Source organism: Lutra lutra, chromosome 7, assembly GCF_902655055.1.
Source record: "Lutra lutra chromosome 7, mLutLut1.2, whole genome shotgun sequence".
NCBI classification, from domain to species: Eukaryota; Metazoa; Chordata; class Mammalia; order Carnivora; family Mustelidae; genus Lutra; species Lutra lutra.
Genome location: NC_062284.1, coordinates 138,534,323 through 138,678,501, shown reverse-complemented (window position 1 = coordinate 138,678,501; position 144,179 = coordinate 138,534,323). Strand labels below are relative to the sequence as shown.

The 144,179-nt window shown below is 47.0% G+C and overlaps 2 protein-coding genes, 1 non-coding gene and 1 pseudogene across 3 annotated transcripts; 2 read left to right on the top strand and 2 right to left on the bottom strand.

Annotated features, from left to right (window-relative positions):
• Nucleotides 1-57,501: 57,501 nt before the first annotated feature.
• LOC125105694 (uncharacterized) lies at nucleotides 57,502-57,641 on the bottom strand (annotated as a pseudogene).
• Nucleotides 57,642-85,178: 27,537 nt separating this feature from the next.
• On the top strand, nucleotides 85,179-87,742 carry TCL1A (TCL1 family AKT coactivator A). Its single transcript, XM_047737103.1, has 2 exons — nucleotides 85,179-85,321; nucleotides 87,494-87,742. Exons 1-2 carry the CDS (start codon nucleotides 85,202-85,204, stop codon nucleotides 87,740-87,742), a joined length of 369 nt encoding a protein of 122 aa, XP_047593059.1. The 5' UTR covers nucleotides 85,179-85,201.
• Nucleotides 87,743-96,646: 8,904 nt separating this feature from the next.
• On the top strand, nucleotides 96,647-96,750 carry LOC125105788 (U6 spliceosomal RNA). The gene has a single exon (XR_007129050.1). It is a non-coding gene; the product is annotated as a U6 spliceosomal RNA (small nuclear RNA).
• A 17,345-nt stretch (nucleotides 96,751-114,095) lies between these two features.
• On the bottom strand, nucleotides 114,096-116,983 carry TCL1B (TCL1 family AKT coactivator B). Its single transcript, XM_047737102.1, has 3 exons — nucleotides 116,822-116,983; nucleotides 114,298-114,495; nucleotides 114,096-114,146 (listed from the first exon to the last, which is right to left on the bottom strand). The coding sequence occupies exons 1-3, from the start codon at nucleotides 116,981-116,983 to the stop codon at nucleotides 114,096-114,098; spliced, it is 411 nt and encodes a 136-aa protein (XP_047593058.1).
• Between the last annotated feature and the right edge of the window lie 27,196 nt (nucleotides 116,984-144,179).

Genomic DNA, 144,179 nt, shown 5'->3' with positions numbered 1-144,179 from the left:
TCATACAGTGATTCTCTTTGGTGGGTCCCTCCACACCTGCATCCGCGGATGCCCTCTGATGACTCATGGCTTCTCATGGCCCCAAGTGCTCCAACTGCCTCCCTGGGTACCAAAGAGTAACTGGCTACCAGGAGCTTTCAGACACCATCTAATTTTGTTTTTTTTTTTAAGATTTTATTTGTTTATTTGACAGAGATCACAAGTAGACAGAGAGGCAGGCAGAGAGAGAGAGAGGGAAGCAGGCTCCCTGCTGAGCAGAGAGCCCGATGCGGGACTCGATCCCAGGACCCCGACATCATGACCCGAGCCAAAGGCAGAGGCTTAACCCACTGAGCCACCCAGGCGCCCAAGACACCATCTAATTTTGAAAGGACTTTGCTGTCCTGCCAGCCTATGTGCAAACGGGCTTGGACATTCACACGTGCATTTTCAGAGGGCCAACCATGTGCTCAGCACCACACAGGGTCCTGGGGGGTTCAGAAATAAAAGATCCAGGTCTGACTCTCAAGGAGCTGCCCTCCTAGCAGAGGAGATAAGAGACTACTGTGTGCAGTGGACTGTCTAGGATGGGCTTGAGGGTGGGGAGTGGGAGTGGGGCGTGGGAGAACCCAGACAGAGGATAAATAACCATCCCAGACTGGGAAAGAAGACAGAATATGTCCAGAAGAGGAGAAGCTTGAAGAACAAATAGGTATATGTGACAGATGAAGGAAAGGTATCGGGGTGAAGGGCTCAGCACGCACGGTGGCCCAGAGGCAGGAGATCTTTGGGAAACAGCAGGCAGCAGCCTGTGTGCAGTCAGGGATGCGCACAGCTGTGGGGAAAGAAGACGGTACAAATTAGGCAGGGATCAGAGCTGGGGCATCTTTGGTGGCATAAAAGTGATTCACATTTTCATTCTGTGGGTTCCAAGGTGCCCTCAAAAGGTTTCAAGCCAGAGAGGTGAGGTCAGAGCTGTGGTGGATGCCCTGTGGTGTTGAGCCTAAAAGGCCCCAGGCAGAGTCTGACGTGCAGAACATTCTCAGCAAACGAGTTTGTCTGCTACCTCCGGCCCCTTCCCTTGGTGATGGGCACATCCTCCCTTCCTGGGCACCCTGGGCCCCTCCTCCCATTTATTCCTGGCTTCTGTAGCGGCCCCTCCTATAGACCTGATCCAGGCTCATGGAGGCTTTCCAGAGAGTGACAGAGAGAGATGAAAGCAAGGCGTTCCACTCTGTGTCCAGGGGTGCTAACAGGGCTGTGATCTAAGCTAGCGGGAGATGAGCCGAATGGCTTTAATACATGTGGTTACACGCTAATCAATTTCCTTGAATTCACCCCTAGTGAACCACTAGTTTAGAAAATAAGGGCTATCTGGAGGGGTGGCCCAGTGGGATCATTGTGCACATGAGCACTTCCTGGAAAGGAGTATGGATTGCTCAAGTATGCTCTAATGAAACAGAGAATTCCCTAGCAGAGGAAGGAGAAAAATCGAGGAGAACAGCCTGGATTTTGTGCTGAATTCACAGTCAAAAGCCTCTCTAAATGGAGAAAGGCAGCCCCTGGGCCCTGGGGAGAAGACTTGAAATGGCCAGAAAAGCAGAAACTGGCGGAGAGGCTTGGCAGTGGCAGGGATGACACAGGAGGCTCAGATGTCCTGCCCCTTGCTGGGTGCACAGACCTCAAGCAACGTCTCCGTGATGTCCTCAGCATGGCTGCCGGGGCCACATCACATGGAATGCCACCCATTCTGTTCACCCAACAGGCCCCGTGGGGTGACAGCTCCCGTTGCTCCCCCATGGGATGAGGGCTCTCCCCTTCCTCCTGAGTTGATTTCCGTGTGTGACAATGGATCATCATCTTCGTTATTCTAAGCTGCAAGATGATATGTGTAGAGCACCTGCTACCTAGTAGGCATTCTATAAACAGAAACCATAAATAAAAGCCTTTACAGCTTCCTGGAGGCCTTCTGCAGGGGGAGGGTAAAGTGAACTGGGTCCAGCTGCAAGGGACAAGCAGAGTTTATGGCGCATCTCTGCTTGGAAGGGTCGTGGCCAAACAGAATTGTCCCCTAACTCATCAGTTGCGCTTTGAAAGGTCAGCAACTGCTGGAGTCAAGAAACACGATAAGCACCCCCATCACATCCCCTCTGGGTCTCCGAGTCCCATATTCCCTGCTCCAAAATGTCCACATGCAATCTCTGATTGCTAGTCCCATGGCCGTTAAGAACTTAGGGAGGCTGAACTGGGACTGAAATTCCTCTGGTCTGGTGAACGATGCATGTTCCTGCCGGAGGGGAAGTGGAATCTTGTCAACCAGGACAGGGCCAATGGCCCATCTGGTCAGACATCTGTCCATACAAAATTACAGCCAAGGCGGGGGTGGGGTGGAGGAATGGAGCAAAGAGATTTGGGGTCAGAGCTCAGTCTGTGGTTTGGGGTATGTGACTACTGCTCCTTGTTTCTTCACTTGCCATTGGGGTGATGGCAGCATTTTTACTGGGCCTTTGTGGGCAGGAGCTGAGCTGGTGGGCATGGAGGGCCTTGTCCAGGGTTGGAGACCAAGAAGCTGTTCAGCACGTATAATTTCCATTAGTTTATTTACTCATTCACTCCTTCCTAAGTGACCCCCAAACTCAGGGACTCTGCATTGACTCGACCTTCTGTGAGTTTCCCATGCCTTCTGGGGATGGTGAGCCCTTTCCTTGTCAACATTCCCAACTGCCTCCAGTGACTCTTCCTGTCTGTATGTCACATGTGAGTTCTAGGCTCATGGTCACTTCTAAGATGACCACCCATGGGCTCATCCTTCCCTCTGAGTAGCTTCTGGGAAAACACTGGCTCCCACCTGTCTTATCTCCCTCCAGCCCTGAAGAAGAGGAGCCACTCATTAGAGCAATGCTCCCAGTGCTCCCAGTGTTCACCTCCCCAGCCTAATCCGGTCATTCACTGGGTGGAGCTACTAAGATCTCACTGCCCCAAACCCACCCAGTGCCCTCCTGTCTCCATGCCTTCGGTCTTGTAAGGCACAGCCTTGCAAATACACGCACACACATGTACCTGTGAAATCGCTATCCTCTGCCTCAAAGGCTCCTCTAGCCTCTGGGACCCACAACCAGCACAGTGGTTGAAATCCTTTGAATACTGAGGAGGTCACATGCCTTTTGGTCACCTGTCCCCATTGGTCCAAGGGCTAGAAAGACAAGGAAGACTTTCTTTCCTCCCTCCCAGTCGGATGAAATGTCATTCTCCTTGTAACCTGTGTTAGCTTGCTGGGGTTGCTGTAATGAAATGCTACAGACTGATAGTTTAAACCACAGAAATTTATATTCTCACTATTCTGGAGGCTGGAAGTCCAAGACCAAGGTGGCAGCAGGGCTGGTTTCTTCTGAGATCTCTCTCCTTGGCTTGTTGATGACCATCTTCCCCCATGTCTTTAATGGCCTTTCTGGTTTACCCCCATAACCCTGGGGTCTCTCTCTCTCTCTCTCTGTTGGAATTTCCTCTCCTATAAGGAGGGCAGTCACACTAGATTAGGACCTACTCTAAAGAATTCATTTTAACTTAATGACTCCTTTGAAGGCCCTATCTCCAAATCCACTCTGTGGTCCTGGAGTTTGGACCTCACCCTTTGAATTTTGAAGGAGACACAATCAATCCATGACATAATCCTTTATGGGTTTGTGATTCTTAAAATGATTCGTCTCAAGTCAGTGTCATAGACTGGTTTTCTCATCTCTTTCTACCAAAATACAGAAATCAAATCCAAATCCAAATTGATGTTGATATTTGACCAACATCAATAAATATTTCACTTCTCAAATCTCAATTCTGAGCATACCATGTGTGATGGTTCATTTTATGTATCAGCTAGACGGGGCCATGGGTAGTCCAGACACTGAGCAAGCTGCTATTCTTGGTGTGTCTATGAAGGTGTTTCTGGATTAGATTGGCATCTGAATCAAAGACTGAGTGAAGCAGATTGCTCTCCCAGTGTGGGTGGGCCTCACCTAACCCACTAAAGACCTGAATAGAGCAAAAGAGCTGATCCTCCTGAAGTGAGAGAGAACGCCCCCTGCCTGACTGCCTTTAGGATAGGATGCCAGACATCTGCCTTCAGACTTAGTCTGGAACTGTGCTCTTGGCTTTCCTGGTCTCCAGCTTGAAGTTTGCAGCTCTTGAGATTTGCAGATGAGCCAACTTATTAAAATATGCCATGGGTTTTGGGGGGAGGAGTCAAGATGGTGGAGAAGTAGCAGGCTGAGATGACATTAGGTAGCAGGATACCTAATACCTAGATAGCTTATCAAACCATTCTGAACACCTATAAATCCAACAGGAGATCGAAGAGAAGAAGAGCAACAATTCTAGAAACAGAATTTGACCACTTTCTGAAAGGTAGGACCAGCAGAGAAGTGAATCCAAAGCAACGGGAAGATAGACTGCAGGGAAGGGGCCAGCTCCTGGCAAGCAGCGGAACAATGGAGCACAAAATCAGAACTTTTAAAAGTCTGCTCCACTGAGGGACGTCACTCCAGAGGTTAAACCGGGGTGAAGCCCACTTGGGGTCAGCGTGGCCCCAGGTCCTGCGGGGTCACAGAAGGATCAGGGGTGTCTGAGTATCACAGAGCTCACAGGTATTAGAGTGGGGAAGCTGGCTACACAGACAGAGCCAAGGAGTGAGCTCTCAACTTGGGGTTACCTTGAACCATAATCTGTGGCACAGGCCACTGCTCTGTGAGTGGGGTCCCCACAAGATCTGGGGAGACACCCCCTGGAAGAGCTCAGGGATCTGTGGGGTTCAGAGACTCCAGGCAGAGCTGTGTGCCAGAGAAAGAGTCACTTGGTCACAGGCTTGGTGAGCTCGGAGTGTGGCCGGAGGCCAGGGAGACAGGAGTGATTGAGCGCTTTTCTCTGAGGGTGCACTGAGGAGTAGGGCCCCGAGCTCTCAGCTCCTCCAGGCCGGAGATTAGGAGGCTGCCATTTTCATTCCCATCCTCCGGAACTCTATGGAAAGTGTTCAGGGAACAAAAGCTCCCCAAAGCGAACCTGAGCGGATTACTTAGCCTGGCCCCTGGTAAGGGTGGTGCAATTCCGCCTCGGGCAAAGACACTTGAGAATGACTACAACAAGCTCCTCTCCCAGAAGATCAACAAGAAATCCAGCCAAGACCAAGTTCACTTACCAAGGAGGACAGTGGAATTCCAGAGAAGGAGAAAGCAAAGCATGGAATTCATGGCTTTCTCCCCATGATTCTTTGGTCTTGCAGTTAATTATTTTTTTTTAATTTTATTTTTTCTTTCTGCTAATTTTTTTAACTTTTACCCTTTCCTCTTTTAACATTTTTTTAACTAGTTTATCTTAACAATAGCTTTCATTAAAAAAATAGTCTTTTTTGAACCTTCATTCTTATAGTCATAATTATCCTTCATTGTATCTAACTTTATTTTTTGCATATACATAGGGTTTTTTCTTGTAAAAAATTTGGGGTACAACTTCTTCTAATAGATCAAAATACACCCTAAATCTAGCTCCGGGCTTGTTCTAGTCTTCAGCCTGAGCCAGTTCTCTCCACTTTCCTTTTCTTTATTCTCCCAACCAACTTACTTTATCAACTCCTTTTTTAGAAATTAAAAAATTTTTTTTCATCTTTATAGGCATATTCCGTTCCTTCATTGTGTTTACCCTTATATATGTTTTTCATTCATTAAAATTTTGGGAAGTAGTTTCTTCTAAGAGACCAAAATACTTGCAAAATTAAGTGTGTGACCCTATTCTAGTCACCAGCTAATATATATATATTTTTTTTTCTTTTTTATATTTTTTCTTTATTTGTTTTCTTTTTTTAATTTTTTTTTTCTGAACTTCTTTTTATCCCCTTTCTCCTCCCCGTCCCCAGTTTGGGGTCTCTTCTGATTTGGTTAAAGCACATTCTCCTGGGGTCTTTGCCACCCTTTTAGTATTTTATTTACTCCTTCATTTATTCTTATCTGCACAGAATGACAAGGTGAGAAAACTCACCACAAAAAAAAAAAAAAAAAAAAAAAAAAAAGAACAAGAGGCAGTACCGAAGGCTAGGGACGTAATCAATACTGACATTGGTAATATGTCAGATCTAGAGTTCAGAACGACAATTCTCAAGTTTCTAGCCGGGCTTGGAAAAGGCATGGAAGATATTAGAGAAACCCTCTCTGGAGAGATAAAAGCCCTTTCTGGAGAAATAAAAGAACTAAAATCTAACCAAGTTGAAATCAAAAAAGCTATTAATGAGGTGCAATAAAAAATGGAGGCTCTAGGGACACCTGGGTAGCTCAGTTGGTTAAGCGGCTGCCTTCGGCTCAGGTCATGATCCCAGCATCTTGGGATCGAGTCCCACATCAGGTTCCTTGCTTGACAGGGAAGCCTGCTTCTCCCTCTGCCTCTGCTTGCCATTCTGCCTGCCTGTGCTCACTCTTTCGCTCTGTCGCTCTCTCTCACAAATAAATAAATAAAATCTTTAAAAAAAATGGAGGCTCTTATTGCTAGGATAAATGAGGCACAAGAAAGAATTAGTGATATAGAAGACCAAATGACAGAGAATAAAGAAACTGAGCAAAAGAGAGACAAACAAATACTGGACCAGAAGGGGAGAATTCGAGAGATAAGTGACACCGTAAGACGAAACAACATTAGGATAATTGAGATTCCAGAAGAAGAAGAAAGAGAGAGGGCAGCAGAAGGTATATTGGAGAGAATTATTGTAGAGAATTTCCCTAATATGGCAAAGGGAACAAGAACCAAAACCCAGGAGGTGCAGAGAACCCCCCTCAAAATCATTAAGAATAGGTCCACACCCCATCACCTAATAGTAACATTTACAAGTCTTAGTGACAAAGAGAAAATCCTGAAAGCAGCCCAGGAAAAGAAGTCTGTAACATACAATGGTAAAAGTATTAGATTGGCAGCGGACTTATCCACAGAGACCTGGCAGGCCAGAAAGAGCTGGCATGATATATTCAGAGTACTAAATGAGAAAAACATGCAGCCAAGAATACTATATCCAGTTAGGCTATCATTGAAAATAGAAGGAGAGATTAAAAGCTTCCAGGACAAACAAAAACTGAAAGAATTTGCAAACACCAAACCAGCTCTACAGGAAATATTGAAAGGGGTCCTCTAAGAAAAGAGAGACCCTAAAAGTAGTAGATCAGAAAGGAACAGAGACAATATACAGTAACAGTCACCTTACAGGCAATACAATGGCACTAAACTCATATCTCTCAATAGTTACCCTGAATATAAATGGACTAAATGCCCCAATCAAAAGACACAGGGTATCAGAATGGATAAAAAAACAAAACCCAACAATGTGCTGTCTACAAGAAACTCATTTTAGACCTGAAAACACCTCCAGATTTAAAGTGAGGGAGTGGAAAACAATTTACCATGGTAATGGACATCAGAAGAAAGCTGGAGTGGCAATCCTTATATCAGATCAATTAGATTTTAAGCCAAAGACTATAATAAGAGATGAGGAAGGACACTATATCATACTCAAAGGGTCTGTCCAACAAGAAGATCTAACCATTTTAAATATCTATGCCCCTAACATGGGAACAGCAAACTATATAAACCAATTAATAACAAAATCAAAGAAACATATTGACAATAATACAATAATAGTAGGGGACTTTAACACTCCCCTCACTGAAGTGGACAGATCATCCAAGCACAAGATCAACAAGGAAATAAAGGCCTTAAATGACAAACTGGACCAGATGGACATCACAGATATATTCAGAACATTCCATCCCAAAGCAACAGAATACACATTCTTCTCTAGTGCACATGGAACATTCTCCAGAATAGATCACATCCTGGGTCATATATCAGGTCTCAACTGTTATCAAAAGATTGGGATCATTCTCTGCATATTTTCAGACCACAATGCTCTGAAGCTAGAACTCAATCACAAGAGGAAATTTGGAAAGAACCCAAATACATGGAGACTAAACAGCATCCTTCTAAAGAATGAATGGGTCAACCAGAAAATTAAAGAAGAATTGAAAAAATTCATGGAAACAAATGATAATGAAAACACAATGGTTCAAAATCTGTGGGACACAGCAAAGGCAGTCCTGAGAGGAAAATATATAGCAATACAAGCCTTTCTCAAGAAACAAGAAAGGTCTCAAATACACAACCTAACCCTACACCTAAAGGAGCTGGAGAAAGAACCACAAAGAAAGCCTAAACCCAGCAGGATAGGAGAAATAATAAAGATCAGAGGAGAAATCAATGAAATAGAAACAAACAAAAAAAGAACAAATCAATGAAACTAGAGTTCTTTTTTTGAAAGAATTAATAAGATTGATAACCCCCTGGCCGGTCTTATCAAAAAGAAAAGAGAAAGGACCCAAATAAATAAAATCATGAATGAAAGAGGAGAGATCACAACCAACACCAAAGAAATACAAACAATTATAAGAACATACTATGAGCAACTCTATGCCAACAAATTTGACAATCTGGAAGAAACGGATGCATTCCTAGAGACATATAAACTACCACAACTGAACCAGGAAGAAATAGAAAACCTGAACAGACCCATAGCCTAAGGAGATTGAAACAGTCATCAAAAATCTCCAAAGAAACAAAAGCCCAGGGCCAGACGGCTTCCCAGGGGAATTCTACCAAACATTTAAAGAAGAATTAATTCCTATTCTCCTGAAACTGTTCCAAAAAATAGAAATGGAAGGAAAATTTCCAAACTCATTTTATGAGGCCAGCATCACCTTGATCCCCAAACCAGACAAGGATCCCATCAAAAAAGAGAATTACAGACCAATATCCTTGATGAACACAGATGTGAAAATTCTCACCAAAATACTAGCCAATAGGATCCAACAGTACATTGAAAGGATTATTCACCACGACCAAGTGGGATTTATTCCAGGGCTGCAAGGTTGGTTCAACATCCACAAATCAATCAATGTGATACATTAATAAAAAAAAGAACAAGAACCATACGATACTCTCAATAGATGCTGAAAAAGCATTTGACAAAGTACAGCATCCCTTCCTAAAATATGCTATGATATGAAGCAATATGACATGATATGATATACATGACATGCTACATGTTATACTATAACAGATATTATATACATTCTACAGGTTTATATATATGTATATACATACATATATGTATGTGGAGAACCCAGACTAATACTGCAAAGACCACCCATCCCCCCTCGTTTCCAGCTCACTTGCTCTGCTACCATCACTCCAGCACCTCACTTACCCCACTAGGACCCCATTCCATTGCCCCTACTATCTTTCACTCTCTGTCCCCTTACCCTTGTCATATTCTCCCCTCCCCATCTTAGACCCCAAGTTTCCATGATTGCCTTGGTTATACTCTTGTTTTTTTTTTTTTTAAGATTTTATTTATTTATTCATGAGAGTCCGAGAGAGAGGCAGAGGCAGAGGGAGAAGGAGGCTCCCTGCAAGCAGGGAGTCCAATGCAGGACTCCATCCCAGGACCCTGAGAGCCTGACCTGAGCCAAAGCCAGGCACTTAACCATCTGAGCCACCCAGGCCCCCACCTTGTTTATACTCCTAATGCACTCTTCTCTTCCACCCTGCTAAAACTCCAACCCTGCTTTAATAGCACAACACTCTGCCTAACCTGATCTACACATTATTAGAAAGCAACAACCACCAGAACAAACCACCGTACTGAGGGACGTCTCTTCATATTTTGATCATAAACTGCAAGGCTGCCTTCAGTGCTACCTACCCAGCAATTCGAGTATGTCCACAGACAACTCATGAGCCCTTTGTAAGAGGGCCATTTTGCATCTTCTCCTCCTTCTCCAACACACACCCTCTACAGCTGTGATGACCTGAATATATGTGTTCCTCGCCCACATTCACATATTGAAGCCCTACCCCCAGTGTATGGTATTTGGAGATGGGAGGTAATCAGGCCTGGATGAGTTCATGTGAGCAGAGCTTTTGTGATGAGATTAGTGCCCTTGTAAGAAGAGATGCGGGAGAGCTGTGTGTGTGTGTGTGTGTGTGTGTGTGTGTGTGTGTGTTTAGCAAGCAGGCAGCTATCTGCAAGTCAGGAGGAAAGCCTCACCAGGGACCAAATCAGCTGATACCTGAATCATGACCTCCCGACATCCAGAACCAGGAGAAACACATTTCTGTTGTTTAGGTCACCCAGGCTATAATTTGTTATGGTGGCCGGAGGTGACTAAAGTGACAATAGAGGCTTTCCCCCTCTTATTTCTTTTTTAACAGCTTTATTAAGATGTAATTCACATACCATACAATCCACCCATTTAAAGTCTAAAATGCAATGTTTCTTGGTATATTCAGAGTTGTGCAATCATCACCACAATCAATCTTAGAACATTTTCATCACCCAAAAAGAAACCTATACCCATCAATAGTTACATCCCATTCCGCCCCACCCCCAGCCCCATCTCAGCCTTAGGCAACCATTAACGCACTTGATGTCTCTCTAAATTTGCCTATTCTTGATATTTCCTATAAGTAGCGTCATATAATACGTGATCTTTCATGGTGACTGGCTTCTTTCACTTAGCATAATATTTTCAAGTTTATTCCCTGTTGTGGCATGAGTCAGTACTTCTTTCCTTTGTATTGTTGAAGAAATGTTCCTTGTACAGATATACCACATGTTATATTCCACTCATCAGTTCATGAGCATTTAAAATGTTTCCACTTTTTGACTCTTATGACTAATGCTTGAACATTCACGTAGAAGTTTCTGAGTAGACATATGTTTTCCTTTCTCTTGGGTATATATGTAAAATATATACCTGCTATTTCCCTGAGAAATTAACATAGAAGCGATTAAAAAAAAAAACTACAGAAACTTCCCATCTCAAAAATCAACCAACCTATCTGCATTCATCCTGTTCTGTGGAGAACTTGCCCCTAGTCCCATCTAAGGCGATTCTTTCCAGCCCATGCTAGGGTCCCACACACTTTCTTATTCAATGATTTTGTTTCTTCCAATATCCATTGTCTCCACTATGTCAACACTTTGTCCCTCTACTGGACCGTTCCCGTCAGTACCCAACCCTACAGATGAAGGACAGCTCTCTAGACCTCACAATCCCTTCCAGCCACATCTCCATTTTTTCCTCCTTCCCTTTGTAACAAAATCACTCAGGAGTGATCTATTCCCACTATCTCGCCTCCCTTACCCTTCATTTTATTTCCTGATGTTACTGGAGTTACGCTGTTACACCGCCCCCTCTGGTGCAACAGCCCTCTTTAAGGCCACGTTGTCTGCCATCTTGCCAGATCCAATGACTGAAACTTCAACTTCATCTTAGTCTACTTATCAATAGCATCTGGCATAGCCAATCCCTCCAGGACACCACACTCTCCTTGTTTCTTCCTATCTAGTTGCCCACTTCTTCTGGTCCCCTTTGCTGACCCCTTCTCTCTGCTGGCCCTCAAAGTGTTGGAATGCTCCAATGTTTCCATCTTTTACCCATTTTTCTTCTCTACACTCTCACTCCTTAGGAACTTTTATTCACTTCCACGTCTTTAAATATCAACCATGCCAGGGAATGGCAAACTTTCCATAAAGAAATAGGTGGTTAATATTTCAGGATTTTTAAGCCAGGCAGTGTGTTGTAATTCCTGATGATAGTGTGAAAACAGCTATAGACAATGTGTAAATGAATGAGTGTGGACATATTCCAATAAAACTTTATCTACAAAAAACTGCAGTCTCTGGGGGCGCCTGGGTGGCTCAGTGGGTTAAGCCGCTGCCTTCGGCTCAGGTCATGATCTCAGGGTCCTGGGATCAAGTCCCGCATCGGGTTCTCTGCTCGGCAGAGATCCTGCTTCCCTCTCTCTCTCTGCCTGCCTCTCCATCTACTTGTGATCTCTCTCTGTCAAATAAATAAATAAAATCTTAAAAAAAAAAAAAAAGGCTGCAGTCTCTGGATTTGGACTGAAGGTCATGGTGTGCTAAACCCTAAGCTACACTAATGACTCTAAACTTGATGCATTTTAGTCTAATGTCTCTATGAGTCTGAATACCAGATCTATTTATCAATTGCCCATTTTTTGTCTCCACTTGATTGTTTGTTGGGTTTGTCAAACTTAACACATCCAAAACAGGGCTCTTGTATCCATCCACCTCCTCTCACAAAAAAACCATTCCTTCCTCATGTTCCTTCATCTCAGTAAATGGCACCATCAATTACTCAGTTATGGAAGCCATTCTTGCTTACCTCCTTTCCTTCCCTCATACTCTCATCCAATCCATTAGCAATACCACTAGCTCTATTTTCAAAACACACCCAGAATCTGAACACACCAAGTTCACTGTTCCCACAGTAGTCACCTGGGCTCCTGCAAAATCCTCCTCCCTTACCCCTTATATTCATATCTCCATGAAACAACTGGAGTGACCTTTAAAATCTTTAATCAGATCATCTCAATCTGACTACTCTGAGGGAAACAATTCCACAAATTCTACGTTAAGAGATCCAGTCATGCCTAACTCCTCAACCTCATGGCCTAAGATTCTCATCTTGTTCCTTCCACTCTACTCACATTGCTCCCTTTTCTTTTCCTTGAATACATCAGGCTAATTCTCACCCCAGAGCCTTTTCTCCTACTGTTCACTCTGCCTGGAGTACACTTCCTATGACTTGCTCTACTCCTTTGTCTCTGCTCAAAAGTCACCTCTACAGAGACCTTTCCTGGGCAATTTCTCCAATACTCTTCCACAAAGCCATCATTTTTCCTTTAAGTCCATTCATGGCTTTTTTTTTTTTCTGTTTTCTTATAGTGCTTCTAACTCTTTGATGTTATCTATTTGTTGTTTATCTGTTCATCCCTCTCTCTAGAATAGAAGCCTGTGAAAGCAAAACCTTTATCTTATTCATCACTATGTTCCCACTGCTTAGAATAGTGCCTTATATGTAGTAGGTATTTGGTAAAATATATGTTAAAAGAATGAATGTGTGGCCATGTCATTCATAGCCAAGCTTGATGATGCCCGGTTTATTTTTGGTCAGTCGGGAAGACTACAGGGCTTGGTGAAATCAGCCCTTCAGGAAGCTTCAGTGATTCTAGGTTCTAGTTCTGACTCAGTTGTTAACTGTGACCACAGGCAGGATATATTCCGGTGTAAGCCTCTGTTTTCCAATTTATATAATGAAGATGCACCTTAAGATAGTCTCTCTAGTCTATTCCAGCTTGGATGTCAATGAATGAAATTGAATTGGGCTATTTTAGTGGAATTTCAAGATCAGCAGGAGGAGGTCCTAAGGAAGCAATTCAGCAGGACTCTTCAAATGATGCCACATCCTCCTTGTGGTCTTGGCACCTGCAGAAGCAACTCCTATTAGTGAGAACAGCACGTTGGGTTGGCAGCCTCAGCCCATGTGGCCATGAGCTCAGTGGTTACGAGAAATTATAATAATGACCACAGCCCTTCTAGATGTAAAGAGCCATGCATACCCAGTTTTCCCTGCTGGGTTATCCTATTAGTCTTGAAGATCACGAACAGATTCACACTGCTGTCAAGAAAGCTCTTGTACTATAAAAATGACTCAAGAATGCAGGTCAGTCAGCTGCATGTCACATCTTCAGAAAAAAAAATACAGCACTTGGTTAGAGTTTAAATTCTGCATTTGCACTCCACATGTCACTTAAATTTATTCGTGATGATATCACCATCAGACTGCCATTAAAATGGGAAAGGACCATCAGTCAGTGCTACAGGGATCACCTTCAAGAGAAGCCAGAAAAATGTCCTGTTTCTCCTCATTAAAAACTAAATCCTGAGTGTTTCCATGTTCCTGCTGACTTTCCATGTCCTGCTGCTTATCAGGGCAATCGTTCAAAAGGATGGATTCAAGAGGGGCTAGTACAAATGCGGAGGATTCTGCAGTTTATGAGGCACACGGCCACTCATGATCTTGTTGGGCCTCACTTTTCACGTGGACTGTCACTGAGTCCTGAGGAAGCATCTGACCACACGTCTTAACTTTGTATCTTCTTCACCTCTGGCTCTGTTTCCCCATCTGCAATATGAAAATCATCCCTGAGTCCCATTGGACTGGCATTTCCAGACTCCCAGAGATATCTCAAGGTTAAAATTGAAATCCAAGGGCTCTTTGCATATATCAAAATGCCTCCTGGGAAGTCTACGTTTGCCCACGGTCAGGCCACACAAGTTAATTAAATGTCAAGCTTCTTTGCTTTGGGACGGAATGATAACCAACTCAGGTGGTAGCTTAGATGCTCTCACACAGATTAAAAGCTCTGATGGGCTATATGTGAAGTCACAGGAAATCCTGGATATTATTTTATTGCCTATGTGTGCCTGATTCACAAACCTGGGGGGGGGGGAGGACAGAATTAACTGTTTAGTACCTGCAGCCTTATAATAAAAATCTGTCAAAGGAAAAGTTGGGTGGAGAAAATATGTGGTGTCCTTGCTGGAGCTGAAAATGTTACCTGCACCCGCCCTCTGCAGCGGGTCTCTGAAGTTTCCTTCCCAGCTGTAAATTCTATGATTTCAACATTCACAGTCATTTGAGGATATGTTTTTATCCCTCCAAGAAATGTATTGGAGAGGATACTGCTGTCTTTTTGCTTTTTAAAATAGCCCCTTTCACGATGAAGTCACCCTCAGGCACCAGCAGGAGGGGAGAGCAATTCACTGCACTCCACATTACAGATGCAGCTATGTCAAGGTCCTGAAAACAATCAATATGGCACCAGTATTAAAGAGATATGTCTTGCCTTGTGCCCTGAAGTTCAGCAGTTGGTAGGCTCTGCTGAGCAAGAACAAAAACCAGTTTCCACCAGGGGATCTGTGGCTTTGAGGATCTGTGGATGAAAATAGGAGCCATGTTGACGATAGTGCCCTAAGCTCAGGGACTGAGTTGTGTCACCTTCAACAAGTCATTGACTTTCTCTGGACCTCAGTTTCCCTCCCTGTAGTAGGTGGGAGTCAAGCTATAGTGGATCCTGTGTGCATCCCACCAGGTCCCCTCTACTGCCGCAGCAACTCTGTGTCCCACCTGCTCCAAATGTCAACTGTTAATGTCCCAGCTGTCCCTCTCTGGGGAGCGTGCAAGAAACCACCCTTTTTGGAAGATAGTATCTCAGCCGCTCCCCTCCCCAGGGTGGGAGCAGCCAGTAACAAACCAGTAAGAAGAACAAAAGTCTAACATTTGCCTCCAGCTGGAACCAGCTCTTCGGTGTGATTTCCATTCTCCCAGTAGGGTCAGGTGGAAGTCAAAAGTCTGAGGAGGCCACATCCTTGCTTTAGCTCCTTCCCTGACCTATTCCTCTTCTGTTGTTCCTTTGCTCCAAAGAAAACTGCCTCAAAACACTATGTCTGGAAGCTCTGTTAAAGGCTTTCTGCTTCCAGGAAACCAGAACTAAGGCATTGAGGTTTAAAAAAAATCCTTGTGGGTATATTGGCTGGTTCTTCAAATAGTTCATGAGAGCTTCTGGAGCTGGACCTCCCCAGAGGCGTTTTGTCACCATCCTTTCTCAATGGGAGGCCTTATCCCTTGGCCTGGCATAATCCTCTCAGTGCTGGAATGCTTCTTATCAGTCTAACCAGACAAATAAAATCACTTGGACCAACCCGACCATAGGCTCCTCTGCTGGTGCTTCCTGTGTTCATCTCATTACACTCCCAGGTCATTCCTCTGGTGGGTGCAACTTGCTCCCTGTCTCTCCATGATGATTTTCTCCAGGGACCACCATGGTGAGGCGGAGAGAGCCCCACTCTGGGAGTGAAGGGGTCTGTGCTGGCACAAGGCTGGGCCATGCCTCTGTGTCCCACTCCTGTAAGTTCTCAGTTCTACCATCCTTGTAAAACAAAGGGCGTGTGTTGGATCAATGTCTATCACAGTATGCTGCAAGGATCACATGCATTCACATCCTCTGGGAAGCTGTGGTACAAGATCACCTCAGCTTTAATTTAAGTTCACTTATTCCCACTGGAGGCTTTTGCAGAAAATCCATTTTGATAAAATTAACTTGATTCTCTATGATCTTAGGACCCAGTCACAGATCTGGAGTGCTAGGCTAAGGGTGCTGGCTTCATTCTTTAAGTCACCTTTCCCCACACTGTGTTCCATGGATTACCATTTCCATGAAAGGGACGGAAAGACGGTTTTCCAGATAAGCTGGGGAAGAGTGGGCCTTTCGGGGAGTGTCACAGTAGCCTTGTCCCCTAGGGATTCTGCAAAGTCCAGCTCTGGGGATGCTTGCTTTGTGTTGCTATGCCCGTCATTCCCAATATAACTTGGGCACAAAGCCTTTCTTCCAAGGAGTATCATTAACATCCTATAGGAACTAAGGTGCCCTGGACCACAGTTTGGGAAACTGCTCTGTGAGGAGACACATTTAAAGGTTTGCAGCCTCGTAGAGACTTACTGAGTTGTCCGTTTTAAGTTGATCCAACCAAAAGCTGGGTGACCAGGGATGGGTTGTTGTCATGGCCAGGGTGATGGAGGATGGGATCTTCACTGGGGCAGGCTGGCAGAGGATGTCAGGAGGAAGAGGCAGACATGGAGGCACAGGACAGGAAGCATGGTCCAACCCTGGGAACCTGAGGATTGGAGGATCACTGCCTGGTCTTCAGTTCTCTCCTAGAGGCTTGCTCTGAACACCCTTTGGTGCCACAAGAGAAGCATCATGCATCAAACCTACCCTGAGGGTCCATCCTCTGCAGAGATGATGGGAGCCATGAATCAAGGACTCTGATTCTATGCTGGCATGAGCATCCCGGGGCTCCCATCTCATGCCATCAGCCTCTGAGCTCTCATCTCATCTCCTGTCTGGGACCTCTGTCTGCCTGCAGAGAAAATATATGGGCTCAGGATCAAGCTGATGTCCTGAGTCCCCCTGGCCACGCTGACATCTACCTGCACCTCTGGGCTAGCTTCTGAGTGTTTAGCACTTTCCAGTCTACCAAGCATCACCTCCTCTTAACTAACCCTTCCAGCAGTGCTGAGAGAGGCATTCCTTTACCTATTTTATAGACTAGAGAGGAGGAGTAGCTCACCTCTGGTCACACACCCAGTGAGTCATAGAATCAGCACTTAGACTCCCTTGAGTTCTAAGTTCTATGCTCTTTTGCAACAATTGCAAGGCACAATTAAGTCAGTCTATTTGTTTGACTCTGACTGTCTGCCTGCCTTTCATCCTCCAAAGCATCATTGTCTCCTACGCCTCCCTGTTCACGCATGAAGTTGCCAGGAAATGCAAGGAGACCCACTCTCCTTTCATGAGTCTATCTTGGGGAGGCTCTCAGGTGGCCTGGCTCTCTCCAGCAGAATTCCATTCAGAAACTCCTGCTGAGGGGTATAAGCAAATGCTGAGTGTTACAAAATGTTCAAAAATTGCTCTTCTTCCTAAGACTTTAATGACTCGTTGGGATGGGACAGGAGCTGCTGTACCCCATGTGGACCATGTACAATTACGACTGAGCAGGCCTGGCTCTGTACCACGGTCTGGCCTCAGCAGATGATCGCTGCTCTTCAGCCAGGCGGCAAATGCTCCCTGGGAACTGTGGGCTTGCACAGCACACCTAGGAGAGAGCAGGGGTAGGGGGCCCAAGTGATTCTGCAGGTGAAAATTTCCATTGCTTGAGGTGTGTTGCATTGGACTCTGCAAAGAATGCAAGGCCATTCGCCAAAAACACCAAAGGAATATATTTGAAGAATGCTAGACAGGCTAGGGCGGCAGCAGGGAATCCTCAGAGGTCATGGCAGAAGAGATGACAGCTGGGATGGGAGGAGGGCAGGCTGAGGGCAGTGGCGTGCCTGGTGCAAGGTGTGGGGGAGAGTTGAGGGGCAAGAAAGTGCTGGGCAGAATGGATGGTTATGTCACAAGGACCACATGTCTCATCATCTGCTTACCGCTTTTCCGGTATCAAACCCAGGCTGGCTTGACCATCGCTTCTGCTCTCATCAGCTGCTGCATGGGTGTAGGAAACCACCAAGACGCAGTTCTCATCAACATGAGCCACATACTTGAGGATCCTTTACTGAGTGCTGGAGGCTGGACCAGAGTGCGTGCCTTGCCGTCATGGGACTATGATCACACAACTGGAATTCCTGCTTGGGTCTCCTGACTCTCAGTGACTCTCTGGCTGCTATTCCAAAGGTCTTGGAAGCTGGTTAACTGCCCCAAGTCTAGCTGGTTCTTCCTCAGTTTTGCAATGCAGCTGGCTCTCTAGGTGGTGAATGGAATCCCTGTGGTTCTAGATCATGCATTCTTAGACCAGGATGCTACACTTGCCACGCCCCCGGCCATCATTATTGCTTGTTTCTTCTCACTTACACCTGGGGTTCATATGACATGGCCTTCCACTAACCCCTTCTGGAATGCTGCTGCTCTGTCCCTTTTGGTCTGGAAATGCCCACTTTTGTGGCCAAATGAGGCCCTTTGGGGGTCAGATCAATTGGGCAGTCTCTCTGGTTACTGGCCCTAACTTTCAGCTGGGTCACCATCTGTCCAGTCTTGAAAGCCAACACCATGGGACCTGATGTAAAGAAAAAGACATCGGAGGTACATCCAACCCAACACTGCAACAGACACTGGGCATCTATTATGATGCTACTTTTGAGATGCTACTCACAGATTCAGAAAACTACTCAGTGCTATATGATAGAGTCAATAATAGAAATAAGTTCCAAGTGTTATGAGAACCCAGAAGAAAGCAAAAATAACTCTGCCTGGGGCTCCAAGGCTGTCACAGTGGTCTAGTGGAGAAATGTTGGCAGTCTGAGCAGTCTGTGAGCTGGAAATAGAGAGAAGCAGAAAATCTGAATCATGAAGGTGGGATGCATCCTTAAAAGACTGGTTGGAGGTGGAGATGGAGGCAGAGCAGGCAAGGATGGCAAGCCCAGCAGGGGGAAGATTGGGGAGCAGCAGGAGGGCTTGCGCTGCTTGCTTCCTAAGCCTGTCTCAGATCCAGCACATTTTATCGGAATAAAGTCCGCGCCATGATTTGAAATGACCTCATTACTCCCTTCTCAGCCCATAGAAACCCACTCTCTCTGAGTCTAGCTCAAGTCTCTCTTCTGGGACGCCTTCCTTAAACCCAGCGGGACCCATACTTTCCTATTTGGGGTCTTCCTGGTGCTGTGTTTATTTGCCAATGGTGGCACGTTGCCTCGCCTGCCAGGCAAACAGCACACAGAGATGGTCTGTCTCTAGGGTCCTGGCTCTTGTTTCTCTCCTCTCTCCGTGGCTCTCTCATGCCCAATGCCACACCCAGCACATAACAGGGTGAGTAAATGGGTGCTACATTAAACCAAACTGCAGGGCTTCTGCTGAGCTATGCCAAGGAGGAGCAGACATTTCTGGAGCCCTCCTCAGAAGCTTCTAGAAGAAGCCAATTTGCAAGATACACGAGCCAGACAGTTACTCCTTTCTCTGATGCACAAACCGAAGCAAGCCTGGAAGGAGCGTGACTCCACAGCCACCCCTCCAGATTGTCTTCCTCCAGGGGCTTCACTCTGTGAAGGGGGCTGGCCCTTAAGTGAAGGTGACAGGCAGCCAGCTTTGGCCACCCATGCACAGTCTCAGCCATATATCTGGGGCAGGTGGAGTTCGTGATCTGGTTCCAGGCATCAGGGGCAGCCCTGGGCCAGTCTGGAGCAGAGAGGCTTGTCTTCCTGCGGCCTTAACTTGACTTTCTCCATCCTGCCAGTGAGTGCCTGCCTCCCATCTGTGAGCTCCCATCTGCCAACATCAGCTTCCTATTTCCAGTGCCTGTGGAGCACGGATGGACAGCACACCCCTCATTTATCACTCCTGCTCCTGCAACCAGCAAAGAATCCATCCTTGATCCTGGCTTTGAACTTTGATCTTTGCATAATGTTACTAGCCAGGCCATTCAGCAGTCTCAAAGCATCCTTTCTGAAGCCAAGCCCTGAGCTGGGCACTCCACAAGAGTGGGAGGCTATGGTGTGCCCATGGCGATGGGAGCACCCATTACAGGGGTTGGCATAAGGTCTGTGTTCAGTGGATGCTTGTTGAATAAATGTTAGGTTCGTAAATGACAGTGTCTGTCCTGAGGCAGCCTAGGACCTGGCAGAAGAGACACTAGCTTGGCCAGACTGCAGGATCTGGATACTAATTCTGCCACACTAATTCTGCTGGGTGACTTTGGTCTCTCTGTGCCTCATTTGATCCATGTGCAAATCCAGAGAATCATGATACTTGGCTCATAGGATTGCTGCAAGGATTAAATGAGTTGACACTTGAGAAGTGCATAGCACAGTGCCTGGCACACAGCCAGTGCTCAGAGACTCATTGAGAGGATGAATACACAAAAAGATAAGTGAATGAAAGCATGGATGAATGAATGAATCCTAACACCTTGTACACAGCACTTGAGGAACATGGAGGGTTCTGGAAGCTCAGCAAAGGGGTGGTATTTGACTGGTGGGCTTTCACTAAGTTGAGCTGGGGACACTGTACTCCAGGCCGAGGGAATAGTCCAGGTGGATGCAGGGAGGTGGGAACATGCAGGGAAGTGGGGGAAGCAGGTGGCTCAGGCCTCCTGGAACAGAGAGGGGGGCAGCGGGAAACAGTGCTGAAGGGACCGCTGGGGTCCAGGCCAGTGGGGCTTTGAATGCTAGCCTGGGAGTTTGACAAACAACTTCACCATGGGGGAGGGAAAATAACATCCAGAGCAGAAAGCAGATGATGCCCAGACAGTCTGAGAAAGAAGGAGAAACCAGACCCATCTCCCTTTTGTTTTACCCAGGCCTCCCAAGCAAAGGTGCTCTGATGAGGATGAACCAGAGCCATGGGGAGAAACCCTCAATACCTTTATTGTTTGCTTGCACATCAGTAAGCATTGCTGGATTTATTGGATCCTAGAGTATCTGTAAAGCATAGAATTTCAATGTCCATCATCTCCTGCTCTCCCATTCTAAGGTAAGGAACTGAAGGCTCAGAGAAGCAAAGAGTCTTTGGACCACTGTCCCCTGGGATCTTAATATTTCCCTTTAATGTGAACTCAGCATCAGCAAATTAAACCCATTTTATCAGCCATTCCAACACCAATTATAAAGAACTGTTTTTCATTTTTACTAGGCAAAGTGAAGAACTGAATCCAACGTGCTGTACCTAAAACTGATGGAGCCTATCTTCAAGGCAGCATGACATGGGACAGTCATGCACTCATTCATTCATCCAGCAAGCATCTTTCTGCGCTTGATCAAGCATCTTCCCTGCGCTGGGCAATGTTGCCGGTTTCTGAAGCCACGTAGCCTAAGGAAAGGCGATGGGTTGTCATCAGACTGCAGTATAATTCTGGCCCTGCCTCTCCCAGCTGTGTGTCTTTGGGAAAGTCATGTCATTGCTCTGAGCCCTGGCCTTCTCATGACTAGAATGAGCGCCCAGTATGAAGGTCACGGTATTCAGTATTAAACAGGCCCACACATGTAAAGTGCCCTTCTCATGGGAGGAGATCCCAATGTTGGGTCCCAGCCCAAAATTTGCTATAAGACACCTCACTAGCAAACATTTTGTCACCACCCACCTGAGCACTGAAGGAAATCCTAGGTTCTGAGGGACTAAATTGTTTTCCTCTGATAAATATCATGGGCCATAAAAGCTGACAGTGGCAACTGGCAGTCTGACATTTTGAGACGTTGCATCTCCTTGTGGAAGCAACCCTCGCTGCTCTGAGTGATGGAGCTCAGCCCACGCTGGGGGCAGAGGAGTGACAGCACCGGGGAAGCCATGACTGATAAGATGCTGTCATCCTCCGTCCGCTGCCCTGCTCAAATATTAGAGCCCTTGGTTGAAAATGCCAAACAACTTCCTCCTCCAGAATTCATCAAAGACTATAGGAGCTTGGGGAATAAACAGGAGAGCTGCTGAATCCACCTGCAAATATATTCATGAAATCATAGGATTGGGACTCCTGCAGATCACACGTCCTCCCTTTCTTTGGCTGTCATGTGTTAGAACATCATGGTCCCCTCTGCAGGTATGGGCCACTGACAGAATACATGACCTTAGGTGAGACACTTAACCCACTGGGACCACAGTTTCTTCACTGGGAATAAGAAATGTATCTGGGCTTATTATGAGGGTGAAATGATGTGGTGAGTTTTAAGCTTCTATACTGGGAGAATTCTTGTAGCCAGGGTCTTTAACCCTGCCTGTATGTGAGCTTAACCTGGGGAGCTGTCCAAAAATACCTTCTCTTGGCTCCTATCTGTTTTAATTGGTCTGGATTGGGGGCATTGTTTTTGTTTGTTTATTCATTTGTTTTGTTTTAAAACTTCACAGATGATAAAAACCTTCATGAGAATCCTGACATTGAGTCTACCTACTCATTAAATGTCTTAAGAAAGGGAATGACATGGTCATATTTATGCCTTTAAAAGATCACTCTGGGGGCATCTTGGAGAATGGGTTGTGGTGGATGCACGACTGGATTCAGGAAGACAGATTAGAGCCTTTCTATTGAATGTGAGGTCCATGGACCAACTCTCTTGGCCCCTCTTGTTAGAAAGGCAGAATCTGAGGGTATATCCTACGCTACTGCCATTGAGAGCCTGCATTTTTAACAAGATCCAGATGATACCTCTGTGCATAAATTCTTGGGAAAGGCTGGATTGGAAGACTATGCAATGCAAAGGTGCAGGTTGGAGATATGATGACTCCACCCCAGGCAGGAGAGCAGAGAGTCGGAACAGGAGGAACCAGATGGGAGCAGAATCAAGAGACTATAAGGATGGTGGCTAAATGGGGTTAAGAGAAGGGAGTTGAGAACACATTTGTTATTTGAGCCCTAGAATGGTGTCTCTGGCTGCAGATGTGTGGGTAAAGGCTGATGACTTTTGTTCTTTAATTCAACTATTTTTTCACAGCACCTACATTGATTATTATCTTATAACTTTCATACATAAATGCCCTCACTCTTGTGTAGTCAAAAAAGGAATTTTTAAAATTATTTATTTATTTGTTTGAGAGAGAGAGAGAGAACAAGAGGGGCAGAGGGAGAGGGACAAGGAAACTCCCTGCTGAACTTGTAGTCCAATGCAGGGCTCAATCCCAGGAACCTGAAATCATGACCTGAGCTGAAGTCAGATGCTTAACTGACTGAACCATCCAGGCACCCCAGAAAAGGAATTTTTATTACAAGTTTTCACATTTGGAAATAGGTTTGTGGGGAATGAAATGCTTGCCCTTGGTCACACACCTAGGAATTGGCAGAATGAAGCTTAAATGTGTATCTTCTAACTTCAAATCCTGTGCTCTTTTCCAAGTCTGAGTGTTGTTCTTTTCGTTTTGTTGTCTTGTGTCCACTGGTCTTTGTTTTGATTGTTCATATACTGCATGAGTGTCCAGTTAAGTCAACATAATCTTCCATTAATCACAGATCTTTTCAAATATAGCAAACCATATTGATACCTGGTATTGAATTTCAACTGAAAGAAACATTGCCATCCAGGAGTCTTGTCTTTGGTTCTAAAGAGATCAATAACTTTGAAATGCTGTTACTAATGATAGAATTATATGAAAATAGTATGAACGTTAAGCTGAGGCATCAGTCTGTGTTCTGCAAAACCAGAGGAAGGACATCTGCCTCTCCCACCCATGACAGTGGAACTTGAGAGAGTCATTTCTACTCTGATTTCAGTTTCCTCACCTGGAAATGACAGCACCTCATCTCTAAATCACTATATTTCTATTAGAAGTTGGTTGTAAATAACTTTCTTCTTTTTATGCACATATATAAAGAATATAGTATAAAGAATGATGTATGGGATCGTTAAGGAAATGTTGAAAAACAAAAATAAAACTGGGGGCATCACGTTACCTGATTTCAAGCTTTACTACAAAGCTGTGATCACCAAGACAGCATGGTACTGGCATAAAAACAGACACATAGACCAGTGGAACAGAGTAGAGAGCCCAGATATGGACCCTCAACTCTATGGTCAAATAATCTTTGACAAAACAGGAAAAAACATACAGTGGAAAAAAGACAGTCTCTTCAATAAATGGTGCTGGGAAAACTGGACAGCTATATGTAGAAGAATGAAACTCAACCATTCTCTTACACCGTACACAAAGATAAACTCAAAATGGATAAAAGGCCTCAATGTGAGACAGGAATCCATCAGAATCCTAGAGGAGAACATAGGCAGTAATCTCTTCGATATCAGCCATAGCAACTTCTTTCAAGATATGTCTCCAAAGGCAAAGGAAACAAAAGCCAAAATAAACCTTTGGGACTTCATCAAAATCAAAAGCTTCTGCACAACAAAGGAAACAGCCAAGAAAACAAAGAGGCAACCACGGAATGGGAAAAGATATTTGCAAATGACAGTACAGACAAAAGATTGATATCCAGGATCTATAAAGAACTCCTCAAACTCAACACACACAAAACAGACAATCATATAAAAAAATGGGCAGAAGATATGAACAGACACTTCTCCAATGAAGACATACAAATGGCTATCAGACACATGAAAAAATGTTCATCATCACTAGCCATCAGGGAGATTCAAATTAAAACCACATTGAAATATCACCTTACACCAGTTAGAATGGCCAAAATTAGCAAGACAGGAAACAACATGTGTTGAAGGGGATGTGGAGAAAGGGGAACCCTCTTACACTGTTGGTGGGAATGCAAGTTGGTGCAGCCTCTTTGGAGAACAGTGTGGAGATTCCTCAAGAAATTAAAAATAGAACTTCTCTATGACCCTGCAATTGCACTACTGGGTATTTGCCCCAAAGATACAGATGTAGTGAAAAGAAGGGCCATCTGTACCCCAATGTTTATAGCAGCAATGGCCACGGTCATCAAACTGTGGAAAGAACCAAGATGCCCTTCAACAGACGAATGGATAAGGAAGATGTGGTCCATATACACTATGGAGTATGATGCCTCCATCAGAAAGGATGAATACCCAACTTTTGTAGCAACATGGACGGGACTGGAAGAGATTATGCTGAGTGAAATAAGTCAAGCAGAGAGAGTCAATTATCATATGGTTTCACTTATTTGTGGAGCATAACAAATAACATGGAGGACATGGGGAGATGGAGAGGAGAAGGGAGTTGAGGGAAATTGGAAGGGGAGGTGAACAATGAGAGACTATGGACTCTGAAAAACAATCTGAAGGGTTTGAAGAGGTGGGGGGGTGGGAGGTTGGGGGAACCAGGTGGTGGGTATTAGAGAGGGCACGGACTGCATGGAGCACTGGGTGTGGTACAAAAAACAATGAATACTGTTATGCTGAAAATAAATTTAAAAAAAAATGATTTAAAAAAAATGATGTATGGGAGAGAAGATGTGTGCATGAGATAAGTGGGTATGAAGTGAGCCAAAATACAATAAGTGTGCAAGGAATGGCTGATTTACTTGGATACTGAAGGAAGCCAGGAAGAATGCTTTGAACTCCATTGCACATAGATGGGGCTTGACCAAGGAAAGAGGTAACTTCATTCATTCATCCATTAACTAGTACCAAACATCCACCTTTACAGGATGAAAAGATGGATAAGACATCACCTTTGGGGGCATCTGGATGGCTCAGTGGGTTAAGCCTCTGCCTTTAGCTTAAGTCATGATCTCAGGGTCCTGGGATCGAACCCTGCATCAGGCTCCCTGGTCAGGAGGGAGCCTGCTTCCCCCCCCCCCCCTCTCTCTCTGCCTGCCTACTTGTGATCTCTCTCTCTCTGCCAAATAAATAAATAAAATCTTTTTTTTTTTTTTTAGAAAGGACATCACCTTTGGCCTTCAAAGAGTTCCCAGTCTGTTACAGGAGACAAAACTATTAAAAGAGAAGTGTGCTATCATAGAAATATGATCAAGTATGAGGTAGATAGAAGATAAAGAAAAAGAGCTAAATCTTTTTTGGGCGGATGGAGAAAATGGGAAACAGCAAAGGCCAAATCTAAATTGACATTTGACAGTTGGTTGGAGGTTGCCACATAGAGAAGGAGAGAGGGCATTCCAAGCAGAGGTAACAGCATATCAAGGACATAGGAGGTTTTAAAGGGCAAGATCTGGGAAACAAGTGGTGACAGGTTCAATAAGACTGGAGCACAGAAAGTGTGGTGGGGGTCAAGGGGAGAGGATGATGAAGAGACAGGGAGGTACTCCATTTTGAGGAGTCATGTATGCTATGGGAGGTGTTTGGAGATTGCCAAGGGCATGAGATGACTATATCCATGGCTTTAAGAGATAACTCCAGCAAAAAGAATAGAGGGATAATTACATCAAGGCAACAAACTCATAAGGAAACTTGGCTGGGAGGCTGAAGAAAGAGCCCACGAGAGAAATTAAGACAGTGGCATCAGTCTCCCTGGCATGAAGGGGCAAAAACGGTGGTGAACAACCTTTCAGAACCGCGGACAGTTCCTTTTATTCCAGTCCTCTGTTGGCAGAATATTTCATAAATATTTTATCCAATTGTTTTAAAAATAGCTACCATTTATGGAGTGTCAGAAAAATTGCATATATAATATATCTTTTAAGCCTAAATAACAGTTCTGAAAGGCAACAGTTGTTGGCCCTCTGTTGTTGGTGAAAAAAAATTGTGTCTCACTGAGGAATCACTCACCCAGGGTCACACAGCTCACAAGCAACACCACTGGAACTTCATCCTGCTATCGACCATCACATTAAGTTACCCCCACCAAACATCCTCCAATTTTAAAGTGATAATTAGTTTTCCCGTTTTTGTTAATTAAAAAAATACAGCTCTGGCCAGGAATTCTAATTGGCCTTCCAGAACTGCCACCCTGCACTGCTTATATTTCTAGCCCCAACTAAAGGGACTTGGCATTCCTTGATACCTGGATTGCTTTACTGTGAGTAACTGCAGGGATATGCATGTGGGCTTTTTTTTTTTTTTTTTTTAATGTTGGGCTGGATTTCAACAGCCTTCAACCCTCCTTCAAGGACCCATAAGGAGCTGGGGTCTTTAGGCTGAGAACCAGGACATTGGAAGGTGAGGAAGGCATGGCATGGGAACAATGACATCCTTGACAAGGTTTATAAATTAGTCTTCTCTGGGAAATACTCAGCTCTTTCACCTCCTTTCTCCATCCTGGGTACATTCCCTTCCATTTCCACAAAGTGAAGTCTGTGATTATTTTCAGTTCCAATATGAACTTGTCTCTGTGTGCGCTGTGGAAATAGGTTGGATGTCAAATAAACAGCTGATAAAGTTCCTGCCTCACAAAGAGAAGTGTCAACACAAATGAGGATTCTATTATGATATATTTCTGGACACTGTTTGTTTCTTTGGTCAGAACTCAGGTCCTTGCTACCCACCCCTGGGATTTTGCAACTGTCTCTAAGTTCTGTCTCTTCAATGTGTTCTGCACACAGCATCAAATTGATATTTGGCAGAGCAATATTAATAAAGTTCCTCTCCAGCCTCAAGACCCTCAATGGCCCCTACTGCTTCCCCATAGAGTTCACACTCCTTAACTCAGTGTGGAAGGACCTTCACAATTCAGCCATAGCCTGTCATTCTAACCTCATATCCTGCTGTGTTCCTCCGCAAACATTATGGTCCAGCCACATGAGTCTGATTGCTATTCCACAAGTTCATTGCTTAGGAAGTGCAAATTGCCTTAGACTCACCTCCTTCTCAAGACAATCCCATAAGGCCAGTGACGGATAAGACAATAGATTCCTGGACCACTGCTCAGGATGCTCATTTCTGCTGTACTCTCCTTTGCCCATACACTTATATTAGTTATCTATTGCTGCATAACAAATTAACACAAATTTAGCAGCTTAAAACAATACATATTTACTACCTCAGTTTCTGTGAATCCAGAATCAGCACACCTTAGCTGGAACCTCTACTGAGGACTTCTCACAAGGCTGCAGTTAAGATGTTAACCCCAGCTGTGGTCTAATCTGATGGCTCAACTAAGGAAGGGTCTGTCCACTGCCGAGCCTGTTTACATGTTTGTTGACAGGATTCAGTTCCTTTAGGGATGTCGGATTGGGGACTTCAGCTGCTAGTTGACCAAAGGTCGCCTCCAGTTCTTTGTCACATTGTTCTTCCCAATATGACAACATTTTATCAATATCATCAGGAAGGGAATTGGCAATATGAAAGACAGAATCTTTTGTAATCTGATGATTACAGAGAGAAACAACTTTCCCTCAGTGTTATGGTATTCTACTCCCTAGAATCAAGCTGCTCAAGGGGAGGGGATTACACAAGGCTGTGATTACCAGAGGGTAGGGAGTGCCAAAGTGTTATCTCAGAAACTACCTACTACAATACTTGTTGAAAAATCTGCCATCCCTTCAAAACTTGAACCAAATCCTACCTCTCAGAGATCTTTCTTGTTACATAATTCTTGTTACATAATTCTTTCTCAATTATAAGATCATCTCCCAATTGCTTTATTTGTCCTTCTGGAGGAACATGAACCTTGACACTTATATCAATGGCTGTCATTACCACCATTATAGGTCTCAGAGGGTGGGAACGATGTCTGTTTTTGTCTTTGCATTTCACCCAGCCTACTTGAATAGAGGAGATGCTCAGTAAATGTTTGTTGAAGGCAAATGGCCAACTCTTCTGCTCCTTTAGAAATAGTTTCAGCCTCCAGTATCAAACATAGAAAATAATTCATCAAGAAGTCATTAATCTCGGGTGATAAGGGAATATGTGCTTTTCTTAGGTGTTACAAAATCCAGCAGTCAGTAGATTAAGAAATAAGAATTTACCAACTACTGGAGCAGAGAGAAACATTTCTCCGTAAACATTAATGTTGACCATATGTTAAAATCAACAAGTTAATAATAGCAACTGTCATAAATAACATTTACTGTGCCAAGAACTCTGTGTTCATCTGCTTTATACCACTTCTTCTCCAATAGTCCTACCATGTTGGTATATTTATTACCCCCGTTCTATAGGTGAGAAAATTAGAACAAAGAGGTAGATAAACTGCCCAAGATAACAGAGTCTAATTACAAAGGTTGTGCTCTTAACCATTCTCCTCCATGCCTCCTAAAAATAATTTCCTTTTTCTGATTACTAGGAAAAAGTCCCTAATTTTATTACAGTGAACTTAGAACTGCATTGGGTTGGTTCTGAGGCATAGCTTTGTGAACAGTTCTTTGATATACATATCAAGAGAGCTGGATCTTTGATTCAGTTATGCCCTAAACTCGCAGTATAACCTTCGAAAAGTCACTTACCTTCTCAGGGTCCCAACTTTCTCTTCCGGAAACAGATGCAAACTAGGTAACACCTAAGGGTCAGTGCAGTTCTAACAAGGTGTAAGATTTCATATGAACCATTACAGGGGGACTGGGGTGGCTCAGTCAGTTAAGCATCGTGACTCTCGATTTCAGCTGGGGTCATGATCTCAGGGTCGTGAAAAGGAGCCCCACATCAGGCTCTGCCCTGGGCATGAAGCCTGCTTGAGATTCTCTCTCTCCCTCGTCCTCTGCCCCCCAACTCATTCTTTCTCTAATAAATACATAAATAAATGAGTAAATAAATAAAAATAAAATCTGATTATTGTTACTTTTGTCAAAAATCCTTTAAAAAAACTTTTTACAAAAGGAGAACCATTTAAACTTACATTTCAAAACGTCACCATGAAATAGAATAAGGTTCAGTTATGTAATTTGGGACACTTTTTAAATGAGGCCTTTCTTAGAAAAATCTTGTCAATAAGTCATAACACAGTGTGTTCTCTGTTACAGGCCTGGAGGTTCCATTACAGACCATTTGGAAAGATTAAAAAACACCTTGTTCAGTGGGCCTTTGTTCTCAGAGCATCTAGGATATCACATTAAGCATCTGAAATACTCATTTTCAGTTCCTTGTGGTGCATTAATGAATCTACAAAGAACATACTTATTAACACCAACATATGCTGAGGGATAATGGGCCTAATCCACATTTTCATCTCTCTCTCTGCCTGTGAATAAAGAGAACAGGAAAGTGAGAATGAAGCTGTTTCCTATTCAAGACTCTTATCTTCCTGGTTGTGTGCTGGGGAGTGCATAGTTAACAGATTGAACTCTGGTCTCGGGGTCAAGTAGGTGGGGTTCAAGCCCTGGCTACCACTCACCTTGCACAAATCACCTGATCCTCTCTGAGCTTCCATTTCTTTGTTTTCATAATAGACCAGACCAGTAATTTTCAAAATGTGCACCCAAGAGCTAGAGGCATTTCTTGGTTGGTTCCTGTGGGGATGCTATTGGGTGATAACTCAATGAAAGGGCTTCTAAGAATTATATATGTGAAATGGAGGGGCAGAGGGAGAGGGAAAGAAAATCTCAAGCAGGCTCCATGCTGAGCACATAGCCTACTGTGGGGCTTGATCTCATGACCCTGAGATCATGATCTGAGCCGAAATTGAGTTGGAAGCTTAATTGACTGAGTTACTGAAGCACCCTTCACCATTATACATTTTTATTAGAAAATCACTAGTCTGGTTGAGGTACAGAGTTTTTTCCAGCTACTTAGGTTTTGGAAGCAATAGAAAAAAATTTGTTATTTTTTAGTTAAATTTTTTAAAATTTATAATTCAACTTTAAGAAATTATGAAATATATGTATTCTTTGCTGGCTAAAATAATCCATAGATTGGTACCATATTGTCATATTGAGTTTCCCTGGGGCCTCCTAAGTACCAACACCAAAATTCTTTGGAACAAATATTGTCACATTGGAGCTGGAAGAAACCAGAAGAGATTCATTTAAAAGGGAAACTGAGGCTCTGGGGTCATGAAAGAAAGTGATACAGGCATCAGGCTTTTAGGTTTCCAGGCACAGTGCTCTGCTAACCCATGCTCTTTGCCTTGCCTTCCTCCATCCTGTAACAGCTCTGCTCTGCACTGTAACTACGTGTGGGCATCATATCATTCTCCTGAAACTGTAAGATCCTGGAGGCTCACAACTCTTCTACTGCAACAACTTGTGGTGTGGGTTTCCTCTCACCATCTTCTGATGGTGCCGCAGACATTCGTCATCATCAGGAAAAAAAGAGAAGACTTTATGAAGATAAATCATAGCTTTCTTTCTTTTAGTGAGAAACTCCCTAAACTGGAACCCATCTCCACAATTATGGAACACACGTGCTGAGATGTCATCTTCTGCAGAAAACAATGATTCTCCCAAGTTTTCCGAACTAAAGATTTAAATTGGGCTGTCCATCACCTTCCTGTCAACCAACTTCTCCTATTCTGAGCCCCGCATACAGACTCTGCAATAGGTTTTGTCACCGGGGCTATGCCTTTTAATTCAGTCATTTGTCAAATATGCAGCAAGAACTCACTGTGTGTCAGACACCATGGAGGTTGTGGATAGTGTAGAGATGAGAAAAGCATGGACTCTCCCTGCATCCATTTTTCATTGTTTTCAGAAAAAATTATTGGAAATTTAGTGCCCTAAAACAACACACATTTTCTTTTTTTAAAAGATTTTATTTATTATTTATTTGACAGACAGAGATCACAAGTAGGCAGAGAGAGAAGAAGGGAAGCAGGCTCCCTGATGAGCAGGGAGCCCAATGCGGGGCTCAATCCCAGGACCCTGGATTCATGACCTGAGCTGAAAGCAGAGGCTTTAACCCACTGAGCCATCCAGGAGCCCCAACAACACACATTTTCTATCTCACAAGTTTCCAAGGCCAGAAGTTGAACACTGGACTGAAAATCAAATGTCAGCAGGGATGCATTCCTACAGAGGCTCTGGGGAAGAATCCACATTGCTTATTCAGGTCTTGGCCTACTTGATTCCATATGGTTGTAGGACTGATGTCCCCATTTCCTTGCTGAACATTAAACTGGGGGCCTCCCTTTGCTCCTAGAGCTTCTCTGAGCTTTGCATAAAAATAAAAGGCCCAGCAACAGCATAAAAATAGAAGACTCAAACTGTAAGGAAGAAGTAAAGTTCTCACTATTTGCAGAGGACATGAGACTGTATATGGAAATGACTATTTAGAGAAGTGACTAATGGCTCTATGAAAAAAGAAAACCTACTAGAACTAGTAAATGAATTCAGTAGAGTTACAAGATACAAAAACCAACATAAAGAAATCTGTTGTATTTCTATATACTAATAATGAAGCACCAGAAATAGAAATTAAGAAAATAATCTCATTTACAGTTGCACCAAAAATAATAAAATACCTAGGAATAAACTTAACCAAAGGAGTGAAAGACCTATACTCTGGAAACTGTAAAACGTTGGTGAAAGAAATTCAAGAGGACACACAGAAACGGAGAGACATTCCATGCTCATGGGTGGGAAGAACAAATATTGCTAAAATACCTCTACTATCCAAAGCAATCTATAGATTTAATGCAATCCCTATCAAAATGCCAACAACATTTTTCATAGAACTAGAACAAACAATCCTAAAATTTTTATGGAATTACAAAAGACCCTGAATAGCTAAAGCAATCATGAAAAAGATAAATGAAACTGGAGGTATCGCAATCCCAGATTTCAAGTTATATTATAAAGCTGTAGTAATCAAAACAACATAGTATTGGCATAAAACACATAGACACACAGACCAATGGAACAGAATAGAAAACCAAGAATAAACCCACAATTATATGGTCAATTAATCTTCAACAAAACAGGAAAGAATATGCAATGGGAATAAGACAGTCCCTTCAACAAATGATGTTGGGAAAACTGGACAGCCACATGCAAAAGAAAGATACTAGACCACTTTCTTTTTTTTTTTTATAAAGATTTTTTATTTATTTGACAGAGAGAGATCACAAGTAGGCAGAGAGGCAGGCAGAGAGAGAGGAAGGGAAGCAGACTCCCTGCTGAGCAGAGAGCCTGATGCGGGGCTCGATCCCAGGACCCCGGGATCATGACATGAGCCCAGGGCAGAGGCTCAACCCACTGAGCCACCCAGGAGCCCCACTAGACCACTTTCTTATACCATACACTAAAATAAACTCTGAGGAGATGAAAGACCTAAATGTAAGACCTGAAACCATAAAAATACTAGAAGAGAGCACGGCAGTAATTTCTCTGACATCAGCCATAGCAACATTCTTCTAGATGTCTCCTGAGGCAAGGAAAACAAAAGCGAAAATAAACTATTGGGACTACGTCAAAATAAAAAGCTCCTGCACAGTGAAGGAAACAATAAATGAAACCAAAAGGTAGCCTACTGAATGGGAGAAGATATTTGCAAATGACATATCTGATAAAGGGTTAGTATCCAAAACATATAAAGCACTGATACAACTCAACATCCAAAACACAAATAACCCAATTAAAAATGGGTAGAAAACAGGAAGAGACATTTCTCCTAAGAAGACATCCAGATGACTAACAGACACATGAAAAGATGCTTAACATCACTCATCATCAAGGAAATGCAAATCAAAACTACAATCAGCTACCACCTCACACCTGTCAGAATGGCTAAAACTACAGACACAAGAAACAACAGGTGTGGGCGAGGATGTGGAGAAAGGGGAACCCTCTCACACTGTTGGTGGAAATGCAAACTGCTGCAGCCACTGTAGAAAAGTGTGGAGGTTCCTCAAAAAAATTAAAAGCAAAACTACCCTGTGATCTAGGAATCACACTACTATTTACCCCTCAAAATACAAAAAGACAAGTTCAAAGGGATATGTGCACCCCAATGTTTATTTCAGCATTATTTACAATGGCTAAATTATGGAAAGAGCCCAAGTGTCCATCAACTGATGAATGGATAAAGAAGATGTGGTGTGTACCTACAATGGAATATTATTCACTCATAAAAAAGAACGAAATCTTGCCATTTGTAATAAGATGCATAGAACTAAGGAGTATTGTGCTAAGCGAAATAAGTCAGTCACTGAAAGACAAATATTACATGATCTCACTCATATGTGGAATTTAAGAAACAAAACAAATGAGGGGCATCTGGGTGGCTCAGTCAGTTAAATGTCTGTCTTCGGCTTGGGTCATGATCCCAGAGTCCCAGGATTGAGCCCCACATTGGGCTCCCTGCTCAGCAGGGAGTCTGCTCCTACCTCTACCCCACCTCCCTACTCATGCTCTCTCTCTCTCACTCTCTTTCAAATAAGTAAATAAAATATTTTTTTTTAAAAAGGAAGAAACAAATGAGAAAAGAAAAAAGGACAGACAAACCAAGGAACAGACTCTTAACTACAGAGAACAAACTGATGGTTACCAGAGGGGATGGGGTGCTGGTCCAGTGAAATAAATCTATCTGTAGCCAGAGATGGCCAAGGGGCCTAGACTTTTCAACAAAATGAAATGTTGTACTAGCAGCATGCTAGAGGACCACACACACACAAACACACACACACACACACACACACACACACACACACACACACACACACACACAGAAAGGCTGGAGAGCACTTTCACAGAAAATATCTATCCGTATGAGCCTTGATGGTTGAATATAAAGTGTCCAGGCCCAGCAGGAGGAAAGGCACAGCAGAGAGAGAAAATACCATATGCAACGGTCCAGAGTAGAGTCCTAAGAGTAGCTAAGTCCTAAGAGCACAGGGGACCAGGTGGGCAGCTCAAGGGTGCGTGGAGGCCAGCCTCAGGAGAGTTCTGCTATTAGCCGTATTGGCCTCACACTCCCGAGATTGATGTCAGGCTTAAGCAGGACTGGGCTGAGAGCCTCAGATCAGCCAAAGATCCATTTCACTTTCTATTAAGGGATTTCATTGTGAAGACTGGGAAGAACATGACCTGCATAGCAACGAAGACCTTGCCTCCTTTTGTTCTCAGCAAGTAAGCCTGACCTGCATGCGGGGACCTGGGCTGGAGGAGCTGGACTCTTGGGGACCTTGACACCTGCTTTCTCCCATCTTCTTCTTTATCACAACTAGCACCCCTCACGATTAATGACCTAATTCCTCTGACCAGATGCCTGACACCCAGGAAGGTCATTCCCCAACTTAAGCCCAGGAAAGCCTGTGGTCCACCCAGGCGCTGGGAGGCAGCACCTAGGGGAGGAAGGACCCACCTAGCACTCAGGGTCTGAAAACAGGGACAAAGGTCCATCCTTGACCTGAGATCACAGCCCTTTCCTGGTCCAGTTCCCATCTCCTGATGACTGATGGCCTTGGGTTGGTGACCTGGACAGGTTCCCGAAGAAGCTGGACAGCCTGGACAGGTTCCCGAGTCCTATGGTGATTCTAAGTGCAAGTCCAAGCTTCTGTAGATCTTTGGGCAGAAAACCTTTTTTTTTTTTTTTTTTTTTTTTTTTTGCTTCTCCAAACAACCTAAAACCTATAGAGGCAGCAAAAGCAGATTGGAAAATTGCCAGAAGAGGATTGGCTAGTGTTGGGTCTTGGATGATATTGGTGCTTCACTGATAAATAATATTCTTTTCATCCCCATCCAAGTTCAGAACACCTCACAGAGTGAAGACACAGGAGCTAGGCAGGGGGAGGTACAAACAAGCCTCAACTGAGAAAAGCAAGGTCAAGGCAAGGGGCTCAGTTGTGCGTGGTCCCTAAAATTCTACCTCTGATTTAGACAACTGTGCCTACCCAGGAGGTAGCTCTCGAAGAGGACCCAGAAGGGGCTGAGCAAGCCCCAGCATGCCTCCTCGTTCCTTCTCCGGGCTCCATGTCAGGCTGTCTTCCTCCCTGAGGAGGCATGAATGAGTAAGGGAGAGGCAGAGAGTGTCACCTTAGCAGGGGTCCCAACACATGGAAACACAAAGATCCGGTAATAATCATGATGATCACTAACCATAATGGAATAATTAATAGACAACATACAACATATATTGATTACTCAGTGTTCTGCTCTCTGAAATCCTATCATCTTGACTCTTCAAGACAATTTCTCGAGATAGATGATGGAGAAACTAAGAAGAGGTCTCTGGCCTAAAGGTCCCTGCATTGTAGGCGGCAGGTGTTCTGAAGTGATCCCCTTCCAAAGTGCTGGTCCCAGACCTGCTCTCTCTTTACAGCTGTGGGACCCAAGGCAAGGCTCAGGAGCCCTGGAGTCATGGCTCTCATCCATAGAGAGAGAGTCACAGGAATACGTGTCCATACGGGGCTTTGGTGAAGATTTCTGAGAGATTCCACCAGAAAGGACTTCTATTATGAACTTAACCAAGCGGGGGAGATTGGATAACACAGTGGAAGGAGCAGGAAATAGACTCAACCAGAAGAGCTGATTCCTCACAGTTCAAAAGTAGTGTGATCTACATCATGTAGGTCCATGGCTACAGCATAGGGTTATTGGGATTATGGTGACTACGCTGAAATGTCTGCTGGCCATTATTTGGTGGTGGTGGTGGTGCTTGTCATTGCTTTGATGTCTCCTGCCCTGCTTCCCCCACTAGGCTCTGAACTGCTGCAGAGAGGACGCTCCCTCTCGTCCCTTCGTGTCTCCAGGACTATTACAGTGTCTGGGGTAGAAGAGCCCTGCGGTGAATATTAGGTGAAGCGGATGGACTTTCATTTCCTTGCCCCGCACCTCCGCCTGCCCACGCAGCTCCGGCAAGGTCTCCCGGCCACCTGCTCACTTAGCACCCTTGAATGTCCTCTGAGAAAAGCACTTGCCACCCTTGCAATAGATGGCTGAGGTGTTTGCTTTCCTTGCCAGGTTGTCAAAACCACTGGTGGAGGTCTTTGTCTTTCCTGGTCACCTAGGAAAGCCTAGCCTTCGCAAAGTTTGTGAACATGGATGGCCCTCACTCGATGGACATCATCTTTAGGATGGATGGAGGAGAAAAGGAAGGAGCCAGGGCCCTTTGCAGTTCCAAACATTTCCGACAGAGGGCGCTCTGCTTTGCAGCTCCTAAAGATCGTGTGCTGGCTGGGTTGGAAAACTTTGAGCGCGCTCAGGATTGTGCTGCCAGCGTGGGTTTTCCTTAGGTAATGCCCTATTTGCCAATCTCATCTGAAGCTCCCATGACCCACAGCTGACCTCCCGGCACGGCTGGGCAATAAGAGAGCCCTATTAGGAGGAAAAATCCATCCCAGCATCTTGAAGACATAGGTGCCATGCCTGGCGGGCATTCAAAGGCGTAGCTTTACCATTTTCGAGTGGGGCATCGAAGGTGGTGGGACTCACACTGGCGTGGAAATCCTAGCTCTGGGCTCACTCGTACAGAACTTTGGACAAGAGGCCTCCCTTGTTCACGCATTCATTCCCTCACTCACTATACTTATTGAACAAATTTTTCCTGGATGTCAACTATGCCACAAGCGCAAGGAATATTAGGGTTGAAAAGCCAAGCCCTCGCCCTTAGGGAGCGTGGAGCTGAGAGGGAGGGGAAGATGGGCAGGAAACGGACATTTCCACCTGTTGCCAAGGCCATGTAGGGACTGCATGGAGTGATATAGGGGCTCAGAGGACTTCATCCCAGGGGCCGGCTGGGGAGCACTTCCAGGAAGGGTGGCCTCCAAGGGGAGTCTGGAAGGTAAGTGACAGAGCTCCCAGCAGCAGGACCAGCAAGGGTGAAGGCAAGGAGGCTGGGAAGAGCGGATTCCTCTGGGAGAGTCATGGCAATGTGGTTACAGGGCAGGGTCCAGATAAGAAGGAACCTTGTGGACCCACAGGGCAGGTCCCACCATATCCTGATGGCTAGAAGGAGCTTTTGAAGGATTTTAGGTGAGGCTGTGACAAGTCAGATTGGTATTTTAAAAGATCACTCGTGGGGCGCCTGGGTAGCTCAGTGGGTTAAGCGTCTGCCTTCAGCTCAGGTCATGATCTTGGGGTCCTGGGATGGAGCTCTGCATCAGGCTCTCTGCTCTGCAGGGAGCCTGCTTCTCCCTCCCCCTCTGCCTGCCTCTCTGCCTACTTATGATCTCTCTCTCTCTCTCTGTCAAGTAAATAAATAAAATCTCTTAAAAAAAAAAAAAAGATCACTCTTGACCCCGTGGAAAGCAAACTGGGGAGAAGGTGGGATGGGGACAAGTTGGCATCGATAGCCCCCTTTCCCCCCGAGAAGGGGAGTCTTGTCTCATCTGAAACGTTCAAGGCTGGAAGAAGATGGCCTTTAGGTTCCCTTTGAACTCTGAAATCCTGTTTTTTACTGAGGTAGATATACGTGAGTCCTTCAGAGTGAACACAGAAACACATCACAACTAGGGGGAAAAAAGGTTTCCACACGGTGGGCTCTAAAAATACCACAATTGCACTGGGCCTGCCAGTCCCACAGTCCTTCAGTGAGTCTGACGGGGTGTCAGGGAGCTGATGTCAGTACCTGTCTTCAGCTCCAGTGAAGAAAAGCCTGGAGGATACAACCAAGAATGGAAAATGTCACTCACTTTGCTTGACAGGTGTCCTGCTGGGGCAACTGGACTCCAGCAAAGTGTCCAAAGGCAGGAGGACTCAGACTAAGAAGCTTGATGGGAGTCAGCCCTGATTTTCCGCAGAGCCATAGGCTTTGGTTGCTTCCAAAAACCAGTACTGACGGACAGGGCCTTTTTGGAACCCTCCTGCCCTCATCATGCCAAAGGCTGGGGAAGAAACGATCTCTCTTCCTTCCAAAGACCCTGTCCACACTCAGGAAGGCTTGGTTTTGCTTTTGAGGCCGGGGGTAGGGGGCGGGGGGGGCTCTCTGAGAAGGGGAACATGGTCCTGAATATGCCAGTTTACCGGATAGAGAGGACAGGACAGTTGTTCCTGAGAGAGGAGACAGCATCAGGAAAGCCCTGAGTCGGGAGTTCCCGGGACCCGATGCTGTCATCCTGGAACAGGGTTTGAGTGTGACTTTTTCAGGACTTGGGTACTTCTCTGATGTCGGAGGAGACAGAGTGTAGAAGAGGTCTTGGTGGCATAGAAACGAGGCTGGTAGGACCTACACAAACCAGGGATTCCCTATTCCTGCCATATACTGACTATGTGAATATTCAAATAGTCAACATTTGACTATTTCGTTCACCTGTAGACCCACTGGGCCTGGCAGTGTGTGTGTGTGTGTGTGTGTGTGTGTGTGTGTGTGTGTGTGTGTGTTTATTTTTAAAGCTTGCCGGGGCTATGTTCAGCACGGTACTGTGTGTTACATTCTAAAAGCACCCGACATGCTATTGTAAATTGTTTAGGTATTTATTCTTAAGTCGCCAAAGTACAAAAATATGGGCAAGAAAGCTCTGTGCCAACATCAATGCAGAGGGAACCTTTGGGAAAACTTTGGGAAAGAGGCAAAAGTTTGGTGGTATCTGCCATATTTTCCTTGGACACAAATATGCTATCTTGTTCTTACTTTTCTGTGTGTATTTCATAATTCAGCACTACAATATAAAAGCAGAAATTGTCCGCGGTACTAGAGCTCTTTCCTGAAGATGGCCCAGACTCAGGCCCGTTGGGGCTGCCCTCCTACCACGTGCCCGCCCCCAGCAGAGAGCCTCAGTTCCTCAAGTGGCTTTTTCTCCCAGGCCAGGTGGCACCTTAGAACTGTACCACTTTTTTCAGAAAGACCCTGATCTGTACCCACCATGTGCCCTTCTGAGTTGGATTGGTGCTGCAGAGACAGGATCTGATGTCTGCACTGTCACTGGGTTCACTCACTCGGCCACCTCTAGCCCCATCCTGGCCCAGTCCCTCTGTGCAACCTCCTGCTTTGGATACTGTTCTGAAGGGGGAGAGGCCCGAAGTTGGCCCATCACCAGGTGCTCTGGGGTGGGTGGGTTTGGGATTGCCCACCTACCTTGGGGTGACATAATGCTCTGAGCCTGTCTTCCCTGGCTTCTTGGCCACTATCCCCCATGAGGGAGATAGTCTCCCCACCTCCCCCATGGTGGCCCTGCTTTCCTAACCTCCCCACCTCTGCACTGGTCACTCTGGAACCAGTCCTACAGAGCAGTGTTACTCTGGACTCTCTGCACTCTGCATCTTGACCTGAGGCTTGCCCACCCACCCCGCCGGGCTGCTGCTTCCCCAACAGACCCCTGTGGTGGGAGCTGCTTGTCCTCATGTCAGGGTCATAGACAGATCAAGCATTCTTCTCCACCTTCTCTGCCTCTTCTGGACCATTATTTTCCAGCATCAAATACAAACTCGGTTCTTCAAGCACCACATCCTGGGGCTCTCTATTCCCTCGGCCTTTCCTTCCTGTCATTTTTTCCCCAAGCCCCTGGATATCCCCCTTCATTCACAGAGAATTTGGACTCCACACTATGAATGATTTTGACATCAGATTGCAAGCTAGCAGGCCACAGGCTGAATCAGGCTGCACATGTTTGCTTGTTTTAAAATAAGACTGTCTGCCATAATAAAATACCATAGACTGGGTGGGTTAAGCAACAGACATATGTTCTCATGGTTCTGAAGGCTGATGGCCCAAGACCAAGGTCCCAGCAGGGTCAGCATCTAGTGCGAGCTCTCTTCCCGGTGTGTAGATGGCCGCCTTCTTGCTCTGTGCTCACACGGCCCTTTCTGTGTGTGTGCTCAGGGAGGGAAGGAAGCAGGAGGGGGACAAAAAGCACTCACTCTGTCCATTCCTGTAAGGACCAGATCCTATTGGACCAGAGCCCCACTCTTATGATCCCAGTAACTTTACCCCCTCAGAGGGCCAAATAAAGCCGCATGGGAGGTTGAGCTTCGATACAGGAATCTGGGGGCACGTACACATTCAGTCCATAACAGAGCATGAAAGCTTGAAGCATTCTTGTTTACCACAGTCTCTGCCAGTCCCTGTTTCATTCTCCTTCCTGCGTATCTACCACTCTGCATGACCTTCACTTGTCCACTTTGGCCACCTGATTCAGCCGTATCCTGAGTCATCTCGTTACCCAGAGCCCTTGAACCCCTGAAGCCAGTACCCGTCTGGTCACAGCCTCCTAACTCTCTGTCCTGCTGATCGGGTCTACTGGATAAAGCACAAAAGTGTGCTTCGAAGTCCAGGATCCAGGGATGACGTTCTGACCGGAAGCGTTGATTTGGCTCTGTGCATCATACCTGAGCAAGACCAGCAAATCTGGCCTGTACCCCAGAAAGGAAGAGCACCAGGACAGGAGTTGAGAACCTGGTGGGACCAGGAGCAAATCATCATCATTTGGGGACTCAGTTTCCCCATCTGTAAATAGGAGAACGGCCAAGTCCTCCTGGTTTTTGTGGGAATTAAACGGGATATCTGTGGAAGTATTTTGTAAGCAGCTATCATGGAGCTCAGAGAGTCACTTGTCACTTGTAAGGACACTTGTCCCCCTAATGGCTGCTGGAGGGACACCATCTCCTTATACAGATGTATTAATTAGGCTTCTCTAGAGAAACAGAACTGATCTGTGTGCAGTTCTGGTCTGAGTGCCACAGGCTCAAGGTCCAAGAAGAGTGAATGACATAGGTTGAGTTTGAAGTCAGGAAAAGACAAATGTCTCAGCTGCGGGCTCAGGCTGGAGGAGTCCCCTCTTATCCAGCCTTTTCATTTTTCTCCTGTCCTTGATGCATCAGATGAGGCCCACCCACATTGGAAGAGCAATCTGCTTTGCTCACTCTACTGATTTGAATGGTACTTCTCATCCAGAAATGCCCTCACTGACCCACTCGGAATCGTGTTGGACCAAATGTCTGGGCCCCCCGTGGCCCAATCAAGTTGACACATAAAATTACCTATCACAACTGAGGATACGGAACTTCCAAGGTCAGTAATTTCCTCTTCTTTGTGCATACAGATGAGAATCATGGTCATTGGAACAACCCTACAGGGTGCTTTGTCCTCTATAACCTTGGACTTCATTATTTTCAGGGATGGCAGGAGCAGTGGGGTCAAGATAGCAAAGTAAGAGTGTTTGGAAAAGGGGAAAATGTCATGGACAGGTCTGGTGGTGTTGGTATCAAACATTATAACAAGTTCAAATTGGCTTAGATCAATCATTATTTTCTGAGAACACAGGCAAGACCTTTCCAAAGGTCACAGACAAGACGCTGGCCCGCCCAGTAGAAGCTGGAGAGAGACAATGGCCCTGGGGTCCCTAAAGCATCCTGATTCCATGTGCAGCACGAGTCTGCCCAAGAACATGTAGACAATATGACCTTGAGCTTCTCCCTGAGCCTCGATGTCCTCATCTAAAAAAGAAGGCTCCAGACAAGTTAAGGATATGCAGTATTGCTGGAAGCTGAAGCCCAGAACACTGCAGTTTGGAGCCCCTTACCTCTCTGAGCCTTGGTTCCCTGGTGGGTAAATGAAATGATAGTCATTGCTGCCTTCACGGTTTGCTGTAAGTATCCATGAGAGAGCATCACGAAGATGCTCGGCACACATGACAGGTGCCCAGTGGAGCTCTCTAGGTGTCACTTATTCCTAAATCTGTACAGTCATCATATATGCATTTCCCGAGGGACTTCTGTGAATGGGGTTGTGCTGGGGGCTGGGAAAACAACAGCGAAAAAAGCAAAAAGTCCAGGTGCCCCGCTGAGAGCTCCCACTGATGATGCAGAGCCAGCCGTCAATACTCACCAGTGATCCCATATGGTTGGTAATGTGGGATGAAAGGGGCTGCTGTGGGGCAGAGGAAGGGTGCCAAGCCCCGACTGGGACTGAAGTAAGAGGAGACACCTCCCAGGAGAAATGGCCCTGGATCCAAATCTCCAGACTAAGTACAAGTGTAGACCTAAAAACAATGCATTTAACTCCTTGTCTTCCTTCTTCTTCCCTTTGTGCTAAGATGGCCGAGACTTCCTTTCCCAGGGGGATCTAATTTTAGGTACTCAACATACTAAATACAAGCCTGGGATCCACTCGGGCTCACGCTGATGTCTAGCTGTGTCCGTTTCAACCTGGATCCACTCGGGCTCACGCTGATGTCTAGCTGTGTCCGTTTCAACCTGGACTTGTCTGGGTCTCTGCGGCCATGTGGAGAGTGAAGAAGTAAGAAGCTAAAAGGAAAGCCGCTCACTCCAAATACCAAAACACATTCCAGATGGATTACAGAGGTAATGTAAATGTGAGAAAATCAATAGGACACTGGAAGAAGTAGAAATGAATATTTATCGAATATCTGGAGGAAAAAAGACTTGCTAGGTAGAACAGTAATTGAAAAAGAGCCCAAGGGAAAACAATGGGCAGAAGGGACTCCAGCAAAAGAAAAAAGAAAAGAAAAGAAAAAAGAAAAAAAATAAAGATTTTATTTACGTATTTAGAGACAGAGAGAGAGAGGGAGCGTGAGCAGGGGGAGGGGCAGAGGGAGAGAATCTCAAGCCGACTTCATACTGAGAGGAGAGCCTCATGCAGGGCTTGATCTCATGACCCTGAGACCATGACCTGAGCCAAAATTAAGAGTCGGAGGCTCAACCCCCTGAGCCATCCAGGCGCCCCAGATACCAGCCAAATTTAAAATTTCTACACATTGGGGTATGAAGTGTGGTGGGGACAAAACACATGGGGAAAATGTTTACAGCAAAAAGTTTCTATACTGTATAAAGAATTCATACCCATTAATAAGGAATATGTTCCTTTGTTAAATGAATAAAGGACACGATTTCCGAATGAGAAGAAGAGACAATTAATAGGGAAACATATGGGGAAAGGCACTGTCCTCTGTTGTAACAAAGGACACGGAAGCTGAGACAAGGATGAGCTACCATCCACATCTAGCAGTGCTGTTAAAGCAGGACAATTCCAGGCTGGCAAGGGACAGAGCATAAAGCTTTCTGTTCCTTTGTCAGTGGGAGCACATCATCTGGTGGTACAACTTTTTTTTTTTATTTTTTTTTTTATTATGTGTCTTTGATAGACACATAATATATTGAGAGTTTAAATAGTGGCAAGAAGTAGCAGCTGAACATTTCTCTGGAGCTCTAGGGCTAAGCCATGACAGATGCAAGGACTTCTCAAGGTCGTGCATTTATTCTTTTACCCATTCCACAATTATCACTAAGTACCTGCTATGTGCAAGGCACAGAGCTACAGGCTTTGCTGATACAACCATGAAACAGGGGTCATGGTCTCCCAGCTAGCTGCTCCTCTGTCCAGCTGGAACGCTGTACAGCCTTGTGGGGCGATAGAGCTTTCCCTCCAACAACTGAGAGAGGCAGAGGGCACTGAGCATGCAGAGCCTGGAGCCTGGGTCATTAGAGTCTCTCAGTAATTTAGGATGGCACAAATACCTTAGGGGTATTCACCTAAGGAGGGGACAGCCACTGTGGCAGGATTTGGAGGCCAGTGGCTGGACTCTGGGCTTGAGCTGGCTCCTTTCTGGCTGTGGGCTCTTGAGTGGATCACTAACACTGTCACTGTGGCTGTCAACCCTACTCATAGGGGTGAGGGGCAGAGGGTTCAAGGTACTCCTGGTGTGAAAGCGTTTGGCAAACTGTGATGTGTCTCATGCACGGGAGGGGCGTTCATTACTGAGGACATGGATGTTCCTCTGGAAGCAGTTGTTTATTTCAATTAACGCCCCAGAATCGGAGCCCTCCTGTTGGGGCTGCAGGATCCCAAGTGTGGGACAGGTTCCTCCTGTGTCCACGCTTGCGTAAAGGTTCCTCCTGCTCCACATGGTGACAACTCCACGAGGCTCCCCGCAGTTACACAGCTCTAAGGACGTGACGGCTAATTCTGTTCTGATTCATATATCGCTTAATTAGGGTTTTTACCCTGTAGCAGATGGCTGTCTTCATTAAATCATGATCCATTCGCTCTGACTGGAAGCAGCTGGTTTGGGGGCAGGGGGGTGGGGTTGATGGCAATTTATTTCCTGCATGTCAAAATGAGCCACGAGGAAGGAAATTCAGACGGAAATAATACAATTTGTTCCATTTAATTTTATCTGTAAAATTAAGGGTCTTTTTCCTCCCCCTTGAGCCTTTTAAAGGTCCCCACAATGATCCTTACAAACCTTAAGCAATGGGGGAGGTCAAAACAGGGTCACCTCCTGAGAACCTGGGAGCGAGCTGGGAGATGCAGCCATTGTTTCCAGGGCCCGGGTGTGTGTCTGCACCAGCCAGACAGCACCAGGGTAGACGAGTGCTGACACTTTAGAAAGCAAACCCACAGCTCTTGGGAAGGAAATTTCTGTGTTTTTTTTTTTTTCTTTGCTTTGTTCTGTTTTATTTCATTAATGGGAAAGTAAGCCCCAGCAAGGGAAGGTCACTTGCCCAAGGACACCAAGTGGGCAGGTCAGCCTAGACTCTCCCTGCTCATCATGGGGTCCCCAGACTGGACGTATCAGCATCACCTGGTTGCTCATGAGAGGTGTAGAGTCTATACCCTACCCAGACCTACTAAATCAGAATCAGCCTTTTATTAAGACCCTCGGGGGGTAGGGGTGTGTTCATGAAGGTTTAAGCAGCGTGGTGACTCCAATCACATCTGAAGGGGATGGGGTGACTTGGACACAGCTTGCTTGAGAACTGTCATTTGTGGAGCATATGCCAGAGGCTAGGAGCTCTACAGTTTTTGCAAGATACTTCATGTATTTTACCTCATTTAATTTTCGCAGGAGGGTTGAGTGCAAAGCAGGACCTTTCTTCCCATTTTGCTGAAGGAGAAATTGAGGCCCCAAGAAGTTGAGTGTATTTGCCCAAAGCCACACAACAAGTAGATGAGATTTAAACCCAGGTTTGTCTTAAGGTCAAGCGGGAGCTTTCAACTGCTGTCATCAACATCTCTAGTACCAGTGACCTTCTAACCATTGTTAGAGCTAAAGATGTCTCCCGCATCTTTCTGGAGGTATTACCCTCATCCCTGCCCTCTGAAATTAAGTGGCTGAAAATGTCGTTTTTATCAATATTATAAACTCCATAATGAATATCTATTATTTTAGAATACAAGGAGACCCATAGATCCTAAGAAAGTATGAAGAGTGGTTTGTCCTCTGGCTGAGAGAAACCAATCTGCTGGGTTCTTTAAATAAACTTTGTTTTTTATTTTAGAGAAGTTTCATATTTGGAGAAAAATTATGATGATAGTACAGGGAGTTTCCAGATGCCCCCCTGCCTGGTTTCTTCTGTCATTACCACTGTACATTACTATGGCACATTTGTCCTCATTAATGAAACAAACTTGGCTCAGATTTCTTTAGCTTCCAACCCAACAATTTTTTTTTTCTGTCCCAAGACCCTATCCAGGACACCACATTCCATTTACTCATCAAGTCTCTGGAGGCTCCTCTTGGCTGTGGTGGTTCTCAGACTCTCCTTGGTTTTGATAACCTTGAGAGTTTTGGTGAGTCAGGTACTTTGTAGAATGTCCCTTAGTTGGGATTTGTCTGGTGTTTTTCCCATGATTAGGCTGAGCTTGTGCATTTGGGGTAAGACCAGACAGATCACCATATCCTAGCCAGAAGGGGAAGGTGCATACTAGCAACATGACTTCTCACTGCTGTTCTTGGCCCTGATTGCCTGACTGATGCCATGCTTGTTAGTTTGATCCTCTGTAAGGTTATTCATTCCCTCTCCCCACTTTTCCATACTGTGCTCTTTGGAGGGATGTGTAGGGGAGTAAACCTCCACCCATCTTAGGATAATTGGCTGGATCCCTGTGAATCAGGCTGACAACAGACAGATTAGTATGAGAAAAATAAAGAAGTTCATTGGCATGTGTGTTGTGCGTATAGGTGGGAGAACTCCGTGATGAGTCATTCAAGGGGGTAGTTAGAATATGGGCTTCTATTACCGGGCATTTACCCTAAACATACAAATGTAGTGACCCAAAGGGCATGTGCACCTGAATGTTTATAGCAGCAATGTCTACAATAGCCAAACTATGGAAAGAACCCAGATGTCCATCCACAGATGAATGCATAAAGATGTGGAACAGAGTAGGGAGCCCAGATATGGGCCCTCAACTCTATGGTCAAATAATATTCGACAAGGCAGGAAAAAATATACAGTGGAACAAAGACAGTCTCTTCAATAAATGGTGCTGGGAAAATTGGACAGCTATATGTAGAAGAATGAAACTCAACAATTCTCTTATACTGTACACAAAGATAAATTTGAAATGGATAAAAAGACCTCAACGTAAGACAAAATCCATCAGAATCCTAGAGGATAACATAGGCAGTAACTTCTTCAATATCAGCCACAGCAACTTCTTTCAAGATATGTCTCCACAGGCAAAGGAAACAAAAGCGAAAATGAACTTTTGGGACTTCATCAAGATCAAAAGCTTCTGCACAGCAAAGGAAACAGTCAACAAAACAAAGAGGCAACCCACAAAATGGGAGAAGATATTTGCAAATGACAGTACAGATAAAAGGCTGACATCCAGGATCTATAAAGAACTTCTCAAACTCAACACACACAAAACAGATAATCATGTCAAAAAATGGGCAGAAGACATGAACAGACACTTCTCCAATGAAGACATACAAATGGCTATCAGACATGAAAAAATGTTCATCATCACTAGCCATCAGGGAGATTCAAATTAAAACCACATTGAGATACCATCTTATACCAGTTAGAATGGCCAAAATTAGCAAGACAGGAAACAACGTGTGTTGGAGAGGATGTGGAGAAAGGGGAACCCTCGTACACTGTTGGTGGGAAAGCAAGTTGGTGCAGCCACTTGGAGAACAGTGTGGAGATTCCTTAAGAAATTAAAAATAGAGCTTCCCTATGACCCTGCAATTGCACTACTGGGTATTTACCCCAAAGATAAAGATGTAGTGAAAAGAAGGACCATCTGTACCCCAATGTTTATAGCAGCAATGGCCATGGTTATCAAACTGTGAAAAGAACCTTCAATGGACGAATGGATAAGGAAGATGTAGTCCATATACACTATGGAGTATTATGCCTCCATCAGAAAGTATGAATACCCAACTTTTGTAGCAACATGGACGGGACTGGAAGAGATTATGCTGAGTGAAATAAGTCAAGCAGAGAGAGTCAATTATCATATGGTTTCACTTATTTGCAGAACATAACAAATAACATGGAGGACATAGGGAGATGGAGAGGAGAAGGGAGTTGAGGGAAATTGGAAGGGGAGATGAACCATGAGAGACTATGGACTCTGAAAAACAATCTGAGGGTTTTAAAGGGGTGGGGGTTGGGAGGTTGGGGGAGCCAGGTAGTGGGTATTATGGAGGGCACATATGGCATGGAGCACTGGGTGTGGTGCATAAACAATGAATTCTGTTACACTGAAAGGAAATTAATAAAAATAAAAATAAAAAATAAAAAATTTTTTAAAAGATGTGGTGTATATATAAAATGGAGTACTATGAAGCCATCAAAAATGAAATTTTGCCATTTGCAAAAATGCAGATGGAACTAGAGGGTATTATGCTAAGTGAAATAAGTCAATCAGAGAAAGACAATTATCATATGATCTCTCTGATATGAGGAATTTGAGAGGCAGAGTGGGGAGTCATGGGGAGTAGAGAGGGAATAAAATGAAACAAGATGGGACTAGGGAGAGAGATAAAACATAAGAGACTCTTAATCTCATGAAACAAACTGAGGGTTGCTGGAGGGTTAGGGTTAGGGATAAGGTGGCTGAGTTATGGACACTGGGAGGATATATGCTATGGTGATTGCTGTGACTTGTGTAAGACTAGTGATTCACAGACCTGTACCCCTGAAGCAAATAATGCATTATATGTTAATTAAAAAAAAAAAGAACATGGGCTTATATACCATCTAAACAAAACAAAATTACATTTTGAATAGTAGTGACAAGACCAAGGAAAAGGACTTTGAGTTTCTAGGGAAGGCAAATATATGGGGGGAGGATGGAAGATTAGGCCGGTTACTTAGTTTTCATGAAGATTCCCTGGATGTTCTCTCAGTGCTAAGACCCTAGAGTTATCTCATTGATTAACTCTGTGCTTCCTGGCAGAGAGGGGAGGGGGAAACATCTTTATGAATTTATGTATTGCTTTTAAGCAAGTAGAGGGAGATCAGAGAATTTCCTTGGATCGTCTTCTTCTCAAATTGCCTCCAGCTCAAAATAGTCCTTACACTGAAGGGCTGTATTTTGGGGTGGCCTATTACATCATCCTTCAGAATGCACAGCCCACACTTGGGGAGTGGAGAGTTTGCTCCTCCTTCTTGAAGATGGAGGATTGACATAAATTATTTGGAATTCTTTTGCATGTGAGATTTGTCTCTTCTCCCTCATCTATTTATTTTTTCAATCATGTATGTATGTTACTATGGACATGTGGCTTTTTATTTTATATATCAGGTGATAATCCAATACTATTTGAATTACCTTGTTCAAACCGTTCTAGCTCTGGCCACTGGGAGCTGTTTCGGTTGGCTCCTAGATCCCTTTGGCATGCTCCCGTCATTGTGGATTTTCTTGGTTGCATGTCCTTGCTTTCTAACACTCCAAGATGCTCCAGACTCGTCTTATGTATTCCCAACCCCCACCCTAGAATCAGCCATTTCCGCAAGAACCACTTGATGTTTTGAGCGTGTGTGTGCTTTGTGTAGTTCATCAGTTTCCTCCTGACATCAGTGTGAGAATGACTCCTACCATTACCACCAGCTGTTGGGCCAGTTCTCCGTGTCTCTTCTCCTTTCTGGTTTATTGCTTCTAATCAGCTGTCGGCTGGAACCCTGAGGCCCCATTAATCAGAGCCCTGCCTACAGTACTCTCTTATCTTATCACCAGGAATGGTTAAATGTCTTCCTTGCTTCCTAATACTTTTTCCAGACCATTTTCCCTCCTCACTTAATGTTCATGCTACCCAGTATACCTCCCCTTATCTTGACTAGTTACTGATCTTTCTGTTCTTCCTCTTACTCACTGAGAACTTAACTCCTGGTTCACCCTTCTCCAAGAAAATCCTCATTCTCAGTGGCTACAATGTATGTAAGGATAACTCAGCTTTCTTGGTCCATCAGTTCCTGACCTTTCTGTATTCGACAACCTTCTTCATCCCAAGAAAACCCACCTATTCCCATTGGCACACCACAGACATTGTCACCATGAAGTGACTGTGTCAACTTGGAAACCTCAATGGCAAGAATCCCACAGGTCACTTACTCCAGTCTCCCAGTCACCATTCCTCCCTCTCACTGTACCCTCCATTTCCAGGACCAGTACTCTATCAGAGTGCAACCTCTTCTTAATTTAGACTCTTTGGTTCACCCTTAAAGTGATTTCTTGCAGAATGGACCGCACTGTTGCCCTTCTCCTACCATTTCTTTTACGTGGCCAGATTCCACCAGACTGAGCTCAGTGACCCTCTTCAATGACCTTCTTTATGTGCTGGCACCCAAGCAGCTGAGCATTGCTGGAGAGATCCTCACAGGTGGGATAACTGGTTTCATATGAATATTTAGGACTGCAAGCCTCCTATGAACACAGCTGAAGTAGCTGCCATGCCCATCCCTCCTTGCTCCCTTCCATCCTAAGACCCTTGTTTGTGCCCAGCATGAGGTTAGGTACCAGGGATGCAAGGATGAGCAATCGTGGACCCGGTCCTGCCCTTCCAGGAAATGTGGTCCAGCTACCAGTTTCCTCCCCAGTCTTCAAGTACTGCTGGCTCAGACACTGGGTTTCTGAGTGAGCTCCTTTCACAGCAATGTCGGGCCTTCCCCGCCTCACTCAGGGTTCACTATACCTGGCCTTAGGTACCACCATAGCAATGCCTCTATGGATAGTAATATACTAACAATGCTCAGAACCCTCCTTAAATCCCACCACCTGCCCACCCACATCATCTCCTCTGGTCCCCATGGCAACCCTTGAGACAAGTGGATTTGGGGCTACAAATCTCCTTTGACATAGTGCCCCTTAGCACACAGTGCCTTACAAAAGCCTGCTGAACAGATGAGTGAGTGAACGAACAAGAAACACTTGTTTCAGAGGGGCTCAAGGTCCCTCATCTAGTGAGTGTGGATCTGGGACATGTCCCAGTGCCAGGCGTTTTGCTCCAGGCTTGTTTTCCTGTGTGGGGGTGGGGGGAAAGGGCTTCTGGAACACACAGTCAAGCCAAACTTCTGATATCATCCACGAGAGCCCCTACAGCATTGAATGGGGAGGGAATGGGAGCAATGTCAGTATTTCTGATTCTTTTACTACTTCCCTATTATTTAAGAATAGCTGCCATTTGTCAAGAGGCTTCCATAATTGGTGGTTTACCCATGTCATCTTCCCAACAGCTCTGCAATGCAGGGAGCGGTATCTTCCTTCCTAGGCATGGATGAGAAAGGAGAGGCGATCTGCCAAGCGAGTGAGGGCTGGAGCCAGTATCTGCGTCAACATCTGTGTATTCGAAACCTTTGCCACTTCTACTAAGATGTCATACTACAAACCGGGGCAATCCCTCAGGGTTCTAGATTTGAGGGATCCAAGAGGACCCAGGGGAGGAGGAGGGGGAAATGAATGCAGAGCAGAGTCACCAGAAGGAAGAGGAACCGGAGCACCCCTCGGCTGAGATGCCTGTGTCCGCAGAGCACAGGCTCTCCCTGCTCTTCAGCCCACCGCTCAGACCACCTGGGACTACTTTAAGATATCTTTTTCCCCTAGCTCTCCTTCCACGGAGTGCTAGAATTCTGGTTCTAGAAGACACTTGTCCATCACCAGTTCCCTTCCTTTTACAGATGAGACTATTGAAGGTCGGGAAAAGTGAGAGGCTTGCTCAAGGGTGAACAGCAACTTAATGCCAGAGTTGGCATTGGGATCCAGGTACTCCGATTCCTAAGCCATGGCCCCCAAGTGGCCTGTCATCCTGGTGACCTGCTTCCACCTGGGGCCAGGGATGCAGGCGTTGTCTTGGGAAAGGGTCATCCCCCATTCCATTCTCTTTTTTCATCTTGGGCCTGCCCACCACTTCCTCTAAAGATGGGGAGAAAACTGCCTGCCATCCCCACCTAGCCTCTCTCTCACCCCCATAGCTGAGCTTTGGCAAAGACTTCTTCCTTGAGATGCACTCTGGATCCTTCTCCTGCTCTGCTTTTACATACACCCCAAATCCCGGCCAAAGCAACAGGGACTTGGCTCTGGAGCCCAAGTTCCGAATGACTGTTGGATTGGACTCCCTCATTCATCAGCCCCCGACACCCGGTGTTCTGTGGCAATGGAGCCCGCAGAATGATGGATCGTCCCCTATCCACCTGCAGCCCAATGGCAGGGGAGCCGTCCACCTCGCCATTAAGAGAGCGATGCTCGGCAAGAGAGATGCAGGCACACAGAGCTGGGTATTTTCCTGATCCAACTCAGAGAGAATTCATCGGAGGGCCCGGCTAGCTTCAGGGCAAGCAGGAAAAGATTAAATTAGTTAATGGACGCGATAGCACTTTTTAAACTGTAAAATGATTGTGAAAGCACTTTCTCACTGTGAAGTGTTATGTAAAAGTAAGCTGAGCTGGGTGTGAGCCGCCCTGAGAGGCTGGGAGGGGAGTGTGGGGAGGAACATCACTCCAGTGCTTGCAAAACAGCCCTGTGTTGGCTCCTGGGTTTCCAGCTCTGCTATGGACTCAGGATTATCAATGTTGCTATTCAACGAATAGTTTTGTCTGAGGGACTTCGCTTTGCAGTAGACTCTGCTGTCCCTCCTACCCGGCTCCCGGGAACAGTGCGTTCTGCCTGCAAGGGAAATTTATTTAATTGTTCCCTTCGGCAGTCAAAAATGCAATTCTATATGAAATTAGTTAAATGTAGTAAGTTCTAGAGAACAACGAATGATCCCTTGAAGATTTATAAAAGGCATAAACTGTTATATAAGGAATTTGAAATTTTTCTAACTAATAACTGTTACTAGTGATTCTGTGGCTATTTACCTTTGTCAAAACCCATAAAATGACACATTTAAACTGGTGAATTTTGTAGCATGTGAATTATACCACAATAAAACTGATTTTTTTAAAAAAAGGCATAAACACCTGGGGACGGTATAGTATTTTTCAAGCAATTATTACTAGTTAAATTTAAACAAATATATTCCTAGGTAGATAATGTTTCTACATTACTTAAAATTTTTATTTTTAGGACACACATCTGAGTCTGAAATAGAGTTTAAAACTTTGGATAGGCTTCCCATCAAAGCCCCTCTCTAAGAATTTTCTCATATTTTGTAGCTTTGTATTTCAAATTAAAAACCCATCATTTTCCATAATAATGCTAATTACATGTGTAGGGGCCAAAGGCAGATCAGCCCAAGATGGGCCGCTCTGGCATGAAGACTATTTTGAATTAAAAAGCCATCAGGGGTACGTGGCTGTCTCAGCTGGTGGGGCCTGTGATTCTTGATCTCCAGGTTGTGAGTTCGAGCCCCACATGGGTGTGCAGTCTACTCCAAACAAAAAATTAAATTAAATTAAATTTTAAAAAAGGCCATCAAGACCCAGACATTTAGAAAAAGCTCTTCACCTTCCCCATAACTGCCTAAAAACCATTTAAATAGAAGACCTGCTCCAGGAAGGGAGCTATCACCATAGACCACTACGTTATGATTGGAATGAAGGAGGGGAGCCAGAGAGGGACCTAGCGCGGCATGTTTGATTTTCAGGTTTCCATGCCCCCGTGTTTTGGAGTGGCCCAGCAAATGTTTACTTACCAAACATTTACTTTCTTTCCATCTTCCCCCTGCATCCCAGTAACTTTGGCCCCTTCTCAGCTCAGGATGACATCCATACTTCATGGAGCCTGACTGCCTTTGGAATTTCCACGTCTATGTGGATTCTTTGTATGTACGTTATTCTGTTTGCTTTTTTGCTGAGAATCTGTATCATTTCAATGGTTAGTCTAGTCTAGGGGACAGGATATTCTTGCTTCCCCGACACAGGAAAGCTCTTGTTTTAACTTTCTGACACGTTTAATCAGTTGGAAAACTTTACCTGACTCTCTGCCACATTCTTCACGGGCCAGATGTTCAGAAAGGAAATGTAAAGATGGTTTGCAACAGCACTGAAGGGAGTGTGTCCACTTCACCAGCTGTATGCTAGTGGAAGTTCCTAGTGATGTGGAGCTTTCAAGTCAGGTGTGATGCACCTTTTCTTTGCAACCATCTGGCATTGACAGTAGCCCAACGTTTTCAGTGATTCCTCTTATGAGATGGAAACACTGGTTCCTTAGTCTGGATATTCCCGGTGTTAAGGAAGGATTGTGATTATTGGAACTCTTCATGTTTCCTATTTCTTTTCATATGGAAGGAACTTCGCTAATGGCCTCTCTCTACTCTTTTCCTTCAATCTCACCAGGAGCCAAAGTGACTTATCTGATGGGCAAATATGGAAAATTAAACCAGGCAGACTCAGGGTAGCTCCTCTAGTCTTCATCTTGAGAGGGAGCCTCCCCACCAAAGCCTGAGTTCTCTGTTCTTCTGTATCCTAGGACTGACCCGGGAGGACCCTCTCCCACCATATGGACAGTCCCACTTCAGCTGCTAGGACCAAGTGGTTGAGTAAGTTTAATTCTAGGGTTTAATTTTGCTAAATCCACTTACCCAAGGATATAAGCCATGTTCTCTAATCTAAATGTTCCATCTAGGGGAGCCTGGGTGTCTTAGTCGGTTAAGCAGCAGTTAAGCAGCCGACTCCTGGTTCCGGCTCAGGTCATGATCTCAGGGTCCTGAGATTGAACCACACATTGGGCTCCACACTTAGCACAGAGTTGGCTTGAAATTCTCTCTCCCTCTGCCCCTTCCCCTGCTCACACTCTCTCACTCTCTCAAAAATAAATAAATAAAAATCTAAAAAAAATTAATAAATGTTCTATCCACCTTCTCTTTTAGACAGGGAAGGGGGTGGGGTGTCATTAATGAATGATCCTCAAAGATCTCTTATAAGATAAAGCAATGGACACGCACCAAATTTCCAATCTTACCACCTCGCTAAAATATGACTATGCACCTGCTCCTTAATCTTTTCTAAACTCTATCTGTAAAACAATATTGGCATTGCAGGACAGGTGTGAGTATCAAATGACTTAATGGAGGGGAAAGGGCTTGGTAAACTGTGACAACCTCTGGATGTATGAGCTGTGCCTAAAAAACATTTACTAGACTCAATATTTGTGTTCCCCTCCCGAAGTTTCTGTGTTGAAACCTAATCCCCAGTGTTATGGTCTTAGAAGATGGGGCCTCTGGGAAGGGATGGGATCATGAGAGTGGAGCCCCCATGAATGGGATTAGTGCCCTTGTGAAAAAGTCTCCAGAGAGCTCCCTTGTCCCTTCTGCCATATGAGGACCCAGCAAGAAGATGGGAAGTAGGTCCTCACCAGACACCAAATCTGTTGGCACTTTGATCTTCATGTCCCAGCCTTCAGATTTATGAGAAATAAACTTCTGTTGTTGATAAGTCACCCCATCTATGGTATTCTGTTATGGCAGCTGAACTGGAGTAAGACAATGTTGTAACCTGTCCTTGGTAAACGCATGGATACACAAACCTAAAGACCCAAGCTATTTGCATGACATCAGTTCTCTTAGCTTTACATAGATCATTGTTCACTCTTTAGTCTGAGCAAGACTTTGTAGCAGGTAAGAGTATTATGTGTTGGATGTCATGTGAAAATAGTGAGGTGGCTAGGAGCATAGGCTCTGGGGCCTAACAGAAGTGGTTTGACTGAGGATCCACCACTCACAAGCTGGGTCTCTATGGGTCATTTACTTCGCCCCTTTGATGACAAATGAGAGTAATAGTGGGAACTGCTCTGTAGGGTTGCCATGAGGGGTAAATGCGGTAAGGCTTGGGACACGCTCAGTTTGGGTCCTGGCACATCATACATATTCATTACATGTCAACAAGCATTGCAGTGTCTACCCACCACCTCCACGTGGCACACATGATGTACCCACAGCCACCAGGCCAGCCAGGATCCTCACCAAAGCCCACCCCCACCTGATTTGGGCCCAGCCCCCTTCTCATCCCCTGTAGCCCACTCAGCTCAGCATCACATTCTTAACTCCCCTAACCAACCACCTCAGTTTGTCCCAAGCTCCTTGCAGATGAACAAGAGTTACACTCCTTTATTCATACAATGATTCATTCACCAAATACATACTATGCACCTACTCCATGCCAAACCCTGGGCTGGGAGTCGGGGCTGCAGTAACATATCAGTTTCCTTCTGCTCCCCTCTAGGAGCTCACCCAAGTGGGTAACAGACTCAAATGACTGCAGTCCACAGTTGGCTTGGAAAGGCCAACTACAGAGGGATGGCCAGTGCTTTGGGGGCATAGGACATGACTTCCTCCAAGGAGATCATGTTGAACTAGAATTCTGAAGGCAGGAAAAGTCCCCTGAGCTAAGGGAAAGGTGAGGAAAGGGATGAAGGTAAACAAAGACGAGGATGTAGGAAGGTATGAGGATTACGACCAGAAAGGTTATAGAGATCCAGAGTCTCGAATCACCAGGAAGAATTTTGTAACCAGAGATGAGGTTGGGCAGGTGAACCCAAATTAGGCTTTGCAGAGCTCTGAACCATGCCAAGAGCTTCCAGGTGGTATGGTGTCTGGTAAACGCGCTTAACCCAGGACATTCAGTAACCAGGGCAGCTCCTTGGAATGATGCATAGAGCAAGTTGGAAGGATAGATTGTGACAGAGTGGGGGACCCAGATGCCTTCTGAAGCCTAGTGGGCAGTTATGTTCTTCAGTCCCTTGTTCACTGATTCCCCTGGGAAATGGTTGTTGAGTTTCTGACATCAGGCAGCAGTTGCACGTCTTTGAATGGGGCACTTGAACTTCACTGGGCCTCAGCTCCTTCATCTGTGAAAGGAGGTGTCAGCATTCAGGGATTGAGGTTCTGCTATCTGGAGCCTGGTCTCGGGCTCAGGTTGCTTCTGCTGCTTTCTGGAGTCTTCCATAGGCTTTCACTCTGTCCAACCAACAATACTGAACTTGACTTAACTTATCAGATTTTTCCAGGCTCCATCAGACTCTCACTTCCCTGAGGCAAGAGCAGATATTTCTGTAGCATCTGGGCACACATTCTTGGTCCTTGCTCAGAAATGGAACGTCACATGAATGTCAACATTGTCTGAAAGGGCATCTTCTCCAGGCAGATGAGAAATCACAGATGCAAAGGGGAGGATTTTCATCTGTTGAGCCTTTGCATTATGCACATATAATGTGGCTGGGGCCTTCCATGGCCTTCACTTAACCCCCAGCAACCTTAGGAGGAAAATATGTGTATTGTCACATTCCCCAGGACCAACCCAAGGACCAAAGAGACAAAACAAAGCCTTTGCTTGAAGTCATAAAACAGGGACACAGCAGAGCTGGGGCTGGACCCATATCCATATCCCATGTTCTTTCTGCTACGCTGCATTTTGGAATCACATCGACCTGCTGTCCTGTCCAGCACTTGTCATCCTCTGGGATTTGAGGGTGACCCCTGAATATCCCAGGATCCTGGGCGTGATGGCTCTCCCCACCTCAAACATGTCATCGGGCTGTAGCAACATGATCTGAGAAGGAAGTGCCACTTAAATGTCTCATACAGCACCTACTCCAGCAGGAAAGAAAAATGATTAAACATGCCCTGTGTGCCCTTTCCAACCCTGGAGGAGAACAACAATTAAAACTTCTCATTTCAGGAGCTGCCCTGGAGACAGTCGAAAGGAAATTGAAAGTGGACAGAGGCGGGAGAGAAGGGCTTCCATGGGGTATCTGAGGAACCTGGGGATGTTCAGAGAGGTGATCATTTTACAGCCAGCTTAGCTGGCAGTCTGTGGATGGAAACGCTCAAGAGCAAGCCCAGAAAATTTCCAGAGCATTGAGTGAAAAATAACGTTACTCAATATGCTACACTCGATCTTAGCCAAAAGGCTGAGAAGCAATAATGTTACTCAATATGAATATAAGTCGTACACACTTTTGCTTAAAACAATGCTTTCTAATGTAAATAGTAGAATGTCCATTAAAGAAAATTTTGTAAGAAAGCAAAGCAGGAAGAGGAAAAATACTCTTGGTCCTACCCCTTTGCCCAAAAAACGAGTCCTCCTGGGCACAGAGTCATGAGTAGTATCTGACCCAATCTGTTCCACTCCTCTTTTCACATTTTTGAAGCTACAATCCAGAGGGAAAAGGAGGTTTTATTTAACATCTACAATATGCCAGGCAAATGCTCATTGTTTGGTTTTGTTGATTCAATTCATTCTCACAATGATACTGTGAGGTCAGTCTCATTATCCCTGTTTTAGGGAGGAGGAGACTACAGCTCAGAGAAGTTCAGAAATTTACCCAAGTCACACAGGTTTCACTTGGAGACTGGATTCTCACTTGGCTCTAATAGACTCTGAAGTCCCAGTTATGTCCAGGGGACTTAGAGGGGACAGCATGGAATAAGACTAAGACTTGGCCCTTACTCTCCAACCATGTACAGTCTAAGAGATTTGACCAGGTATGCATGGCATCAACCAGAAGCCCAGACAAATGCAAATGGTGAGAAGAGGTTTAATTTAAGCATGGTCCTTTCAGCTAAAGGGGGGTGGGAGGGGACCAGATTAATGAAATGGGTGACATTTAATCTGGTTCTTGAAAAGGAGGGGTGAGACTTTAAAAGCCATATTGGGGGAGATGGAGGGCAGAGTGAACAGCCTGATAAAAGAAAAAGAGTTAGGACACGTTCAAGAGCCAAGAATAGGAGATAAATTTGTTTGGCTAGAATTTAGGGACATATGAATAGAAGACACAGAAAATGCAGCTGGAAATGAAGGTAGAAACAGACATTCAAGGTCCTTGGCTAAGGGTTGGAACTTCTGTTATTGAGCAGGGGAATGACCTGCTCTGAGTAGCAGTTTAAGAAAATCATTCTAGCAGTATCTTTAAGGCTAAATTAAAGTCCAGAGGATAGCTGTAGGCAGGCTGCAATCACTGTCCCAGGGAAAATGTTCTTGATAATGATGTTGGGGATGGGGAGGAGAGGAAGAGATTATTGGAATATGAGATATGTCAGAGAGAGAGATTTCTGGCCCACGTTACTAAGCAGATGGCGGGGCCATCAATCACAAGAGGGAACTAAGGAAGAGAAAAGAGAAGATTCTTTGGCGGAAACCACAATGAGATCAGTTTCTGTCCAGCTGAGTCTGAAGTAGCTGTAAGGCATCCAGGTGGAATGCCCCACAGGCAGGTGGTTGTGTGTGTCAAGAACAGGAGATGTCACTCCAACATGTTTTGGACCCAGTAGAGGTGATGGTCCACCCCAGGCTCGTCCTCCCTGCAGGAGACCCAGCAACACCTCAGCCTCCAATCTGGAATCTCTTCATATCCCTGACTTTCCAACAGCCCCTGCAAAGTCACTCCCCTTCTTTGGGATCTTCCTCCTGAAGTCACAACTTCTAGTATTCCCCACTCTTGTCTAATCCTTCCATTTCTCATGCCCTCAGTTCCAGCGAAGCTTCAGGGATACTCCTTGTCCCCCAGCCTCTCCGTCTTCTCCCAGTGTTGGACTCCCTTGTGCCCATTTTCTGTCCCTACCAAGCCTTTATTCCATGATGGACTGTCTATGCCATTCTTTCACCAACATCCCTGAGTTTGTGGTACCTCTATGTCTGCAGTGCACGCAGCTGGCAAAACTCCACCGAAGCAGAACCTCACCTCCCTCTCTGCTCCTGGGTTAGATTGCTGAGCCACCAAGCCACCAGGCGGCCGCACTGACTATGTCTGCTAAAAAGTCATGCTCCTTCCTTAATCAGACCATCGTGTCACTGTCAAACCTTTGACCTTTCTCAGCATTCTTTCCCATTCCATATTCTCTCTCCTTCATCCATGAACTGCCCCTCCATGTTCATGCACCTATAACCTCTTCTTCTCTGAGGGATGTGGGCTTATGTCTCTTTCAGTTTCAGCTCTCATGTGACTTCTTCCCTGATTATTTTCTTCCCATCGTGTCAAAGGAATTGTCTTTAATGCCATTCATTGACTCCCCTTCACTTCTCAGTGCATTGAAACTGGGCTCTGGGGCACTTGGGTAGCTCAGTGGGTTAAGCCTCTGTCTTCAGCTCATGTCATGATCTCAGGGTCCTGGGATCGAGCCCCACATCAGGCTCTCTGCTCAGCAGGGAGCCTGCTTCCCCCACTCTCTCTCTGTGCCTGCCTCTCTGCCTACTTGTGATCTCTGTATGTCAAATAAACAAATAAAATCTTTAAAAAGGAAAAAAAAAACTGCCCTTTATCTCTACCACCCTTCTGGAACCACTCCCAAGAATTAATGGTGATGTATTTCTTCTATGCCTCATCTCACTGTGCCTGTCTCCTAGATTTGACTCTGCTTGTCATAGGGTTTTTCTTGAATCGCCTATTTGCATGGTTTCCATAGCATTTCAGCTTCTGATTTATCTCATATCACTTTTATTCTCTCCTAGAATTTCCCACAGGCTCCTTCTCCTCTTTCCATCACTTAGATGTCATTTCTGAACATTCTATTCTCAGTCCGTGGCTCTTTTAATTTTACACACACCTTTGACTAGGGGCTCTTGTTCAGTGCCATTTTTCAAATTACCAGCTAAATACCCACAACTCCCAAGGTTGTATCATCAGCCAGAAACTTCTTCCAGTGAGCCATACTCACAGTTATCTGCAGACCAGATCTTTCCACCTTGACACATCACTGGCTTCTCAAACTCAACATGTCCAAAAGTGTTCTCTCTCTCTCTTAGTTGGTGGCATGACCATCTACCTGGTTAATCCTGAAAGCCATCCTTGATACTTTCTCCCATTGCCCATCACAACCAATAGGTCTCCAGGTTCTCATTATTTTACCTCCTGAATATTTCTGAAATCATTTCCTTTTTCAATATCACCCAGTGTTTTAATATATCCTTAACATCTCTCCCTGAATTCCTATAACCCTTTCCTCACTAATCTCCTTACAAAGAGCTTTGTTTCATTCAAATCCATCCTCCCCAGTTAAAGGTAAATCCTATGGAATCATTCTCCTTTGTAAAACTTTTCCAAGACCCTTGATTCTTTATGCAAAGAATTCTTTATGCAAAACTTCTCAGTCCCTGATGTGCTACTTTTTCTTGGGAATCATAAAACACTACCCGAACATATCTGGCTTCAGGATTTTTTCCTAAGGAGCATAGTTTTCTAGGAAACATGTTTCAGAACTCATTAGTCTACACAATAAAGTCAGAGCTCCGGAGCTGGGCACCAAAGATCCTGTGATGTCACCGAACTGACCACTCTTGTCTTGTTCCTACTACTCCCTGACTCACCTCCTGCACTGTGGAAATAGACACATAGACATATACACATCCCTACCCTTGTCATCCTGTCTCTCACCTCCATACTGTTGTTCAAGCCATGCCCTCTGGATTATTCTTCCAGTCCACTTGGAATTCAATCCCAATCCAACTGACTTATTTCTCACAACTGAACATAGTTTCCACCTCTTCTGAGAAGCCTAGATCATGGAATACACACAACATATGGGAGTCAGATCTGAAGAACAGACACTTAAACAGCTAAAGGAGCATTGGGACCAACTTATTCCCTGTCCATCACAGAGGGACCGAGAGAGCTTCCACTGAGTCACCAAGACTACCCTAGGCCTCACCCAGGTTGGCTTGTCCTGAGAAGACAGGAGTGGGAGGGAAGGTGCCCTCTCTATAGTCTACACATGCCAAGAGAAAGAACCCAGAGGGTCCAAGACACCCACATTCAGCCCTTTACCCATCTCACCAATCCAATAAACCTTCCTACTTCTAGAAGCAGCGAATTTGTAAGACAGACTAAAGAGTAGAAAACTCCACTTTTAAGAGAATAAAAGATCCTAGTTTACAGACCAAGTTTGAAAACCTGTTCAAGAGAGAAAATGAGTTCTTCTCTGCCTGAAATGTTGCTCGGTCTTCATAACATCAGGGAAACAGATCATTTAAGTGCATCAAAAGAGTTACATAGGAGCTGTGGCCTGCTGATCTAACTCCTGCAGTTCAGAACGCCTTCTGAAATTCCCTTTGTGGTTCTAGGAAGAGGGATGCAATAGAGCCTAGAAACAGAAAGTAAATAAGGATCCAATGGTTTCTTTTTCTGGGTGTTCAGAGGACCAGGCTTCCAAAGTCTTTGATGAGCTTTATCACGACTGGACTACAAAAGTCACCATCCCTCCCCACTTCTCATTTCCTCTGAGATCCTTCTGGTTATTCCAGTGAGGAAAGAGCTCGAGCCAACCTCTTCAGCTTCGGTTTCTTCTTCTCAAAATGTCTTCTGGCTACCCACCATTCCCCTCGACTGTCCACTCCCTGAGGGTCACTCCTTCCTTCCAACCCTCAGCTTCCTTTCCCTGTTGCCTCTGCCCTTCCCTGATTTCCCATCAATCCAATTAGCCTCTGTCTCCCTAACCTTCGATGTCCCACAGTGCGACAAAGACAAAATGCTAAATGCAAAGTATTGTGAAGTTGTCTTCCCATCAAACGCACCAGCAACCTGTCTCCCAGCAAAATGCCATGGTCTCTCCTTTAGCCCAGACCCGCTTTGTTCCAGGAGGTCGAGACACCTCCTTAAGTTTAAGTCATCAAACTAGTTTGGCCTCAATGTCCCCATCTGTCAAATAAGGATAAAGATATATAGGGCACACAGTTTGTGATAATCAAATGAAAGGATCTCACACACCAAAATGCCATAAGTTTATTAACTCAGTGGAGACAGACAGGGGGTTTCAGACCTTTCTAGAGAATGTTTCCTCATCATTAGGTTGGTGCGGGGGTTAAACATGAATGAAAGTAAGGTGATGCCTGCAGCTCAGTTCCAGGCTAGTGAGAGCCACCTTTTAGCCCCCATTCTAATCCCCCATTCTAGCCCCCACATAATCCACATGTGCCAGCATCCCACTCCTCCCCATCCTCCGGGGCCACCTGACAGATGTGGGTGACCCCCCAGTCTTCCTTTGAGCCGGACCTCCACCCTTTGTGCCCTGTGTTTACTCAGTCATGATGCCAGCTTACCGAGCCCTCCTTGTCTGTCTCATCAAACACTGCTAAGCTAATAAATACTAATTACTCTGAAAAAAAGCAAAAAAGCATTCTCTAAAGAACAGCTTACTCAAAAGCATCTGAGATAATGGGAATGGCGGGTGAGCCACATAGCGGAGACTTGTCTTCTTTCCAGAATTAGTGAACTCGTTCCAGATCTTAATTACATTTCTCAAAAACAACAACAAACCTATTCTGTGTGGAATTCACCCCCCGTTTTATGGACGGCGGAGCCAGCTGTGTTGAGGGGCAGAAAAACAAAACACGTGAGTGACAGTCAGGGCTCATGGGAAGTCAGCATGACTGAAACAGGACATGGTGCTGACGGCTCCATAAGCCTGAGAGGTAGTGACTATTAATATACCTGTTTTGCACAAGGGGAAACTGAGGCTCACACAGGTTACACCCTTTGCGGAAGGCTCGGACCTGGTGGAGTTGAAAAGGGAAGGTGACCATCTGATCCCCGAGCCCATGCTCCTATCCCCGGGGTTTCCTGCCTAAGGAAGGGAAGGGGAATGTGAGATACACATGTCTTGTGAAACCCAGTGTGCCCCAGAGCTCACCATGGCAAATTCCCTCCTAACTTTGCCTCTCAAGCAGCAGCTATCAAAAGAGAAGAAACAGCCCTCAATTCTAAACTCAGATGGACCATCACTCAAGTCTTTGTTGGCAAAGCCATTCAACCTCCCTTGGTCTCAGTTTCCTCATCTGTAAAATGGGGCTAGTGATCCCCACTCACCTTCCTTCCATGGTCGTAGTGGAACTCAAACCAGCAAGGAGACACCAGATGCAAAGACTCATGGCACGGAAATCCCTGGAAAAGCTGTGTAATTTAAGGTAGGGGAAATCACACTAAGTGAGGTTCCCTTCTCTGTGAGTTATGGCAGTGGGTGCAGAGAGCTGGGTGAGGCCCCTCCTGCACTTACCAGGACCAAGGCTTCTATGCCCCCTGGTGCTGGAGAGTTTTCTCTATAAGCAGCCAGAACTGAACAAGGTCACTGGGAGAAAGCCCACCCCTCCTTTCCCCCCCAGCCACTGTGGATGTCCCCGCATGACATGTTGCCTGAAACGATCTTGCTCCAATGGCCACTGCAAGGCAAGGCAGACTGGACCATGTGCCTCTTGCCTTGGCGCAACCCCTGTTGTATGTGGGGGTGGGGGTGGAGACTGGTGACAGCTCAGATGACATTTGCAGCCACGTTTTCCTTAAACATGACCGAGGTGGGTGCGGACGCCTTGTCAGAAGCAATAATGCCCCGCAGTTGGAGCGCTGCCCCTCACAGAGAGTGGCACAGAAAACTAGAGGATATGGCCCTCCTGTCTACACTATTCGTCAGGAACTCTCTAGATCGGTTCTGAACCTGAGGGATTTTGTCCCCCAGAGGTACTGGGCAATGTCTGGAGACATTTTAAGTTGTCAGAGTTGGAAAGGGGACTGTACGGGAAGAAGTCTGGGACAGCTGCACACTGATGTCCAAGATGGCCCCCACAACAAAGAATGATCCGCAAGATGTCAGGAGTGCTGAGGAACCCTGGTCTAATATTCCAGAGCTTCCCTTTACATTTGACAGCTGCTGCTCCTCTCACCAGCCTGTGCCCGTCTGTCTTTCTTTAATGCATATGGCTTGGGGGAGGGCGGCGCTGACCAGCCACGGTTACCATGAACCCAAAGAGGAGAGTCATTGACAAAGAAAATGCTGTCTGTTTTGCATAGAATGATGATGTTTTAGGTAGGGTCTATGAGACTCATGCTAAAATAGCGTGCTGGCTACTCTAACACATCCCGTGCTCTCCGTCAGCTGTCTACCTGCCCGGCCATCCCAAGACTGACAACACTCTGGCTTAATTGAACGGTCAGGACAGGTGGACTTCCAAAGAATAAAGATTCTTCACATCCAAAGGATTTTTTTTTTCTTTTTCAAATTAGAACTCTTCGTACATACAAGTAAGCATTGTGTGTGCAAATCACGGTGTTAGTTCAAAATTATATTAACTTCAAATAATATCCAGTTCAGGTCCCCTTTTATGCATTTATCAGACTTCCAACAGAAAGGTACAGGCACCTTTTATGCCCAAGACCTTCTGTTCCCTCATGAGCCAATGAGAAGCAGCCTCACGCTCTGATAGGAACACATATCTGCGGAGAAGCAGGTGCTGGGGAGCGGGACCAACCAGCTCCAAACCTACTTCTTTTCCTCTCGTCTACACAACTAGACTCCATTTCCCAACTTCCTTTGCAGCTGGGTGGCTTGGAATTCTTCATTCTGGGCTGTGAACCTTAAGCGGCAAAAGTTTGTCATACCCCAGCCCACAAGACCCTCCCATGGCTGGCCTCTCTCCTTTCCCCTGTGTCAGAGCCAGGCACTAGGGGATCCAGCGGAGGACTCCGAGATCCTAGGGATAGCATAACCACACTGTGGAAGGGATGCAGGTCTCTGAATGGCCTGGGGAAAGATCACCCCTGAGTGAGAAAGACCACATTGCAGTGAGACATCAATCTGTATTGAGTTAAGCTACTGAAATTTGGGGCATTACTCACTACCGCAGCTAGTTTACCTGTTCTAACAAATATTAGATGTGCAGATCACCGCCAGGTGTCTGGAAGACTAGTCAGACCTCCGACTGCAAAGAGGGGTCAGAGCCAGACATGTGTGCTGCCTTCCCCTCCCGAGAAGCAGTTCTCCCTCGGATCCCCATTATGCCTTATGAAGACCCTTATCACAACACCTGGACTAATGCTGTCCTAAGATATTTATCTCTTTGTGTCTCTACCGGGGTTGCCATAGGCTTTCTAGATAGCAGGGGCTTACGGGTAGCGATCTGACTGGGGGTAAGTTTAGGAGACTTGTCCTAAAGCTAAAATTGGCAGCAAATGTACTGTTTCCCTCCCGGTCTAAAATAAAAAGTTTTGAAAGATGCTTTTAGACACAGCATACAAGAGTGAGAAATATCCATTGTCCATTTCAAAGAAAGGGCCAGGGGCTCCTCGACCAGACCACTCTAGTGACTTAAAGACACTGGAATAAAGGCAGCTTTGCCCCAGGCTCTGCCATTGACTATTTGTGACATTAAACAATTAATCATGTTCAGCTTGCTTCTTCCTCTAGGAAATGGGGATAATAGGAGCCCCTACCTCCGAGGATTAAATAGGGTGATGCCTGAAGATCCTTACCCCAGGGTCTGGTCCCTGATCTTAGACATCTTCGTTATTATCTGCAAATCTCCAGCACCCAGCCTGGTGCCTAAAGGCATAGAGTTTGTTGAAAGCATGAATAACTGAATTTATAAAAAGAATTATCCGAGTCAGAGGAACACAGGAGAAAGCTACTGCTCATTCATTGTTGACTCAGTGATCATAATTAATTTCAGAGATACATTTTGCTGGCACTCTTTTTCAGCAAGGATTCTCCCCTAGATTTAATTAGGAAGACAAAGTCAACATCCTACCAGCATATTTGTCCTTTTTTATTCTCCTCTTAAAAAAAACAAACAAAAGTCCCTCTGATGCTATTTTGTTTAGCACAGCAGGCTCCATTACCCTGGGTCCTCAGGGTCCGTGCTGTGCCCTGCAAGTCCTATTGAAGAATGAAAGGGCAGGTTGGGCTTACCTGGTGTGGGGGGGGGGGCGGGGTTGGCAAATCTAAGAGCCACTAAAAGGAAGACAATGGTTGGGCTCAGGAGCTATTAACAAAAGAAAGTCCTTAGGAACCATCTCCAGTTACAGCAGGAGAAACTGAGACTTTGGGACGGGTAAAATTGCCCAAGGTCATTAGGAGGGAAGTACCTGTGACTCTCAATCACTCACGCTGACCCACTGCTCTAAGAGGCCAAGGGAGAAGCTCCAGGGTTCTTCCTGAGGACTTCCCCCACCCTCTGTCCCAGAATCTAATGAAAGCCCAGCAGTAACCCAGGCTGGCTCCTCCGGAGGCCAGAGTGGGTGTCCAGGGACCCCGACCCCAATCCAACACCCAGAAGTCACACTAACAAACGACCATACCAAGGAGATGAATAAAGCTCAGGACAGATGTTTCCAGGGAAAATCACCTCCACCTCACTGGAAGACTAGTCAAAGGTGTCACCACCAACGGCAAAAGGGGGCTGCGGGGGGCAGAAATCAGAGCAAATTTCCTGCAGAATAACTCTGGGGATGGGCTTGGGCAGGGGGATCAGCACAGCAGAAACCTTGCCCCATGAGCTACAGCTGGGCAACCTGCCCAGTTCGCCCACACGCCCCACACCCAGCCCAGGTCCGTTCCTCCAGTGAGACAGGGAGCAAGATGCTGGAGTCGGATGGCCGGCCGCTTCCCGGTGAGACTGGGCGCAAGTCACTTAGCATCTGCATGACTCAGTTTCCTTCTCTACTAAATGAGGGCAGGAACAGCACCTGCCTCATCAGGCTGCTGAAAGGATGACTCGGAGCCCGAGTACTCTGTGTGTGTGTGTATCTATACCTATATATACACTATATACCATACTGTATACTGTTGTACTGTATACAATTCACACACACACTAGTATATGAGTATGTATACTATATACAGCATACTTATAATACTACAGACACATGAGCATGTATGAATATCGCATGAGAACACTACACACACACACATATGTATATATGCCTATGTTTATGTATTTATGGATTTATTTATCATTACTATTCCTCGGCCATCTCTGCTGGGCCTGGCACTGATCTCAGTGCTCAGGGGAGCCCACAGATGAACAGCCCTTGGTCTCCTCTGATCTTAAGAAGTGCCCATTTAGTTAAAATACGAAGATGAGCCTCCAAGGCCCCTCTGTCCAGATGGAGCCAGCTGGGGCCCCGGAGAGCTGAGGGTGATGGCTAATGAAGGTCAAGAGCCAGGGCCAGGAGCCCGGGCCGTGGGACAGGGAGAAGGACAGGTGGTGGCAAGTATAGGAGGCCAGAGGCAGTGAGTGGATACTCTGGGCCACGGGGAGGGAGGCTGACAGACTGGTGCCAGAGCCTCTCTGGGGGGCAAGTTTTAAAGGAAGAAGGGCTCGGAGCAGGGGAGCAGCCCTCTCTGATCGGTTCCTTGCCTCATCGAACACTGTACAGAGTGTCTGTCGGATCTCCCAAGTCTCAGAAGCAGGCAAGGCTGAGTGGCACCTCCTACTTCAGTCACAGTCAGAGCAGGCCTTCCTTGATGGCCCCCCCAGGTGCCCGGCGTCCTCCTCAGCCCCTTACTAGTGTTATGCCCCAACTGGCCCTGTATCTCGTCCTGTCTGCAACTGAGCAACGAGAGGGCAGATCAGCTGCCCAAGTTCACTCAGCTGACCCAGGAGTCAGGCTCACTTGGGGCACTGGCACTTAGAGCCAGGGGGCAGGAGGATGAGTCCCCAGGGGCTGCACAGTGAGGAAGTGGAAGAGATGGAACTGGAACTCGCAGGGCCTCAGAGGCAGGTCCCGAGGCCCAGTCCCTGCAGACTCTCATGCCTGTCTGTTTCCTGGCTCCCCGGGACTGGCCCACCTGCCCTAGGGACAAGGAGGATCCTGGCTCCTCTATACAGAAGAAAAACACTCCCTTTTGAAGCAAACCAAAGGGCACCCAAATGTCTTCTGTCCTCTGAAGGTTGGCTGCTGCCATGAGCTTGGTGGCCCCCCAGCCCTCAACTGACTTTCTGGGGGAAAGACCCAAAAGGTGTGGTCTGAAGGAGAGCAAGGATTTCCCTCCATGTCTGGAACCAGCAGGCATTGCTACAGGTGGCATTCGCTTTCAGCCTTGAGGAATCCATACTTTGCTGGAGCCCAGACGAACTCTTCGTGGAGGGAAGACATGACCACGGATACAATGGAGTCTGCTTAGTGGTGCCTGATGCCCTTGGGGACAGCCCGGAAATGCTGCTGGGGACAGCCCAGAAATGCTGCTGGGCCCAGGCCCTGCTGGCCATTCCTGTCCTGGAGCAGGCCACCCACTCACGGGGGCAGAGGTGGCCTGAGTCCCGCAGGGGCCCCACTGCGGATCCCCCTTACGACTGGGGAAAGACACTTCACCTCTGGTGGCTTCTGTTTCCTCTTCAGTAAAATGAAGCTAATAGTGGGGAGTTCTGCCCTGTACTTCCGGTACTGATCCGACCACGGATATGAACGTCTTTGCAAAAATACAAAGGGGTATCGTCCCCACCGGGCAATGGCCGATTGGCCCCCTGCCACCCGTCGGACTCGGCATCTGCTTCCTTTGATGAGTCCATGGGGGTGACTAGGCTCGCGTCCTAGCTCCGCCACTTACTAGCTTACGACGTTGGACAAGGCACCATCTTCTTATCTGTGTGGTGGGGCTCCCGAGAGGACCTCCCTGCAAGATTGCGGTGAGAATTACGTGAGCAAATTCGTGGGAAACACTTGGTTTAGAGCAGGCTCTGACTCAAAGGCAAGCCATGCTGCTCCCGACCCACCTTGGAACACACAGCAGCTTGCCGTGTAATTTGGCTGCTGGTCATCTCATGAGATTGTGGCCCCCGAGGACCGGGCCAAACCTTTCCCATTTTAATAGATTCACCTTGACCTGGGAATGGGTTCCTCCTGCCCGGCTCTCTGTGGCCTCACCCCTCCTCTAGCCGCTGCTGAGATGGCCACTCTGCTGAGCCTCCACTGGCCTCATGAGGGGCTTTGTCTAAGCTCCGGGCCACGATACCCCTGTCCTGTCCCGGGGCTTCTCTCATGAGCGTCCCCCTCCCGAACGGTCCTCCTTGCACCAATGGGAATGCAGGGCAGCTATGGGCAACTATGGGCAGCTCTTTACCAGTGGGATAGGAGCTGATACCTCCCATTTTCTTCACCTGGAGGGACAGTCCTGGAAAGCGTTTCATAAAGTGACTCAGAAGGTCCATGGGATTGAGCAAGCAGTCACTCGTGGTGGTGGCCAACGCCATAAGGCCTCCTGCCTTTGGCTTCTGTCCTCCCCCTTTCTCCTCCCCAGGCCCCCATTCCTACTCTCCCGTACTACATTCTCAAGGAAACTACCCCACTACCAGCCTTTCTCGCAGGTCGTCTTTCCAGGGGGGCCCAGGTTAAGACAACCTGTGCCCAGAAGTGGCAACTCCATGCCCTCCGGTTCCGGGAAAGAGCAGGAGAGACACACTCTGCAATCCTCCCTCCCCGTCTTCACTCTCCCCGGGCCATACTCACACACACACACACACACACACACACACACACACACCCAGAGGGTTTTCCTTCTGTTGATTCCCTAAGGCCTACCTTACTTCGCGTTGACTCTGCTTTATTTTCTGTTGGTTTAACTTGACTTCCCGTTGATTCGACTTCCGGTCGCTTCCACCTTACTTCCTGTCAACTCTACTTCCTTAATGCCTTTTCAGACAACAGTCCTCTGTCCTCACCCAGCTGCCTGTGCCATACAGCCATCATCGTTGGCCCGCCACACAGCAGCCATCTCAGTGGTCCCCCCGAGGGGTCTCCAGCACTCAGCAAGGCCAGAGCCAAGAACGATGTCTAGCCCACTCTGCAGCTCGAGCCTTCCCTCACCCTGACTGTGGGCATGATAGCGAGAGTCTGGAGGCAGGGGGACAATTCAGGAGGCTGTCCCAAGAGGCCCAGGCAGGAGGTGGTAAAATCCCCAGAAGCCACAGACTTGGCAATGGATATTTGAGTTCGCCCCCAATCTGTCGTTCCCCCAGAGTCCTGTGCTCATAAGACATTGTACCTCGGGGATTCCAGGGGGAGGGAGCACGCTCAGAGAGGCTAACCAACCCAGCACATTTGCCACCGGGAGACTTGAGAACCCACTGTGAGCTGGCTTCTTGTCCTCAAATAAAAGAGCTGCTCCATCTCCAGGCAGGGCACGGAGCAGCCAAAGGGAATTAAATTCATAAACTGCATAACGAGAGCAGACCCAGTCCAGCCCTGTCTGTGAATCATCCCGGCACCGGTTCCTCAGCCTATGTGCTGATGACAGCAGTTCCAACCTGGGGGACAGGAAGGCTGGAGTCTGCTATTCATATATTATCATTGTCACCCTCAGATGCTTGGGGAGCATCCAGGGGGTGAGGCCTGAAACCCAAAATCTAATACACTATTTAGGGGCTAAGAAATGCCAACTAGGGCTCACCTTTTTTTTTTTTTAACTAACCTTTTTTTTTTAATGCCAACCATCATATTTAACTCCCACAATCCTCTAAGGGGCATTATTTTTTCCCTTTTACAAATGAAGAAACTGAGACTCAGAGAAGCAAAGTAATTTTACTAGGATCTTATAGTTGTGTCTGCCTTTCTCCATACCGGCTACTCCATGCTAAAATTCCCTTTTAGTCTTTTCCTTCAAGAATTATGCGAGGCTGGGAGGCACCCTGGTGGCTCAGCATGTTAAGCATGTGCCTCTGGCTCAGGTTGTGATCCCAGGATCCTGGGATGGGCTCCCTGCTCAGTGGGGAGTCTTCCTCTCCCTCTCCTTGACCCCTCTCCCCCACTCATTCTCTCTCTCTCTCTCTCAAATAAGAAATAAAATCTTAAAAAAAAAAAAAAAGAATGATGCAAGACTGGTCAGAAAGACTTCTCTGGGTCAAAAGAATAGGCTAATAACTCTTGACCTGCTTTTCAAAGGTTATTTTCTGTCTGAAGCCAAAGAACCTATTCTTTTTCATCCAAAACCTGTCTGCTGTTTGAGGCTGCTCCAGCACCCCTTCCTCCAGGAAGCTCCCAGGGACTACTCCTACCTACAAGTTCCTACAGCAGCTAAGCCTGTGGCAATCCTTTGGCTCTTGTCAGCATTTCATTAACTTCTCTTTCCTTTCCTTATGACTGAACACTTGATGGGTCACTTGATTGTACCCTAGAACATTCTCACTCAAATATACATAGAGCAAAATGCAAGTATCAAGAATTTGGAGCATGTTGATCGGAAACAAACTGAATTCCGCTGTGCAAATAGCATTCACCTCGAAAAGGAGAATGTGACCAGACCCCTAGGATCTCCCCGAGTGCTCCCTTCCAACCACTATCCCTCCCCACTGAGGGTAACCATTCTCCTGGTTTCTAACACTGTAGATTAGCTTTGCCTTTTTTTGTACCTTTCACAAATGCAATTATAAATGGAGTCATGAATATGTACTCTTTCCAGTCTGACTTCTTTTTTTTTTTTTAAGATTTTATTTATTTATTTGACAGAGAGACTGAGAGAGCACAAGCAGGCAGAGCTGCAGAGCGAAAGGGAGAAGCAGGCTCCCACTGAGCAGGGAGCCCAATGTGGGGCTCAATCTCAGGACCCCGGGATCATGACCCGAGCCGAAGGCAGTCGCTTAACCAACTGAGCCCCCCAGGCAGCCCTCGAGTCTGACTTCTTTTGCCCACATGGTGTCTGTGAGTTCATCCATGGCTGAATTTTCCCCCCCAGCCTTACGTTTGTGAGATTCATCCATTCTGTTGTGTGTTACTGAAGTTTTTTCATTGTCATTGTCATTGCTAAGTTGTGTTCCATTGTGTAAATACACCACAGTGAAATGAAAACCATTCAGCCGTGGGTGGGTGTTTGAATAGTTTATACCCTGAGCCTGTTTGGGACAGGGCTGCAGTGAGCATTCTAGTACCCATCTTCTGGTGGACATCTGTACACACATCTGTTGGGTCTGTACCTCAGAATGGAATTGTTGGGTGATGGGGTTCCGTGTTTTCAGTGTTGGTAGAATTACCAAATAGCTTTCCCACGTGAATGAATGTACTATTGTCCCAACAAGGTAGGAAGAGCCAGTTGTTCACAATCTTACTAGCACGTATTTTTTTCTGTCTTTTTTTCCTTTTATCCATTCTGATAAGCATATAGTGATGTCTCATATTGGTTTTGATTTGCGATCCCTTAAGGACTCATGAAGACGAGCTTGTTTTCGTATACCTATTGGCCATTTCGATTACTATTCTTCAGTGAAGTCCCCGTTCAAATGTTTTACCCATTCATCTATTGGGTTGTTTCTTTTCCATATTGATTTGTAGAATTTCTTTGTATAGGCTGTGTTAAAGTCCTTTTTCAGATGCTTGTACTGAAAGTTATCTATTCCTGCTTTTTGAGTTGCCCTTTCCTTCTTATAATAGTGCATCATGATAGACTTCTTTAATTTTAATATAGTCCAGATTTATTCCTGTTTCCTTTATGACTAGTGATATTATGTTCTACCTAAGAAACCTGCCTAGTTCAGGATCTTAAAGATGTTGTTACATTTTCCTTTAAAAACTTTAATTGTTTTTACTTTTCTCATCTTTAAAAAAGTTATTTATTTATTTATTTAGGTGATTTCTGCACCCAACTTGAGGTTCAAACCCATGGCCCTGAGATCAAGAGCTGCATATTCTACTGACTAAACCAGCCAGGTGTCCCTACCTTTCTCATTTAAATCTGCAATCCATCTGGAAATATTTTTGTATATCATGTGAAATTCATGTTGGCTCATGTGTGTCTCTGTTTCACACAGCACCCCTGGCTGAGAAGAGCATTCCTACCCCCATTGCTTGCAGTATCCTTCTTGTGGATCGGTTTCTGGACTCTCTACGCTATCCCATCATTGAATTTTTCTATACTTGAGTCTACCACATTGTCTTAATGATCATAGCTTTCTACTGGGTAGTCCTCTTGCTTTGTCCTTCTTCAAGATGGCCTTAGCTGCCCTTGGTCTTTCTGGTGCCACGTGAATTTTAAAATCAGCTTGTCGCCCCGACAAAACTCGTTGGGATCTTGATTGGATTTGCTTTGAATGACATCTTCAAGATACTGGGTGTTCTGACCCGTGATATACACTATCATTTCATTTATTTAGGTTTCCTTCTATTTCTTTCTGTAATATTTTGCAGATTTCAATCCTAAGTGCTCAGAATACAAGGAAACAAGATAAAGTCCCTGTCCTTATGGAGCTTACATTCAAGTGGGGAGTTAAAGAAAAGAATAAGTCTGAAATCTTCAGTATGAGTAATAGAATAAGCTGGCAAGACGGCTGAGTGTTGGGCAGACATGATGAATGTATTAAATCAGAAAGACGCTATGACTTTCTCTAGCAGCACTAGAAGAGATAAAACCAACAGCGGAGGGTTGTAAATTAGAACGAGGGAAAAACAGTAACTCTTTGACTTGATATTCCTGGAATACATTCTAGTCTCCAAAGGTTATTGCCACAACTGATTTGCTTGGTTTTAACAAAATACAGCAAGGCTCAGATGATCCAGTGGTCAGCTTTTTGGCACAAGCAGCAACCAGGAAATGAAAAAGATCTTAGTGAGGCCACTAAGCTTTAAGACAAATGGCTATTTGTCATTTGTCATCCTTATCCAAATAACACTATGCAAAATTAGACAAAAGATTAGAAAAATTCAGATACATAGAAACCATTAGAAAGTAGTGACTCACAGGAAGAAAAGAGAAAGCGAATAAATGCTTGGAAAGTAAACAGAATTAAAAAGGCACAGGGTTGGGGGGGCAGAGTACAGTCTTTAACTATTAAGGGAGACTAGCCTGGGTACAAGATTCCTTGTGAACATTTCCAAATCATAATAAAGTCAATAACTTAATCTAAGAGAGTCAGTAAGATAAGATTTGTTTATGTTTACTTCCTTTACAAACTCAAGGACACGTCATACTCTGGAGGGAGATACTTCCCACCTACCTCACCCACCAAAATGATATTTCTAAGTGGTCATAAAGGAGAGGGAAAAACATTAGCTACCGAAAAAAATAGAACACATAATTGGTAATTTTTAGAGCTTTGGACACTCTCTCTTAAAAGAAAGTCATGTATTTCCATATAAACACAACTTTGCTGACAATTCCAGGACCCTAACGCCTAACTTCGAATTTCAGGTTGCATCTCCAGCTCATTTCTCAGCAAAGCAAATAAATAGTGTGGCTATTTTTTTTGTTCCACTTTGCCAAAGCTAATGAACCTTCCAGGAAGTCCTCTCTGCAGTTACACCCTTTAATAATAATGTGCTTAAAATCCATGTTTATGACTCTAGTGTAACCTTGGCTGGTCTCAGCTCCATTTCATTGCATCTGTTCAGTGCACCACCTGGTGGCCTCACCTATGGGAAACATCTGGCTTGGTCTCGGTTTCCATTCTTGCAGGTCTACATTTCCAGATCCCAGCATGCCTCCTGCCCAAGTGCACTTGAGTGTCGAACCCCTGCTCCCACCCCACAACGTGACATTGATGCTAGTCAGTGTTCTTAGAGAGAGAGAACCAATAGGAGATGACAGATAGATAGATAGATAGATAGATGATAGATAGAGACATAGAGACATTGAGACATAAATAGAAAGAGATAGAGATTTATTCTGAGGAATTGGCTCACACAATTATGGCGCTAAGAAATCCCATAAGCTGCAGTTTTCAAGCTGAAGACTGTTGGGGTCTGTTATCAAAGGAACGAGACTGAGACAAAGTGAAAGTTATGCTAAGCTTTATTCTATGCCAAGCCTTAGAAGTCAAACTGACCCACCAGGGCCGCCTCTGAAGAGAGCGACCCCGTCCCAATCTCACAGGCTGGTTTTATAGGGCATAACCACAGACCCAAGGTACGTGGCTTCTATTGTTAAGGCATTGACTCCTGGAATCGATACCCAGAACCGATACCAGGAACTACTGGGGCATTTATTCCCGGAATGAAGTCCGAGGATGTAAACAACAATATGGCTACTTGGGCAATATGGAGTTGCTCTGGCTAAGCAGGCCCTAGTAGTTAAACAGGTTTTAACATTAAATCAGCCCTAACAGAGACCCAGGAAAGATAGTGACATAGTTTAAAGGCTTAAGAGCCAGAGAGCCAATGGTGTAGATTCTAGTCCAAGTCTGAAGACCTGAGAGCAGGAGACCAGTGTCTCAGCCCAAGCGGTCAGGCAGAGAGCAGATTCAACCTTCATCTACCTTTTTGTTCTATTCAGGTTCTCAACAGATTAAATGACGCCCACCCACATGGGGGAGGACCAGCTGCTTTATGCATCTCACCAATTCAAATGCTGATCTCTTCAAGAAACAGCCTCAAGACACACTCAGAAATAATACTTAAATAGCTCTCTGGGCATCCCTTGTCCCAGTCAAGCTGACACATAAAATTAACCAACACACCAACCCAGCCCCACACTTACTCCTTCCGGCATTCATCCCAGATCCTGAGTGGAGTCAAACAAGCTCCAGTGGCCCCTGACGTTCCTTCCAGGTGATTGTCTGGGCTACTTTCTCTGAATTAATAAGAGAAAGAGCTGATCTGATGGATCACTCTCTTCTGACTGGGAAAGAAGTTTTCCTAATTTGACCAAATGGTGTTTTGATTCACTGAAGGACAGTTTTAGTTTGTTTTTTTCTTTATTTGCCGTGAATGGAATGTTTGATTGAGTGGAAGCACAGTGAATGGAAAAATAGAATAAAAACAAAAAATAAGAAGGTAGATGGGAATAAAACCCATGCGATCCATGAGGCAGTCAAGCTGTGGTTAGTACCCAAGTTCCCCTCTACTTATCCTGATTGCACCTTCTTTATTAAATGTAAAACTAACGTTTTTTATGGAGAGTGCCTGTGATATGCCCCCTGCCCAGAGCTCCCTTGAGCAGCCTCAATTTCCAGAAAGTTTCCCAGAACTGGAGAGTCAGAAAAAAGCATTCTGTGCAGTTTTTGGATAACATAATGTCTACAGGTGACAGCTCATGTTTCTGCTCTTAGAAAAGACTCTCAGGCCCTACTCAGAGCCCATCTGCTTGCATATCACACATACAGATTCCCAGGAAATCTATGACTCTTTGTTGACAAAGATTAAGAGCAAACATTTGCAAAGTGCAATGAAGGAAGCTGGCATATTTGGGAGCAGGGGTAACAGTGCATTCTGTGTGTGTGTGTGTGTGTGTGTGTGTGTGCACGCCTGTGCGTATTGAGTCTTTGAAATCCAGTGCGTACTTTATATCACAGCACTTCTCAGTATAGATGAGCCACAATTCTAAGTGTTCAGTAACCACATGTGAATAGTGGCTCCGTATTGGACAGCACATCTGTGGAAATTTACCATACGGAGTCCTCATATAAGTGTTCTTTGAGGAATCACTTCATCAAGAAGTGAAACCAGGCAGGAGAAAAACATGTAAGATGTAACAGTAAATAAACATTTATGAAGTGTACTGCTACCAAGAAATGTCCAGAAGTAAATTGGAAGCCCAAGGTCACTAGGCTTCAGCACAGGTCCCCAGGTGTAGACTGCTTGGCTGGTCTGTTACCTCTTTGGGTTTCTGCTTTCACCTGCTTTGGCCTCTGATTTATTACTTTCTTGTCAGTTCAGTGATGTATTTAAAAAAGATCTTAGAGACATGTTTTACCTAGAGTTTTCAGCTGAAATATTGTTCAGACCATCTACTTCATCTTATTGATCCAAAAACTTCATCTTATCTATCCAGGTAGCTATTTATATCCTGTTTTTAACATTCTATTGGTTGCCCTAAACTTACATTTAAAGGCATTTTTTTCCATAACATAACATTTAAAGTTAATCAGTTTATTGATTCTCCCCTTAAAGAAAAGAAACTTATTGGGGTGGGGGTGGCTGCCTGGCTGGCTCAGTCCATGGATTGTGCACCTCTTGATCTCAGGGTTGTAAGCTCAAACCCCATGTTGGGGGTACAGATAACTTAATTCTTTTAAAAGATTTAAAAAAAAATAAGAAAAAAGAAAAGAAAAGAACATTGGGATTTACTTACATTGCTTTATTCTTTTGACCCCATTTCTATTCCATGTTGATGTCTAGAATTTTATTTCCATATTTTTTTTAAGATTTTATTTATTTGACAGACAGAGATAACAAGTAGGCAGAGAAGCAGGCAGAGAGAGAGAGGAGGAAGCAGGCTCCCTGCTGAGCAGAGAGCCCGATGCGGGGCTCGATTCCAGGACCTTGGGATTACTACCCAAACTGAAGGCAGAGGCTTTAACCTACTGAGCCACCCGGGCGCCCCTTATTTCCATATTTTAAGAAAAAAAACTGTTGAACTACTTTTAGGCAATATTGTTGTCATTGCTGTTGGTGATCTTCCATTGTGGCTTTTATCTCATATATTTCTTCTAGAGTTTTTCCCTTCCTAGTAAAGAGCTGCCTCTATGTGCCAGATAGGGTCTGGGGAGGGAGGGCAGCTCACATTTCATCTTCACATCTGAATGATAGTTTAGCTGGGTTATATAATTCTAGTTAATTATAGAGACACTTCTATTGTAGTCAATGAGAAATCTGTGTGCATTGAATTCTCTGATCTTTTTTCTTGATGACAGAATTTTTAGAAACTTTTATCCTTGAGATTTTATTATGGTGTATTTAGCTATCTTTCCCCTTATTTATTCTATTCTGATAACACCAATCTTCTTTAGCTCTGGGAATTTCTCAGTTATTCATTCAAATATTTCCTCCCTTTTATTCTCTTTTCTCTGCTGCTGAAATTGTTCTGAGGTAGGTCGTGGTAAGTGTACACTTATCCCCCACGTCTCTTAACTTCACACTCTGGCACATCTCTGGCACATTTAGGAAGAGTCCCAGGTAACCTCCAGGCTTCCAGGCTATTCAACATATCCACTGAGTCTTTTGTTTCAAAATTGCATTATTTTTGTTTCCAAGATAGTAAGAACAAATGTTAATTGAGTACTTAACTGTATGTCAGGTGTAATTCTAAACACTTTACAAATATTGGCTATTTAGTACCTGTGAAAACCCTATGGAATAGAGGGAATATTATTATCCCCATCTTACAAACTCACAGCACAGAAAAGGCGAGTGACTTGCCCGAGGTTACAGACCTGAAAAACGGCTGATAGATCTAGGCAATCTGATTTCAGAGGCTGTACTTGTATCCCCACAGTACTGCATCCCCAGGAGATGATTTTTTAAAAATAACCACTTATGCTTGTATCACTGCCATAAAACATTATCTTACTTTCTGTGGGAATATCAGTTATGCTTGTTTTAAATACCTGTTCTGATGACTTTGATAGCTCTATTTCCTCAGGTGTAAGTTCTTCAGTTTGTTGCCTCTTTTTTCTGCTGTGTGTGTTCTTCCACCCTCCTGTGATTCCTTTCTGTGAGTTCATCTAGGAAGTGGTGCTCCCCTATAAGAGTTTCAGCTGTCCTGGCTTTGGAATCTATCTGGGGATGGACAGAACTTTTATGGGGCATATTTCTTCTCCTTTCCAGGGATAAGAATTTTGGCTGGGTGTCCGGTGGGTAAGAGTCCTCTGCTTATTTATGGACTCCCTGTCTCTCCCTCAGCTGCTATCCCTCCAGGGTGTTGCCCCAGCTCCTATCTTGATTACCATTCTCCCAGAGGTTAGATATCTTTTTCCCCTTAACCAAGGGCATGGATATGGGAGGGTTGTAGGGAGCTCTTCATTCAGATCAGCTAAAACAAAAGTTCTTGCTGTAAAATTTTGGCTAATCCTTTCATGAATGGCCACCAACCCATTTCCACTCTCCCCTCCCACTAGCCATAACCATCTCTGGGTATAGGAATTCCCATTTTGTTACGCCCACCTCTTTTAGATGGTACTGCCTTGCAAGCATGCTGCATTGCTCTTTCTCCTTCAGTTTGGAAAATGAAAGAAAACAAAACAAAACAAAAAGCAAAGAATATAAAGAGAATGAAAGATAATATTTGAAGAAATGATGGCTGAGGACTTTTGAGCTCTAAAACAAAACAAAATAAAACCCAACAAACCAACGGAGTTCTCATGTGCCAGAACTGAAGCATGTGGCCACCCCAAACCAAACACTGCTTTAGAGAAATCAGGCTTTATCCATCAGCTGGATCATCCTTATTCTCAGCTGCATAAGGAGGTTAGAGGTAGAGGCTTGCAAAAGTAAGGGTTCTGCAGCAAGGAAGAAGAGGGAGCTGAGTGCTGGGTAGGCAACCTACAGAATGTGCTTCAACACAGGTGTAGATCATTTCAATAGAAAAGACACCCAACACCATTCAACATACATGGTAAAGAGCTTAAGAATGAAGAATGGTAGGACATTTTCTAACCGATAAAGCTTATCTACCAAAACTTCCATCTAACCTGCTGCTTACTGGTTAAGCTTTAGAAGAGTTTTATTAAAGACTGGAACAAGAAAGGAATGCTTGCCATCACCCAACCCTGTTATTTAACATGTTTTAACAAACACTAAAAGTTAATGAGACAGAAAGAATTAGAGGCAGAGAAATAGGGAGGGGGGGATAGACAGATATAGGGAAGCATAAAGATTGGAAAGGAAGGGTGAAAAAAAACCTATCATTTGCAGATAAACCAACCATTAAAACTAATATGAGAGTTTAGCAAGGATGCTACAAAGTCAACACCAAAATTTTACACCAGAAAGTAGCATTAAAACATACCATTCACAAAAGCAACACGGGTATAAAATATCTAGAAGATAAACAAAATATGTAGCACTTTATGAGGGATATTATAAAATGTTATTAAAGAACAACAGAGGTTTTCCTCAACCACACAAATTCAATAAAACGCCAATAAAAATCCCAAAAGTAGTGAGAAAAAATTCAGAGATGCAAAAGTACAATTTTGAAAAAGAACAAAGAGGGAGGACCTATTCCACCAAGTGTTTCAGGTTCAAATTCATAATTCTTTTAAGTGTGTTTTACCATAGTAACAGACTAATGGAACAGAAGAGAGCCCAGAATCAGACCCATGTCTACATGGGACTTGGTATTCAATGTTGTTAGTGTCAGAAATCCTGTGTCAAAGGAAAAATTATTCAGTAATGTTTGGGAAATTGGCTAAATATTTGGAAAAATTAACATACAACTAGATTATGCCGTAGTATATAAAATATGCATATTAGAATATAGTATAATGATATTTGTATACTTCATATATAACAATAAGTTCCACATGATATTGACAGAATCTTTTTTAAAATATCCTAAAATTGATAGCAAACTAAATCCAACCATACATTTAAAACAATCATTTACCATGATCAAATGGGATTTATTCTTGGGATGCAAGTGGTTCAATATTGGCAAATCAATTAACATGATACATCACATCAACAAGATAAAGGTAAGAACTATATGGTCATTTCAATAGATGCAGAAAAAGCATTTGACAACGTGCAACAAAGTATAACAATCATGATAAAAACCCTCAACAAAGTATGTTTAGAAGGAATATACCTCACCATAATAAAGGCCTTGAATGAAAAACCCATAGCTAACATTCAATGGTGAAAAAAGAGCTTTTCCCCTAAGGTCAGGAATAAGACAATGATGTCCACTGTCACCACTTTTATTCAACACAGTACTGGAAGTCCTAGCCACAGCAATCAGACAACAAAAAGAAATAAAAGGCATCCAAATTAATAAGGATGATGTAAAACTTTATTTGCAGATGGCATGAGACTATATTGAGAAAACCCTAAAGATTAGACCCAAAAAACCCTACTAGAACTGATAAATTAATTCAGTAAGATCACAGGATACAAAATCAATATATAGAAATCCATTGCATTTTTATATACCAATAATGAAGTAGCAAAAAGAGAAATTAAGAAAACAGACCCATTTACTATTGCACTAAAAATAATAAAATATCTAGAAAAAAATTTACCCAAGGAGGTAAAAGATCCCTACTCTGAAAACTATAAAAGATTGATGAAAGAAATTGAAGAAGACACAAACAGAAACATACTCTACACTCATGTACTGGAAGAACAAATATTTTTTATTTAATATTTAACACATTTAATATTTAACAAATATCATTCGGGGCACCTGGGTGGCTCAGGTCATGATCCCAGGGTCCTGGGATCAAGACCCGCATCGGGCTCTCTGCTCAGCAGGAAGCCTGCTTCCCCCCCTCTCTCTGTCTGCCTCTCTGACCACTTGTGATCTCTGTCTGTCAAATAAATAAATAAAATCTTAAAAAAGAATACCCATACTACCCAAAGCAATCTATATATTTAATGCAATCCCTATCAAAATGCCAACAGTACTTTTCAAAGAACGAGAACAAACAATCCTAAGATTTGTATGGAACCACAAAAGACCCCAAATAGCCAAAGCAATCCTGAAAAAGAAGAAAACTGGAAGTACCACAATCCCAGATTTCAAGATATACTACAAACCTATATTAATCAAAACAGTACGGTATAAGCACAAAAATAGACACATAGATCAACAGAAAAGATTAGGAAAACCAGAAATAAATTCACAATTATATGATCAATTAATCTTCTATAAAGGAGGCAAGACTATCCTATGGGGGAAAAGTCTCTTCAACAAAAGATGTCAGGAAAACTGAACAGCTATGTGCAAACAAAACAAAACAAACAAACAAAAAAATGGGATCACTTTCTCACACTATCTACAAAAATAAACTAGGGTGTAAGACCTGAAACCATAAAAATCCTAAAAGAGGGTATAGGCAGTAATCTCTCTGATATTGGCCATTGCAACGTTTTCTAGGTATGCCTCCTGAGGCAAGGGAAACAAAAATGAAAATGAACTATTGGGACTACATCAAAATTAAAAGTTAGCACAGCATAGGAAACAGTCAACAAAACCAAAAGACAACCTACTAATGGGAGAAGACATTTGCAAGTGACATATCCGATAAAAGATTGGTATCCAAAATACATAAAGGACTGATACAACTCAACACACATTAAAAAAAAGAAAAATCAAATAATCCAATTAAAATATGGGCAGAAGACATGGACAGATGTTCCTCCAGAGAAGACATCCCAATGGCCAACAGACACATGAAAAGATGTTCATCATCATTCATCACCAAGGAAATCCAAATCAAAACCACAATGAGATAGCACCTCATACCTGTCAGAATGGCTTAAGTCAAAAACACAAGAAGTAACAAGTCTTGGCAAGCATGTGGAGAAAGAAAAAACCCTTGTGTACTATTGATGGGAAAGCAACCGGTGCATCCACTGTAGAAAACAGTAAGGTGTTTCCTCAAAAAAACTAAAGAATTACTATAGGCTCTGGACCCTACTAATGGTTGTGACTCACCCCCAAGGCTCTTCCTTGGGACCCAACCAAGAAGATGGCCTCCTCACTCCTGAAAAACATATTCCACTGTGGGCTTTCATATCCAGAACCACTCTGCCCCAAATCATTCTTATCCTCCCACTAGAAAACTTTATCAGAAGATCAGGGACTGTTGAGTTAGAATAGGCTTCGAGGGCACATAATGGGGCCCATTCATTACACAAGTGGGCCAATGAGGCCAAGATAGCAAAGGATTTGCCATGTTCACGGATGATAGAGGCAGAGTTGAAACTGGATCCAAAGCCAGAACATGAAAGCATCAGTTAAGGACTCTATATTAAAAAAAAAAAAAAAAAAAGAACAAAAGAAGTGCTTTATGTTACTTTTTAAATGAAACACCACTTGGTTATCCTCGGAGAGCTTGTAGACAAATAAAGGAGTCAGAAAGTTGTCCAAAGGTAGGCCCGCTGACCTTCAAGCCCTAAGATGGGGCAGGTAACATGCTGGAGAGACTAGCCTGTCCCTGAAGCCACACAGGAGCTCTTCCTTTTTTAGGGATTTCCATAAAGAAGGCTCAAGTGTCCCCCGGAAGCTGTCCCATGAACTCCTCAGTCATCTTATGCCACTTTCATGCTTTGAAACCCCTTCTCAAATGATTTTCTCAATCCTACACAAGAATAACGTACACTCTTGCTTAATATTAAGAAACCCTCGGAAGATGCGGAAGGCATGTATTTTTCTTTGAACGGGGGTCAGCGGTGTAAGGATCATATATATTCCCAGAACATTCAGAAGCATACCCAGCCGAGGGAGTCTGATTCTTGCTGCATTATTTGTTCCTTTTGTGGCCTCTTCGAAAAGCAGAAGGAGCAGAAATGAAATGGACATTTCAGCAGCATTCTGGGTCCTGGAACCATTGATGTGACTGGGTCAGTGGCCACACTGGCTCACAGGTGTCTCCTTCCCTCATCACACTGTTTAAGCTGGATCTGTCATCATTTTTTACCTCAAAGCTCAGGGCTGGGCTGACACTTCCCCAGCAGTCATATTACCATATTATCTTGCTCCCAGAGGTTATCTGGGTCTGGAATTAAGAACCATCCACAGGGAAATCAGCCTGAATGCCACAAGTCTGAAAATTAAATACTACCATCACCAGGGGCTGCCCTGGGAAGGAGGTTGGCTGGGCTCACGTCTGCCTCCTCCACTCCCGACTTGGCTTGGCTTTTGTCTTCTATTTTGTGTTCCTGGTAAATCCCATTATATCTGTATTACCGTAGGCCACCTCAGCGCTTTCTTGGGAATTAGGTGGTATGGATAGGCAGAGAAGCAAATACAGACCTTTGCTGTCAGGGGATCCGGGTTAAGCTCATTTTCACTTTTGTGATCTGGCAAAAAATCACCAGGTATTTTCTTAGTGCCTGGTCGGAGAGACAGGAAAAAGCTGGAAGGGGAAACCCCAAGCTGCTGCCAATGGTGATGTTTGAGCAAGGAGGAGGGAGCTCGGTGTACATGTTTCTCATTGTACTTTATTTTCTTAATTGCCTTAATGGGCATGTGGTGTACTACAAAATGAAGTGAAATTGTTTTCCTTATTTGCTGTAATTTACAGAGAGTGGGTTTGATCATATAATCCAGGGACTTCGCAATCCCATTGATCTTGGGGTGGAGAGAAGGGATTCTTTTCAAGCATTCATTTTGAAGGATGTGTTCACCAATGAATTCAAAGCCTATAAAAGGAAAAACCCATGTTTCTTCACCACCGGGTTTCACAATAGCCATTAGATGACCACACCATCATCAAAGCCGTGGGAAATGGAGGGGGGGGGGGTTGCTGGAGCTCCAAGAGCTGCACTTGGCCGAGGAAATTGATTCTCACACCCCATGCACACGGGCTGAAGGTGATGCCCCGAACCTGGGAAAGACCAGGCTTGGTTCAGGCTCGCTTGGTTCTCTTCTGGTCCCAGAAGACGGAGAGGGGGTCCTCATTGTGGGTTGCCTGGCATCGACTGTGAGTTCCCAGCAGAGGCCTGGTGTCCCGGTCTGGGGTGTGTGTGACGTGACCAGCCGCACATAGTGGCTGACTCGGAGAGTGGGGTCTGGGCGTCCCAGCGAGTGGAGGACGCTGGCACCTCCCCGCAGAGGAAAGGCCAAAGGCCAAAGGCTGCCTCCCCAGCAGTGGGGAGTGGGAGCCGGCTGGGTGGCTGGGGGCCAGGCTGGAGAAAGCCACGAGGCTATGGGGCCAGGGCTGCTCTCCTAGATGCCGCCTGGGTCCCAGCGCGGAAGACCAGCCGCTGATCAGATCCTGCCTCGCGCCCGCCCTCCTCCCGCCCCGCCGCCGGGGGGCGCCCGCGCGCGTCCCGCTATAAAGCGTCGAGGACCGGCGTCCCGCGCGCCAGTGATTGGGTTTCAGAGGCTCGGCTGCGGTGGCTGCGCGGCCCGGGGCGCCATGGGCGAGCTCCCCTTCTTCAGGGCGCACACAGCCTTGCACCCGGACCACCTGTGGATCTGGGAGAGGTCCGTGTACGTGGACGAGAACCAGCGCACCTGGCTGCCCATTACCATCGAGGTACGGCGTCCCCGGGGGCGGGCCGGGCGGGCGGCGTGGGCGTCCGCGGCTGCCAAGTGGGGGGACCTGCCGCGGACTTCGGGGGGTCGGGCCGCCGCTGGGCCTCGCGGGAGCACACTTCACCGGGGACGCGGTGGTGGGGTACCAGCCCGGTTAAGAACAAGATGAAGTTTGCCCCGGGAGGACATGTAGGTCCTAAACAGCAACCAGCGGAGTTACCGGTAGTGACCGTGTCCCTGTTTCACAGGTGGGAGGACGGTCACAGCCCGCAGACCTGCCCAGAGTCGTCCTGCTGGCGGGGCATAGGCTCGGAGTGCCGGGCTCTTCACCCCATGTTTGCTGGTGTTGAATTTCCTTTCTAAGTATCCGTCTATGTCCTTTTAAACATCGAGTTTAATATATACTTTATAAAGTCAGGTATCCGAAAAGAATTATGTGAATATCTTTTTAAACAACTCTGATTGGCGAATATCTTCTAAACATGACACCGGAACCCCAAAGCAGTGTGTTTCACTTAAACATAAATTATACACGAAACATAACCCCCTAGGGCTGTGGGGCCGGATTCGCCCCCATGTAATTGAAAGGACCTGTGTTCTTCATATGTAAAGGTTACCTTAAATCAATAAGAAAAAAGATGAACAAGCAGACCGAAAGTGGTTGAAAGATACAGAAAACCATGTAGGAACGCAGCAAGAATGGCGATTTCCACTTACATCTCCCAGGACGATCTGAATTCTTTCTTAACAATTCCACTGTATTTCATAGATGGAAAATTTAAAAAATAATTTCCACTCCGGAAAAAACATTTATTGAACCAGCACGAGGGCCTAGTCTATATACCTAGCACGATTCTAGGCTGTGAGAGTTTGCAGTGAATGTGATAAAATCCTATTACTGGTGAGCTGATACTTGGGGTGGGGCGGGGGAGGGGGGGTGGGATAAAATAATTGAGGCTGCTGGTAAGTTGTGCAGAATGAGAGGCAGTAATGAGTGGGCTGGGGTCTGTAGGCCAGACCCCTCAAGAGTATTAATTTGTACTTGCGTGTCGTGCTTTCGCCCATCACTTTGTTTGAAACCGTTATGAATCTCCCTTTTAGATGGGCATGCTTCCTGCGTGTCTCATAGAGTTGGATTTTGCTGAAATGTGTCCCTGTAACATTTATTCGTGCAAGAGACCTGTCTCCGAGAAGGGTGTGAGCCCTGTGTAGATGTAGGGGAGAATGTTCCAGGCAGAGGACCGCAGATGCAAGAGATGACTGGGGACGAGGTGTGTCCCCAAAAGGCGAGGGGACCTTTGTGGCTTTGTGGTGGAGGGCGAAGGACAGACGGGAGATGAGGGAGACAGGAGCCCGCGTTAGTGGGGCTGTGGACCATGGTAAAGATTTCAGTCCTGCTGACGGCCGTGAGAAGCCCCTGGAGGGTGTCGGGCAGGGGAGTGATGGGATTTTTAGATGTACACCCTTTGCTGCTGTGCCGAGAGCTGATGCGGGGCACATGCGGGGCACGTGACGAGGAAAGTGGCCAGTTAGCTTGTTGCAGGAGAGGAGCGGTGGTGGTAATGGGGAAAAGTAGTCTCTCACCTGATCGTGTTCCAGTGCGGCTCTTCGGGGGCGCCTGGCTGGCTCCGTCAGTGGGGCATGCGACTCTTGCTCTTGGGGTTATGGGTTCAAGCCCCACGTTGGGTGTAGAGATTACTTTAAAAAAAGTTAAATAAATCAATAAACCTTGGGGTTGTGAGTTCAAGCCCCACATTGGTTATAGAGAGTACTTTAAAAAAAAAAAGTTAAATAAGTAAATTAATTAAAATAAAATAAAGGGGGCTATAGGACAGAATAAAGAAAAATCAAAGAAAACCCCAAAGCAGCTGACGTCAGCACCAAACCACAGCTAAGGAAGCATAAGAACAAGCTTGAAGCCCGTCGGGAAGCAGCGGGCCCAGTGTGGCCCTGTCTGGGTGTCTAGACACCTGTGAGTGCCCGTCATCCTGCCCCACCAGCATCCCTGAGAGGGCCGCCGTGCAAGGCTTAAGGGGGGACGCGTTGCTGGGGTGGCTGATCCCCAGCATTTCAGATGTTGGACGGGCTGGGGGAGGGCAGGAAGGACTCGGGGGCTTTGTATGCTGCGGATCCTGAGCCCTGAAGGCGTGCCCTGGTCTTCCCTTCCCTGCAGACGGAGAGTAGCCTCCAGGTCCTCATGCGTCAGGAGAACGTGTCCCTGGGGGAGGCCGTGTGCCCCAGCCTGCTGGCCCCATGCCCTCTGCCTTCCATGTGGCAGCTCTACCCGGGAAGAAGATACCGAGGCTCAGACTCGAGTTTCTGGCGCATAGTGTACCACATCGAGGCAAGTGTGTCCTTCTCCTGGGAGCTGTTGGTCCTCCTGGGTGGCCTTGCCCTGCCACCCCCCAGGTCTGGCCGCTGAGCTGCATCCATTTCCCTATCTCTGCACCAAAGCAAAACAAGGGAAGGAGTTTGTACTGCAGGTTCTTAACGGACTGCATTAGAGAGGTCAGAAGGGACAGCCCGGGCCCCTCTGAGGTCTGACGGAACCCCCCCTTAGCCCAGGGTGGGGGGGCCTCTCTGCTGGGCAGGAGCCAGGGATGGAAGGACAGAAGGAGACTTCCTCCAGCCCCGGCCTCTTACCCCCTCTCTCGTGCAGTTCAGTGGCAAGGAGGACATGCTCCTGGAGCAGCTGCCAGACCCAGAGGGTGAGTGACCAGGTGAGTACATTTGGGGCCCAGCACCTGTCTGTCCAGAGTACTAGGGCAGGAAGAAGGAACGCCCTTCTCCCATGAAGTCAGTGTTGACTTCAGCCCAGATGGCACTGCCCTCTGAGGGTCTCAGGGTCTGGGGATCCAAGCCCTCCCTTTAACACCTTGGGGGCTAATAATTTGGAGGGGAGCCCCCTTCTAGTAGGGGCGCACATCTGTACAGTGCAGCCTATGGGCACTGCCACTCAATCAGCACCTCAACTGAGCTAGAAATGATTTTGTTTCCTGGATTACAAAAATGAGCTTCCAGGAAGCATGGTGACTTGTGCAGGTCACAAAGCAGGTTCCAGACCCCGGTGTTCTGACCCCAGGCGACTCACTCTGTTTCTAATCTGCCCTGGCTCCAATGCAAGGCCCAGCTGGAGGGGGGGGGGGGGCGCCGCCACAGTAATCCCTTCCAACCACCCCCCCCCAGACTCAACCCAGCAGCTCTGCTGCTGCCCATCCTCCAGCCCCACCCCACGCCTCTGCCCCATCCTTCGCTTTGCCTTTGACTCTGTCTTCTCTTGTCCTTCTCTTGGCCTCTGGGCCCAGGTGGCACAGCTTCTGTCTCCTCCTGTCCCCGGAGTCCGAGTGCTGCTGGCCTTTGTGGGGATGTTCATGCTTGTGATCACCTGCGTTTACCGGGCCTGCGTCTTCTGTGCTGCCGCTCCCCAGTCCGGGAGGGAGCAAGGGGCCAAGGACAGCCCTCCCCAGGGGCTGCAGGGCCTGCCTGCGGCCCGCTCGCCCTCCCCCAGCAGACTGGTACTGGCTTTGTCCAGCTGCCCCAGCGCTAGCTGCCGTATGGTTGTCTCTGTCCCCTGATGGTGTTCGGCCTCTGTCTCTGTTCTGCGGCTCAGTAACTAGTGTCCTGCACTGCGGCCCGTGCCTGCTTCTCACTCTGTTCCCTCAGCTCCGTGTGCCTCTGGCTGGAAGGGAATGGGACCCATGCACTTGAGCCGGGGCCACGCCTTGGCACCCCCGAACCAGCTGTGGCACGTGGCACGTGTCTGCACTTGACCGTATCCCGCTGCCCAGGTAGGCTGTGATAGAGTTCACAGGAAGGCCCAAGAGGAGCCCGGATCCATGCGCAGGACAGACGAGCCCCCGCTCCACAGTCCACAGCTCGCGACCCAGCGGGAGGCCAAGCGAGCACTGCAGACGCCCCCAGGTGGCCCATACGAAGAGGGACACATGTTGGAGGGGCTCCTTCTTTTGAACAGTGCCCATACACCTTGGTATTATGAAGTTATATGTGATGTGAACACTGTGATGTTGATTGATTAAATGTAAAACAGTTCATCTGCCTCTGTGCTTGAACTGGTTTCTGTCCGTGACCTGGATTCCAGTGGGGAGAAGCAGGAACAGGCAGTCCGTCACCAAATTAGAAATGTGGAAAGGGAAAGAATACTGACGATGGTAGTGTATTTTACTTGGGTCAGAAGGCTGGAAATCTATCCCCTCTCCTTCCCTCCCTCCCTCCTTCCTTTTCTTCCCTCCTTTTTTTTTTTCCTTGCATGTGATCCAAATACTCAGAACACCAGTGTTCTTGGAGTTGTGATTTGAGAACCGTTGGAGTCCATGACCTCAAAGTCTTTGTCAGCAACTCCTCGTGTTCCAAGTCCCTCTGTGTGGTCCTCCTCCCTGCGGTGGCAGTCACCAGGCACTGTCCTTAATGCCTCGTTCCAGTGCCCACAGGAGTCCCCGTCCCCACCTGCAACTGTCCCCAGCTATCGAAACCTCAGCCAGAGTCCCTCCCCTGACCTGCAGTCACAGCCCAGCCCACCCTGCACTCTGCCCCCCCCCCACTTCCTTCCCAAGATGAGCTGCCCCTCCCTGCACCTGAGCGAGTCAGCAGGGCCTCGGGTACTACCAGGGGACAGCTTCCGGGAGACGGGATCCATCCTGTGTGGCACGCTGGTCCTCGCTACTTGGGTGTGACCGCAGTCGTGGCTTACTCATCACAGAGAGACATGGGGGGAATGATACACTTATTGCTAAGTATCTAATAAGAGAATTCTCTAAGAAAAGTAGCGCTTCTCCTATTTTATATTTCCTGCCCGGACAGAGACATGGGGCCCCACATGTGACAGGGTCTGTGTCTCTTCTCATTTTAACCCCATTGCCTTGCACAGGGCTTGCCAGTGTAAGAGACCCTTCTCGGTAGGGCATCAGGACTTCAGAACCAGAGAAATGTCAGAAATCTGCCATTTGCCTTATATTAGGAACTGGCCCAGGAAGAGGAAGATTTCTTGTTTTGGGCGGTGTCCCAGCCCCCACATTCATATGTTGATGCCCTAACCTCCAGGCTCCAGGCGGGGCCTTTGGGAAGTGGTTTGGGTTAGCTGGGGTCTTGAGGGTGGGACCCTGGGATGGGATTAGTGCCCTGATAAGAGGAGGATGGAGAGAGCACTCTCCAGGGCATGCCTCCAGGCAAGGCCAAGTGACCACACGAGAAGAAGGCAGTGGCAGTCTAGAGGCCAGGAAGAAGCTCCTGACCAGACGCCTGGTGTGCTTGCACCTTGATGTTGGACGTCCCAGCCTCCAGAACCTTCAGAAATAAATGTTGTTTAAGCCACTGAGTGTCTGGTATTTTGTTCCCACAGCCCAAGCAGACAGACCGTTCATGTTGCAAATGCTTGCCTGGAAAGGGTATGCCCAGCACCGAGAACTCTGCTGTGTGTTCCAGGGACGGCAGTGGCCAGAGCCCAGGTCCTGTTCTCACACAGCTCCCGTTCTGGAAGAAGCCCAGAGAGCAGCTTGGGGTGTGCACCGTCCTGCAGAGGAGACAGAACAGGGTCATCGTGGGTGAGTTAGGTTGGATGGGGAAGAAATTCCCGTCTCTCGAGGTGGCCTCAAGATTGGACCTCGAAAACGAGAGCGAGCTAGATTCTTAAAGCAGGGAAGAGAGTCCCAGGGAGAGGAAGGGGCGCGCACGCACAGTGAATGTTTAATTTGCTGTGGAAATTAGAAATGGCAAAAAGATTTCTGCCCATTGAAAGAAAGGCCGTTTTATATGAGTAAGTGGCCCCAGTGAATTAACTGTAAATACGACGCAGAATCTCCGTGTTCCACAGCAAGAGAGTGGGCTGTGGTGGCAACAGCTGGGGGGACGGTGATGCTGGCACTCAGGCGGGGAGGAGACTTGGGCAAAGGGGAAGTAGCAGAGTTCAAGTTTAGCCGTGGTGGTGAGTTCCAGAGGCCTGGGATTCCTTTAGCTGGAGGATGGGCTGTTGGTCACAGGGTCCAGAACACAGGTCAGACAGAAACAATAAATGTAGGAGGCATTAAAAAAATACACATGATCATTAAAGCCAGGGCCCGACTGAGGTCACTTAGGCAGAGGTGGGGGTGTCTTTGGAAGCAAGAAAAGAACGTGTTTTAAGAAGGGGACAGCGGAAACTATGGAAAGAGCCTAGATGTCCATCAACAGATGAATGGATAAAGAAGAAGTGGTGTATATACAGTGGAATACTATGCAGCCATCAAAAGAAATGAAATCTTGACATTTGCGATGACGTGGATGGAACTAGGGGTGTTATGCTTAGTGAAATAAGTCAATCAGAGAAAGACAATTACATAATCTCACTGATATGAAGAATTTGAGAGGCAGCATGGAGGGTTTGGGGGGTAGGAAAAGAATAAATGAAACGATGGGATTGGGAGGGAGACAAACCATGAGAGACTCTTAATCTCACAAAACTGAGGGTTGCCAGGGGGAGGGAGGTAGGTAGGTAGAGGGTGGTTGGGTTATGGACATTGGGGAAGGTATGTGCTATGGTGAGTGCTGTGAAGTGTGTAAACCTGGCAATTCACAGACCTCTACCCCTGGGCTAATAATACATTATATGTTTATAAAAAAATTTAAAAATTTAAAAAGAGGACAGCAGAACACATAGTGTTAGGGCTGAGTAAAGAGTAGTGACCGAGCTTGGGATCTGGTCACCTGGACATAGACAGTGATGTCGTCAGGGAAAGTTCCAATGCCGAGACAGGTAGGTGTCGAGAGAAGGGGAGGGAAGGAGGGATGACCTCACTCGGAGCTTCGTTGGGGGGCTCGGAGAAGCCTGGCTTTCCAGGTGGGTTGAGTTGGGGGTAATGAGCCTGGCTGGGTATGTGCCCACAAGGGGGCAAACCGGTGAGGTAGAACAGGGGAGGGGAGGGGGTACAGTCAGAGGAACAACATTCCTGAAGCTAAGATGAACCCAGGGTGCAAACATATGTCTGTTCGGACGCAGCCGCCCCTGTGGTTTTCAACAATGTGCCCGTCCTGCTGCTCCCCCCCTTACAGAATGGGGGTCTGTTGACTGCTTGTTTGCTTGTTTTGCTGAAGTATTTTAAATATTGGAGGATTTCACCCACAAGCATCTTCTTACATACTTTATAGATGAGACTTTACTCCTGAGAACCACCACGCCATTATCACACCTGCCAAAATTAACTAGTTCCTTCGTACCCTCCCATACCCAGACGGTTTTCAGATGTCCTCACCGATCTCCAGGGTCTTCCCACAGTTGTTTAAATCAACGTACAGAGAGCGTGTGGTTGACGTGTCTCAGGTCTCTTACAATCTGTGCAGGTAAGACCTTCTGGACTTGGTTCATGGCCTCCCAGAATATCTTTTCCATGCTTCTCCTCCTCCTGTTTCCTGTAAACCCGCAGTTAAACTGAGAGACTTGGTGAGACTCGGTTTTCATTCCTTGGGCACGAATCCTCTGTAGGTGGGACCGTGTGTACTGCTCCCGGCATTGGATCGGGGAGCACACATGTAGGTCACCCCACTCTGAGTGGCGGTGAGGGTGATCTTGTCACCCTCCCATCCATCCTGGAGTCCCCCCCCGCCCCCCGCCCAACCTGTCCTTTCTGCACCATCTCCTCTTTGTCTCTCTCCTTTTGTCATCTTTAACAGGATGTTGCCTAAAGGGCTGTACCTGTACCCACGTGTCCCTAAAATGGCTATTTTTGTTTCCTGTATGTCAGTTGTATAGTCTGCTACATTACTAAATTATCTCATTATTTGTAGTAGTTTTAATTTTAGTCTTTGGGTATTCCAGCTGGATAACGATAATACCTGCAAAGGGAGGTATTGTTACCTGTTCCTTTCTAATTCTTGGTTGGAACCCCTTTCTCTTGTAGAATTGCAGCGCTCTGGTAAGTAGTGGGAGTGCTGGGTGTTCTTTTGTTTTCTTAATTTTATAGGAAAGCTCTAGAGTTTCCCCAGTAAGCATGATCCTGGCTTTGGAGCTGAAATATTTGTATTTTATCATGTTAAGTATCTTTCAGTTTCTTTTTCTGAATTTTAACTGGAATGGGTATTGGGTTTTGTTACATGCCTTTTTCATATCTAAGGAGGTGATCATGTGATGCTTTCCATGAACTCTAATAATACCATATTAATATTAGGTTATTGACTCTTGCATTCCTGGAATAAACCCCATGTGGTCATGATGTATAAGGTGTGATGGTGGATCTCTTTGCTGACATTTTATTTAACATTTTTGCATTGTAGTAGTGGAAGTGATCTGAAGTTTTTTCTCCTTCCTCCCCAGCTTTTGTTAAGTTTTGGCATCAAAGTTATGCTCACTTTATAAAAATAATTCGGAGACTTTACTTGTGTTATATCCTATAATAGTGTAAGTTACATTAGAATTTTTTTTAAGCTTGGTAGAATTCCTTTATGAACCCATTCAAGCCTGGTCCCTCTTTAGAAAGAGCACTTGTACAGTTTTCTGTTTCTGTGAAAATTGGTCTGTTTAAGTTTCCTCTCTATTGGGGTCGATTTAAGTTAAATCAGTTTTCCTAGGAAGGCATAAATTTCCTCTAGGTTTTACCTTTTATTTTCAGAGTTATTCAAAATAGTCTCATGACTTTTCATATTCTCACTGGGTGATTATTGCCCTTTGTCATTTCTTATTTCGTCTTTTTTGTGTGTTTTATCCCACTTCATAAGATTAAGCTTGTCTATTTTAAAGATTTTATTTATTTATTTGAGAAAGAGAGAGAGAGCACGAGATGGGGGAGGGTCCGATGCGAAACTCGATCCTGAGACTCTGGGACCTGAACCAAAGGCAGATAACTTAACCGACTGAGCCACCCAGGTGCCCAGGTTCATCTATTTTATTTCCCAAAGAACCAACTTTTTGATTCATTTATTAATTCTATTTTTTTTTTTTGGTTTTCTATCTCATTGATGTCTAGTTTTTTTTTTTTTTTTTCATTCTCCATTTCTGAACTTTTTTGTTTTCCTTTTCCCTTTTTCTAGCTATTTTAATTGGGTATTTATTTCCTGTTTAAAATTTCTACGTAGATATATAGCAATTTTCTTTAAATTAATTGACATACCATACAATTCACATATTTCAGGTGTGCAAGTCACTTATTTTTTGCATATTCACAGGCTTGTACCACCATCACCATGATTAAATTTAGAACGTTTTCATTACCTCAACAAGATACCCTGCAATGACTAGCAGTTCCTCCATAATGCCCCCAAATTTCTTCGCACCAGGCAATCACTAATTTCCTTTCTACCTGGTTCTTTCATAGAAATGGGATCCTACACTACGTGGGCGTCTGTGACTGGACTCCTTGGCATAGTGTTTTCAAAGTTCATACATGTTCTAGCATGTATCAGTAGCTCATTCCATTTTATGACTGAAGAATACTCCATCGTATGAATATTCCACATTTAATAAGTTCATGGACATTTCCACTTTTTCCTTGTTATAAATAATGCAGCTATGAACATTCATGTGTAAGTTTTTGGGTGGATGTGTGTTTTTATTTCTTTTGGTTATATACCTGGGAGCGGAATTGCTAGGCCACATGGTAACTGGTTTTTGACTTTTTGAGGAGTTGCCAGATTGTTTTCCAAAATGGCAGCACATTCCCACCAGAGTTCCAATTTTTCTACATTCTTGTCAATGCTTTTTGTTATGTGGCTCTTGGATTCTGCCATCTAGTCAATGTAAAATGGCATCTCATTGTGGTGTTGCTTTCTATTTCCCTGATGGCTAATGTCAAATTGTCAAATGATGGCTAATTGTCAAAAATCAATACATTTTCATGTGCCTTTTGGCTATTTGTGTATCTTCTTTAGAGAAATGCCTGTTAATATCAACTGCCTATTTTTTTTTTAATATTTTATTTATTTATTTGAGAGAGAGAGAGAGAGAGACAGTGAGAGAGAGCATGAGCGAGGAGAAGGTCAGAGGGAGAAGCAGACTCCCCGTGGAGCTGGGAGCCTGATGCGGGACTCGATCCCGGGACTCCAGGATCATGACCTGAGCCAAAGGCAGTCGCTTAACCAACTGAGCCACCCAGGCGCCCTCAACTGCCTATTTTTTACTGAGGCATAATTGACGTATAACATTATATTTCAGGTGTATGACATAATAATTGAGTATTTGTATATGTTGCCAGATGTCATCAATAAGTCTGGTTACCATCCATCACCATACATAGTTAGGAAATTTCTTTCTTATGATGAAAACCTCTAAGGTTACTTTATTAGCAGCTTTCAAATATGTAATATTAACTATAGCTACCATGTTATACATTTTTATTACTGAGTTATAAGAATTCTTTATATATTTGGATCAACTGCCTTATCAAATGTAATTTACAGATATTTTGTCCTAATCTGTGTGTTGTCTTCTCTTTTTTGATGGTATCCTTGAAACACAAAACTTTCCTAATGTTGATGAATTCTAATTCATTTTTTCTTTTATCACCTGTGTTTTTAATATTATATCTAAGAAAGCTGTGCCTAACACACATTCATGAATGTTTGCTCTACATTTTCTTCTCAGAGTTTTATGGTTTAAACTCTTTTTTTTGAAGATTTTATTTATTTGACAGAGAGGACACAGCAGGTAGAGTAGGAGAGGGAAAAGCAGGCTCCCCCTGAGCAGGGAGCCTGACACAGACTTGATCCCAGGACCCTGGAATCCCAGCCCAGGCCAAAGGCAGACACTTAACCGTCTGAGCCACCCAGCTGTCCCTATCGTTTAAACTCTTGCATTAAAGTCTGTGGTCAGTTTGAGTTAATTCTTTATGGTACAAGGTAGGGATCCATGTGTAAAGCTAGTTGCCTCAGTGTCATTTGTTGGGAAGACTATTTTCCCCCCAATTGAATTGTCTTGGCATTCTGGTCAAAAATCAATTGACTATAAAACTAAGGGTTAATTTTTGGATTCTCAGTTCTCTTTCGTTGATCGTGTCCTTCTGTCAATACTGCACTCTCCTGATTACTGTATCTTTATGATAAATTTTGAAATTAGAAGTGTGAGTCCTCCTCCAATCTTGTTATTTTCCCAGATTGTTTTCATTATTCTGGGCCCCTTGAATTTCCATATGAATTTCAAGATCAGCTTGTCAGTTTCTGCAGTGAAGTCTGGGAGATTTGATAAGTGATTGTGTTGAATCTGTAGGTCAATAGGTAGAGAATTCCTATCTGTAATCTGCTCAGGCTGCGGTGACCAAACACCATAGATCAGATGTTTTGTTTCCATGGTTACCTTTATACTGCTATCTCAGGGTAGTATCTTTACTCCTTTTAAAAATGCTGTTGGTTTGTGGTCACTTTGGCAGCACATATACTAAAATTGGAGCAATACAGAGATTAGCATGACCCCTGAGCAAGGATCACACACAAATTTCTGAAGCAGTCCAGATTAAAAAAAAAAAATGCTATCAGTGGTAACATTATCCAAAGAACTTTCTATAATGATGAACATGTTCTTTATTTGTGTTCTCCAGTATGCTCGGTGCTATCTTCATATGAAATGAAATGTGAATTGTGGCCACTGTAATTGAGAAACTGAATTAAAAATTTTATTTAATGTTAATTAATGTACATTTAAATAGCCATATATAGCTGGTGGCTACCATGTTGGATGGTGTAGGTCTTTTTTAAATTCCTTACTATGAACAATATTGAAATTAGTAAATTCTTCTTTCCCTCTCCTCCTTCTCTCCAATGTATTTAATGTAGTATCTGTTTAGTGCTCAATGAAACCTTTAAGGCAACCAGCAGGCTTAACTCTCTATATAATTTTTCCCTTCTCTGCCCATTTCTGATAGCTGAATTACATCTTCGTTATCAGAGGGTATGACAAGTACAAAGTTTTTTTCACCCTAGCCCCACTACTCTTCATTCTATAGTTAAGTATATTCAGGGTCATAGTTCTTAGGAAAAGCTTCTCTAATCATTTCTTGATTGTCTGAAGCATATTAGTTAGTAGATTACTCGGGAAGGGCACACAGGAGCATTATCCCCTCATTCCCTCCACTTCATCACAGTTTGTAGCCCTTACACTTAAAGGTCACTTTGACCAAATTAAAAAAAAAAAAATGGCTTCCATTTTCTTTCTTGGGTATCTGTACTATGTTACTTCATTTCTTCCATTGCATTTTAGCATTAAAGTATTCTGTGAAGGTGTAATACCTTGTAAGTTACTTGGTCATTTTACCTTACGCCAAAAGGATTTCTATTCTGTGAAGTTAATATTTTAATAGAGTATGTCTTAGAGTTGTCCTTTCTGGTCCAGGCACAACATGTCCCCTTTAAACACAGTGACTCATGGTTCAAGTCAGTGTGTTTGTTTGCAGGAAAGTTTTTCTTTGATAGTTGCTTTTATTTGTTCCTCTCTACTGCCTTACTTTTACTTTCTTTTTGTTGGGGAAGGCGGGGAGTGGGGAGCAGAGGGTAGGGGGAGGACGGGGGAAGAAGGGTCTGTTATGCATGTGTTGGATTGTCTTTGCCTTTCTTCTGTACCCATCACTGTCTCTCAAATCCTTTTGATCTTTTTCTTCTACTAATTTTCTTTTTATATTTCCATTTTATATACTATACTATTTCCCTTTTTCCATCCCAATTACTCTGCTAGTTTTTGTAATTTGAGGAGACTGGAAAACCATGCCACTGTCACCATCTTGCCCTTATCCTTATTGTGTTTTAAAGTTGCTTTGTTAGTGTCATTGTGTTTTGCTCACAACTTTATTTATGAGGGGGAAATACCTTTAGAGGTATATTAATTCTAAAAGATTCTTCCTCGGGACGCCTGGGTGGCTCAGTTGGTTAAGCAGCTGCCTTCGGCTCAGGTCATGATCCCAGCATCCTGGGATCGAGTCCCACATCAGGCTCCTTGCTTGGCGGGGAGCCTGCTTCTCCCTCTGCCTCTGCCTGCCATTCTGTCTGCCTGTGCTTGCTCTCTCTCCCTCTCTCTCTGAAAAATAAATAATTAAAAAAAAAAAAAGATTCTTCCTCATCTTTTTATACCAGATGAGTTAACATAAACAGGTCCAGTGAAGTCATCGTCAGTGAGTGAGTCCTCCTGGTGTTGGCAAGTGAACATCCTGTGGCAAAAACCCTTACAAATTTAAGTGAGATATTTTCGAAGAAGATGCTCTCACAAATACTTTACCATAATGGCCGTTCATAGTTCTGAGGTCAAAAATCCATAGCCCTTGAAACTATTAAACTGAGCATTTCAATATGGAAGCTCTTTGCACAAACTCAGCTTTGGAAGCTGGTTCAGATGATGTGGTACTTACACAGCAGGTTCATTGGTTGAGATGCTGATGACCTGGGCCTCTGGGCTTGGAGGGCCAAAACAGCTGAAATTTAGGGAACTTTGCTGGTGTTGCTCTGACCCTTGGTATCTCCCCCACAACACTGGCCTCATCCACCAACCAAGGATACCAAGAAGCCATGTCCACTTCACTGCCTCTTTGGTTGGATTGTATTGGGTTAAACAGCTGAATGTCTCATTTCTGCTGATCCTCTAACCCTTGAGGGTCATGGACAACCACAGCAAACCTTCATCCTGGAAGACACATGCACATTTAGCTTGTCCTGTAGAAAAATCATAGACTTCACTCGTAATATGATAATTCCGTCTGGTTCATCAGGAAATCCCCTGCATTTGTGGAAATCTGTACATCAGTTCGGAGAACTCTATCCTTTTAGACAAGATTTAATTTAGCCTGACTCCCACCACCTCCATATCACCCTTCACTGTCTCTCCAGAGACTTCAGTGGGATCTCACACTTTGCCCCATCATCTCCCCTTACTTCAGAGCTGTACCATCTACTGATTTTGTTTGGTTTCTGGATGCCCTCCGATGCCTCTCATTCTGTTCCATACCCATCACTCCACATTACGCTGGGCATTGCTCAGATGCCTTCACTACAGGGCTGCAGGTGACAGATGTTGGGGGCCTGTTTGGAGTGAAGTATGGGGAGGTTTGTGAGTTTAACATTCAGACTAATGCCTTACAGCGGAATGTTAGACACTTGCTTCGAAAAAATCTCTTAGTGTTACAGCAGGATTCCCCCACTCCCCACTAAGCCCATCACCTCTCCTTCTGGGCTCCCCTCTCCCTCACAAACCTTTCCTTCCTTCATGTAGCTAATCCTTGAAAAATTAACATTCTTACTTTATTGCACAGAACAACTTGGTTCTGTTTGCCTGGGGCTAGCTTTTCAATGATTCAATGGCACATCACTGGGTTTTGCTAAATAAAAGACTATTCCAAGAAGGAACTCTGTGTTTCTCCTAGGAGCCAGAGCTGCTGCGGCCAATTACGGGTTCTTTCTTTTCTTTCTGTCTCCTTTCTTCCTAGCAGCCCCGCTCAGAGTGTTATAGTTGAGAAGGAAGAAGGGCAAGAGAGTGTGTATGGACAGCCGCCATAGAAGAACGCTTACTGAAAATCAGGTGGGATACGGATCTGCTGGGGGAAGTCCTAGGGTGCTCCAGGAGTGAGCAAAGGCCAGGAGAGGGGCCTGAGGCAGACCCAGGACTGAGAGCCAGCCAGCATGGCTAAGAAAGAACCATTCTGAGAACGTGCCCCTCCAGGAAGGATTATTACCACGATGCCTCTTTTATACAGATGAAAATAGCACCTTAGAGTCCACGCTTTTCTCCTAGTTAACAGAGCTGGTAAGCAGCCAGCGTGGAGCAAAGCAGGCCCCCGGCTCTGGTCTACCTCTTGGTCTCGGTGCTGCTGTTGTGCCCTCAGAAGACAGACACGCCCGGACAGAATGCCAGTCAGCCGCTTTCTTACTCTCAAACCCACAGTAAAGCGCTTCACTTCACAGAGGCTCCGTTGCCTTGATAAGATGGGTGCATGGAAACCTATTTCTTGATGCTGTTTTGAGCATTAAATCAGCCAGCAGATGTGAAGTCTAGCGAGTACTAGATTCAATAAAAATCAGCATTCCTTCTTTATGATATGCTATGTATTTATGGGAAGGATCATTACCAGAGTTCTTAAGGGGAAAAAAGATCAAAAACTTCCTAAGATTATTTTACTTTATAAAGAGTCATAAAAAGCATTGAGGGACAAACCAGATGTTAGTGCCCGTTCTTTTATTTTGATTAATATAATTTAAACGGGGGGGAAGAATGACTGTCGGTTTGTAGCTAGACATGAAGAAATGTTCCAAGAACAATACAATTTGCTCTGTTAAAAAAAAGAATTACACAATTGGCATATTGAAGGGCTCGCCTTTAAGATTTTATTTATTTATTTGACAGAGATCACAAGCAGGCAGAGAGGCAGGCAGAGAGAGAGAGGAGGAAGCAGGCTCCCCGCTGAGCAGAGAGCCCGATGCGGGGCTCGATCCCAGGACCCTGAGATCATGACCTGAGCCGAAGGCAGAGGCTTTACCCACTGAGCCACCCAGGCGCCCCACGGGCTTGCCTTTAAAAACACGACATATAATCACAAATAGGTCGAGTTTTGCTCCAAGTTACAACTGCCTTTTTTCAACATTTCTGCTTTCCTTGGAGGCTGTTGACCGGGACAAGCACCCCAGCCCTGGTTTGCTCCAGGCTACCTGGGAATGAATTTAGCCAGGTGTTAATGCCACAGAAGGAGAAGGTAAATTTGCAGCAACACTGTATTATTAGCTTTGTGGCTACTTAGTGGTTTTTGCATTTATAAAAAAAAGAAACTTGTACATTATGCATTTTTATGCTCACATTTCTGCATAATCCTTTTCTTAAAGACAGAGAATTGTAAATACCATATCCTGAATTTCGTTAATTGCAGTTTTCACTATTTTTAAACATACACAGCTCCTTAGGTTCCAGAGGAGGCTGCAGGGAACCCCCCACTGCCAGAAGGTGCAGGTGCCTGTGGAGTGTGGAGGCTGCGTTTCCGTCCCCGCTACTAACTAACCTGCTGTAGGAATGAGTCATGCCAGCTCTCCTCTGCACCTCAGCCACTTCCTCAGTCAAGGAAGGGAGTCAGGCTAAGGACAGTGTGCTAGTTACTGTGATATGTGATTAATATCGATTATCTCCTTTTAGCCTCACCAAGAAGTCGGTACTTTCTTCATCCCGCATTCCCTGCAGGGCAGCCCGTGGAATACAGGAGGGGTCGCTCTTGGCTTTTTTTTTTTTTTTTTAAGATTTTATTTATTTTTTTGTGAGAGAGAGAGAGAGAGCATTAGCAGGAGGAGGGGCAGAGGGACGGGGAGAAGCAGGCTCCCCACTGTGCAGGGAGCCGGACACGGGACTCATTCTCAGGACCCTAAGATCATGACCTGAGCTGAAGACAGATGCTGAGCAGAACAGCTGTGTTGCAGAGCCCAGACTTCCTCTAGGTCCTGCTCCAAACAGGCGGTGCTGTGGCCCACAGGAGGTGTCTTGTCGTGCCACAGAGCCCGGGGCACAGAATGCTGCACCATAGTAGCAGCATCAACCTTCCGGTGGCCCGGAGGGGTCATCTCCCCACTCTGCCACACATGGATCATATGAGGGCAGCCCCCATATCTGCCACTTCCCTGTTCAATGGGTCCAACCCTGTGAAGTCTTCCATGACCAGCATCATGTCCCGTGAAACGCCAAGGCTCAAGGACCAGGAGAGTTGTCTGGGGCCAGACAATGACTGTGTGTGCTGCTCGCCTTCCCAATCAAGGCAGGCCCTTTGCATCCTCCCGGTGGTGGAGAAGGAGATGCACTGAGCAGACCAAGGGGCCTGTACCGAGACTGAGAAATGGATTTGAACCAGTAAAGGTATCCGCTGTGGGAGCTGATTGGGCTGCCGTCTGATCAAGGTCAGAGGTCCACCATCATTTGTCACCACCATGGACTGAATGTTTGTGTCCCCCCGAAGTTCCTATGTTGAAACCCGAACCCCCAGCACGAGGGCATGTGGAGGTGGGGCCTTTGGGCGTTTCTTAGAACAGGACTGTGGAGCCCTCGTGATGGGATTAGTGCCCTTATAGGACTAGGCTGGAGAGAGCTGGCTTCCTCTCTCCCCTCTCTGCGGTGGGAGGCTGCTGAGGATTTGCCAATGATACATTCAGGGAATCACAGAGACTGCCACAGGGGGGAATCCGTTTTCCTCTTAGAGCCAGACAGACTTGGCCGTGACTGCATTTGACACTTGACTTCCCTAAGTGCCTGCTCCAGCTAGAGAGCCATGATGGTGGCTCACACCTCCTGCCACCCGTATCAGGGAGGACCCGGGGTCCAGCAGTCCTCCGGAAGCCTGGTATTATTTCCCTTTCCCCGAGGCAGAGTTCCTCTTGGAAGTGGGTGCAGGTCCCTTCGGAGGGATGGGAGAAGATGTACTTGGCGTGGCTTTGCAGCGCTCTTCCTCAGGGGACCTGGCCTTATCTCTAATCCATGGGCTCTGGGTCTGTGAACAGTCTGGACACTGGCTGAGGGGCCATGGTTTCCCTTTGTGAGGACGGAGGTCAGACTTCAGCTCAGTGGAGGGTTTCCTTCCTTCTTCTTTCTCCTCCCCATCATCCTTTCCTTTTCTTTATCCCTGTCCTCTTCTCCTCCCCTTCCTCCTCATCCTTGAGCCTAACGACTCCTAGTCGTCTGCCCATTGACCTCATTTCTAGAAGCCTCCTGGTCTGTTAGCCATAGCCACAAATCCCTTTCCAGCAAGTCCCCAGATTTCCTACTGTGGTCACTGCGTCCATCTGCTCGGGAGGTTTGGTTCCGTCAGCAGAGGCCATTGCGGAATCCCATCCTGCCCACAGACCTTTCCACTGCAGCATCTCTCGGCCCTGGCCTACAGGGACAGCCCACACCGAGCTTTCAAAGGCATGGGCGCCCCTCATCAGCGTGGTATTTGTGCCTTAGGGAAGGGAGGCCTTTAGGCCCTCCAGAGAACATGGCTTGGTGGGTGGGGGCAGGTTCCTCTGCTCTCTCCTAATAAATCCATTCTAGCATTCCCATCCCCACCCCTGAGCCTCTGACTGCTTCCTCTATACTATAACCAGGAAGTGCCAGCATCTCTGTCCCATCGACCATAGGCCATTGCCACATCCAAGTTCAAGGAGCCTTTAAGAGAACATTAGGACCAACTCCTGGTGTCCCTAGCAAAACACTGAATTTAGAATCACAGGTTTGGGTTCCCATACCAATATTCTCCTCTGTTCTGTTTTATATCCCACTGCACTTCTCTAGGCCGTCACTGTGCTCTGTGCTCCCCCATTTAAAGTAGCTCCTCCCAGCTTAGGCATGGCCGTTTATTCACCTCTGTCATAATGAGCACCGAGATCTGCCAGGGCAGCAGGGAGAGATTAAGGAACATACTAAGGGTGGGTAGCCAGGCATTTGCATTTCAGCCTGGGAGCAAAGGAAAGCCTTGCAGAGTTTTAAGCAGGAGAATGACCTGATTGATTTCATTAAAGGTTGGGGGAAATCGCAGGGGGAGACAAACCATGAGAGGCTGTGGACTCTGAGAAACAACCTGTGGGTTTTGGAGGGGAGGGGGGTGGGGGGGGTGAGCCTGGTGGTGGGTATTAAGGAGGGCACGGATTGCATGGGGAGCTGGGTGTGGTGCATAAACAATGAATCTTGGAACACTGAAAAAAAATAAAAATTTTTTTAAAAGTGCACCCTCACTACTGTGTGGAAAAGGGGGCGGATTCGGCATGAGTGGAATCCGGGCGTCCGGTTGACAACTGCGCACCCCCGCTGAGATGATGGCAGTGAAGACTAGGGAGTGGAGATGGAGCCGACAGGACAAGGAGTTCAGAAGGTTTCCAGGTGCACGTCTGACCAGGCTTCTTCGCGGTCACTCTGGGCTGGCGTGGTGTGGGGCGAAGTCAGACGGACACTGGGGTTTCTGCCTTGGGCAACCTAACAGATGGTATTTTCAGGTGCCAAGATATGGAAGCCCAGGCAGGGGCTGGTGGAATTGGGAGAAAAGTACATTATGTTTGTATGTATCTCCTAGATATTGGAGGTACTGATTTTTTTTTTTTTTTCCATAAGCCTAACTCCTGTCAGTCAGTCCTGGTCCCTGAGTTCTGCCAACATCAACGCCTTATTTTGTCCGTCCAGGTCAGGGAAGTTGTTCTTCTCCGAGTTACCTGTCTTCAGTCCTCCCAGCACCACTGGACCGGTTCCTCGTGTCATGTTCCTCTGTTGCACTAGCCCGTGTGGGCTCTGTTTTCCTGACTGTTCGCCCCAATGAAGCAATCGTATAAGGAGCCTGCAGCCCAAAGGCAAGGTCTGGAGTAGAGACGGGAATTGGGGAACCATTACCCAACTGGATGAGTTGCCTTAGAGAGAAGTCAGGGGAGGGATGAAACCTGCCCAAGACAGAGCCCTGGGCGCCTCCAGCATTTCGAGAGCGCAAGAGAAGCAGCCAAGGCCACTGAGGGGAAGGGGTGGTACTATGAGAGGAAACTCAGGAGTGTGTGATGTCATGGAAGCCAAGCAGCAAGGACCAGGGGAAGATCAATTAGATGTGTGGAGACGTGGAATAGGGGTGGAAAGAGAGTGAGCATTGGCTCTGTCCCCAGGGAGGCCATGGGTCACCTTGACAAGAACAACTTCAGCGTGGGGGGATGAAAGCCCCAGGAGTGTGTGGAAGGGAAAAGCAGGGGCAGGAGGTAGGCACAGACAACTCTCACAGGAACCGAATGGCGAAGGCAAGCCAAGGAAGCAGGCACGGAGCGGGCGGGCGTGTCTGTGGAGCATTTTTAAGACCAGAGCTACTGGAGGTTTTGTGTCAAGGGGGATGAGGTAGCCCTGGGGTGTCAGAAGAAGCAAGAAGAGAGGGAATGGCCTTTGATGGGAGGGCACCTTGCCATGCCATTGTGACAGAAGAGACAAAAGGGAAGATGTTGCAGAGGTGGGCGAGACTGGAATGTGGTGGGAGTAGGTGAGAGTGTGAGAACTTCTGCGTTCTCAGTCATCGATGGGAGGAGATTATCCCTAAGATGGAGGAATTAGAGTCACAGTAGAGCTGAGAGAGGAGACGTCGGAGGCAGTCATTAGGGAGACTGTTACGGGCTGCATTGTGTCCCCACCCAACTTCTATGTTATGGTACTCACCCCCCCGCCGGGACCTCAGAATGTGACTATATTTGGAGACGGGTCTTTAAAGAGGTAAATAAGATTAAAAATAAGGCCATTAGGGGGCGCCGGGGTGGCTCAGTGAATTGAGCCTCCGCTTTTGGCTCAGGTCATGATCTCAGGGTCCTGATATCGAGCCCCGCATCAGGCTCTCTGCTCAGCGGGGAGCCTGCTTCCCCCTCCTCTCTCTGCCTGCCTGTGATCTCTCTGTGTCAAGTAAATAAATAAAATCTTAAAAAAAAAAAAAAAACAAAAACAATGCCATTAGGATAGCCCTAATCTAATGTGACTGGTGTCCTGGAAGAGGAGATCAGGACACAGACACGCACTGAGGGAAGACCACCTGAGGACACGGGGAAGATGGCCATCTACAAGCCAAGGAGCGAGGCCTCAGAGGAAACCAACTCTGCCAACACCTCGATCTCAGACTTCCAGCCTCCCGAACTGTGACGAAATAAATTTCAGTCATTTAAGCCATCCAGGTCTATGGGTCTTTGTGACGGCAGCCCCAGCAAACTAATTCAGAGAGCATGGGGATCCCGGACTCTGGGGACCCTATGGGGTGGAAAGAGTGCGGACCCCACTGAGGCTGAGGACAGCGCCTGGCACAGGGGGTTACTGGAACGTCACTGGTGTTCTGCGCGTTACCGCGTATCACCGGGACGACCACTTCCTGGGCTCAAGGGGACACCTGGAAGATGAGTGTGGGATTTTAATGGGCAGGAAGGTTGAATTCCCCGTTGAAGTCCTCTGTTTTCCCAGGAAGTGTGAGGCAAGCCAGGAGCTGAGAGGTGGGGAGGAAGAAGTCCTAAGTCTAAGAAGAGATGGAAATGAAACAGCCCATCTCAGACGCAGTGAAGACAGATGGACCCGAGAAGCTTCGCAGAATGGCCGAGCAGACCTGAGACCTTTCAAGGATGGCAGCCGGGAACAGAAAACGAACACTTAGCCTGCTTGCGAGAATATTATTTTGTCCACCAGGACTTATCCGCTGGGTTTAGAAAAGCGGGCGGCAAATCGGGATTGACTAACCTGGGCATTTTACCTGGCAAATAATTCAGAAGGGGGCAAGGAGTCGAGAGTTTGCAAAGGAGTGTTAGGGACTTGGCACCTCAGCTGGTGAGGCCGTCAGCGAAGAGGAAACAGGAGGAATCCTTCTATATGCAGAAAACAAGTCCTTGGCCCAATGTTCCCTACACATTTGTCTTTTTGCTCTAGCTGAATTAGTTTGGGGTTTAGGGTTTTTTGGGTTTTTTCCTGCTGTGCAGCAATTTTTCATTTTTAATGTCATTGCATTTATTGCTTAATTAATTCACCTGAAATTTATTTTCATATGAGAAAATGAGGTAGCAACTGAACCGAAACTTTCTTCTCTAAATGGCTAGCTAGTTGGCTGTTGTTGGCTTTGCCGGTACTTTGAAATGCCAGCCTGATCCCGTACTCAACTCCCTGGGGCATCTTCCTCCCTTCCCGAAGCCTGGTCCATTCTGCGGCTCTAATACCTAGACCCCCACGCTGGGTTATTCCTGCAGTGGCTCGGGAGAGCCCCAGACCGCCCTTCCCTCCCAGGCTTCCCAGCGTCTCTGACATGTTCCGTTTTTCATGGGGACTTCAGAACCAAATTGAGCAGGTACAAAAGTCTACTTTTTTCTTTTTTTTAAGATTTTATTTATTTATTTGACAGAGAGAGATCACAAGTAGAGAGGCAGGCAGACAGAGGCGGGGAAGGAGGCTCCCTGCTGAGCAGAGAGAACCCAATGCAGGGCTCCATCCCAGGACTCTGAGACCATGACCTGAGCCGAAGGCAGAGGCTTTAACCCACTGAGCCACCCAGGTGCCCCCAAAAGTCTACTTTTAAGTATTTTTAATCATGATTACATTACATTTGTAAGTTAGGTGTGGGGAGATACTGCAGCTTTGCAATACTGGGTCTTCCCATTTATTTAACTCCCCATGTGCTGCAGGGACGTTCCTGACTCAGCTAATCTAAGCAGCAGCCCATGAGGTGTCCTGCTCTTGTTATTTCCACCTTATGGATGAGGAAACTGAAGCAAGGAGGTCAGTTGCCCAATTCACTGGACTCTTCGAAAATGCTCATGTCTTTTCATGTACTTCCGACTGTTCTACTGTCCTCCAGTAGAATTTTGAAATCTGCTTTATATAGGTATTTCTTTTTTTTTATTTTTTTATAAATATATAGGTATTTCTAATGTGATCTTTCATTTTTTTTCTTTGTCTGACTCATGCCTGCATTCAGAAGACAGGTTTTTGTGTTAACTGTATAACCATTTACCTTCATTTGGGCCGCACGTGTTTTCCTTATGCTAATTTGAAACATCTCTAGGGTACGTCTAGAGGTTCAGGTAGTCGGTAGCTCTGTTTTGCAACAACCTCTCCCCCAGGAAAGATGAGGGGGTGCCCTGGCGCTTCCTCCCACTGCCCTGCCCTTGCCTTCTGCCACCAATCGTGGTTGTTTTTGAGTCTTATTTCTTCCAGTGGGTACATTTCCCCTTTATGTAATCTGTGCCTCGCTCTGTTCCTTGGCCTTTTGGCAGTATTTTCTGAAGCCCTCTCCGTGAAGACCCTGTGTACTTACTCTACCATGCCTTCTTCCTCTTCCCACTGTTTGCAAACAAACGCTGTTATTCTTTTTATCTCGTCATACTTTGGTAACTAATATTCTGTGCTGTAAGCAGGATTCCTAAGATAATGGCTGAATTCCTAAGTAAATTCAATACTTCTCCACTAGACTTTTTTTTTTTTTTTTTAATAAAACATACAGAAAGGTACAGAGATCCTAAGTGGACAGCTTGGTGAACTTGACAAAGCAAACATGCCCGGGGGCCCACAGCCTGGAGCGGGACCGCATCCAGAGCCCAGAAGCTCATTCATGCCACCAGCCCCACCAGCCCCTCTGTCTGTTCTTGACATGACTCTTCTGTTCAGGGTTTACTAGCAGTGGTCTTCAAGGATTTGTAGGGGCTATGTACCCTTTGGTGTCACATGTTTGGAAATACGTCTGGCCTTTATATTTGCTTCCTTCCACAGCCCTTCCAGGTATCAAATTCCCGTGTCCCACTCTCTTTCCCTGGGGCCTTTATGCGCTCACTGCTCCCCTGCCTTCTTGCATGGCGCTGACTTCTGTGGGAAAGTTAGAGGTCAGGGTGGTCTTGTCTCCCTTGGAATGACCTGACTTGGGGGTGGGAGGCACAGGAGGCCCGGAGGCTCCCTGGAGGGTTCCTTTATCCTTTGTCCTAATACCCTACGGTTTTACCAGGCCGGGTCTCAGCCTGCCCGTTCTTCCCCTTTTCCTGCAAACCAGCTGTCCAAGCAGAGGCCGCATTTATTTCAGGCAGTTCTTCCGAGAACTGTGTCAGACCTCTTCTCCCTTTCACAGTTTAGGTTCATTTATTTATTGTCAGGTAATCTCTGCACCCAATGTGGGGCTCGAACCCACAACCGCCAAGATCATGCTCCTCCGACTGAGCCCGCCAGGCGCCCTGAGCTTTCACCGTTTTAGTTGTATTGAAGGAGGCCATTTCCACGAGTGTTGGACCTCCTTGGAGCTGCTTCCGCTCCTGCCATTTTCCTTTCAATCCTTTGTAAACCTGCATTTTTTTCCTTCAAGAGTTGCCTCCGTTTCACCAAGCCCACCATCCATGACCTTGACTGGGTCGGCAAGGGCTTCTGAAGTGATTCTGGCATCTGGAGTGGCTTTTCTCCGGGTTCTCCCCAAGGCTCCCCAGCAGATGTTTCTCTCTCTCTGTTGTCTGACTCGGTGGGCTCCGATGGCGGAGACTCTCGGCTCCTCACTGGATTTCAGAGAGAAGTACTTGCTCATGGTTGAGCTGTCCACAATGGTGTTTTCTAGCGTGGGCACTTTGCCTCCTATTTTTGTGTTCCGTGCAGTTACGGAGCATCAGAGGGGCGTGTGGCCACCATCATGCCCCGCTCTGGGGGTTCCAGTCCGTCCTGGCTGCCCAGATGTTGCCCCTGGGCTTGTGCAGAGAGCAGCCCGACTTGCCACAAGCGGCTTCTTGTTTTCTCAGCCATTTGCCATCGTTATGGGAAAGATTGTATCTTTTTTTTTTTAACTCCAGCTCACAATCCACATACATCAGAGTTCTTTCTCTCTTTCAACTAGCCATCTTCCATCTTGGGTTTTTTCCAACTCGGTCTTTTTGACTTAGTTCCTTTGCTGATTTGCTCTCATGCTTAAGATCTGCCATTTTCCTTTCTGCTCAGTACCCGATCTCTGGATCTGGGGTCAGGAAGCCGTGGTCACTGAGCCAGGTCTGGCTTGCGGACCCTTTTTAAGCAGTCTCACTGGGACACGGCCACGCCCCTCATGTCATGTTGTTTGTGGCTGCTTTTCTTCCAGGCTCCAACAGCACGGTTGCTACAAAAACCACATGGGCTGCAGAGCCAGTATTTACAGTGTGGCCCTGTGTGGAAGTACAGAAGCCCCAGATCATTCTCTCTTCTCCTCTGGCTGCAGTGACCACTGCTCTGCTGACTCCTCAGTCTGTGAATTCAGGCCAGCTCTTTCTCTGGACCCGGACAACACCTGCGTGGATGTTCCACTTGCATCCGGAACTCAACAGTCAGCATCAAACTGATCACTTCATCGACCCTAGCTCTCGGCCTCCAAGCATGCTCCCCACTCAGGACCGGCTGGCCACACCAAGACTCTGAGAGGCACCCTCGACCCCCCTCTCCCCCCTGCTGATGTCTGCTCATCACCAAGCTCTGTCTGTTCTCTCTCCCCAGCCACTCTCACATCTGCTCATTTCTCCCACCCCCACAGCCTCCGCCTGGCCGTGCAGAGGAGCAGAGCAGGGACAGGGACCCTGGGGACATGGGCTCCGGCCCCTGGAGCTACCACTTCTGACTACAGACCAGCGCACATGGCTGGGGCCCGGCTTCCTCACCTGGAGTGACAGAGACAGCAGTCTCCCACCTGCCCTTCTCCTTGCTTACTGGCGGGGTCAAAGTTTTACCTCACACTGTGTATTTCACTTACAATCTGTGGTGTAAGGTGCCGTGAAGATGGCGGAGCATCGTGTAAAGGTGAGGATTCTGCTACCCTGTTTCTTCCTCCAGGAAGCCTCCCTGGATCACCCCACTGCAGGACCACCAGCCCCTCGTTCAGCTGCATTCAGCCCTGAGGCCACAGTCGCTGACTCTGCAGTCAGACTGAGCCCGGTGAAGGTAGGGACCGATTCCTACTCACTTCTCTTCCCCTGATGCTCGGCTTTGGGCCTGGCACAAAGTTGAGGTTCTGTAAATGTTTGCAGAACCTGGCCATGTGCCCACAGGAAGCTCCTATATTGAGGAAGAACAAATACACAGATGAGCGATCTGGCTCAGGCAGAGACCCGTCACCTGAAGTCTCAAACGGCTCCCATGGAAGAAGACATCCAGTGGGTGACTCAGCCCGGAGAGAGACAGAGCAGGGCTCACCCAGGATGCAGACCTCCAGGGATGTGTGACCCATGTGTAGAAGCCCGCTGTGGCCCAGGGGGAGCCATCACAGGCACAGGACACGTGTGGTGACACCACAGACTCCAGCAGTGCAGGCCATGCAGGCATGCAGACCCCAGGCAGTGCCTGGAAGGCAGCAGACCCCCAGGGTGCATCCCCAGGGACCAGCCTAAGCCCAGGGACCCTCCCCCCATGCCATCAGACAAGTATAGGCCTTGGGATGCAAGCTGCAGAGCCTTCCTGCAGGGGGCTGGGATCAAAGGCCATTTCTCAGGGGAGAGGCTGCACCCAAGCCCACTACCCACAGGACTAGTGTCTTCCTTCCCCCATCCTGGGACCTGCCCAGATGCTGGATAGCTGGCATTCCCAGACATCGCTAAGTAGCTGGCACCCCAAAGCCAGCCTGCCTGGCACCCGAGAGGTGTGTATATTTCTTGATCATGACACTGGTTTCGTGGCTGCTGGGCAAGGAGGTGAACAGAAGCAGAGTCCCCTGCCATGGATCACACATGCACTGGGGTCCACAGAGCCCCCCCACCCTGACATGCCTTCTTTCCTGCCATCCCTGGCTCCATAGACCTCCCCCTGAACTAAAAGGATGGTTTCCTCACTGTTGCCCTGTGAGTCATCATGCAGTCATGCCTGGTTCGTGCCCGGGCGGCCTGGCACCCCACCCCCACCCCCAGGGACCCGTCTCAGGCCAGGGGAAAGGGAAGGCTTGCTGAGGGCAGGACGGTTTTCTAAAGATCCTATTTCTCAGAGCACAGAAGCCTTTAACTGGAAGGGGCTCAGCCCAACTGCAGCTCATGGGGTCTCCTTTTCCTCAACCATCCTCCACAGTGGACCCCAGCTGTGACCATGATGCTCCCTCCCCTGACCTCTTGTGTCCCCGTGCAAGTGACTTCTCCCCCAGGGGACATTTGGCAACTCCTGGAGACACTTGTCAAAACTTCGAAGGGGCAGAGGGACGCAGTGGCATGAAGAGGGCAGGGACCAGGGGTGCTGACAAGCACCCTACAATGTGCAGGGCAGCTCCCCGCGGTAGGGAATTACCCAGTCCCCGATGCCCACAGTGCTGAGCATGGCCCCCATGCTGTAGGGAAGCTTTCTGGATCACGGCCCCCGTGTGCTGTTTCAGGAACCACCCTCCAAGCCTGCAAAGTGGCTGGGACAATGGACACGCCCACCACGCAATCCCAGTCAAGCCTCTACTTCTACCAACACTGAGGACATAGATTTCTGAGTTCTGAAATCTGGACTTCTCCCCTCCCACACCTGGGTGTCTCCTGTTCTGTAAGTTGCTAGTTCCTGGCATGTGCCTCCTTCTCTTAGAGACTTCTAGAAGTTTTCTTGCATTCTGCACCCTAGGGGCTTAGTATCCAGTCCCAATGTCCTCCACCTTTGCCTTCTAGGATGCCGTCCTACAGAAAACGTGTAACTTGAACAACCATCTACATGGTCTTTGGCTTTCTGTGTCTCCTTTAAGGTTTCTGGGACCCCAAGATCATGACCGTATTTTCCTGTGTTTTCAGGATTCATTTTTAAGGTTAGGACTTCAATCCTCCGGTGATAGCTTCTTATGACTGGTGTAAGGAAGGGAGTGCCCTCTTCTTCCCTCGTGGCCTTGGCCAGCGCCTCGGACTTCACCTCATGCTCCACTCAGACGGTTCCCTTCGCCATCCCACAAAGACACACGGGCAAGGGTGTCGTCCGTCTCTGAGAGCCAGGGTTCGCCTGCCTTCTCAGAGCTTCACACAGAACCCCCGGGGGAGGCTCACCTCCCGCCTGTCCCCTGACATCACGTGCCTGAAGTGGGCCAATCACAACTTCCTCCCAGCACAGGAAACACTTAATGGGAAATTAAAATTCACCTCAACCTTAAATGCCCCTACTTTTCTGCACTGGAAACCAGGTGAAGACAAGCTCTGATTCAGCACCAAGGTGGACCCCAAGCAATCAAGTTTAATTAAGCAGCCGTGGGAGGAGCCCTCAAGGACCAGCATCACGTCCACCAGCATAAGGATGGAAGAAACTGGAGAACCACCGGCCAAGTCCGTCCCTCCACGTGCCCCTGGTACAGGTGGGCCACCTGGGATTCCACCTCCTCCGGCCCAGCAGGTCAGCAGAACCCAAGCCCCAAGTCCAGACCTAGCTCCCTCTGAGGCCGTCTCTTAAACTGAGACGCTCCCCACCCGAAGGGAGGAAGTTGAGGGCAAGTTCCAATCACGGGCAGCACTGGAGGCCCTGGGTCTGGCTGGAGCCCAGTCTGGGGGCCTCAGAGGGACCTGCAGAGGGGTGCCTGGAAGATAGCATCAGGCGCACAAAAGGGAAGGAGAAACCATGGCTCGCAGCCAGTGGGAGAGCTGGGCCCAGCACTCAGATGGGGCCCATCCAGGCAGGTCACGCTGAGTGCAGAGCTGAGCAGAGCGGGCCTACTGAGGGAAACAAGAAAACCAAAGTCAGCAAAGGTGCTGCGGCCTCCCTCCCTCCAGGGAGGCCATGCTAGGTGCAAACAGAAGAGCAGGTATGAAAACATCCTCCCCGGAGGATCCCTGGGGCCAGGGAGACCTGGGAGAAGACAGAAGGAGGCAGAGCATCATGGAGGAATGGGGCCCCCAATCCAAGCAGGACCAAACTGGGAGGGCGAGGACCCAGCTCCAGTCCCTCCAGTGCATGGGGTCCTGCCCCGGTCAGTCTAACAGAGAAGATGTCTGCGGGTAGAGACAGGGTCCTTGAAGGCCACTGCCAGTGATGAGACTCACGGCACCCCAGTGCCATGGTCAGGTCTAGGTAGAGGGCCACACTCACTGGACGTGAGCTTGATTGCCACTGTTTCCGGGCTCCAGGCCTTGGGGCAATCCTTCCAACCCACAGAGCCTCAGCTTTCTCATCTGTAAAGTGGGACATTAATACATGCGCCTTACAGAATTCTTGCAAAAATTAAATGATGACTATTACCTGGTGAGATCTCGTGCTTTGTGAAGGTGGGGGGCTGGTTCACAGTGACAATGAGAGACCAGGAGGAGTGGGGGTTGGCTTTGTGAGATGAGCTCAGGGAGTAGCAAGTGGGAAAGGAAACCAGCACCATCTTCCAGTAAAGAGAAGAGGCCTCCTTGCTTTTGTCCGCTCTCCACACTGCAGGACATGGACCCTGCCCGTACCAGCCCATGAGCATCAGCCCAGAGAGGCTGTCCACCGTCAGTCACTCCCCGGGTGGCAGCTGTGCCAGGATCAGCTGCTCTGTGGAGGCAATCTGCAGGAGAGGGGCAGGGTCAGAGCCCCCCGGGTAATGCTTGTCCAGCCACCTGAAGCAGAGGGGAACCCGGGTTTGTGGATCAGCAGCCCGGCCCCTCCCTCCCTGGGCCCACTTTGCACGCATGCATCCAGCACCTGCTCCTGCTCACCCTCTCCTGGGACCACCACACACTTGCCTGGCCATGGTCCACCACTTCCCAGAGCCTGGAGTCCATTGCTCTGTACCTTCTTCCAGGGTAGAGCTGCCACATGAGGGGCAGCTGGGAGAGGGTCAGCTGGCTGGGAGACATGGGCTCCTGGGGGTGCACTGGCATCTGCCACATGTGCACTGTGATGCTGGGTTCATGCTGAAGGGACGGGAGAGGAGGCGGCGCATCAGGGACAGGGCTCCCAACAGCTGGGCACACGAAAACACACTCAGTCCCGGATGCCTGGCCCAGCTCGTGAGCTGCCCCTTCTGATGCAAATGTTTTCAGAATCCCAGACCTAAACCCATGGTACCGTCTCTTGGGGGTTTGGTCTAGACCTGGGATGACGGATTCTCTCTTGGCTCCCTCCCAAGTACAGTCCTCCCACCGACCTGCACCCTGCCTTACCCCACTATACCCCTGAAAAGTTAGCCACTCTTCCCACCTGCCAGCAACCTTGGGTCTGCACGGATTATGCCTTGGGCCTCTGTCTCAGCCATTTCTAGAGATTTTTTCACCTTCTTTTTAAAAAGTAAGGTGTCTGTACACCTTAGAACCGAGGAGTGATGGGTTTCCCCCAAAAATATGTTGTAGTTTTGATCCTGGCCTTCACATACCTATTATAAACACAAAAAATGAAATCTGGCCACCACAGAAAGGTATAAAAGTGAGTAGACAGTAGGTGAAAACCCCCACCAACTATAACCAAGCTGCCCTGGTTATGCAAAACAGAATGGAAATTTCTTTACAGCAGCTTTATCTGAGTATCTGTCTTTGTGATGAGCATACTAGCCTTTTATCAATCATACATAGGGCAAATAATTTTTCTGTTTGCTGCCTTAACTTTGCCACTGGCTCTTTTTGCAGAGGAAATGCGTTTAACTACATGGCAAAATCTCCTTCCCTTCGGATTGTGGCTCTGGATAGGGTGTTGGCAAAGTGTAGGCCCACGATGGCCTGTGAGCTCTTTTTGTCAATAAAGCTTTATTGCAGATAAACAGATGCTCATTCCTTTACATGCTGTCTTTGGCTGGTTGTGCCCAAGGGCACAGTCCAGTAGTCACCATAGGGTCCTTCGGGCCTGCAACACTGAAAATATTTACTATCAGACCCTTTACAGAATGTTTACAGAAACCACCTCGGGTTCACTCAGGCTCAGAAAGCAGCTTCCTGGGGCACTTGGGTGGCTCAGTGGGTTAAAGCCCCGGCCTTCCGCTCAGGTCATGATCCTAGGGTCCTGGGATCGAGCCCCACATCGGGCTTTCTGCTCAGCGGGGAGCCTGCTTCCCTTCCTCTCTCTGACTACTTGTAATCTCTGTCAAATAAATAAATAAAATCTTAAAAAAAAAAAAAGAAAGAAAGAAAGCTGCTCCCCATCCCAAGATTATATGTGAAAATCCGTTGTCTACTACTAAGAAGTAAGTATTCTAAAAAAGGGGAAATGCTCATTCTCCAGGTAACCCCCTGCATCCACTGCTACCTGATTTAAAAACAAAACAACAACAAAAAATACCAACTACTTTTTATGCTTCTAAAAACAAAACAAAACAAAACAAACTACCAAAATATTTTGTCCAGAATTTTTTTTTTGCATGCTTTATTTGGGGCAGGTGTGGAAAAGACTTTCCATGGTTCTTCACCAAAAATGTTCTGGATAACCTCTATGAAGAAAGAGTGATAGAAGTGTTCTGTATTGTTTAATGTCAGCGAATCGTTTATAATGACCTAAATGGCATTTTCAAGAACTTGACAAGCTTTTACCGTATCACACAGAGGTATTTATTGTACCCCTCTCCGATGGCTCTAAACCCCTCACCTGGGGCCACTGTTTCCAACCTCAGTGATTCCCGTTAACACCTGGGGAGCTTTTGAGCCGCAAAGGGTGTTAGACTCTACCCTAGCTTCCGGATCTGGGATCCGTTTCCCAGGTGGGATTCCAAAAGATGGTGTCTGTCAGATGCCCCCAAGGCTTTTCAGCTGTGGTCTGTGACTCACCTGTCACAGAGGTGAATTATTCCTGTTTTGCTGATAAGGAACCCGAAGCTGAGGTTTCTTTTACGCCTCTCGGCTCACCTGCTGCCTCTAGGTTGCCATGCGTCCTGCCCGGGCCTGGAAAACTCTTACTCACACTGCAGGGCCCAGGTGATTAGCGGACGGATCCGTGAAGCTTACCCAGCATGCACTGGGAGCAGTACTGGGCCCTGAGCTATGGAGCCCCATCAGCCTCCCAATGAGGGCTGCATCCTCTGCTGCTCATAAGCTCATGCCACTGGGGTTTCCAGGGTCTGCGTCATGCACAGACAGCGGGGAGCCTACTGCGCTCGGACCCTGCATGAGTTGTTTTGCAGGACAAGTGAGAATGGTCTCCTCTTGCCTCTATCCCAGGCTCCCTTAGTGCTGAATGAGCCAGGTCCGCCTGGGCTGAGGTCCTTGCGCAGGCCTCCCACCTCCCACCCACCCCGCACCCCAGTGCCTGGCAACTCACTGTGCTGCCCGGGGACCCCCTGCCCCGAGCTCTCTGGGAGGGACTGAGCCGCACGACCACGGTTACCCAGGTCCTCCCCTTCTCGTCCTCGTAGATGCCAGGTCTCACGGCCCACAGAAGGTGCGGGGGCACCCCAAGCCACGGAGAAGCCCCAGAGGCCATGGCAACACCGCAACCCACCTGGGGCCTAGAAGCACTAGAGAGGCCTCCCAACTGCTGAGCCGCCTTAAGTGGGGCGGTTCCCACACGGGGCGGGGCCAGCGGGCGGGGCCACATTGGGGAGCAGGGCCTGGGCCACAGCAAGGGCCCACCCAGGGGTGGGGAAGGCAGCGCACCGCAGGGGGCAGGCAGAGGCAGAGGTGAAGGGCGGGGGCTGGAGGAGTTGGGCCAGTTCCAGACGGCTGGGACAGGACCTTGAGCCAAAGGAGGTGGGAAGGCACCTCCCTGTGTACCAGGTCACCCCAGCTCCGCCTCTGTGCCCAGCGCAGGGGTGTCTCCCTAACACTCTACTTTCCTCCCACGATTGCTCTGCAGCTCCCTCCCCGCACACCCCCTCCCCAGTCCCCTTCCACTCCGAGTCTGTCCCAGATCGCCCCTCCCCACCCCTGCCTCAGGGCTTGTGCCCAGGCCTCAGGGAAACCTCCCTGCCCCAGGTCCCAGGCTAGCACAGACTGCTGGTCTTCCACCCCTGGGATTATTCCTTCCATGGGACTCCGTGTCAGGATCCTTCTCGGAGCTTAGAGGCCTCCCTCAAGCACAGTAGGCTCTTCCCCCTGGGGGTATGTATCCAACGTGCAGAGGACAAATCAAGCCCTCCCATCAGCGAATGAGCCAGTGCCCCAGGGACATTTGAGATCAGAATCATGTGATGACAGAAATCAGGACTGGGGAGAGAGGCGTGTGGCCGTCTTACCCACCCATCTTTGGCCACAGGGTCCGGAGTGTCCACTTGGCCTGGCCATCTTATTAGCTCTGCTCACCATGAGGCCACAGAAGCGAGAGGTGGGCCATTTGGCAGGCACCCGGGCTTTGTTTGAATGCACCACGAAGGGATCATTTTCTTTTTGAAAACCAGAGGTATGAGTCTTCTAGTTCACATTGCAATAATTATGCAGATGATATCATTCCTCTGGGAAGACTGAAAAATGATTTCTGGCCGGGTTCCTGATCTGGTATAAATGGCAGGGAGAGCGAGCACCTTTGAAGAAATCACCGGGCAGCTTCTGTAGAGGCCGGAGCTTTTTTCATAGCAATTCCACCCCTCCCCTGGTGTCTTCCCATCTGGCCTGGCACCAGGGTGGTCCTAAGAGAAAGGACATTATGGTCTTGATAAAGTGACCGCATATGTGGGTTACATCTGTTACCGTATTCCATTGGTTGGAGCAGGCCCCACCCACATCCAGAGGGGACCCATCACACAAGGCTGTGGGTACCAGGAGCCAGGAATCATGGGAGCCCCCCAGAGCCTGTCTGCTGCAAGTACCAGCCCCCAGGTTGCTATGAGGATCAGATGAATGTGTGTAAAGAGCAGTACCTGGTACATTGTGGGTCTTTAAGAACTGATGTCGGATAGTTGTTTGCACACTGGTCCCCTTCCCCGAGGGCAATCCATCAGTCTTGCCCTTGGAATGCTGTTGTAACTAGTATTTACCTCTGTCTCTCCTCTGGTAGTGATATTCTCAGCCTCGCTCCCTGATGAGCAGGTGTGTGGCTGTAGAGCGGCTAGGGGCAGAGTTCGTCAGTAGGTACAGAACATGGTGCCAAGCAAGACAGTTGACCTGTGTCGTCTTATTTATGTCCTCCCAATAGCTCCGTGAGCTAGAGATTGTCATCCACATCCCATAAACCAAGAAACAGAGGCTTAAGCAGTTTCAAAGCCTGAGCATGGTGGGCAGTAGGGGAAGAGGGTGAACGCACCTGCTCCTGGCTTAAGGCTCCTATGCACGCAGGCAGGCAACATGGTGGCAGAACCGGAAGTAAAGAGACTTCCCCCGACTGCAGCCGAAATGGCAGCAGGGTCTGCAGTAAGACGAAAAACACCTCCCCATGCGTATGGGGACAAGATGTAAGTAGAGGCTTCCATGAGCAACCAGAACAAAATCAGCAGAGAGTATAGGGACCCCGAAGGAACAGACTGCTTCCCTGACCGCCCTTCTCCTGCCCTGTCCCCTTGTCCCTTGGACCTGCCCTAAAGAAAGACCAGGGCTGGCAGGCAATGAGAACAAAAGTTTGGAACCTTGTCCTGCAGCTGGCTTTTGTGCAGATCATGTCTGAGACATGGCAATGTCTCCAGGCCAGGCTGTCCATCTTTGGGAACTACAACTTGAAGTATTCATGCTCTGGAGTGGATGTCACCAAAGTCTTAAGACTTTGAGACACAGACCTGTCCAGGATTGCTCTCTGGTCAAGCCTGGTAATAACTGTGTAGCCTTGCCTGGACTCTTTGCTGTCCTCCTCCAGCAGGGGAAGCCCTTCACAAGCCCCCTAAGCCCTGTGTCCCAGCACTAGGACCACCCAACCCGGGGGGATGATTCCAGACCCTGAGTAAAGGGGACACAGAGCAGAGTTCGGAAGGCTGTTAAGAGTCACTGAGATCTCCATATGGTCTGCTCAGTTTCTCCCACATGCTGAGCCCAAAACGCCTAAGGCAGGCAGAACACCAGAGGCAGACAGCCTAGAAACAGCATGGCACAGAAGGGCTTGTTCCACTGGGAAAGCAGCAGGAATGGACTTGGAAGAGGGGAAATTCAGGGTGCATTGGAAGACCAGGAAATAATGAGGACTAGCCAGGGCTGAGGACACAGTCTCGTAAGATGAAGGATGAGAAATGGGACAGTGTAAGCGAGAGGAGGATGTCCATGATCTACTATATGTCCATGATCTACTAAAGTGCCTGCCAGACCAGTTGATTTCAGCTGAGTTGGTCAGGAGCACTGATGATGCTGGACAAAGGGCATGGTGTCTGAACACACTTGGTAAATTACCAATCTAATGGTAAGACAAACGAGGGACACGCTAATCAGCCACTACTAGGAAAGGCCTGGGTGGGGATGGCTCAGTTAACAACACACACAAGAACATCTAAATTCCAGCTCTGCTTATGTCCATTGGTGAACAGAATAAATTTGCAGGATGTTAAGAGAAATTCAACCTCTTGAGGTGCCTGGATGGCTCAGTCTGTGAAGCATCTGCTTTCAGCTTAGGTCATGATTTCAGGGTCTGGGGATCGAGCCCCACATCGGGCTCCCTGCTTGGGGGGAGTCTGCTTCCACCTCTCCTGCTCTCTCTGCTTGTGCTCTGTCTCTCTCAAATAAATAAATAAAGTCTTAAAAAATAAAATAAAATATAAAATAAAATAAACCCAATCATGGAACCAAAGAAGGATTAGGACAGCTTTGCTGATTCCCCAGCATTGAAGATGTCCTCTGCTTTCTTCCAAGGTTATATTCTTTTACTTACCATAATTAGATAGGATTGATTTTTGTATCTGATGTAAGGAAGGGATTCAGATTAATTTTTTTCCATATTGGTATCCAACTAACTTAATACCATCTGACAAAAGACTGTTCTCTCTCTCCCTTATGGTATTGTCACCTCTGACATAACACTGGAACGAAATATGCACCGGTCTGTTTCTGGACTCCCTTTGCTCTTCTGTTATCCTACTTTTCCATCCTTGTGTCAACAGCACATTGTTAATTACCATAGCTTTAACATAGGTATTGATATCTTAGAGCGTAAGTCCCTTAGCCTTGTTCTTTTTCTATAGTGCCTTAGCTATTGTGATGGCTAATTTCGTGTGTAGACTTAAAGGTGTTTGGAGATGAGATTAATATTTAAATTGGTGAACTTTGGGTGAAGCAGATTGTTCTCCACAATGTGGGTGGGCCTCATCTAATCAGTTGAAGGCCTGAATAGAACACAATTACAGATTCCTTCAAGGGAGGGAATTCTCCAACAGACTGGTTTTGGACCTCATCTGCTTCTTTAGCTCTCCTGTGTCTCCAGCCTCCAAGCCTTCAGACTGGAACTCCACTGTTGGTTCTCTTGGGTCTCAAGCCTGCTGGTTCACACTTGAACCAGATTTTGGACTCACCAGACTCCCAAAATCATGTGAACTAATTCATTATAATAAATCTCTTCCTAGTCTACACGCACACACACACATCCTATTGGTTGTTTTTCTAGAGAACCCTGACTAATTCAACTATTCTCTACCCTCTGCATTTCCATATGAATTTTAGAAGCAGTGTGTCAATACTAGAAAGCCCTGCAAGGATTCTGATTTGGATTGTGTTGCATCTGTAGGTGTATTTGAAGAAAGTCAAACAGTGTATATCTCTCCATAATTTAGGTCGCCTTTCATTTTTCCTATGTTTTCATTAGATTTATCCTTGGGTATTTAATGCCAGTTTCACTTGTGTCATTTTAAATTCTGTACTATATTTGTTGCTGGTACAGGGAAATGCACCTGGGTTTTGCGCATTGACCTATGTCAAAAGATCTGGATAAAGTCATTGAACGCTAATAGCTTTCCTGATACTTTGGGAAATTCTCAGCCATTGTATCTCCGGTTATTCCTACCTTGTTCTCTCCTCTTTCTCCAGGACTCCAAATCTACCTCGTTAGACCTTTTAAACTATGTGGTATGTCTCCTATGCCCTGTTCTGCTTCTTAAAATTATTATTATTTGTCTCTCTGAACTTTGATTTTGGTGTATTATAGCGGCTTATCTTACTGGTTATTAATCCTGGTATTTGCTGTGTCTGATCTGCTCTTAAAATAATCAGATTTCTTAATGGCAGATATTGTATTTATTGGAGCCAGAATGCCCATTTGATGCTTTTTTTTTTATAGATTCAGACTTTCTCTGTTAATCTGTACCCTTTTAAACACTTGTTCATTATACTTTCTATATCCTTGGACATACTGATCAGTTATTTTCAAGTTCTTTTCTGACAACTCTGGCTTGCCGGTGGGTCTTCTTCTATTATCTGCTTTTTCTCTTGGAGTAGTTTTTAAAGGAATACCAAATATTATGTATAAAAGCCCAGAAAAGTCCTAGATAATGTAATCCATCACCCAGAGGGAGTTAATCCTTTCCTCTGCTGGGCAGGTGGAGTGAGGAATGAGGTATTGAACAGCTTAATTCCAGAAGGACAGAACAGAGTCAAGGTTTGTTTCCAATAAGAATCAGCTGATTTACCTCCCATCTGTCCTATGCCCCTAGTGGGGCTTCCAATCAGGGGCATGGTGGGTCTTGGTCTCAGCATAGAGAGACTACAGAAGATTCGGTTTTGTGTTGGCGAGGAGGGTGTGTCTCTCTGCTCTTTAGCATCCTGTCCCAAGCTGCATCCGTTTGTAAAAGACCTTTAGGGATGGGACAGCAGCCTTGTGTTTGAGGCCCCCTCCAGGCTCCACATTTGCCCAGCTGCACACAGAATCAGCAGGTGCTCCCGGAAACAAGCAGCTGCAGGTGGCCGATGGCTGATGGCTGACGGATGGTGTCAGGTCCCTCCTCCCTCCAGAGCCTCGGCTCTTCTCCCCATTGTCTCCATTTTTATGGGGAGGGACAAAGAAGGGTGGGGCTAAACACATTTCATTTTCAATTTGGAAAAACAGGGAGAGCCTCAAATAAATTCACAGAAAAGGAAACGCCAACGGCCAGCCACCATGTGAGAACACACCGAGCCTCACAACCGAAAAAAGGCAAACTTACACAATTGTGCATTTTATTTTATTTTTTTTTTAAAGATTTTTATTTGTCAGAGAGAGAGGGAGAGAGAGCAAGCACAGGCAGACAGAATGGCAGGCAGAGGCAGAGGGAGAAGCAGGCTCCTGCTGAGCAAGGAGCCCGATGCGGGACTTGATCCCAGGACGCTGGAATCATGACCTGAGCCAAAGGCAGCTGCTTAACCAACTGAGCCACCCAGGTGTCCCACAATTGTGCATTTTAAACAGGAATATTATCGGCACACACCCACACACGGAAGCACTCAGTAATGCAGAACATTGCCAAGCGCACCGTCCACCTCCTTGGCCATGCCCATTCTCCTCGAGGAGGGGGCGAAATGGAACCTCCTATCAGTTTCCCCAAAATTAGCTAGGAACTTGGGCCTTCCCAAGGAGAGTTTCCCCAGCGGTTTGTTCCTCCAGCCCCTTCTCCCGCCGCTCCCACGTGGGATAGCTTCTCACCTCGTACGCATCCACTTCTCCAGTCTCCCCCTAGATAGACTCCACCCCTGTCCACGGGTGAGCCCTCCCTGCCCATGCCCCTCCTCCCCTGCAGAGTATCCGCCTGATCTGGTCCTTGCTCTAGATCACGGTGCAGGCTTTGGCCAGGTGGGAATTCTCAGGTGGGCTCTGCCGGGTCTTACAAGCCTGGGCGGGGGAGGAGCAGTTAGTCTGATGGGCTCTAGCCTGTGGACCCAGGGTGGGCCTGGCCTTTCTGATTTAAGCTTCCTTATCGGCAAGAACTAAGCTGCCAGCCATTTCATTAACAAATCTATAAAGTTGGCATTTCTCCCAAGGACAAACACGTTTCCCGTAGCATAGGACAGTCTAAAGCCAAATCGAAGAAACATTTTCTTCGTTAGCGGGGGCCTGTCTCGCCCTTGCAAACTTTGGTCTCTCTTATTGTCAAAGAAACTTTTGATTTCTTCCCTGCTCCAGGGGAAGGAGTACGGGCTAGAGAGCGGCTTTCAGCTTTCTTAGGGTGAAATGTGTTTAGCCCCGCCCCTCTTTGTCCCTCCCCGTAAAAATGGAGAGAAAGGGAGCCATGGGTGCTGATCCCTCCAGACACAGTAATAGTTTCCATCTGCCAGGGAGTCAGAAAACCAGGGGACACGGGGCGCAGCCTGGGGCAGGGACTCCTTCCTGCCTCTTCTTTGATCAGAACAAATGGCTCACACCATCTTGTCAGACTTCTGTGATGACTTCCTGCTTGGCCTTGACGTACAGCATGTGGGTTTATAGTGTCAGGCTGGTATTTAAGGCTTTATATCTTAGTCTCCCCCTTGACCCTGGCTCCCTGACAGAAAGGGAGCTCAGAGTACTTGAAAGCACGTGGGATTTGCTGTCAAACATCCCTAAATCCAAAGCTCCATTCCAGCCCTTCCTACTTGTGTGACCTTGAGCTGATGCCTTAACCCCTGTGAGCCTCCTACTCCTCACCTTTAAAGCGAAGGTGGTAGCTACCTTTTTTGGTCGTTGTGGGGAAGAGTAACAACATTCTTAAAGCCTGTCTGGCTTGTGATATGGCTTCAGTCAATAGCAATTTTCCAACTGAGGGTAAGATCTCATTTCTCCTTCATCTCTGTGTTGCAGCATGGAAGCCGATGCCAGAAACACTGGAAGTCCACAGCAAATATTTGTTGGACTGAAATGTCCTTTAGTCAGATTATTACCTGGTTCAAAACAGCCCCGGGGAGTGACTGGGAGGCTCTGCCAGTTAAGTGTCTGCTTTCAGCTCAGGTCAGGATCCTAAGATCCTGGGATCGAGCCCAGTATCTGGCTCCCTGCTCAGCGGGGAACCTGCTTCTCCCTCTACCTCTGCTGCTCCCCCTGGTTGTGCTCTCTCTCTGCCAAATAAATAAAATCTTTTCAAAACAAACAGAAAACCAGCCCCAGCCAAGTCCAACAGGAACCCAGAGGTGTGTTGAAACATAACTCAGAGACTCTCTTCCTGCAAATGCCTTTACACAAGTGCACTCAGAAATGAAAGTCTTCTCTGTACAGCAGAGACCCTGGGTATTGCGAGATTGCAGTGAAACAGGAGAGTTTGGAGGGGTAGACGGAGCAGCACGGGGCTCGCAGGGCCCCTGGGTCCCTGTAACTGCCAGGCCTTACAGAGGGCTCATTCTGTGACTGGCCTAGTTAGGTGAGCCCAATTGCAAGGTAGGTCGTGCCATCTGATGGGCTGTGGGGCTGCCCTAGAGCACCAGGAGCTCTTCCCCACTGAGGTACAGAGCTTCCTTGCGCATGCGTGGGACTCCACCAGAATCGCCTCTCTGCAGCCTCTCCTCTGGCTCTTTGGACTGTGCTTTTAAATGGATCTTCATTTAATCCATCAGAACGACCCAGAAGGAAGCAATTGGCTGTAAGTGGGTCATCCCCTGAAGCCCAGTGGCAGCCTTCTGATGATGGAGAAATTGGGTCTTTGCAAAGAGCAAGCATCTCACCAAAGGCTAGGATGGGGGGCGGGGGTGTGCCTCATGGGACCTCTGCTGCATGGGCTCTTCTCCTCATTTTGGAGATGAGGACCTGAGGCTTGGAAAGTGACCATCACTTGGCCAAGATCCCAGAGCTGGTTAGCAGAAGAGCTAGAACCTGAACCCCAATTCAGAAGCCCAAAGGGCATGGGGGACACTCTGCAAACTCAATTCTTCAATTGATGGAAAGCAGGCTGCTATGGACAAGCTGGGCACCTGCAACCCCCAAGAACTCAGCAAACCTCTCTGATTACATCGCCAAATGCTAACCCCTCCCATATTCCTGCGGGACACCTAGGGCCCCATCTCGGGCTGCACTGCCCTAACGAAGGGCATCATCTTATTGAAATTCGGGACCCATACGCTCCAGCTTGTCTAGAAGATGTTCTGGGGATGGAGTGGAGAGCACATTGCAGGAATGTAATGGTATGCAAGAATGACCGGTATGCAAGGTTGTGCTCATGGTTATGGTTGCTTGGAGATTTCAGGTCCTGGGGATGCTGGCCTATGGGTGACTTTCAGGAGGGCAGAAGGATTAAGCTATCTCTCCCTCCCCATTGTTCATATAAACATCATGAGGACCCTCCCACTCTTTAGAATGAGCCTCCCCCACCATGTTTCTGTGTTGGAAAAGAGCAGAGTAGGTGGATTTTGAACTCTCTCTGGAGCTACATTGCCGGGGTTCAAACCCCAGCCCTGCAATTTACTAGCCACTTGACCTTCAGCAAGTACTTTGTCTGACCAATAGGTACAACGAGAATCCTGATCATCTTGTTAGTGCAACCCCCCTCACCTGCTATGCCTCCCCATCCTCTACTGAAAGGGTCTCCAGGGTCCACCCTCCTAATGGTCAGGGGCGATGGCTTCGCTCGGCAAACACGATCCTGCATCTCTGCCCCGGCTCACACCGCCACCCCTCCTGCCTTCTTGGAACACTCTGGTTGTCCCTTTGGTTTCCACATCTTGACACTGGCGAGTCTCACCTTTTGACAGAGGGAGGTTTAAAGTGTTAGGTGGAGACATAACCTGCCATCATTCACCTCCCAGAAGTTCCTCCGAAACTTCTGACGACAGCAGGCATTTGTCCCTTACCATTCACCTTTCTCATCAAAGAAATCTGTGCATTTTGATCCATGACAGGGGATCTGGCTATTGGAGGCTTCACTCAACCCAGAGCAAAAGATGTCATCTGTCATCAGTTGTGCAAACCTTTTCCCCCACACTGGGTTCCTGGGCAACCAGGAGAAGGGTGATTTCCAGAAGGGTTCCGTCATTATCTTGCTACGGGGACCTGCTCCAAGAGATGGGCAGGCACAGGGGCAAAGCAGAAGTGAGGAACAACCCCTAAATGTTCCCAGATGGGCAGTGTACAGCCAAGCCCACTGTGCCCTGACCCACAGGGTCCAGATACGTCCTCATGCCTCCTTTCTCAGTACTGAGAAAGCTCAGTACCCCCGCAAGCTCAGCCCAGGCTTGGAGCAGCTCTGAGCCCAGGTGTACCCTGATTTAGAGAAGGGAGTGTAAGGAGGAGGCCTGGCCCAGCTCCTGTGAGGGTTCAGCATCTCCAGGCTGTCTGCTGGCCACAGTGGGTCAGAAATGAGGGTCTGAACCTCTGCCCCATCCTCAGTCCCTGCATCCCAGGAGATCTACCTTAATATTGATAGTGCAGGAGGTACCTTCCAACCCTGATCCTGACCCCCAACATGCATGCACGCACACACGCTCATTTTTTGCAGAAACTGGGGTCCTGCCTCTGATCTGGGGCTTTGCCTGGAGCCCTGTTTCCTGATAACAATCTCCCTGACGCTGAGTGGATAACAGAGGCTATGAGCTCCATCTGTCTGATGTTTGGAGCTGGCCTGGCACATATTAGGTACCCAATAAACATCCCAACTACACTCTGGCTGCTGACGGCTTCCTCCCTGCTGCAAGTCATAAATAGTATGACCTTAGGACTAAGACACCCAGGCTTGAGTTTGCGTTCTGAAACTTAGCAGCTTTGGGATGGCCAACACGCCAACGCTCAACCTCTTTCCTCCAGCTGGTAAGGATTAGCGCTGACATATGGAAATGTGAGCCTGGCTGGGGTCATTCTTAAGGGATGGTGCTGTGAAGACCTGCTATTGTAACTCCCTAAACCACAGGTGCTTCAAGAAGGGAAATAAGCCAGAAATCGACATTTTCCTGTAGGAGAAGCAGTAGCTGGGGTTAAGAGAAACGAGGTAGCAATCACCTGGACCTCTGTCCGGCGCAAAAAAAAAGAAAAAAGTCTCTTCTCTGAAATATTTGTGGGACCCTTTGGGTTACAAAGCTTGTGAATTGGAGTGCTAAGATAAAAGTCTCCATTCAGATCTTTCATACACTCGGAAGCTTCCTGGTTCTTGGTTTAGGAATGCATATTTCTTGCCTGCAAATAGGGTTTGTCTTTATCTCTTTTTTAAAATAGAAATCGGTACTGGGACCCCTGGGTGGCTCAGTGGGTTAAGCCTCTGCCTTCAGCTCGGGTCATGATCCCAGGGTCCTGGGATCGAGCCCTTCATCGGGCTCTCTGCTCAGCAGGGAGCCTGCTTCCCCCTCTCTATCTGCCTGCCTCTCTGCCTGCTTGTGATCTCTGTCCGTCAAATAAATCAATAAAATCTTTAAAATAGAAATTGGTACTGTATTCTGTATAGACTTCAAGTTTCGTGAAACACACTTTCCGTTATAGGAGCTGGCCTGTAAGCATGGCCAGTGTATGAGAGGACTGTTTGTTAAATTAAAATGTGAACATTCAGGATTTATTTTTGTTTGTATTGTCTTTAAATCCCTTTCCTGCAGTGCCTGGGTGGCTCAGTTGTTTAAGCAACTGCCTTCAGCTCAGGCCATGATCTCAAGGTCCTGAGATTGAGCCCCACATCAGGCTCCCGGCTCAACGGGGAGCCTGCTTCTCCCTCGGCCTCTACCCCTCTCCCTGCTCATGCCCTCTCTTACTCTTTCTCTCTCAAATAAATAAAATCTTGAAAATCTCTTGTCCCTCTTTTCCTGGGTCCTGCGTTCTCCAGCAGCAGGAGTAACTCGCTCTGCCTTCAGGTGTTGGTGAGGGAAGACAGCTTCCTCTGCTGATTCTGCCTGTCATACTGATGGATCACCAGCCTCTGTGGATAATTTCAGAACCTTAAACACAACCCAACACACAAGAGGAGCCATTGCAATTATTGCTATTAATTCCCCGCATATATAAATGCACCTACTTAGGTGCCAAATTCACCTCTTGGCTGGCTCTGTGTCCCTTGGCCTTCTGTCACCTGGCCTTCATTAATTCCTTCCACCAGGATCTATCCAGCCCTGACTTTGTGCAGGGCATGATTCTGGGTGCTGCGGGTCCAGCAAAGAATGAGACAGACGTATAAGAAAGCAACTGATTTCTGTGCCTTGATTTTGTATCCTGCCACATTACTGAATTGCTGAATGAGTTCTAGTAGTTTGGGGGTGGAGTCTTTTGGGTTTTCCATATAAAGTATCATGTCATCTGTGAAGAGAAAGAGTTTGACTTCTTCATTGCCAATTTGAATACCTTTTGTTTCTTTTTGTTGTCTGATTAGCTATTGTTAGGACTTCTAGTACCATGTTGGACAAGAGGGCAAGAGTGGGCATTCCCTGATCTCAAAGGGAAGGCTGTCAGCTTTTCCCCCATTGAGGATGATAATCACTGTGGGTTTTTCATAGATCGATTTTATGAAGTTGAGGAATGTTCCCTCTATCCCTATACTTTGAATCGTTTTAATCAGGAACAGATGCTGTATCTTGTCAAATGCTTTTTCTTTGTCAAAAAATGGGCAGAAGACATGAACAGACACTTTGCCAAAGAAGATATACAAATGGCTAACAGACACATGAAAAAATGTTCATCATTATTAGCCATCAGGGAGATTCAAATCAAAGCCACATTAAGATACCACCTTATACCAGTTAGAATGGCCAAAATTAACAAGACAGTAAGCAACATGTGTTGGAGAGGATGTGGAGAAAGGGGAACCCTGCTACACTGTTGGCGGGAATGCAAGTTGGTGCAGCCACTTTGGAAAACAGTGTGGAGATTCCGTAAGAAATTAAAAATAGAGCTAGCCTATGACCCTGCAATTGCACTACTGGATATTTACCCCAAAGATACTGATGTAGTGAAAAGAAGGGCCATCTGTACCCCAATGTTCATAGCAGCAATGGCCACAGTCACCAAACTGTGGAAAGAGCCAAGATCCCTTCAATGGACAAATGGATAAGGAAGATGTGGTCCATATACACTATGGAGTATTATGCCTCCATCAGAAAGGATGAATACCCAACTTTTGTATCAACATGGACGGGACTGGAAGAGATTATGCTGAGTGAAATAAGTCAAGCAGAGAGAGTCAATTATCATATGGTTTCACTTACTTACAGAGCGTAAGGCATAACACGGAGGACACTGGGAGATGGAGAGGAGAAGTGAGTTGGGGAAATTGGAGGGGAGATGAAGCATGAGAGACTGTGGACTCTGAAAAACAATCTGAGGGTTTTAGAGGGGAGAAGGGTGGGGGGTTGGGTGAGCCTGGTGGTGGGTATTAAGGAAGGCACGTATTGCGTGGAGCACCAGGTGTGCTGCATAAACAATAATTCTGGAACACTGAAAAGAAATTTTTTTTAAAAAAGGAATGAGACAGACGTGTCTCTCCCTGCTCTTATCTGTGGCCATTCTGGTGCATAGATACAGCTGGTGTACTTCTGAATGGTGTGGACATAAAGCGTGGTAATGGGCTAAACAAGGCACTAGATCAGACCCTGTGGTCCAGGCAGACATGGGGAGGGGTGCGTGCGAACCGGTGGCCCACGTGGAGGAGGAGCTGGCTGTGTGATCTGGGGAAACACGCTCCCAGAAGACAGATGTGCAGTGTGAAGGAGCAGGAGCAGGACTAGCTTCGGGCTGTTTGAGGACCAGAAGGGCCAGAAGAAGGGAGAGTGAGCTCAGTTGAGATTAGGAGGTCGGTGAACAGAAGGTGTCTAGGGCCCTGGAGGCCAGGAGTCATTCCAGGCGGTGAGAGACAGAAGAGAGCTGGCTCTGCCCACCTGCTGTGTGAAGAAGAGGCTGTAAGAACGAGGGCCGAAGCCCGAGAGCCCAGAGAGAGCATGGAGGTGGGTGCAGAAGCCCCCATGAGAGACACGATGGCCTGGACCAGAACGGAGGACAGGCTGGCTCGGGGATGTGTTTTGGAGGTCAAGGTCAGAGGACCAGCTGGCTGACAGAGATGTGGTGCTAGAGGAGGAGAGGAGGGACAGCTGCCCAAATGCCCGCTCTGCCAGCCTTCCCGGACCTCTCCCAAGCTGTGGGCAGGGCCCGCCTCCCTGCTTCGGCCCCCTCCTAGCTCCATCCTCCCTGCCCCGACATTCCAGAGCCCCTGCCCCTCTGCCCCCCACCCACACCGCCCCACCTTCTCTTCTGACCAACCCCAAGAAGGACAGCGGGATGCAGGGAGCTTGGGGCCGGATTCCACAGTGACAGCTGCTCCTGGCCCAGCGTGAGTGTGCCCGGGATGTAAATCTGTTGTCTCCGTGGATAACACGGGGAACAATTACTCATGCAGATGAAAACCTTTCATTCCTCTCCTTGACAGCTAACAGCTCAAGGAGCCTTTACTATGTCAGCCCTCTGCTGGGATAGAAGCTACTATTTTCGATCTGTAGTCTCTGGAATAATATAAGGCAGCGCCTGGTTTAATAATGAGCCTCTAGTTTTTGGCAGGGCCCCGGAGTTCCAATCAGGGGTAGGAGAGAGGCAAAGAAGGGCGAGAGAGTTTCCAGGAAAGAGCATCTGAGCGCTGCAGGGGAGACTTACTTCAAAGTCAGGGGAAGTCAGACATGGCACCGGCCTGGCCACTGAGATGACACAGGGGCTCCAGGGAGAGGTGGCGCAGCAGAGGGCCGGGGTAGGGCACGGGGCCCAGAGCTGGGAGCCAGGGCCCGGGGTTCCAAGCCAGCGCCTCATTACCTCATCTAGCCATTCGTTCTAGCGGCAAGCGTTTAGTAACGCACGTGCCGCCTGCTGGGTCCTGAGCCCATTCCAGTTAGGGCCGAGCAGGGGTGAGTGAAGGGGGCTGAGCTAAGTAAACAGAAAAATTACAGCACAAGGTGATCCACGAGATGGGAAGCCCACACGGATGTGGGTACTGCCCGCAGGAGCCCAGAGGAAATAAGGTCTAAGCAAAGGCTTTAGGACAAGGTGGGGACAAGTAGAGGGGCAGGAATTCCAGGCAGAGGAAACAGCATAGGCAAAGGCAGACGGCATGGTTCAGGGTGTCACTCGGAGCACCGGGTAGCTGAAACAGGGATTGTGAGGTGTGGTAGGCAGCAGTAATGCCCCAATACTCACACCTTTGCCAGGTCCCCAGCCCTTGAGCGCGGGAGTGGGATTCAGCGTTCACGCTGCAAACGCTGCCACGAGCGGGCTCTTGACTTTGCGCACCTTGGACTCCATCTCTGATAAACCAAGAATGGATACCTTCCTTACTCAGCATGTGTCCATGCAGTGCCTACTGAGCACCGGTGACCAGCCAGGGTCCTTCCTGTTGCAGGCTCCAAACGAGCTGCTGAGTGTGGCTAATAAGCGTACTGACAATATACACACATTAGGTCAGATTACGTAGTCATGCTCTGTTACCTAATACTAGAATAGAGCTTCATTTATCGGGGGTGTCTTCTAGACAAGGTCCTAAACTGAATGGTTTATATCCAGTGTCTCATTATATCCCCAACCCAAGCGGAGGTAGTATTGCCCTTAGCACGGGAGGAAGGGAAGTCTCAGGAGGGGACTCTGCCCCTGGAAAGTTCTGGGCAAATGCTTGGGATTAGCCCCAGTGGCCGCCCCCTTTGCACGTGGGGCTGGGCATGCTGTGGGTGCCTCCGGCTGGTGAGGAATGACTGGCTGAGGGTGGACAAGTCAGAAGGCCTGTCCCCTACCTCGCGGGACCTTGACCAAGTCACTCCCTGTCTGGGTGTGGGCGTTAGAGAGAGGACAGATGCTAAAAGTCTTTGGCGAGTTCTCAGAGTGCTGATCAAATTTAAGGAGCGGGTATCTGGGGGAGAGGACCGTCAGGACTCAGAGCCCAGGCCTGCCATGCTCTAGCTGTGTGACCTCGAGTGAGTCACTCAACCTCTCTGAGCCTCAGTTCGACTCCGTTTTCCAGTCTGCACAACAGGATTGCTCTGAGGGTACAGGAGACAGTGCAGGCAGAATGCCAAAGCACGGTGCCAGGTTCCCGCTGGTGTGTGATGAATGACGGTGTTATAGAGGAGCAGGCTGGGTGTTAGCCCCATGTGCCTGCCTTCTGCTGGCCCCAGGCACGGGAAGCATTGCCCAGGGAAGAACCTGTGGAATTGAATGAAATCGACCAGCCCCAGGTAACAGCCCATGTGTGGTCGTGACACGAACCCCCGTGCCGTTACGGTAAAACCCAAAGGCAAGAGACTGTGCTTTGCCCACATGAAGGCAGGAAGCCCAGTGGTGATCAGGGTTCCACTTGGGGCAGAATCTGTTCTCTTTCCCTCCAGAGTAGAGTCAAGCCACATGGAGGGAGCTCTCAATCTGGGGAGGTCACAGACTGGGTCTGCAGGGGAGGGGTTTGTAGCAGGGAAAAGACCCACCAGGGGTCAGAAGACCCTGGTGACCTCTGGCACTTCACCTCTCCAGACCTCAGCCTCCCCATGTGTCCATCCAGGATCCCGTGGCCCCAACCTCCTCCTGCGTGTCCCTCTGAGTCCCATCCTGTCAGTGGCTTTGGAGTCAGATGGAACCTGACTTCAAATTCTGGCTCTGCCACTTAGAAACCACAGGAACTGGGGTGAATTCCCTGACCTCTGTGGGCCTCCTCCTCTGTGCAATGGGGTGATGCCGCTTCCCTGGCATCATTTTCTGTGGGAATAGAGTGGGACACTGATGCCTTAGTGGGCAAATATGCCAGGGACACATAAGGTATCATTTTTTACCTTTTGTATTTTCAATCTAGAGCTGAGTTTAGTAGGTCACACCAGCTGGGAGGAGCTCTCTCCCCTGAGTCCACCCTAAAGGGTGGGTTAATTAGTACCGAAGGCTGAGTAATGGCCCCCAAGATGTCTATACCCTAATCCCTGGAATCCCTGAATACGTTAATTTCATGTGTTAAAAGAGACTATGTATGTGTAATCACGTGAAGGATCTCGAGATGAGAAATTATCCCAGATTAAGGGGATGGGGCCAGTGTAACCATAAGGATCCTTCTAGAAGAAAGGTAAGGTGGTCAGAGTCAGAGAAGATGTGAAGGAAGGAAGGAGCCTCAAGGCAAGGAATGTGGGCACCTCACGAATCTGGAGAAGGCAAGCAAAAAGATTCTCGCCTGAATCCTCCAGAAGGAACAGGCCGTGCCAGCACCTTAATTTTAGCCTGGTGACACCCATTTCAGACCTCTGACTTCCAGAACAGTAAGAGAATAAATTTGTTGTTTTAAACCAGGAAGTGCGTGTGTGGAAGCTCGTTATAGCAGTGACAGAAAACTAAGATGATCAGTATTCATCCAGAGATGGGTACCGCCGCCTGAGGTGTGCCCCTGGGGATTACAAGGTCCCATGAGTGCCCACTGCCTCTCCCCTCGTGGCTCATGTTGGCGTTAGAAGGACAACGGGGAGCGTTAACTGATGATCAAGTGAACGGGACGATCAGAAATGAGGTGAGGAGTCAGAAGCAATTCTGTCATACAGAATGGAAAGCTGAGAGCCGTGGTGTTGAGTGGGTTCTGAACTCCTGGCCCAATGATTGTCTCCATCACCCTCTGTCCTCCGTCCATCAACCCCACACCTGGGACTGGAGGGATGAGTCAGTTCCAGCCTAGAGAGAAGAGAAGGGAGAGAGAAGACACTGTAGTGTAGGGACTCACCGGAGCTCCAAACCCAACGAGACAGGTGTCATCATTACTCCCATTTGGCAAACAAGGAACCAAAGCACAGAGAGGCTAAGTTAACCCATCCAAAGTCACTCAAGCAATAGGGTAGACTGCAGTTATGACCTCACTTAGTGACCACCTGCATCCACCATTTCTCCCTAACTCTGCAGACCCCTTCCAACTCCATTCTGGGCTTTGGTCAAAGTGATGGGATGTAAGCAGAGGCATGAAAGCAAGAACACGGCTCCACTGGCCCTCATTCATGATGGTGCTGGCTCCCTCTTGGATTCCTGCCGTCACCATGGAAACACGCTCTCACTAATCCATTGGAGGTATGCGAGAAGCATTTGAAAGAAGAACCAAATCAGCCCGCCCTAGACCAGCTAGCCCCCAGGCGAGCTGCCAGCTGACGCTGGACACAGGAGCAAACCCAGCCAACGTCCGCTGAGCCAGGCCCAGATGGGCAGAACCACACAACTGACCTGAGGACTTTCAAGTAAGAATAAGCGGCTATTACTTGAGGCCACTGCGTCTTAGAGTGGCTTGTTATACAGCAGTGGCTGACTGATGCGACCAACAACCAGCAGACTGGTGTATTTAGGAAATAGAGTAGCCCCACTTGGGAGGAACTTTTAGTACAGGTCAAGAAGAAGCATCAGGGGGCGCCTGGGTGGCTCAGTGGGTTAAAGCCTCTGCCTTCAGCTCAGGTCATGATCCCAGAGTCCTGGGATTGAGCCCCATATCGGGCTCTCTGCTCAGCGGGGAGCCTGCTTCCTCCTCTCTCTCTGCCTGCCTCTCTGCCTACTTGTGATCTCTGTCAAATAAATAAATAAAATCTTTAAAAAAAAAAAAAGAAGAAGAAGAAGCATCAGGAGAACCAACAGCTTAGGAGAAGGGGTGGGTATGAGGTCTGGTGCTGTGGGGCTCACTTTGTTACCCCGAGAGAAGCCAGCCTGAGGACACAGCAGATGCAGGGAGGAGGAAGAACCAGAGGGCTGGTGGAGACCCCGTTTTCCCATCTGCCCCCTTCTGGGCTTGCGAGTGGCACAGATATTTGCCACCCTGACCTGCGACAGCCATCTTACAGATGTGAAGGAAAGGAAAATTGGGTCACAGAACGTCAGCTCAGTGCCCTGGCTCGACACACCAACACCGGCAGCTTCTGTGAAGACCCTATATCAGAGACATCGACCAGGTTTTCTCTTACCCACAGCTGAAAGCGCTCCTGGCTGACGCTCTGTGGCTCTGTGGGCCCCACAACCGTCTAGTGTCCTCAAGGCCTGCCCAGCACAGCGAGGCTCACATTCAGTCTCCACGCCAGAGGTCAGTGCCTCGCTGGTGCACTTCAAATTTGGTGCTCAGCCCAGATGTGAGACAGACATTCTGATTCCATTTTATTTTTTCTCAACTGGTGTTTTTATAAAAAGTTCTTGGCCGGCTATGTCTTGTCAATTACCCCGTGTCACCTCCCCAGAATAGCACAACCTAATAAGGACTGGAACAACTTCAAATGGCTCTCCGCTCAAGGCTCATAAAAAGTCCAAAAAGAATGTGGGGGAGATAAGCCCCAAGACACAAAATCTACTGCTGCCCCCCCACCTTCCTTGGCTCCACAGACACACCCAGAACCTCCCATTTCTGATTTCAGATGCCTTGCCAGAAAGTGAACAGACATAGAGTATGAAAACGGGGAGGAAGGGGTACAGGAAGAGCATGGAAGCAGAAGCCAGCGTCACGTGGCCATGTGACCTTGGACAGGGCAATCCTCCACCAGGGCTTCTCACTGAGCCCCTCTCCACGCTCTTCTCCTGAGTCTGGTGAGGACCTTTCTCAGGTTCAGCCTCCACCTGCTGCTACCGACCTGTTGGGGGCGGGGGCCGGGGGGGAGTGCAGTAGGGCTGGGGATGTTCAGGAGACAGGCAGATCTGAGTTTTAAATCCAACTCTCCTAACTTACTAAACGTTACGTTAATTTTGGACAACTCCTTCATAAGGCTGATCTTCGATGTGTCATTTGTAAAAGGAGAATAATGATATGACTTTAATCATTAGCCATCCCCCACAGGAGGTTGATGCCCAGAGCAGGTGCTCCATGGATGGCGAATGTTCCTCGGTATTATTAGTGTTCAGGTCACAATCTTCTGTTATACGGCTGTCATGGAAGGCAGATGGGCATTTGCCTGGAGGAAGGGCAGGTGGAGCCCAGGAGCTCGTGAGACTAAAGCGGCTAGAATGGCAACGGGAAATTAGCAGCCCCATATGCCATAACTCACTCTTGGCTGGAAGTGGTACAGACCTCGGCTGGGAGCATCATTAAAAACTTGGAAAAGACTGGAGATGATGGGCACAGGTGTCCAAGCTGACCTCCCTGCACTAGCCCTTGTGTTCCTGACAGATAGAGAGCCCGTGTGCCGGGAGCCCAAGATGTGAGTTACACACGCTTACTCCGTGTGTTGCCGACATAGAGTGATCTCCCAGGCTGCTTGCTACGAGGGGCAGAGACTTTGCAGTCACCGGGTCTGCTGGGATAGCCCCCAAGGACTATCGACTTATAACCTGAGATTAGAGTGTTTGCTGTAGAAACCCCATTTGTCAGAGGTTTGTGGTAGGAAACCAGGTGTGTTCACTGTACGTGGAAAACCACATTTTGTCATAGGTGGCTGGTCCCACTCGACATTCTTGGGGATCATGAGCTCCCCTCAACCTCCCACCTCCAGCTTTCATCAACCTGCCCTGTAGAAGGGGAGCTTGTGGATACCGGTAAAATTAGGAACACAGCTAATGGCAATTTTCTCCATATAAGTCTTCATTTTACAAATAAGAATCAAGGGGCTTTAAACAAATGTAGAATAAGGATTTGTTTCAACTGCAGTAAAGCCCCAGAGAAGCAGCAGACAGATGGCCTTCAAGTTCAAGGGCTGTGGCCGCTGGGACTTTTCTGTTTCTGAGCCCTGAAGCCACTCCTTTCCCCAGCCAGAAAGCCGGGCCCACTGACTTTGGGTGGGTTTGTGCCGTGTCGGCTTAGCCACGCTGGAAACATCCTTCAGAAGCTCCTTCATGGCACAGTTCCGGCTCAGCATGACCCCAAGAGACACGGAGCAGGAGATTTGCAAGCGGGAGCGGCAGCCCCACCCTAACACTCGGGGGGGGGGGGGGAGGGGTGCAGGGCTGGAGGAGCTGAGGGGGCTCGGACTTACTGCTGCCTCGCTGGCTCCTGGCGTGCACGTGGCGCAGCTTGTCCAGCGTGGGCCCCCCCCCCCCCCACAGTAGGTCAGTCCCTCCACACACAGCCCTTGGCCGCTGGCTGGGGTCCAGCTGGCTCACAGACATAAAATTCTGGAACCGTGCGCGCTGTCTTGTTCATTTTCTGCATTGGTTGCTCTTACCAATCATCAATTTGTTCATTTCTTCGGCAAAGATCATAGTGTCCACTCATGAGGAACTAGCCTGATCCCAGGTCTGGAGGTGAAGGGGGACTGAGTCAAGTTCACCAGCCTTACCCTCAAGCTGTCTGCAGTCTCGGGGGCATTCTGGCCTGGGCACAGCCACCTCGACAGACACACACAGGGGAAAGAGTGGAGAGGGGCTGAAAGCCAGCGGGAGTCACACTCGCCACCAGCTAGGCAGCCGAACGCTGCTGCCCTGAGGATACCCAGGATCTTGTCCCTTGGACCTGAGACCTTCAGCTTAGGTGGCAAAATGGAGGTCACAGGTGTGAGTAGACCCTCAAGTTCAAACTTCTGACATCAGACTGGTCAGAAAATGGATGAGTGTCCTTTGCGGGCGCCAGTCTGACTTGTTACAGCAGCTATAGGAACTGGGCTCAGTGGGTCTGGGTTCCAGGTCTTCCCCCACCATGGGAAGCTGGCACGATCCAGGAGCTGCCTTCCTCTTGCACATTCATGTTCAGGAAACTCAAGGGAAGCCTTTGGCCAAAGGTGAGCTTTCAGACATGGGACGTTAAGTGACCTGTCATACGCCAGAGCAGGGGAGTCCATGCGTGCACTAACCAGAACGTCACAAAGCATTTTCAAGATGCAGGGCAACGTTCAGGATGTGACATGAAATTAGGAGAAGGAAGACTGTCCCAAAGTATGTACAGCAGGAGCTCTACTACATTGATAAAAAACAACCTGGAGAAGTGAAGCTTACTTACAAGGAAGGAAGAAGCACATTGTGGGATGTAAATGACGGCGGTCTCTGGGTGGGGGTCCCCAACTGCTGTTTTCTTTATGCTTTCTGGGGCCTCCTGGGTGTGGCCAACCTCCTCCTGACTCTGTACCTGAGCTGGGACCCTTCATGCCTGGCCCCAGGTGACACTTCCCTCCAAAAGAACTGCCCCTTCTCCACGTAGTTTTGGTTGAAAAAGCCCAGGACCCGAGGGAGACAGGACAGTGCCTGGGGACGCTGGGAACTGCAGTGTCCATCCCGGGCTGACCAGCTGACATGGGTACCAGGACAGTTGGACCAAGGCACAGGCCTCGTCTGATGGATGAGGAGTAGCCGTGTCACCCACGGTAGGCTCAGAGTAAGAAGGTTGAGGGTTGGGGAGGACGGGCCCTTCCTGCCCAGGTTCTTGGGCCTTATCCCCCGCCCCCCCCCCCCCCCCCCCGCGACTGAGAAAGGCCTTCCAATCTAGCAGAGCTGTAGCTGAAGGCCCGGAGCAGTGGGATTGTCTTTGGCACTAAAAATTAACAACACGGAAAGCCGAGAAAGAATGAGGCTGTGAGCCGGCCCACCAGGTGCCTGGGCAGCAGGAGATCTGTTGTATTTTTATCTCGAAATGCCACGTTCTATTACACGATTCTCTAAAGGAGATGCTCATTGTAACATGGCAAGGAGATCTGGGGCAGGGCCGGCTCTGCAGGAAAGGTCCAAGTTGCAGCGTGTTTATGTGTGTGTGTGTGTGCATACACGTGCACGTGCATATATGTGCCTGTGTATGTGTGCATGTGCATGTGTGTATATGTGCACACGCACATGTGAGCATTCACAGGGACTGTTCAGAGAAGCCAGAAAATGTTACTGCAGTGATTTCTAGCACCTGCTGCTAGGTGGAGTGGGAGGCCCTCCCCTACCGGTGGATTCTCCCAGGCTAGATAGACAGCCCAAGCGCTGCTCCCGGGTGCCTGCGTGTTTGCTCCGAATTCCCGAGAAACCCAGCTGAGTCCCTCTCATCCCGGCCTCAGCCTGCCAGTCCTGTGCTATGCCCATTCAGTCCTACCCCTGCCAGAGCACGTGCTAGACTCAGCCTTCTCCTACTCTGCATCCGGACCTAGGCCCAGCCCTCCCAACCCAGTCCTGAGCTCCCTCTTTCCAGCCACCATCAAATACAATCCGCTCCGGTCTGCTACCCTCTCTCCCCGGCTGCACATGGGAGCACGCTCTCCCTTCCTACTCCTCTCACATCCCTGGGTCCAAACAGCTAGCAGGCTGTTTCGTCTCTGCCCCTGATGCCCCACAACTGGGGCAGGCTCTGGCCAAACACGGTAGGATGCCAACCACGTCTGTCTCCTCTCTGGTTCGTAAGCCCACAGCATGGGGAAAAGTAAAAGCTGCCAAACCACAGGGAGCAGGAGATGGGAGCTCAGGCCATCACGACAAGATCCAAGATGTTGGGGAGTGGCCTTGAAAGACAGGGGTAAGATGTGTGATAAGGGGAGGTATGTGGTAAGGTGGAGGCCATGGGTGGGGTCACCAAGAACAGATTCCCAGAGAGTGTGGGCGGGGTTTGGAAGCACCAGGACCAAGAAGGCCTGGTGCTGAAAGCATGGGTGTAAAGTTAACTGTTCAGACTACCCCCCCATACCCCTTCCCACACCTGCTATGTTCCACATCTCTCAGGAGACTGGGTGATGCATGGAGAAACCCCAAGTACTGACGAAGGAAGGGGTGGGTCCCCAGCTGAAAATGAAGCAGCAGGGGATGGGGACTGGAGGGGTACTAAGTGAAATTTACACCTTCCTGGCAGGCAGGTGCACGAGCCCCCACCCACAAGAGAGCAGGAAAGAGTCATCTCTGGGGAATCTGACAGCACCAGGGAGGAGATGGGATTCCACTGACATCTGGGGGATCTCCCAGCAAGAAGTTCCACTTATCATCCAATTTCCTTCTGTTGAAGCTCCCAGGTGGCTCCCCCACCCACACACAGTGTTTGCTCCTGAAAGTAACAGTCAACCCAGGAGAGGAGAGATTGAGGAACACCTCCTAGAGGAAATAGAAAAGCAAAATTAATTGAAGAAAGTGGAAGGGAAGGAGGGAGGGAGGAAGGGAGGACAGATGAACCTGGAGAAAATTTAAACAAGGAAGAAAAAAACAACTTTCAAAACTTAGAATGAATATCCTCGGAACAACAAGAAAACAGGAGCGCCCATACACACAGCAAGAACCAGGAGGCAGCAAATCAGGAGACAAAGAAGAACTCTCAAATCAAAGGAAAAAAAAAAAAAAAAGGACAACCAGAATGAAAAATTCCTCACCTAGCAAATGAAGAAAATAGAATGGAAGCCAAAAAAATGGAAAATCAGAGGGAAGAAGTAATGAGAGGATCAACTGAGTCCATCATCTGACTTGACCATGTTCCAGAGAGAAGAGGAAAAAGACGCAAAAATTTGTTTGGCCAAATAGCTTGGGCACTGTGTGGTAGGCTGATAGGTAAGATAAACCTCCACAGGGGTCGGAATGGAGCCCAGCAGCTGCTGTTGCCCTGAGAGCTTTGCTGAACCTGAAACTCAAAAGGTGTGAGAGCATTGATTTTGTATCCTGACAAAATGCTGAATTGCTGTGTGAGTTATAGTAATTTGGGGGTGCAGTCTTTTGGGTTTTCCACATAAAGTATCATGTCATTTGCAAAGAGGGAGCATTTGACTTCTTCTTTGCCGATTTGGATGCCTTTTATTTCTTTTTGTTGTCTGATTGCTGAGGCTAGGGCTTCTAGTACTATGTTGAACAACAGTGGTGAGAGTGGACTTCCCTGTCGTGCTCCTGATCTTAAGGGGAAAGCTCTCAGCTTTTCCCCATTGAGAGTGATATTCGCTGTGGGCTTTTCTACATAGTTTTTATGATATTGAGGAATATTCCCCCTAACCCTATACTCTGAAGAGTTTTAAAAAGATGTTGTATTTTGTCAACATTTTTTTTGTCAAATTTTTTTTCTGCATCAGTTGAGAGGATCATATCATTCTTCTTAGAACAGAATAGAGACTCCAGAAATGGACTCTCAACTCTAAGGTCAACTAATCTTTGACAAACCAGGAAAAAAATATCCAATGAAAAGAGACAGTCTCTTCAATAAGTGGTGCTGGGAAAATTGGACAGCTACATTCAGAACAATGAAACTGGACCATTCCCTTATACCATACACAAAGATAAACTCAAAATGGATGAAAGACCTCAATGTGAGACAGCAATCCATCAAAATCCTGGAGGAGAACATAGGCAGTTACCTCTTTGACATCAGCCACAGGAACTTCTTTCAAGACATGTCTCCAAAGGCAAGTGAAACAAAAGCAAAAATGAACTTTTGGGACTTCATCAAGATAAAAAGCTTCTGCACAACAAAGGAAACAGTAAACGAAACTAAGAGACAGCCCACAGAATAGCAGAAGATATTTGCAAATGACATTTCAGATAAAGGACTGATATCCAAGATCTATAAAGAACTTCTCAAACTAAACTGTCAAAAAACTAATAACCCAGTCAAAAAATGGGCAAAAGACATGAACAGACACTTCTCCCAAAAAGACATGCAAATGGCTAACAGACACATGAAAAAATGCTCAATATCACTAGCCATCAGGGAAATACAAATCAAAACCACAATGAGATACTACCTCACACCAGTTAGAATGGCAAAAATGAACAAAACAGGAAACAACAGATGTTGTTGTGGAGAAAGGGGAACTGTCTTACACTGTTGGTGGGAATACAAGCTGGTACAGCCACTCTGGAAAACAGTATGGAAGTTCCTCAAGATGTTAAGAATATAGCTACCCGGGGCGCCTGGGTGGCTCAGTGGGTTAAGCCGCTGCCTTCGGCTCAGGTCATGATCTCAGGATCCTGGGATCGAGCCCCGCGTCGGGCTCTCTGCTCAGCAGGGAGCCTGCTTCCTCCTCTCTCTCTGCCTGCCTCTCTGCCTGCTTGTGATCTCTCTCTGTCAAATAAATAAATAAAATCTTTAAAAAATAAAAAAAAGAATATAGCTACCCTATGACCCAGCAATTGCACTACTGGGTATTTACCCCAAAGATACAGATGTAGCAAAAAGAAGGGGCACCTGCACATCAATGTTCATTGCAGCAATGTCTACAATAGCCAAACTGTGGTAGGAGCCAAGATGCCCTTCAACAGATGAGTGGATAAAGAATGTGTGGTACAAAAGAAGGAGAAGAAGAAAGAGGAGGAGGAGAAGAAGAAGGAGGAGGAGGAGGAGGAAGAAGGAGGAGGAGGAGAAGAAGGAGAAGAAGAGGTATATAAACACATGGAATGGAATATTACTCAGCCATCAGAAGGTATGAATACCCACCATTGGCATCGACATGGAAGGAACTGGAGGGGGTTATGCTGAGTGAAAAAAGTCAAGCAGAGAAAAACAATTATCATAGGGTTTCACTCATATGTGGAACACAAGCAATAGCACGGAGGACCATAGGGGAAGGGAGGGAAATCCAAAGGGGGAGAAATCAGAGAGGAGATGAACCATGAGCAACTATGGACCCCAAGAAACAATCTGGGGGCTTCAGAGGGGAGGAGAGTGGGGGAAGGGGTGACAGGATCATGAGTATTGAGGAGGGCATGTGCTGTGATGAGCACTGGGTGTTATACTTAACTAATAAATCACTGAGCACTGTATCAAGGACTAATTAAGTACTATACAGTGGCTAACTGAACATAATAAAAAAACAAAAAAGAATTAAAGAATTTTGCACATGCAAAAAAAAAAAAAAAAAAAAGGAAAGAAAGAAAACAAAAGAACCTGGGGAAGGGGAGGGGAAGAAGGGAGACCCAGCCAGGCCCTGCCCAACTCAGCAGGGGGAAATACATTGTAGGTCAACAACCTAGATGAAATTACGAATTGCTTTAAAAAAACCCCAAACAAACCAGTTTCCTCTTTTCCATTTTCTCTGCTTCTCAGCAGTATAGCTCCTCACTGACTTTCATTTGGATTGTCTCAAGAGCTTCCAGAATCTTCTCCCACACATATGTCCATGCTCTGATCCATTTTAAACATGGTTGGTGCCCAGCTGGCCTCCTAGAATCTAAGACAGGGAAGCCTGAGTGGCTCAGTCAGTTGCGCATCCAACTTTTTATTTCAGTTCAGCTCATGATCTCAAGGTTGTCGGATCAAGCCCTGTGTCATGCTCCACGCTCAGCACTGAGTCTGCTTGTCCTTCTCTCCTCTCTCTGTGCCCCTCACCCCTGCCTGTGCTCTCTCTCAAATAAAAAAGTAAAATGTTAAAAAAAAAAAAAAAAGTCTAGGACAGGTCACTTGAACTCCCCATTGAGACCTGCATCTTGAATGATGTGCAAGTTCCTGAGTCCCAAGTCCCCTTTCTTTGCTGCTGTCTTGGGCTTTTCTCTTGGGCCCTTTAAGAAGCTGACCCCCAGTCCCTGGGGTAAGAGGAGGTAGGGAAAATCCATTCCTCAACCATTTTTGGAGTTGCTGTGTATGTTGCACTCTCTACACAGACTCACAATGAAAACAAGAAGCCTTGAGTTCATAGGAAAGGGAAGCCTAACTATCAGGACAGGATGCTTGCTTTCATGTCCATGGAGGAAGGGACTCTGATGCTGGTAAGAATCAGTGGGGAAAAGCCAGTGGTTAAGGTGGTTGGGTAAAGACAAGTGCTCATAGGACGGGAGCGCACTCACTGCCACTCATCTTATAGGACCGAATGGGAAGGATTTTCCATCTGATTTCCCCCAGTGGACTGTGAGGGTCCTGGGGACAAAGACAATCCCTTTCATTTAAGCACCGTCAGAAACCAGCCCAGAGTGAGATGTCTGGCTGCTGGTGAATACCCAACAGATGAATGAAATGAAATGATTGACTAATGTCTCCAGGTGCCATCTGTGGTGCACCTGCTCTAATAGTACCTATTTCTGATGCCCAGCTAGTGGTCCCCAGCTGGAGTGCACGCTAGCATCCTCTTTTTCATCTGCCTGAGATTTCAGCTCTGGAGCCTCTTGTGGGCTGACCCGCCGTGATCCAGGACCTGTGGTTCAG

Excerpts from the sequence above, each read along its gene's own strand:
- TCL1A (XM_047737103.1), top strand. The coding sequence starts at position 85,202 with ATGGGCGAGCTCCCCTTCTTCAGGGCGCACACAGCCTTGCACCCGGAC. Across the intron at positions 85,322-87,493 it reads GGCTGCCCATTACCATCGAG|ACGGAGAGTAGCCTCCAGGT; the intron begins GTACGGCGTCCC and ends CCTTCCCTGCAG.
- TCL1B (XM_047737102.1), bottom strand. The coding sequence starts at position 116,983 with ATGGCCTCTGGGGCTTCTCCGTGGCTTGGGGTGCCCCCGCACCTTCTG. Across the intron at positions 114,496-116,821 it reads GGGGGTCCCCGGGCAGCACA|CATGAACCCAGCATCACAGT; the intron begins GTGAGTTGCCAG and ends CCGTCCCTTCAG. Across the intron at positions 114,147-114,297 it reads TGTGGTGGTCCCAGGAGAGG|ATTGCCTCCACAGAGCAGCT; the intron begins GTGAGCAGGAGC and ends CCTCTCCTGCAG.